Below are 144,179 nucleotides of genomic sequence, written 5' to 3' on the forward strand. Positions count from 1 at the left end.
ACACAGGAGGGACCGGATTGAATGGGGCGCATCAGAAAGTACCTCTCGCCAACGGGAGACTGGAAGACCCTTAGACCTCAACGCCAGTAAGACAGCCTTCCAGACTGTAGCGTTTTCTCTTTCGACCTGCCCGTTACCCCACACCCCATTACTAAATGGGCTTTCTGCAACCATATTCATGACTAAGGTATTCATGTATTCACACATATCCCAAACTTATTGTTAGCAAATTCCCCCCCATTGTCTGGGAGGAACTTTGCCAGTGAAGCCCATTCCTGTCCCTACCCATTTTTCCATGATCTAATCCAGAATTACTCTCTTCTTTACTACGTACAATGGTTGATTGTAGATTTAGTTAAAGTGCAAAATAAATATATTGTTTGCTTTATCCCAGATCTTAAGGTCCATGGCCACAATGTCGTTAAAATCTCTGGCCAATGGTAGAGTTACTACCAGTCATGATGATGTCCTTCTGCACTTCCTACAAACCTCACACTGATCACTGACCTGTTCTATCAGCTTAGTATAGCCCTCATCTCTTATCCCAGCATCCTTTAATAACATTTATCAGCCTCCGAGGAGATGGATGCACAAATTGCCTGTGCAGTTTCAATACAATGAGCTTTTTAAATCAGCTAAAGTCCCATTTCCAGCTGCTAATAACACTTCCTTAACCTCTTTACCCAAAAAATTACTTTTCATTAACAGAATACAATAGTGTCCTGACTGTGTAAATTGTAAGTCCATGGTTTTTCCAAAAGCTGTTGCCTTATCATTTTCCATATCCAGTTTCATGTGTGCTTTCTCCATCGATGGTCTCAGAAGCAAAGGTATCTCACTTGACACTACATCTGTGCTAATGAAATGACTCACTCTGTCAATATTGCAAGGGATTACCAATCTTTAATAACTTCAGAATATTATCATCCCCAAGTCTGAAGCTTGTGGAACTTTCAAATTCTTTAACCTTGTTCTGATTTAAAGAGTCCAGGTAACATTTTGACCAGTCAATTCCACACACAGTAGATGTGTAGCCACTGTCTAATGTGGCACAACTGAAGGACTCTGCAACCAAAACTCTCAGTACAGGAGTAAAACTTCTTGACAATAAGACAATGCCTCCTTTCTGGTCACTATCTTTTTCCCCTTCCAATTATTCTGTGTCATGTGTAGTTTCAAACACTATTAAATCATTTTGGACAGTTGAAAACCTAATGAAATTTAGAGTCACAGTGATTTATCATACCCTGGGCATTTCTAGGGTTCATTTACCTGTTACCATTCTCCATATCTTTCCTCCTGCTATCGGTATTAAAAGTGGTTTCTGTCCTCAATTTCTGGGTCCCAATCTTCTGCCATACTCTTGTAGCCTGCTTGTGCCTGTACAATCTTGCCATCCTGTTAATAGTGTATCTTCCATATTCTGCTTTATCACTGACTGACCCATAAGAACTGTAGGGATAGAATGTTTCCCTAAACATTTTTAAGGCCTCTGTCATTTGATCGACAGAGGTATTATTATCTGCAAACTTAACTCCTGTCAAAACCAGGAGCCTATCCATATTGGTCACTTTAGCACAATCCAGTAACTTAAATGCCAATACAGACTGTGGAAATTCCAGGCAGTGTTTTTGCAGCCTTTTATATAGTCTACTAAATTCCATCACATACTCTTCAATAGAAATATCATCTGATTTCTGAAATCTATCGAATTCTGACCAGGCTTCTTACGCACTCAATAAGTCATCCTTTTGATAAATCTTATCCATGAAGTTTAATAAATTATCCAAGCCTTCTTCCGAGTTCAAATGTTCCAACTCCAATTCAGAAAACACCTTGCATCAGATTTTACTTTTATAAGGTAAAGAAAGAGCCAATGCCATACCTTGTTTCCTTTTCCCCAAAGCAGTTACCATAGTCCACATAATGACTTCACTTTTCCATTGGTCATAAGGTTCAGTCTCTGAAAATGATGGTGGATAGTCATATCCTGATATTTTTATTCTGGGTTCAGCTATTTTGTTGTCTCCTGCTCACTCCTTTGTTGATTTAGAATTTGAGTGAAGTCTTCCTTTGTTTTTTCTTCCAAAAGTTGTAACTTGCAGCCTTTTATTCTGAACCAGCATCCATCCTCTGTGACCACCGTTCGAGCATCTCGGTTGCTGTAAAGGAGACAAGAGTTCTGCTTCTTCATAAAATATCTTTATTTCTTTGATCCAACTTCACACACAATTCTCCACCAACAAAAAAGTGCCACCTGTGCCCTCTTTGTAGATCAGTGACTTCTATTGAATAATTGACATCAAATTAAGACTTAATTTGGAAGGTCTGTTAACCCATTCTGAACAATCTGTTTCCATCTACAGGTCCAGGCAGCGGGCGATTGAGGGGGTCGTCCAACCTGACTGTCTGCCCCTCTACCGCAGCTATATTCGCGGCAGGGTGTCCCTGGAAAGGGAGCACGCGGTGTCCGAGGGCACCGTTGATGCCTTCTGTGCCCGCTGGACACCGCAGGGACTGGGGTGTATTATTGACCCCTTTAATCATATTTTAATTTGATGTTTTAAGTTTCCTTTCCGCTTTGCTTTTTGTTTTGGGCGGTTCCCCTCCTTTTAGGGAGCTGTCCCTTTTGAGTTGTCCCTGAGTTAATTTGATTTTGTTTATTTGGTTGAACACAAAAAGATGTTCCTCACAATCTGAAGTTCAGCTGTCTTGTCCATTTTTGAACAAATGCTGTAATGAGATCAGACTGCAGAACCCAAACTGAGCCTCAATAAGCAGGTTATTGCTAAGAAAGTGCCACTTGATCACACAGATAGCACTCCTTCCATCACTTTGCTGATGATGAAGAATGGACTGATGGGGCAGTAATTGACCGGATTGGATTTGCCCTGCTTTTTGTGGATAGGACAAGTTGGGCAATTTTCCACATTGCCGGGCAGATATTATAACTGTATTGGACCAGCTTGGCTCGGGACATGACAAGTTCTGGAGCACAAGTTTTCAGTACCATTGCCAGAATATTGTCATGGCCCATTGCCTTTGCAGTATCCAATGCTATCAGCTGTTTCTTGACACCACACAGTAAATCATGTCAGCTGAAGACTGACATCTGTGATGTTGGGGACCTCTGGAGGAGGCTGAGATGATCACCAATAAGGAGTTCTGGTTGAAGATTGTTGCAAATGCTTCAGGCTTATTTTTTGCACTGATATGCTGGGCTTCTCTGTATATATATAGTGTTATGATTGAGGTTTATAAGAATATTATGTTTTGGAACTGTCTTTAAATTAGGCTGAAATGAAGAAGGTCATGTCACCTGTCCTGAAGTCTGCCTAACAGAAAGTCTGGTGGTTTGATTATTAGAGATTAAGTGAGGTTCAGAGCATTTTACTGGGAAGAAGGTACAAATTATTTACACATGGAGACAATGGCAGAAACATGTTTGCTGCCAGTGGATAGACTGGGAATCTCCAAAGTCACAGAGAAGTGATGAGAATATTGGGTTGTAAATAGTTATGCTTTAAATTGTCCATTTAGTTCCAACATAAGTTGGAGTTCTCAAGAATTAGCTAATCAGCATTTCTATCTGAATACAAGGCCCAGGTGATTCACATTTCTTTGGGGAAGGGTGAAAAGGACACCATTTTAAATATCACTGAATATCACAGACACGTTAGTCTGTCAAGATCAGGGACAGAGACAGCAGCCAGAGGCTGAAAGTCTCTATGGTTCACCATGTCGAAATATGGGTGGAAGTTTACACTCAGATTGAAAAGAGCAAATTGGTGAGGTGTTAAATTAGGCTGGGAGATTTGCATAGCTTGTAAATCAATGGAAAATCTGTAATAATACTCTCACTGTGAAGAACAGTTCTGGGGTTAGAAGTTTGATGTCTGTGTCGATATGCGCGATCTTCTTGGAGAGTCTTAGGATCTCCAAGAAGATCGGACATATCAACAGACATCAAATTTCTACAAAGATGCAAGAAAGCAGACAAGGTACCGAAAGGACTACAGATCACGAACCCACTCAGGTCAACCTACAACACAGACTACGCTGAGAGACTTTGTCATCGCACCTCTCTCACACTCCTCAACCGTTTCATACACCAGCTCTACAGCAAACACCGCAACCTGGAAACCAAGATAGAGTCCATATTCTCAACTTGCGCTCAACTCCAAGTGTTAGAAGTTACCAGGCTGAGGAAGGAAAGGAACAGAAGTCAACTCTTAGCAGCTAGGAATCATTTTGGAATGATTTTTGAAAAAGTGAATGTCTACTTAAAGTACAGTATAATGCATACTCTTGGAGTGTTTATTCGCATGTGCTAAAATAGCAAGAATGGTATTTTGTCCCAAGGTTTAAAGTCTAAGATCAATTCAAAGATAGCATTTAAGTCATTGGTGTTTTAGTTTTTTGTTATAGCAAATGTCTTAAATTATGATATTTTGTCATGCTGTCCTTTCAGCTATTAACTGGAAGTTCAAATTTCTTTTTAAAAGTTGTTAGTCTCTTCAGAGATTGTAATATTAGCTACAAGTGAGCAGGGTATGTGACTTGAAGAGGTTTGAGGTAGCAAAAGAAGGTTGATAAAATTGTGAAATGCTTATCCTCAGCGGTCTCAGCTTCGAGTTCTTTCAGGAGTATAGCAAGTCACCAAGCCTCCTTCAACAGCGCCTTCTAGACGTGCAATTTCTACTACCTAGTAGAACAATGGCAGCAGATGCAAGGGGCATCACCACCTACAAGTTCCCCTTCTAATCATGCATCATCCTGTCTTGGAACTATATCACCGTTGTTTACTGAAAGAGGCCCTGACCACCATAAGTACCTGGGAGAGAAAGAGGAGGAGAATGTTGGATAAACTCAGCAGGTTTGGAGAGAGAACAGGGTTAACATTTTTAGCCCATATGACTTCTACAGAACTTTCAGGCGTCCTGCAGAAGAGTCATATGGATCTGAAACATTAACTTAGTTACTCTCTCCACAGATTTGCTGAGTTTATCCAGCATTTTGTGTTTTTATTTCAGATTTCCAACATCCACAGCATTTTTCTTTTAATTATAGAAGGACAATACTGTTTCTTTAAAGATAGTTGTAAAACTCCAAAGATGTGTGAGTTAGGTTGATTGGCCATTGGGAAAAAATGTCCCTTAGGGTCAGGAGGACCAGCAGGGTAAATATGTGGGGTTATGGGGATTGGTTCTGGGTGGCATTGTTGTCGGTGCAAGCTTGATGGGCCAAATGGCCTCCTTCTGGACTGAACGGATTCAATCAGTAGTAAAACAACTACCCTCGCATAAGGAGCTAAGAAACAAGGGCACATTGGGCTATGATAAAGAGACATCCACCATATGTAAAGGCAGTGATACATTTCTATACATATTCTATACATAGATTGAAATGATAGACAAATGTGGGGAATGAACTACCCACAACCACATCACACATCAGGAAGTTTCCCGCAACCCTGGAGATTGACAGGCTTAAAAAGTCTGTGGCATTAAGATGCAAAGAATTGCTTCCAAGAATGCTGGTGGTTTCCAGAATGACAAGGAAGAGTGCTGCTACAGATGCTTTTAAAAGGTCACTTCCATTCCAGCTACCCACCACTCAACCACATCTAACTCAGGGAGCCCCTTGTAGATGTGGTAGGTATTAAGTATGTGCATGTTAGTTGACTGGTGCTCAGAAGAAGTTCTAGACAGAAGGAATGAAATTTTAGCGTCTATTGGTGAACGTTGCTTTGTAAGCTTGTGCATATACTTCCACTTTATGGTGGCTTAGAAGAGATGAGGAAGATATATATTCGGATTTTATGAAGGAATTTGGTAGAAGTCTTGAACAATGAAAACGTTTGTGAAGGGTGTGTGGAGGAACAGACAGGTGTGAAGTGACCTTTGCTGAGTCAACATTTATTTATTGAAAGCTCTGGGTTGTCAGTTGTGCCCACCTTTCTCTCACTGCTGGCTGTTCTGTCCCATGTATTCTTCCAGTGTGCTCTCCTCAGAAGAAATGAGGTCCTTCGACCTCCCCGTCATCACTCTTAGGTTTCAGAAGCAGCAAGCTTTTTTTCATTGCAGCATTATATAGAATGCAGCAAACAACAACAATTCCCAAGACTCTAACTGAGGTCAGATTTATCCAGGGAGATAAATCAGACTGAGAATATCATAGGTAGTGGTGGAAGTGAATAGTATTGATGTATTTAAAGGAAAGTTAGACAAATATAAGAAAGAGAAGGGGATAGAGAGTTACAATGATAGATTTAGATCAGGAAAGATGGGAGGAGGCCCAAGTTCAATAGAAATGCCGATTGGGCCGAATGGCTTGTTTCAGTGTCATAAATCCAATGTAAAACTTGTGGTCTGGTTTATGACACTTCATGTATTGACATGGGCCTCAGAATATCTGTTGTTTCTGTATTATTAGAATCATAAGTCACAACTGAAGGGATTAACACTAATAACTGGCTCTGAGTTGTCTGGTTGTTGCTTGTGTTGCATGATCCAAGAGTCTTAACAGCATCCTGGGATCGACAGGCAGGATAAGAGAACTGACACAATGTTAGTTGTTCATGAATAAATCAAAAGCGTTTCCTGTTCATAAAATTAAAGGATCTGTCAAATAGAGCTTTGAATGGCATATCTGCTTCATCAATTGTCCCTTGATCTATGGGAACCTGAACAATCTTGGACCAGATAGTCCCCTTCTTAAAAATTCATTCATAGCATATGAGTTTTGCTGGCAAGGCCAAGCATTCATTGCCCATCCTTAAATACCCTTGAGAAGGTAGTGGTGAGCCCTTTTCTTGAGCTAGTGCCACCCATACGGGTAGAGGTACTCTCAGAGTGCTATAATGTAGGATGTCCCAGGATTTTGATCCAGTGACAGTGAAGGAATGACAATACAGTTCCAGCTCAGGTTGATGTGTGACATGGAGGGAAACTTGCAGCTGGTGATGTTTCCATACATCGTCCTCACCCTCCTCCCCCCGTTCTTCTAGGTGGTAGTGGTTGTGGGCTTGGAGGGTGCTGTCAAAAGGCCCTTGTATATGGCTGCAGTGCATCTTGAATTTGGTACACACTGCAACTGTACACTGCTAATGGTGGGTGGTGCAGAAAGTGCAGGATGATGTGCCCATCAAGCAGGGTGTTTTGTCCTCGATGGTGTTGAGTTTCTTGAATGTTGCTGAAGCTTCACTCATCCAGGAAAGTGAAGAATATTACATTACACTCCTGACTTGCATATTGTAGATAGTGGACAGGTTTTTTGAAGGCAGGAGGTGAGTGACTTGCTGCAGAATTGTCAGTTTATGACATTTGCCAGTAGACACAGTATTTATATGACTAGTCCAGTAAAGTTTATGGTCAATAGTAACACCCAGGATATTGACGGTGATGGATTCAGTAATGGTAATACCATTGAATCTCAAAGATTCTCTCCTATTAGAGGTGGTCAATTCCTGACACTTGTGTGGTGCAAATGTTATTTGACACTTATCAGCCCAAGCTTGGATATTGTCCATGTCCTGCTGCACATGGGCACTGAATGCTTCCTTATCTAAAAAGTTGTGAACTGTTCAGAACACTGTACAATTTTCAGGAAGCATCCAACTAATGCTTGAGTGAAGCAACTGGAGATGGTTGGGCCTAGAACCCTACCCTGAGGAATGAGACCTGGGGTTGAGATAATTGATCCTCAACAATCTCCTTACACATTAGGTATGAGTCTAACCAGTGGAGGGCTTCCCCTCCGATTCACAGTGACAGCAATTTTACCTTGGCTACTTCATGCCAAATTTGGGTAAATTCTTCTTTGATGTCAAGTGTTGTCACTCTCACCTCAACTCTAGAATTCAGCTCTATTGCCGTTGCTTGGATCAAGGCAGTGATAAGGTCTGGAGCCAAGTGATATTCATTGGAAATATTATGAAATGCAGAGCCCTCTTGAATACAGCACCCTACCCCCACAGCTTGCCACACCACTTCATTGTTTGATATTCACTTTCCCTATTCAAGTGCCTTGCATGTCCTATAATTTCTCCTCACACTTTGAATGGCAGCACCTAAGATAAAGATCCAAAGATTGTTCACATTGACACATTCTTCTTGGAGGAGAAATTGATATACATTGCTAGAGAACAATGGATCACTGGTGGAAACATCTAGATTTATTATCAGTCATCAATGCATCAGACTCCCGGTTCTCAGATGATACTTAACAAGTACTGAAAAAACAGAAATGGTATCAGAGAGGTGCACGCTGTAAAGTCCTTGTGAATCTTTTGGTGATTTTATTTATTGAAAGAGTTCAAATGATAAATTTGAGCGTTTTGTTTCCAAACAATACACAAAGCAGCAAAAACAATGGGGCGGGGGGTTGATTTTCCCAGCACGCTGCGCTGCTCTAACAACGCAGCGGGCCAGGAGACATCAGCGGAGGTCATTTCGCAGGCTTCTCATTGGGCATCACAGCCTGCGCGAGTCTCCCAGCCTAAGATTTTAGCCTCATCAGCTCCTTGCCAGAAATTGGACTGAAGTCTCTGGGCCCGCTAGCATCTCCCACCCTGCCAGGAGTGGTTCACTCCAGCAGGGTTTACTACTGCACCCCACAAACGGAACAGGTGGCCCCACCCCGCTGGAGGGATCAGAAGCCATGGAGGTCATCCCAGGAGGTCGATTGTAAGGAGAGGTGCCCCCTGGGCAGTGCCAGCTTGGCCCTCCCGGCACTGCCCAAGGTGAAAACTGGCCATGCGCAAGGGACACCATGGCATGGCCCACTGGGCATTGGGCAGTGCCAAGGGTGTGGGGCCAGAGGGGGTGAGGCCTATAGGTGGCGATCTGTAAGTTTTAGGGCAAATCCTCCATGATTAAAAAAACCCAGGGATAAGGAAAATGGCCAACTGGTTGTCAGGAACCTTTACAGCCACATGAATATGCAAGAGGCTGGGAATAACGAGAAGGTCGAGACAGGGATAATCTAATCAACAGGAGACAAAGGAGAAACCATGACCAGCAGACATGGAGTAAATAGCCCAGCAGCAAGACAATGAGAACAGAGATCATTCCATCCACAGACAACATCAATGACTCAGCTCACTGATGGGATTCCAATCAGGATGACTCAGAAAACATTTAAAAGACATTAAAATGTCAATTAAGGGCGGTCCCGACAGTTCCGGCCCTTTTTGTTCCAGTCAATCAAAACTATCAATGATCAGAAACTGTCATCCTGGAGTTCAGTTACTAGTGGTGTACCGCAAGGATCTGTTTTGGGGCCACTGCTGTTTGTCATTTTTATTAATGACATGGATGAGGGCGTGGAAGGATGGATTAGTAAATTTGCGGATGGCACTAAAGTCGGTGGCGTTGTAGACAGTGCGGAGGGAAGTGGCAGGTTACAGAGGGACACAGATAAGCTGCAGAGCTGGGCTGAGAGGTGGCAAATGGAGTTTAATGCGGAAAAGTGTGAGGTGATTCACTTTGGAAGGAGTAACAGGAATACAGAGTACTGGGCTAATGGTAAGGTACTTGGTAGTGTGGATGAACAGAGGGATCTGGGTGTCCATGTGCATAGATCCCTGAAAGTTGGCACCCAGGTTGATAGGGTTGTTAAGAAGGCATACGGTGTGTTAGCTTTTATTGGTAGAGGGATTGAGTTTCGGAGCCAGGAGGTCATGCTGCAACTGTACAAAACTCTGGTGCGGCCGCATTTGGAGTATTGCGTACAGTTCTGGTCGCTGTATTATAGGAAAGATGTGGAAGTGTTGGAAAGGGTGCAGAGGAGATTTACCAGGATGTTGCCTGGTATGGTGGGAAAATCGTATGAGGAAAGGCTGAGGGGCTTGAGGTTGTTTTCGTTAGAGAGAAGAAGGTTAAGAGGTGACTTAATAGAGGCATACAAGATGATCAGAGGATTAGATAAGGTGGATAGTGAGAGCCTTTTTCCTTGGATGGTGTTGGCTAGCACGAGGGGACATAGCTTTAAATTGAGGGGTGAGAGATATAGGACAGATGTTAGAGGTAGGTTCTTTACTCAGAGAGTAGTAAGGGCGTGGAATGCCCTGCCTGCAGCAGTAGTGGACTCATCAACATTAAGAGCATTCAAATGGTTATTGGATAAACATATGGATGATATTGGAATAGTGTAGATTAGAGGGGCTTTAGATTGGTACCACTGGTCGGCGCAACATCGAGGGCCGAAGGGCCTGTACTGCGCTGTAATGTTCTATGTTCTATGTTTTGTGTGAGAGAATCACTGGTTCAGGTTTTAAAAAGGGACAAGCAAGCTCTGGCTCTCCTCTCTCCACTCTCTTCTCCTGTTCCTGGCTGCCTCTCGTTCGTCTCCAGCACGCAGCCCGAAGCCCACTGAGCAATTTAAACTAGGATTGTGAGTATCCTCCAGTAATTCGCGAAGTTCCCGAGATCATCATAGTGGATGAGGCTTTGGGGAAAAGCGGGGGGGGCCCATTTGCATGCACCTTTCATAGTTTAAGACACTGGTAAACTTGTGTAAAATAAGCATTCTCGTTGTGTCCGTTTTAGTATTCCTTCCATAGCTATAGTCTTATAGAGCATAAGGCATTGTGTGTTGTTTTCCTGGTGTTTCGTGACCTTGACTTTGATGTTTTAACAAATATATATATATCTTTGACTTCCATTGGAGTCCGTTTTGATCTTTTCAATTTCTCACCAACGATCTCTGACCAAGTCACAATATTAAATATCCCTTACCATAATTCCGGAGTCTAGAACTGAGGGTACCCTGGGCGCTTCGAAACCGCCCACTCAGGAAAGGCTGCCAGGTAGTGGATAGGCAGCAGTTTCCTTTTCTCTCTCTTGGGAGCGCTACTCTAGTGAAGTAGATGCAAGGTGGCCGTTGTTCCATCGACGAGAGAGAGAATCACTCGGGCATTGGTGGGGTTTGGGTAACGGAGAACCAAATCTAAAATAAGCCCAGTGGAGTTAAAAAGAGGGATCCCGCTACAGATCGGTGAGGACGGGAGGGTTCCGCTGCGATTCTGCACAGGAATCGGTGGTAGAGGGAGGCAGGACGGCGATCGGATCTGGACAGGGTGGGGAGCTGGCCCGACGAGGCCCGGGAGGCCAGCAATGGGGGATGAGGAGGGGTCGGAGGGGCAGCAATGTGGGGGGTTGCAGGGCTGGCCAACAATTGGGCGGTGGGTGGTCGGCAGTGAGGGGCTACTGTCCATGTGCTGATCTTGGTGCTATGCTGCCGACCTCTCCAGCGGGGATAGGCCCCGGCCCCTGATTTCCAGCGTGATTCATGCTACAGCATTCTGCACTGCTCAGAGTGTGTGAGATCCATTCTGAAAATCCCACTGAGAAAACCAGCGGCAGATATTCTGGTTTTCACATGAATTGGGGACTTCGAATTTTTTGGGGAGAATCCCAGCCGTGATTCTTTTGAGGGATCCAATCATTGCCACATACAAGGATAAACTTTAGGAGCAGGTTAATTGATCAAGGTAGAGCTTCTCTTGGAAGAAAACTGCTTCATTTAAACATACAGGAGCAGGAGTAGGCCATTCAGCCCCTCAAGCCTACTTCCATTTGGAATACTGCGTCCAGTTCTGGTCGCCACACTACCAGAAGGACGTGGAGGCTTTGGAGAGAGTACCGAGGAGGTTTAGCAGGATGTTGCCTGGTATGGAGGGGCTTGGTTATGAGGAGAGATTGGGGAAACTGGGGTTGTTCTCCTTGGAAAGACGGAGGATGAGGGGAGACTTAATAGAGGTGTATAAAATTATGAAAGGCATAGATAGGGTGAACAGTGGGAAGCTTTTCCCCAGGTCGGTGGTGACGTTCACGAGGGTCATAGGTTCAAGGTGAAGGGGGGGAGGTTTAACACAGATATCAGAAGGACATATTTCACACAGAGGGTCGTGGGGGCCTGGAATGTGTTGCCGGGCAAGGTGGTGGAGGCGGACACACTGGGAACGTTTAAGACTTATCTAGATAGCTATATGAACGGAGTGGGAATGGAGGGATACAAAAGAGTGGTCTAGTTTGGACCAGGGAGCGGCACGGGCTAATTGTTCCTTGTTTCTCGTGGAAGTGGAAATGACTAGGGTTGGGAAGCATTTTCCGATCAGGGCCATTGTGATCTCCTGGACTCGTTTCGATCGCCTCAGGGGGACGGAGATGAATTTCCCAGATTTTTTTTTTCCCCATATTAGCCCTGGGGTTTTTCACTCTGGGTTTTCACCTCTCCCTGGAGATCACATGGTCTTGAATGGGGGGGTGGGGGTGAGTTAATAGGTTGTAATGAACAAAGCATCGTAGCTGTGAGGGACAGCTCGGTGGATAGGATATTGGTATGTAGATAGGCTGGAAAATTGGGCGGGGATCCTGGATTCAGGATTCAATCCTGGACCGGGGAGCGGCGCGGGCTTGGAGGGCCGAAGGGCCTGTTCCTGTGCTGTATTGTTCTTTGTTCTTTGTTCTTTGTTCACCATTTTATAAGATCATTGCTGAACTGATTGTCACCTCACAATCTCTAATTTTCTGTCTACCCCCCGATGGTATCCACGATGGTTCAGTAGATGCTGAACGCAGTATTGTAACTGACTTGGTGAGCCAGATGGACCCATCACACCCCCTCTCCTCCTCCCACCCTCCGCGCTCCCCCCCCCCGACCCCCAGATGATCTGGGTCAGAGAGCCATTCTCGCTGCTTATTTTCTCCCCGCCCGGGCGCGCTGCTTCAGATTTTTTTTCGAACTGCGCATGCGCAGTTCAGAGCTCCGATCGTTCCGGCAGCGCTAAGCCCCGCCCACTGCGTGAATCAGACTGGAGCCGGCAAAACGCGTATGGGCGCGCTGGAAAGAGGATTCCAGGCTCGGATCTATTTGACGCCCAGATTCAGCACTTAGACTCAAAATGGTAAAATCAGGCCCTCAGTTCGTTCATTCCCTCCAACACTCTCCAACCCATTGCAACTTCTTCTCCAGCCCTGAGAAGACATCTTGAAACCTGGCACTGGGCAGGCAACACAACCTTCTGGACTCACTCTTGGCTGAATAGAATTGTGTTATCCACCTGAATATATTGTTCCCTACTGCCATTACTTTCCTCTTTACTCCCCCAGTTGAATGGCTTCCGTTGCCATGGTCAGTGTTATCACACATATAAGGTGAACAAACCTCATATGTGTTGGGCAACTGCAAAGACTGAGACTCCACCACTTCCACTTCCTAGATCCCTTTACCTGCCTCATTTGTAGTCACATGTCCTTGTGCCTGGTCGCTGACAGAATCTGAAGATCCTGACTGAAGGGGTGTGACTGTTTTCTGGAACAAAGCGTCCAGGTAACTTACCCCCTCCCTGATGCATCCCAATGTTAGTAGCTCAAATTCCCAGCTCACTGACTCTGGCTCCTTGAGCCATAGACACCATTGTTCCAGTCATGGTTGCCATGGGTCACATGGTCCACCATTCCCCAAACACCGCAGCTACAACAGGTCACCTGCTTTGCAATCCTTGCATTTTAACTAACTCATTCTTTAACTATTTCCTTATTCTTCTTTAAATTAAAGCCTCTCCTCATCAACACAGCATACTAATTTAAACATTAGAAATAAAATAAACCTTAACCACAGAAAAATAAAACAGTGGACTTCCCTTCTGCTTGCATCTCTTAATCGGGGTGGCACGTTGGTACAGTGGTTAGCACTGCCACCTCACAGTGCCAGGGACCTGGGTTCGATTCTCGGCTTGGGTCACTGTCTGTGTGGAATTTGTATGTTTTCCCTGTGTCTGCATGGGTTTCCTCCGGGAGCTCCGGTTTCCTCCCACACTCCAAAAATGTGCAGCTTAGGTGAATTGGCCATGCTAAATTCTCCTTCAGTGTATCCAAACAGGCGCCGGAGTGCGGCGAGTAGGGGATTTTCACAGTAACTTCATTGCAGTGTGAATGTAAGCCTACTTGTGACTAATAAATAAACTTTAACTTTCTCTTTACTTTAATTGATTGAAAAGTAGCCGCTTAAGGGTTATTTAAAATCAACTTCAACAAGCTGTAGCGAGGGTGTCCCGAATAAGCTTCCATCAGAGTTCACTTGCTCCTATTGCAGTTGCTTCAACTGCCTCATCTTCTCATATTCAGTCCCTATGGTGTCGCCATCTGCCTCTTACTCCTTCTTCTCTGACATGTCAACCTCTATGCTTCTTTGGATAGTAAAGGTCTGGAGGGATTAAACAAGTTCTCACAATTTGTGATAACATACTAAGAACAAACTGAAGGTACATGCTGAGCCCTCCAGACATCTAAGCCTTGCTTTCAGCATCCCTCTTGCGTACTCCCTTTGAATGCTTGTACCCAGGGGAGAATCATTATATTTTTGAAACATCATTGCTTAACTTGAGCAGTGTTGCCATGAGGCATGACAGGGGAGGGTAGCTGTCATCAGTAAGATACCATCTTGTCACTTGCTCCTTCATTTTGAAACAGGGACGGGAATTTCAACTGCCAGAGTATAAATATGGCATGGTAGCTGTCAGTGTTCTTGCACAAAGGAATTGATGTCTGTAACCGCATAATAATTGAACATACTGGTCATTTGATTTGATTTGATTTGATTTATAATTGTCACATGTATTAGCATACAATGAAAAGTATTGTTTCTTGCGCGCTATACAGACAAAACATGCCGTTCATAGAGAAGGAAAGGAGAGAGTGCAGAATGTACTGTTACAGTCATAGCTCGGGTATAGAGAAAGGTCAACTTAATGCAAGGTATGTCCATTCAAAATTCTGATGGTAGCAGGGAAGAAGCTGTTCTTGAGTTGGTTGGTATGTGTTCTCAGACTTTTGTATCTTTTTGCCCACAGAAGAAGGTGAAAGAGAGAATATCCGGGGTGCGTGGGATCCTTAATTATGCTGGCTGCTTTTCTGAGGCAGCGGGAATTGTAGACAGAGTCAATGGGTGGAAGGCTGGTTTGTGTGATGGACTGGGCTTCATTCACGACCCTTTGTAGTTTCTTGCAGTCTTGGGCAGAGCAGGCGTCTTACCAGGCTGTGACACAACCAGAAAGAATGCTTTCTATGGTGCATCTGTAAAAGTTGGTGAGAGTCGTAGTGGACATGCCAAATTTCCTTAGTCTTCTGAGAAAGTAGAGGTTTTACCCAGGTTTCAGACTAAATTTTAGTGTCCAACATTTCCTGGCTAACTAACTTTACATCTGATTAATTAATTTTAATGTGTGGTCATCGTTATGTGGATAAACCTAGAGTGAATTTACACAGTAATTCGCAAACAGCAAATGAAGTGAATCAGCACTTTTCTGCATTTTAATGATGTTGATTGAAAGAAGCAAGTTCAGGTGGAGCATGAAGGATCTCATGGCACTAAGTTTTATAGCACATCCAAAAAGGCAACCATCAGTGGTTAGCACTGCTGCCTCACAGCTCCAGGGACCCGGGTTCGATTCCTGGCTGTGTGGCATTTGCACTTTTTCCCCATGTCTGCGTGGGTTTCCTTCGGGTGCTCCGATTTCCTTCCACAGTCCAAAAGACATGTTGGTTAGGTTGATTGGCCATGCTAAATTGACCCTAGTGTCAGGGGGATTAGCAGGGTAAATGTGTGGGGTTACGGGAATAGGGCCTGGGTGGGATTGTGCTCGGTGCAGGGTTATACTCCTAATCTATTGCTCGATCTTCAGTGGAAGATCGAAAAAAGCTCCAACCTAACAGTGTGAACAGCTAAAAACAGTCGTCCACATACTTAGGGCAGAAAATAAGAACCCCTCAAGGAATTTTCCTCGAACATTGTAATATTCTCTGATCAGTGGAACAAAATGTCAGCCTAGATTATATGCTCAAATCCAGTAACTCGGCCTGACTACACAAGGTCATATAGTTACTGCCTGTCTCATCCTTTACATTATTCTAGATGAAACACGCAGATGTCCCAAAGGAGGATATTATTCCGCATAATGCTGATTCCCAATGTCTAGTTTTTAATTAAGTAAGGTACTATTTAGAAAAATTGACCTGAAGTTAGGGGATGTAGGCGAAACTGTGATGCGCTCCCTTGGTGGAATTCTTCCATCTGGGACTTAGGCCCATGGCGGGGGCAGAGATGGGAATGCTACCTGCTGCAGAGGCTGACAGGAAATCACACCATGTCTTCCAGCCCCAAACTCATTAATTAAGCAATTGAGTGCTTTGCGTGGGTCCTGCATCATATCTGGGTGCCCTATTAAAAAGGTGTCCAACATCACGACCCCCCATTTAAGAAAGAAGATGGATTTCCCAGGAAACTATGAGGCTTGAAGATCGACCTCCTCAACACTGAATCAGGAAGATCACAGCACGGTGGCACAGTGTTTAGCACTGCTGCCTCACCGCGCCAGGGACCTGGGTTCGATTCCCCGCTTGGGTCACTGTGCGGAGTTTGCACATTCGCCCCTGTGGGATTCTTCCAGGGGCTCTGGTTTCCTCCCAAAGTCCAAGGATATGCTGGTTAGGTGGAATGACCATGCTAAATTCTCCCTTCGTGTACCCAAACAGATGCCGGAATGTGGCGACGAGGGGATTTTCACAGTGGCTTCATTGCAGTGTGAATGTAAGCCTACCTGTGACTAATAAATAAACTTTAACTTTCAAAACTTTTTTTTACTCACCTCTCGATGCTCCACCCCACCCACTGCTGCAGTACTCCAGGGTCCAGGGTTGTTTGCGGCCTCCAAACTGAACTCGGCAGGCATTATTCAGATAAGTCCCAATTTCTACAAGCCACATCGTTCCAGGCATGTTCTGGACTGCCGTGTTTTAATGCTGGAATCATGGAGAATTGGGATTGGGTGGAAGATTCTGGTCGGACCTTCATCAGCCTCCCATTAGCGAGATTCAAATCAGTTTGACGTCAGCCTCCCAACCTGCCACTGTGGGCACCAGTGGAAGATCCCATGGGCATTTCACACTGGTGTGAAACTGATTTTTGGACTCTGGCTGAAAGTCACCAGCCTCGCCCACCATTGAACCAGCTAGTGGGGACATGGGATAATTCTGCCTCACTTTATCCAAATAGAAACAAGAATGTGACCACCTTCTTCTGGAATTTTTAGTGCTCCAAAAGCTTGTGATTTCAAATAAACCTGTTGGACTATAGCTTGATGTCGTGTGACCTCTCGTCAGGAATTTTTAAATCATATACGAACAATGATTTGGAAAATTTATACAAGTTTATACACTTATCACAATTTGATAAGTGTAGTACTTTTGCCGGAAAAGAGCATTGTTATGCTGCTGAAATGCCTTGCCTTTCTGTGCACTATCAAACTAAAAAAGGTATTATTTTGTCGTTTGAATATGTGAAATTTAATTGAAAGCTTCTGTCAGATGTTTGTCCCGCAATAGGACAGGCAATTCTTTTCTACAGCCTAAGGAGTACAGGAAAACAGAGCTGTAGCTTGAGTGGGTATTTTGTACCCTTCATTTCCCCCCCAGTGTGGCAATCTATTATAAGTGTCAGAAAAAATCATTCTGGGCATTTAGATCTCTAGCAGAGAGGAATACGCAAGTGACCAGTGTGCAGTATTCTGCTTGCACTTGTCCCAAAGTAAAGGCAAGAGGAGATGGTGAGCAGTGAATGAAATGGGAAGTGGGCTGCAAGAAGCTGAAAGGTTACACTAGCAACCCCCTCCCTCCTCAACATATTCCATTTGTAGAATAGTGACTCACGGAGCAGAGCCCAGGTCAGAAGCGTGGAAGACACGGTCATTTCTCTTAAACTCACCACTGCAGAAACAAGACTGGTCAGCAGCTAATGTTTATCTCCAATGGGAATTACAACCAGCCAAAAAACAGGTTGTCAATTCCGCTGACCCATTTCCCATTGCAATATCCTGCCCTGACAATTCAGTCACCGATAATTGTGAGAATTAACATAAGTGATTAAATAATTGCAGGGCTTGAAAGGCTGGGAATTGGATATAAATACTTAAAAAGGAAAAACAAAGTGCAAGGCCATAGGAAAAGAACAGTGGAGTTGGATTAATATTGGCTAGCTCCTCACGTTTCAAATGACTTCCTTTTGTGCTGTATGACTTAGTGATCAGGATTGTCATCTCATAAAATGAAGTAGTGAATCAAACTGTACATTGATTTCTCACAGGATTCTACTGGTTCGCATGCTTCACTTAAAAAATATAGAACATAGAACATAGAACATAGAACAGTACAGCACAGAACAGGCCCTTCGGCCCACGATGTTGTGCCGAGCTTTATCTGAAACCAAGATCAAGCTATCCCACTCCCTATCATCCTGGTGTGCTCCATGTGCCTATCCAATAACCGCTTAAATGTTCCTAAAGTGTCTGACTCCACTATCACTGCAGGCAGTCCATTCCACACCCCAACCACTCTCTGCGTAAAGAACCTACCTCTGATATCCTTCCTATATCTCCCACCACGAACCCTATAGTTATGCCCCCTTGTAATAGCTCCATCCACCCGAGGAAATAGTCTTTCAACGTTCACTCTATCTATCCCCTTCATCATTTTATAAACCTCTATTAAGTCTCCCCTCAACCTCCTCCGCTCCAGAGAGAACAGCCCTAGCTCCCTCAACCTTTCCTCATAAGACCTACCCTCCAAACCAGGCAGCATCCTGGTAAATCTCCTCTGCACTCTTTCCAGCGCTTCCACATCCTTCTTATAGTGAGGTGACCAGAACTGCACACAATATTCCAAATGTGGTCTCACCAAGGTCCTGTACAGTTGCAGCATAACCCCACGGCTCTTAAACTCCAACTCCCTGTTAATAAAAGCTAACACACTATAGGCCTTCTTCACAGCTCTATCCACTTGAGTGGCAACCTTTAGAGATCTGTGGATATGGACCCCAAGATCTCTCTGTTCCTCCACAGTCTTCAGAACCCTACCTTTGACCCTGTAATCCACATTTAAATTTGTCCTACCAAAATGAATCACCTCACATTTATCAGGGTTAAACTCCATTTGCCATTTTTCAGCCCAGCTTTGCATCCTATCTATGTCTCTTCGCAGCCTACAACAGCCCTCCACCTCATCCACTACTCCACCAATCTTGGTGTCGTCAGCAAATTTACTGATTCACCCTTCTGCCCCTTCCTCTAAGTCATTAATAAAAATCACAAAGAGCAGAGGACCAAGCACTGATCCCTGCGGCACTCCGCTAGCAACCTGCCTCCAATCCGAAAATTTTCCATCCACCACCACCCTCTGTCTTCGATCAGACAGCCAGTTACCTATCCAATCGGCCAACTTTCCCTCTATCCCACACCTCCTCCCTTTCATCATAAGCCGACCATGGGGGGCCTTATCAAACGCCTTACTAAAATCCATGTATATGACATCAACTGCCCTACCTTCATCAACACACTTAGTTACCTCCTCAAAAAATTCTATCAAATTTGTGACCCACGACTTGCCCTTCACGAATCCGTGCTGACTATCCCGGATTAATCCGCATCTTTCTAAATGGTCGTAAATCCCATCCCTAAGGACCTTTTCCATCAATCTACCAACCACCGAAGTAAGACTAACCGGTCTATAATTACCAGGGTCATTTCTATTCACTTTCTTAAACAGAGGAACAACATTCGCCATTCTCCAGTCCTCTGGCACCATCCCCGTGGACAGCGAGGACCCAAAGATCAAAGCCAAAGGCTCTGCAATCTCATCCCTTGCCTCCCAAAGAATCCTAGGATACATTTCATCAGGCCCAGGGGACTTATCGACCTTCAGTTTATTCAAAACTGCCAGGACATCCTCCCTCCGAACATCTATTTCCTCCAGCCTATTAGCCTGTAACACCTTCTCTTCCTCAAAAACATGGCCCCTCATCTTGGTGAACACTGAAGAAAAGTATTCATTCATCACCTCGCCTATCTCTACTGACTCCATACACAAGTTCCCACTACTGTCCTTGACCGGCCCTAACCTCACCCTGGTCATTCTTTGATTCCTCACATAAGAGTAAAAAGCCTTGGGGTTTTCCTTGATCCGACCCGCCAAGGACTTCTCGTGTCCCCTCCTAGCTCTCCTAAGCCCCTTTTTCAGCTCATATACTGCCAATGAACGGCATATAATGCTAGTGCTTCATCCCAAATGCGGTGTCTTGGTGGGTGGCACGGTGGCACTGCTGCTTCACAGGGAATCGGGTTCGATTCCCAGCTTGGGCCACTGTCTGTGTGGAGTTTGCACATTCTCCCCGTGTCTGCGTGGGTTTCCTCCAGGTGCTCCGGTTTCCTCCAAAGATGTGCGGGATCGATGGATTGGCCATGCTAAGTTGCCCCTTAGTGGCAGGGGTTTAGCAGGGCAAATGCATGAAGTTATGGGGATAGGGCCTGAGTGGGATTGTGGTTGGTGAAGACTCGATAGGCCGAATGGCCTCCTTCTGCGCTGTTGGATTCGATGATTCTTAACTCAAGCATGAGTTTCGCTGCAGCTCTCAGGTACCCAGGTACCACTTAAAAAAGAATTGAATAATTGATAAATCCTCTGTGGTCCTGCCCTTAGGGTCATCTGGGTGAAAGGTCAATGAGTTTGGAGCAGTAGGTGGGGGGGGCGGGTAGAGAATGGATTTGGAAGTATTCAAACTTGGAGAACAATGCAGCCAGGTAAAGCGGGAGTTCAAATGGCGAAATAGTTACAAACATACAAATAATGATGCCTGGGAAAAGACCATCTGAACTATCAAGCCTACCCTACACAATGGCAATTCTAAGTGAATCACAATACATTGGGCCCAATTTTACCATCAAGTTCCGCCGGTATTCGGGAACGAAAACTTGGTAAAGTTGGGCATGAGGTGAGAAGCGCGATCCGTGACCACCTCCACGTCAATTCTCCCCTTACCAAAGCCCAAAAATGGCCACGATCGGTACCGCGCCCGAAAGGGGCTCGACGACTATTTAAATGCATCTGCATGCATTTAAATTGTCTCAATGGGCTGCACGCCTAACCTTACCGACACTTCCCCCTTTACCACCGCGTTCGCCCATCCAGAATCGACGCGAAACAGAAAGCTCCACAAAAGTCCGATTTGGGCGCTCTAGTTAGTGGTGAGGAGGTAAGTGCCGAGCGTCTGACGGCTCTCTGCTTGAGATCGGTGGGGGGGTTAGGGAGGGTGTGCTGCCACTCTGCCTGAGATCGGTGGTGGGGGAGGGAGGAGGGGCCTGTGATCGGCCTGGGTGGTGGAGGGGATGGGGAGATAAGGGGGTCAGTAACTTTGGGGGGGGTGGGGCAATGTCTATGGGGGCCAGGGGGAGGCATTATTGGGGGAGGTCACAGGTTTAGGGTGCTGGGGAGTAGGTACAGAGGAGATGTTAGAGGTAAGTTTTTCACTCAGAGGGTGGTGGGTGCGTGGAATCGGCTGCCGGTAGTGGTGATGGAGGCAGATTCGATGGGGTCTTTTAAGAGACTTTTGGAGAAGTTCATGGAAGTTAGTAAGATAGAGGGTTATAGGTAAGCCTAGTAGGTAGGGACATGTTTGGCGCAACTTGTGGGCCGAAGGGCCTGTTTGTGCTGTAGCTTTTCTGTGTTCTATGTTCTATTATCCAGCCCAGGAGGGATGTGGCAGGGCCGCATTCTAGATAGAGCCGCATTCTATCTTTTTTTTTGTGCATGCGCAGTTGGAGGGGCCGATCAGAGTTGCAGGGTTCGGGCACGTTTAGCCCTGCCCATAGACTTCTGCAGTGCGATTCGGAATTGCTGATATTTTTCCAGGCAGAGTGCGTATGGGGGTACTGGAGAACGGGTCTAAAAGTCAGATCTGAAACACTCCCAGTTTTAAGTCCGCCCAGCACTTAGAATCAAAATGGCAAAATAGGGCCTAGTGACTCCTCCCTGATAAATTATGGAATCTGAGAGGTGAAATAAACAGATTAAAAAGCCAAGCTGATTTTGGGTGCAAAATGGTGGAGGATATCTGAAATATGTTTCTCATTAGATTACCAAAGCCAGTCCAAGAGATCACACCCTGATTAATGTTATAAATCACCTGATTTTTGTAAATGGCGATCTCTGCCCCAGCCAGAAACAGGCCAAACTCCTTATGGGATGAATACAGCAAATAGACCCCCATTACACGGCCAGCAGCCCATTGCACTTGTTCACTATTCCCTGGGTAAAGCACCACCTCCCCTCATCTAACCTACTTGTGAATTGACATAAGTTGAAACTGTGTTGGTCCTCCCTAATTAAAACAAGCTGTCCATCTACACAAACACAACGTATTTGCTTCATTTTAATATAACCCTCGGTCAAATTATTCCCAAGTCTACAATTTTCGAAAGTGCAGAACCTCTTTGAGCTTCTCTGGAAAGATGAGATGCTTCAAATTGGGAATTAACTGGACACAGTATTCTAAGTGAGGTCGAACAAAGGATTTGCAGGTATTCTAAGTTCCAGCGAGGACAGGGTGAAGTTGGTTACCTGTTACCTGACAACTGAGTGGAGCAACGTTTAGGATCTGAGGCAGGCAAAAGTCACCTTGTAGATGAAGCAAGGACTGAGATTGGAAGCTCAACTGTTTGTTTAATCTTTTCCATGCTTTATATCTTTTGCCTTTTTAAATATGACGCTGCCTTTTTACCAAATTCTCTTCATATCTCTGCTTTACCTTTTACCTTATCTGCTCTAAGTTGGATATTTTTATCTGACATTTTTCTTTCCTCTTTCATTTCACTTAATACGAGGTAGGTCCATTCAAAAGTCTGATGGCAGCGGGGAAGAAGCTGTTCTTGAGTCGGTTGGTATGTTATCTCAGGCTTTTGTATCTTTTTCCCGACAGAAGAAGGTGGAAGAGAGAATGTCCAGGGTGCGTAGGGACTTTGATTATACTGGCTGCTTTTCTGAGGCAGCAGGAAGTGTAGACAGAGTCAATGGATGGGAGGCTGGCTTGCGTGATGAATTGGGCTACATTCACAACCTTTTGTAGTTTCTTGCGGTCTTGAGCAGAGCAGGAGCCATACCAAGCTGTGATACAACCAGAAAGAATGCTTTCTATGGTGCATCTGTAAAAGTTGGTGAGAGTCGCAGCTGACATGCCAAATTTCCTTCATCTTCTGAGAAAGTAGAGGTGGGCTTTCTTAATTATAGTGTCGGCATGGGGGGACCAGGACAGGTTGTTGGTGATCTGGACACCTAAAAACTGAAGCTCTCGACCATTTCCACTTCATCCCTATTGATGTAGACAGGGGCATGTTTTCCTTTACGCTTCCTGAAGTCGATGACAATCTCCTTTGTTTTGTTGACATTGAGGGAGAGATTATTGTCATCGCACCAGTTCACCAGATTCTCTATTTTTCCTGTACTCCATTTCATCATTGTTTGAGATCCGACCCACTACAGTGGTGTCATCATCAAACTTGAAAATCAATTTGGAGGGGAATTTGGCCACACATTTGTAGGCCTATAAGAAGTATAGTAAGGGGCTGAAGATACAGCCTTGTGGGACACCGGTGTTGAGGATGATCGGGTGTTGCAACTCCTTACTGATTGCAATCTGTGGGTTAGGAAGTCTAGGCTCTAGTCACAGAAGGAGGAGCTAAGCCCCAGGCCACAGAGTTTGGAGATGAGTTTCATCGGAATAATGGTGCTGAAGACTGAGCTGTAGTCAACAAATAGGAGTCTGACATCGGTGTCTTTGTTGTCTAGGTGTTCCAGGATTGAGTGTAGAGCCAGAGAGATGGCATCTGCTGTGAACCTGTTGCAGCAGTAGGTGAACTGTGGTGGATCCAGGCAATCTGGGAGGTCAGTATTGATTCGTGCCATGGCTAACCTTTTGAAGCATTTCATAATGATGCATGTCAGAGCCACTGGACAATAGTCATTAAGGCACACTGTCTGGATTTTCTTTAGTACTGGGATGATGGTCATCTTCTTGAGGCAGATAGGGACCTCAGACTGGCGTATAGAGAAGTGAAAGATGTCTGTGAATACCCCCGCCAGCTGGTCCACACAGGATCTGAGCAAATAAGGGGCCTTGAGACTGAATGGTTGGCTTGTGGGGAAAGTCAGTGTCATATGTTCTGATTATGCATCACAATTCTATCTGAAATTAATTTTATTAATTTATGAGATGTGGGCATCACTGGCTGGGCCAGCATTTATTGCCTGTCCCTAATTCCCCATTGGACTGAGTGGCTTGTGAAGCCATTTCAGAAGGCATTTAAGAGTCAACCAGATTGCCGTGGGTCTGAAGTCACATGTAAGTCACACTGGGTAAGGATGGCAGAATTCCGTCCCTGAAGGTCATTAGTGAACCAGGTGTTTTTTTATAAAGCTGCAGTAAGGCAGGGGTGACCTCCCGTCAGCTGCAGGGTGAAGCCCCAACTCGGGGAATGATATTCAGGATTTGGACTGTGGGAACAGAACGAGGCCTGCACTGAGGGAGAAAAGGAAGGTTCACATATGACTGGGGTGCTGCAGGTTGGGAGGGTGAGGGGGGGACAGGTAGGGGTGCTTCTACATCACTCTGGGCTAAAGGACTCAAGATGGGGAGGGTCTAGGTCCACCCGGGTCATAGGCACCTTTATGCTCATAATGGGGTCAAGGTTTTGAATGTAGAAATTGAGTGGTCATAAAGTGAGGGAAACTTCAACATCCTGCATTTTGGGGCATTTTCACACTCGCAGGGAGGGGCCAAGTAGGTCTGGTGCTGAGACCACAGCACCACCATTTTGCAATATGAAGCGAATGGGCAACAAACAATTCAAATGAGGGTGAACTCAGCTGGTGAGCTCTCTAAGGGCCTTTTGGACAATTGGTGCATTGCACTGGTGGAGGGTTGGGGGCGGGGGGGGGGGAGGGGAGAGTTAGGGCAAGTAAAGGGTCACCCAACATATATGAGTATTTTCAGATGAGTAGAGATGCACAGCTGAGATAGGCTAGGGTTTTATTCACAATTCAGGAAATCAGGAAAGGTATCAATGAAGGGCACTCATACAAGATTAATATTGATACGTTCATCAATAAGTTGGCCTCACTGCCGTTGACACCGCCTCCCAAGCTGGAGCGATGAGTTTGGTGGACCTGCAGCTGGAGCGGGGTGCAGATGGCATCGCGAAGGACCTCAGCTGTGTCTAGCAAGTGGTCCAGGAAGGCACTGTCGAACTTGGGGCCAGCAGTCGTCTTTGGTTTTGTGGTCACCTTCTTGCTGTGCATTAGTCCTGGTTTGCACGATTGCTGTTTAAATATGGCACCCAGAGTGAAGCCACAGTGACGTCACAGCATGGTGGGTGAATTGGAAGCTGCCCGCCTCCAGCCTGGGAGGCAGTGGCAATGGCAGTGAGGCCAGCTCACGGTACAACAGGTCCGCCACCCAGTGCAGAAAGAGGATGAATGATCGCCATGTTTAGCGTGGATCAATATTGAGTAGACGGTACAGCGTGAAAGCCCACTATTTCGACTGGAGGGAAACCCATCATCTCTTACACCCGCTGTGACACGGCGCGCAATTTGGAACATTCCGTCCAGTATTTTAGGAACGCTTGATTTTCAGCATTCCTGACTTTGTTGATACCAATTCTGCCATGACCACAGGTTCTTGCAGAATGGAATATTTTGCAGTCTTGTCTTGTATTTCCGACCTTTTATTGGCCATAAAGCCAGGTTGTGATTATTCAGGGTAGATGCTCATGCTGAGTTCTTCACAGCTTGTTTGCTACAATTTCTGAGAATAGTTTACACCTGGCCTCATTTTCCTTAACTTTTGCAAGATATCACCATGGTATTTTAGAGTTTCAAGACAACATTTGTCAGCCTGTGGCAGTACCGCACATTCAATGATGCTCTCAAAAGGTTTGTGGTTAGTTTCCACTTTGACCCTGCATTCATATATTTTGATGGAATTTTCAGCAACCAATTATAATATCCAATATCACTGTTTGTACATCATCCTTCAGTCAACAACGCGGGATGGAAGTCACAGATTTACTAACTTAGAGGGTCATAGAATCGAACCAGAATTAACTTGTGTGTGATCTCTTTTCTCATATCAAAGCACTGTTCCTGGTGTTCCTACAATCAGTTGCGCTTTTATTCTTGATAGCTTTAGTAAAGTTGACATTCCATTTGAAAAATACATCATGTTTCATTACACTATACATCATTTCTGTGACTTGAACTAGTCTCAGAACAAATTTAATAACCCAATTCAACACAGATCTGACCATCTGTGGCTCTGTTTTGTCTTTGGTGGTTTTATCTTTCAACAACTTCAACCTTTTAAGGATTTGGCTCAAGACTGTTGGCAGTCCTTTGCATCCAAACTAAAATACTTTTGTGTTTATTGGACTGTGGTGAACCATAGATGGTTACCACTATGGGTACTTGTATATATGTTACTCTTGTTGCTGTTGGGGTTAGGGTTGTTGGGTGTTCCACCTGTTATTACTGTTTATGTGGTACACTCTGTTCGGCTCCGCCCAGGGCTCCGCCTTCTTACAGGAGTATAAAGGTCACTGCTACTTCCTAGTAGTCTTTAGTCTGGGATAATATTGTTGAGTAGTGTGCTCCTATTTGTAGTGAATAAAAGCCTTTATTCCCAGGTACGTTCTCGCCTCCCGTGTGAATCAATCGCGCATCATGGACCACACTGGGCAAGATTTTCTGGTCCCGCCTGCCGCAAAATTTGTAATGGGCTGGACAGAAAATTTGGCGGACCATGTAAAGGTCCGTTGACTTTGAGCAGGAATTTCCGGTCTTGGGGTGCGTGCAGCCAGAAATTCCTGCCCATCATCTATGTATCTTGTCAACCTCTGGAGGGGGGTAGGGTTAGTTTAGTTGGCTAGATGGCTAACGTGTGATGCGGAAAGATGCCAATGGTGCATGTTCATTCCCTGCATTAACTGTGGTGATTCATGCAAACTTGGCTTTGCCCAATGCTTGTGGATTAGTGCCCCTCAAGCTATATATAACTGTTGTAGAGTGTTATAGGAGACATCTTCTCATTTGAATGTATATACTGATGTCTTTACCAGGTATGAGTGTGCACAAGTGACATGATCAATAGCGAGGACTTTGGCTGGTCCAGAGTTATTACAACCTATCTAACTAACTGCCTCCAGTTCTGATTCTATGCTGCACTGTATTTTGATATTTTTATAAGTAAAGAAAATTGAATACCATTTGACTACCTTCTTGTGGTCAAGTTATCACATCTTTTTGGCAATGATGAGAAAATGGCAAAATAAGAGGAAAAAGAATTGAGGTTCAGCATGGCACTAAGAAGATTCACACAGTGAGTAGCCAGTGAATGGTGGTCGAGGATTCTGATCAGTGGGTTTGTGAGTTAAAATAAAGTTTATTTATTAGTCACAAGTAAGGTCTACATTAACACTGCAATGAAGTTACTGTGAAATTCCCCCAGTCGCCACAGTCTGGCACCTGCTCAGGCCAATGCACCTAACCAGCACGTCCTTCAGATTGTGAGAGGAAACCGGAGCACCCGGAGGAAACCCACGCAGACACGAGGAGAATGTGCAAACTCCACACAGACAGTGACCCAAGCCGGGAATCGAACCCAGGTCCCTGGAGCTGTGAAGCAGTGCGAGCCACTGTGTTACTGTGCCGCTGCTGCAAAACTGATGCAAAACAGGCTAGCAGCACCATGACTATGTTCAGGACTGTCAGTGAGTTTGTGGAAGAGAATGAGGACTGGACTGAATATGTGGAAAAGTTGGAACACTTTTTCTTGGCAAATGGAATTTCAGATGATGCTAAAAAGCATTCAATTCTTCTGAGTGTATGCAGGGCAATGACTTACAAGCTAGAGAGGAATTTAGCAACACCACAGAAATTGGGGGGACAATTAATCTGCGGAGGAAGTTGGACTCATTCAGAATCACCACAATCCTAAGCCCTCAGTTTTTTTTCTAGTAGTTCGAGTTCCATAGTCAGTTTGGGAAGACAGGACAGTCTTATAGCTAACTTTATTGCTGAATTTGTTGCTCTGAGCTTTGTGAGTTTGGAGCAGGATTGGATGGCATGCTCCAGGACAGACTAGTCTGTGGTATTAATGAGGGCGACATTCTGCGTTGTTTGTTGGCAGAAGCAACACTGACTTTCAAGAAGGCTCGAGAAATTTCTCAGGCCATGGAAATGGCTGCCAGCAATATAAAAGATATTCAAAAGACCAATGGCGATGCACAGGTAGGTGCAGTGCATCATGTAAAGCAGTGGAATGTTTCAGGTGTGGAGGAACACACTATGCAAATCATTGCAAATTTACGGACACTGTCACTGTTACAACAAAAAGGATCATTTAGCCAAGAAATGCAGGGGTGCTAAGAGCAAGTCGAAGGCTGAGCAGGGAAATTCAAATTCAAATAAGCCTCAGTCAGCATCACCTGGAAAGCTCAGAGTGGGCAATGGAGCACTCTTATAATATGTTAACGTGGGTGAGGGGTGCACGGAGCCTAACTACACTACAGTGGAGGTCGATGGAAAACAAATCAAGATGGAGGTGGACACAGGGACCTCTGCATCTGTAATTAGTGAGGAGGCCTACAGGAGTATTTGGAGCACTAAGCAGGCGGCAGCCCATACGAAGGCAGAGATCCAATCTGGACGTAGCCAGGTGCCAATACCATTTCTTGAGGCATTAGATTTGGACCTGGCATACAACAGCCAAAAAGCAAGACCACAGCTCCTGGTGGTAAAAGGGAATGGGCTTTGTTTACGAGGGCATGATTGGCTGAGTAAAATTCCATTGAACAGGGCTGAGATAAAGCATACACTCGTGACAGAGGATGTCATTCAGAAATATCCTGGGGTTTTCAAAGGCCAACTGGGTCCATTGCATGGCACTACAATTAAATTGTTCATAGATTCTCAGGCTACTCCTGGCTTTTTCAAGACCGGGACAGTGTCCTATGCCAGGAAAGGCAAAGTGGAGGAGGAGTTGGAGTGACTGCAGAGGCTTGGAATCATTGAGCCCTTTCAGTTCTCATGTTGGGTAGATCCAATTGTTCCTGTTCTTATAAGTGATGGTGCGGGGATTACAAGCTTACCATCAGGCGGGCTGGATGTTTACATATTGCCGTGGGTGGAAGATCTGTTTTCAACCCTTCCAGGAGGCAAGGCATTCTCAAAACTTGACATGAGTCATGCCCACCAGCAGCTTTTGTTAGAGGAGGACTCACAGTATGTCACAATGACACCTCAGAAAGGTTTGTTCAAATACCACTGTCTGGTTTTAGGGGTTTTCTCCAGTCTGGCAATTATTCAGTGGACAATGGGATAATCTTTTACAGGGCATTCCTCATGTAGCGGTTTACTTGGATGACCCTCAGGTTGCAGGGAAAACTGAGGAGGAGCAGGTCAGCAAGCTGGATCAGGAGATTTTCAGAGGCACGGCTGTGCCTGAAGCACAGTAAGTGCATCTTCCAGACACAGTGTGTGGAATATTTCACAAAATCACAGTGCAGGGTCTGTCTCCGGTGGAAGACAAAGTCAGAGCTATTCAGGAAGCTCCAAATACCAGCAGTGTGTTCCAGCTCAGGTCAATTCCAGGCCTGGAACATTACTACAGGATGATTCTGCCAGGCCTTTCAACAGTGCTGGTGCCATTGTATCCACTACTTCACAAAGAAACAACATGGAAGTGGGGGCCAGTACAAAAGAAAGCTTTCAAAGGAATGAAAGTGCTGCCACAGTCAGCTAATCTGCTGGTTCACTTTGAACAAGACAAGGAAATCATTCTGTCATGTGATGCCTTGTCCTGCAGTGTTGGGGGAGTACTCTTTCACTTAATGGAGGAAAGGTCAGAAAAACCCATTAGTTTTGCATCACACATGCTGACAACAGCTAAGAAGGGATATTCGCAGTTGGATAAGGAAGGTCTGGCCATTGTCTTTGCTGTGAAATGGTTTCATCAGCACCTTTTATGGTTGTACAGTCACTATGTTTATCAACCACAATGCCATTGATGAATCCAAGTGAATTCCTCCAATAGCATTGGTGAGAGTAGAGCACTGGGCTCTCCCATTGTCAGCCTTCCTGTATAGCATCGTGTACGGGGCAGGGATGGACAATGCAAACATAGATGCAATGAGTCATCTCCCTTTACCAGACATGCCCACCAGAATGTTACTTCCTCCAGAGACAATCTTCTTGCTTGAGAGACTTTCACATTCTCCAGTGAATGCTAAACAGACTAAGCAGTGAACGGACCAGGACCCTGTTCTATCCCAGGTGAAGAGATTCCTTATGCATGGTTGGCATATGTTTATAGAGGATGATGAATTAAGGCCATACCAAAGCGGAAAGATGAGCTGGGTGTGCAGTATGGTTGTATTCTTTGGGAGTTTCAGTGTGGGGGCTGTCCCACCCCTTGGTCATTCACAAGTTTTGAATGAAGTTCATGGGGCTCACCAGGGTTCCTCCCAGTAGAAAGGTTTAGCCAGGTTACATGTTTGGTAGCCTGATATAGATCAGGACTCGGAGAACAAGGTGAAATCCTGTTCTGCATGTCAGATCAACAAGAAGGTGGCACCACCAGCTCCACTACGTACGTGGAAGTGGCCAGATCTTCCATGGCCTAAGCTTCATGAGGGCTTTGCAGGGCTTTTTATGGGTCATATGTTTCTCGTCATTGTGAATATGCATTTGAAGTGGTTAGAAGTACATATCGTGAGCAAAGTTACAGCTCTCATTACGATAGAGAAGCTAATTAATGTTTTTGAACTCATGGTTTCCCAGATTATTTTGTTTCTGATAACTGTACAATGTTTACTAGTGAACTGGTCCAAGAGTTGAGACAAGGGAATGGAATACACCATGAGCATACGACGCCTTTTCATCCAGTTTCAAACGGTTTAGCAGAGCGAGCTGTTCAGACACTGAAAGAAGGATTGAGGAGAATGACAGGTGCTACTTTGGAAACCAAGCTCTCACGGTTCTTGTTCCAGGGCGGCACGGTGGCACATTGGTTAGCACTGCTGCCTCACAGCGCCAGGAACCTGGGTTCGGTTCCCGGATTGGGTCAGCGTCTATGTGGAGTTTGCACGTTCTCCCGGTGTCTGCGTGGGTTTCCTCCGGGTGCTCCGGTTTCCTCCCACAGTCTGAAAGATGTGCAGGTGAGGTATATTGACCCGAACAGGCGCCGGAGTGTGGCAACTAGGAGAATTTCACAGTAACTTCATTGCAGTGTTAATGTCAGCCTTACTTGTGACCAATAAATAAACTTTTACTTTGTATCATCCCACAAACGATGACACCGGCTGAAATGCTGATGAGCAGGAAGCCAAAGTCTCACCTGGATCTACTACATCCAGATGTCAAAGCAAGAATAGGAAGGAGACAGAGATAGCAGAAGGAGAGACATGATCACCATGCTAAGGAGAGACATTTCAATCCAAATGATTGTGGTAGTAACCAACATTAGCTGCCTGGAGTTATTCTCCACCGAATGGTCCAGCCTCTTTAGTAGCGAAACTGACCAATGGAAAAGCGATTTGCAGAACCAGGATCACATACATCTACATCATGACTCAGAGACAGCAAAAATTCCAGATGACACATTGGGAGGAAATGCTAGTGTATACATTGGCCGGGAAAATTGTTCCCGTTGCACAAGGATTTCCAGTGGAATTTATTCCATGAGAGGATGAGGAACATTCAATCACAAATACTTAACCTACTCCTGGGCCCACAAGTCCATCTAAACTGAAAAAAACCTCACCAGTGTCTACTGAATCACCAGTGGCACTGCAGAGGTCACAGCGTAGGTACAATGCTCCTGAAAGACTGGTCATAGAGTCATAGAGGCTAACAGCATGGAAACAGGCCCTTCGGCCCAACTTGTCCATGCTACCCTTTTTTTTAAAACCCCTCAGCTAATCCCAATTGCCCGAATTTGGCCCATATCCCTCTATATCTATCTTACCCATGTAACTATCTAAATGTTTTTCAAAAGACAAAATTGTACCCGCCTCTACTACTACCTCAGGCAGCTTGTTCTAGACACTCACCACCCTCTGTGTGAAGAAATTGCCCCTCTGGACACTTTTGTATCGCTCCCCTCTCACCTTAAACCTATGCCCTCTAGTTTTAGACTCCCCTACCTTTGGGAAAATATATTAACTATCGAGCTGATCTGTGCCCCTCATTATTTTATAGAACTCAGATCACCCCTCAGCCTCCTACGCTCCAGAGAAAAAAGTCCCAGTTTATCCAGCCTCTCCTTATAACTCAAACCATCAAGTCCCGTTAGCATCCTAGTAAATCTTTTCTGCACTCTTTCGAGTTTAATAATATCCTTTCTATAATAGGGTGACCAGAACTAAAGAACAAAGAACATTACAGCACAGGAACAGGCCCTTCGGCCCTCCAAGCCTGCACCGACCAGGCTGCCCGAATTAACTAAAACCCCCTACCCTTCTGGGGACCGTATACCTCTATTCGCATCCTATTCATGTATTTGTCAAGACGCCCCTTAAAAGTCACCATCGTATCCGCTTCCACTACCTCCCCCGGCAACGTGTTCCAGGCACCCACTACTCTCTGTGTAAAAAATCTGCCTCGTACATCTCCTTTAAACCTTGCCCTTCACACCTTAAACCTATGCACCCTAGTAATTGACTCTTCCACCCTGGGAAAAAGCTTCTGACTATCCACTCTGTCCATGCCTCTCATAATCTTGTAGACTTCTATCAGGTCTCCCCTCAACCTCCGTCGCTCCAGTGAGAACAAACCAAGTTTCTCCAACCTCTCCTCATAGCTAATGCCCTCCATACCAGGCAACATCCTGATAAATCTTTTCTGTACCCTCTACAAAGCCTCCACATCCTTCTGGTAGTGTGGCGACCAGAATTGAACACTATATTCCAAGTGCGGCCTAACTAAGGTTCTATAAAGATGCAACATGACTTGCCAATTTTTAAACTCAATACCCCGGCCGATGAAGGCAAGCATGCCATATGCCTTCTTAACTACCTTCTCCACCTGTATTGCCACTTTCAGTGACCTGTGTACCTGTACACCCAGATCCCTTTGCCTATCAATACTCTTAAGGGTTCTGCCATTTACTGTATATTTCCTATCTGTATTAGACCTTCCAAAATGCATTACCTCACATTTGTCCAGATTAAACTCCATCTGCCATCTCTCCGCCCAAGTCTCCAACTGATCTATATCCTGCTGTATCCCCTGATAGTCCTCATCGCTATCCGCAAATCCACCAACCTTTGTGTTGTCCCCAAACTTACTAATCAATCCAGTTACATTTTCCTACAAATCATTTATATATATTACAAACAGACACATATATTACAAACTGGACACAGTATTCCAAGTGTGACCTTACCAATGTCTTGTACAACTTCAACAAGATGTCCCAACTCCTGGATTCAATGTTCTGACCGATGAAACCAAGCATGCCGAATGCCTTCTTCGCCACTCTGTCCACCTGTGACTCCACTTTCAAGGAGCTATGAACATGTACCCCTAGATCTCCCAGGGGTATTGTTGAGACATGAGTTTATGTTTTTTTCCTCAAAGAAGATTGAAATTAAGGTAGGGGAGGGGAGAGAAGTGTTATAGTGTGTTATAGGAAGCTTCTTCCCATTTGAAGGTATACGCTGATGTATTTAGCCGGTATGAGTATGTGTGAGTGATATCATCAGTAGTGAGGGCTTTTGTGGGGTCTAGTTTTACCATGGGGGACCTGTGTAACCAGTTGCCTCCAGTTCTAAGTCCATGCTGTATTGTATTTTGATATTTTTATAAGTAAAGAACATTGAATACCATAATATGTTTGACTATCTTTTTGTGGTCAAGTTCCTACAATAAACAATTGTCTCTCTCTAATGGTACTTTGTGGACAATGATTAATTACTGCAGTGATTCTCAGAAAGCCAAAATTATCACCTTACATCTCTGAGGTTCATGTAGGGCTTGATGAACTTTTCATTGAAACCTTCCTGTCGTAAGTAAGTCACAAATGGCACCTCAATTATCTAAAAAGGTATTGTTATATTTACTATACTGCTTTTTTCATCTATTAAAACATTGGATCTTACATCAAAGAAGAAGAAGGACTGTGTAGCTGCAAGTTTGATAATTGATAATGCCTGATAATTTCAATCATTGACATTGGGCTATGGTCTCTTGTGATTGCTATTCTTTTGATTTGATTTGATTTATTATTGTCACATGTAGTAGTATACAGTGGAAAGTATTGTTTCATGCACACAATACAAACAAAGCATACCGTTCACAGAGAAGGAAAGGAGAGAATGCGGAATGTAGTGTTACAGTCATCTTTAGGATGTAGAAAAAGATCAACTTGATGCAAGGTAAGTCTGTTCAAAAGTCTGACAGCAGCAGGGAAGAAGCTGTTCTTGAGTCGGTTGGTACATGACCTCAGATTTTTGTATCTTTTTTCCCGATGGAAGAAGGTGGAAGAGAGAATGTCCAGGATGCATGGGGTCCTTCATTATGCTGGCTGCATTGCCGCAGCAGCGGGAAGTGTAGACAGAGTCAATGGATGGGAGGCTGGTTTGCGTTATGGATTGGGCTTCATTCATGACCCTTTGTAGTTTCTTGTGGTCTTGGGCAGGGCAGCCATACCAAGCTGTGATACAACCAGAAAGAACATGATACCAATGTGTATGTGGATTGTCTCAGCAATTTGCATCAATCACAACCAGAGAACTAATTTTGATATTGGCTCTGGCTTTTTTGCTTCTCTTTCTATGTTCTTTATCACATAAACACAAGACTAGTGTGGTATTTCTGGTTTTAGCTTACTTTCATCATGGCCTGGCACATACCTACAATCATCAGTCACATCACTGCTCTTGTTGATTCTTTCTGTAGGCGATAGATTGATAACTCTGTTTATCTCAACATTTCTTGCAACCAACTCTACTCCAGAACAAAAGCCTGTTATTCAGCTCTAGCATGCTTACCATGTGCTCATTTCCCAAAGATTATCAGTGGAAAAGGGGACAGAGACCTGCTTAATTTCTGTTTTATGCCCCAGATATATGCAGAGATGACACAATATCCATATGTTGTTTCTCTACCCACACCTAGTGGTGCACAAGACAGACATTCATCTATTTCCATTGCTAGTTTCTCCTGGAACTGGTTGCTTGCCATCTCCAGAGGCTTATAGCTTCAGGGTGTCACTCCGCATCAAGCGTGTCTGACCAGGAGTATCACCCGCTCTTACCACCTGCCATGAGTTGGAAGGATTTTGTAAATTGCTACTCAACCTGTTGGCCAATTATGAGCACATTTTCCTTGGCCATCAGTCTTGAGGTTGGGACTCAAATCTAGAGCTTCTGGCTCAGAGGCAGAAATGCTACACATTAAAGTTTACTTATTTGTCACAAGTAAGGCTTACCTTAACACTGCAATGAAGCGACTGTGAAATTCCCCTAGTTGCCACAGTCCGGTGCCTGTTTGGGTCAATGTACCTAACCAGCACGTCTTTCAGAATGTGGGAGGAAACAGGATCATCTGGAGGAAACCCACGCAGACACGGGGAGAATGTACAAACGGTGACCCAAGCCGGGAATCGAACCCGGGTCCCTGGCTCTGTGAGGCAGCAGTGGTAACTACTGTGCCACTGTGCCGCCCCATTACGCCACAAGACGTTTCTGCTTCAATATGCGAAAGAGCATTATTCAAAATGCTTTTAAAATATCTGCTTTCATGCAAGCCCCAGTTCATTCTATCTCTCTAAGTGACCACAGCATATCTAGTCATACACAATGAGCAGTGAGCAGCCGACCGACATACATGATCAAACATTGAAGAATGGAATGCTAAAATTTCCATTGGAAAAATTCTTGAAATCAGTATAGGTGTAATGTTGTAACATAGAGCAGAATTCTCCCATCTTTAGACTCAGTGCCCACTCTGGCAGGACACTGAGGGGATTTCCCATTGATGCTGGCAGCATCTGTCAGGTGGGATTCAACCTCCTGTAAGATGCTAATAAAATCATTTTAAGCAACCTGCGGGCTAGGCCACTGTTTGAAGATCGGGGTGCCGTTATTAAAGGATGCCCTAATCTTTGCGCTCAAAGGCAGACTGCCCCTCCCCTCAAAAAATGAAATGTTGCCCCCTACCACCCCAACCAGGGGAGCACCACCATCCCCTCACCAGAAGGGGGTGTCTGCAGGGGAGTAGGGCTGAATGGGAGGTTTGAAGGGATAGGTGGCCTGAGTGGGGTGTCTGAGAGGGGAGGAGGGCTAAGGGGAAGCCATGACTGCGTGGTGTAGGGGAGGGGTGACCCATGATTTGAGTAGTGGGGGTGGGGAGGGTGCCTCCTCTTTTTTGAGGGGTTGGTGGTGCTCTCCTGGACTCTCAGGGTTCAGCGCACCCTGTCCCCATTTGTGGTTAGCAAAAGTAAAGCCCATCTGGTGCTGTTCACGTTGGTGTGCTAGGTGCATGTTGGGAGGCTGGTGAATTGGCCGTCAAGCCCGCTAATTGTATTATAATTAGCAGGTTTGCATAATTATCGGGTTGCCGCCCGTTATGGGTGAGGACCGGAAGGAGGTCACCGGTGCAGGTCGGGTGAATTCCAATTGTCTTTACGCCCGATTTTTTGCCCAACACCCCGTTCTGAGTGGCATCAGGATTCCTGCAGGCTGTCTGATAAGACTGGGGAATCCCACACATAAATGACGAAGGAAATTTGGCATGTCAGCTACGACTCTCACCAATTTTTACAGATTTTTACATAGAGAGCATTCTTTCTGGTTGTATCACAGCTTGGTATGGCTCCTGCTCTGCCCAAGACCGCAAGGAACTACAAAAGGTTGTGAATGTAGCCCAATCCATCACGCAAACCAGCCTCCCATCCATTGACTCTGTCTACACTTCCCGCTGCCTCGGCAAAGCAGCCAGCATAATTAAGGACCCCATGCACCCCAGGCATTCTCTCTTCAACCTCCTTCCATTGGAAAAAAGAAATAAAAGTCTGAGTTCACGTACCACTGACTCAAGAGCTGCTTCTTCCCTGCTGCTGTCAGATTTTTGAATGGACTTACCTCGCATTAAGTTGATCTTTCTCTGCACCCTACCTATGACTGTAACACTGCATTCTATACTCTCTCATTTCCTTCTCTATGAATGGTATGCTTTGTCTGTATAGCGCGCAAGAAACAATACTTTTCACTGTATGATAATACATGTGACAATAATAAATCAAATCAAATCAAATCAAAATGAGCGTAAAGGACATTCACAGCTGCACAGATTCTATTTACCAGATTGATCCTTTCTCAGGCCTGGGGAAATTATATTTTGTCAGAGGAGCTATTTGCCATAGTTGTTTCCCTCAACAATTTTTTGAAATTCATGTGTGAGACATGGGCGTTGTTGGCTGGCCAGCATTTATCAATGGCTGGCCGCCCTTCTCACTCACCTGAAGAAGGGGCTTAGAGCTCCGAAAGCTTGTGTGGCTTTTGCTACCAAATAAACCTGTTGGACTTTAACCTGGTGTTGTTAAACTTCTTACTGTGTTTACCCCAGTCCAACGCCAGCATCTCCACATCAGCATTTATCATCCATCCCTAGTTGCCCTTGAGAAGGTGGTGCTGAGCTGCCTTCTTGAATCGCTGCAGTCGATGTGCTGTGGGTTGACTCATAATGCTGTGAGGGAGGGAACCCCAGGATTTCGACCCAGCGATTGTAAAGGAGCAGCGATATATTCCCAAGTCAGGATGGTGAGTGGCTTGGAGGGGAACTAACAGGTGGTGGTGTTCCCATTTATCGGCTGCCCTTGTCCTTCTAGATGGAAATGGTCGTGGATTTGAAAGGTGCTGTCTAAGGATCTTTGGTGAATTGCTGCAGTGCTTGTTGTAGATAGTACACACCGCTGCTACTGAGCGTCAGTGGTGGAGATGGCGGATGTTTGTAGATGTGGTGCCAATCAAGCGGGCTGCTTTGTCTTGGATGGTGTCAAGCTTTTTGAGTGTTGTTGGAGCTGCATCCATCCAGGCAAGTGGAGAGTATTCCATCACACTCCTGACTTTTGCCTTGTAGATGGTGGATAGGCTTTGGGAGTCAGGAGGTGAGTTACTCACCGCAGCATTCCTAGCCTCTGACCTGCTCTTGTCGCCACTGTGTTTATGTGGCGAGTCAAGTTGAGTTTCTGGTCAATGGTAACCCCAAGGATGTTGACAGTGGGGGATTCAGTGATGATAATTAACTCCAACTTGAGACTATCCTGGTGTTGTTTCACCACCAGTAGATGTGACTTTGATTTGTCGACTTGATTCATTCTTTTTTTTTTAAGTTTGACTTCTGATATTATGTGGATCCATCAAAATTTCATCAATATCTGGCAGGGGTCAGGAAACAGCAAGCTGAGTTATTACTGGAAAATTAATAGATTACACATAAAATGTAATGTAAATGTAAAGGGAGCTAATTCTAATCTATCCCAACTAATACAAAGGAGGCGGTAAGAAATCTAATGGCGCAAAACATATTGTCCGCTATTGGACTGATGGCCAATTCCAGTAAATTAAGTACTCAAGCAGTCATAGAATGTTACAGCACCATAGGAGGCCATTTGGCCCATTGTGCCAACTCTGTGAAAGAGCCATTCAAATTCCTCCACATCCCATATCACGCACCCCTTAAAAATTCAAATCTAACACATCCACTGGGTCCTCTTTATCTTCGCAACTAATGTTACGATGATGGTGAAAAATAACACAGAATATATAAATGGAAATATTGGACTTCATAAAGATCTGAGTTTTATATTTTAAAATGAACACAACGTTTGGAGATGGTCAAGAGTGTACAGTTAGTCACTGACAGGAATAGCTGCAGGATGTTTCTCTAAGGGACAATGGAACCCCTCCCTGTTTCCAGACAAGATATTTCTAAAAGCATTCAAAGACTGATTAACATCTCCAATGAAGACTTTCTCATCCCAAAGCAACGCAGCAACCGGGAGACTCAAGCAGAGGCCATTTAGCAGGCTTCCCGCTAGGCGTCACGGTTTCCGCGGGTCTTTGTTCGGATTTCTGGCGCTGTCAGCTCTGCACTAGAAATCGGTGCGGAGCTGCATAAATTATATAGATGAAGATTTGTGCCCTATTAGCATGCCAGGGGCTGAAGTCTCCAGGCCCGCTAGAGTCTCCCCCTACCCTGCCAGGTATGTTTCACTCCAGCGGGATTTACAACAGACCTCCACTAATGGGGATCTGGCAGCTTGACGCTCCTGGAGTGAAGGGAGGCCATGGAGGCCCCCTGGAGGTCGGGGGTAAGATGGGTGCCCCCTTGGCATTGTCAGCTTAGTAGTGCCAGACTGTCCCCCTGGCACTGGCCAAGAGGTAAAGTGGTAATGCCCAGAGGGCACATTGGCACTGCCCACCAGGCATCAGGTAGTACCAAGGGGGTGGGGCCAAATGGGGCAAGGCCTATAGACATTGGAGCCTCTGGATGGGGGGGAAATCGGTCGGGGTGGGGGTTCCCGCTGCCACTCTGCACTTGGCAGTAACAGAGGGAAGGAGGCCAGCAATCAGGGTTGGCCATTGGGGTGGGGGGGGGGTCGGCCTGCTGGGGGTTCAAGACTGTGACGTGGGAGGGGGGGGCGGTTGGGACTGGGAGGTGGGAGAAGTTGGGACTGCCAAGGGATGGGGGGAGACCGGGACTGCCGGGGGAGGGAGCGGCGATCAGGACTGCAGGGGTGGGGGGATCAAGTCTGGCCCAGACACATCCAGGAGGCCAGCCTTGATCCCCCCCACGCCCAGGGGACCGGTGAGGCAGCATTGCGGGATCGCTGAGCTGGCCGGTGATCGCCATTTTCCTTATAGCAATGTTATGCGCTATAAGGAAAAGTAGCTAGCAGTTTTTCACACTGATACTTAGATATTCCTGCAAAAAGGAAATAGCCATCTTTTGCAGGAATATCTAAAAACTCTCTCTCTGACTGTGGAAGTCAACCAGCCAGGAAAAAAGATTGCAGCTGGAAAACTGAACTGAAATACATCTATCAAACCACAGTAGATCTGAATTGAAGAATCAAATACTCACCTGCAGAAGTCAACTAACCTGGAATCAATTTGTAATGGCTGCATGCTTCATCACCTAATCCTCACAAACCAAGCACTGTTCCATATAATGTTTTAGTTATATTTATTTGCTATTGGACTCAATTTTTACTTCTGATCTGTATGAGCCGCAGATGCCTGTACTTTACCATTTCTCCTACTCTTTTCAGTAGTTAATAAACTTACTCTATCTTAACTCAAGAAAGCCTGACTAAACTGGTTCCTTTTTAAACATAACTATAGGGTCTTGAAAAAGAACCCAAGGCAAAAAGAACTTGGTTAGATGAAACCTTGTTGCTACCAACAGAGGATAAGTTGAATAAAGACACTGAGCCAGTCATCCCTCTAGAACAGTCCTTCCCCCTTCCAGAACAGTCTGGGACAAGAGGTCATAGCTGTAGAGTAAGAGGAGGAAGGTTCAAGGCAGAGTTAAGGAGCAGCCACTTCTCACAGAAGGTTGTGAATCAATGGAAATTATTGCTCCAGAGTGCAGTGATGCAGAATCAGTCAGTGGATTCAAAAATGAGATAGATAATTATTTGATCAAAAGTGGAATAAAGGGCTGTGGGGAAGAGGCAGGAAGTGGATTTAGGATGAGATAGAGAGCGGCCATGGATTATATAAAATGGCGGAGTGGGCTCGAAGGGCTGAATTGTCTACTCTCCCTTCTAATTCCTATGTTCCTATCCTCCTTCACCCAGGTTTGTGATAATTTGGGAGGTATTTCAGCTGGATAGTGACATATCAAGGGGCCTCGCCCAGATCAATAACTCACCTGGAGCTGATCGTAACACTTGTTACATCCTCAACAAAACTCCAATAGATTTGTCAAATATGACTTCCCCTTCATATTGCCATGCTGACGCTACCTAATATGATATTCTAATTGCCCCATTACCACTTCCTTAATAATAGATTCCAGCATGCTCTCAATGTCAGACTAACTGCCCTTTAGTTTCCTGATCAAAGTTCTCTTAATGCAAAGCATGCCGTCTTCAGCCCAGTGAAATCCCATTAATTAGAGTATCCTGGTCACACTAATAAATTCAGCTTAATATCAGTCTTTCCCCCCTTTTCTAACAGTGTCAGGAAACCAATGCAAGGATAATGTAACTCCCAACATATTATTTCCTTAGGCTGGCTTTTAATGCTGACCACAACTGCCAGCTAACAGACTGTGCTGGGAGTTGTGGATTGCTTAGCAAGAATGGAGATTGACAGCTTATGTAACTCCACTTTCATGTTTTGTCTCATTTATTCTGTTTGAAATGCTTGTTTGACAAGATATAAGCCAAGAATTAATATTAACTTGTAACGTCCACAGTTTATCTCTGGGGAGGAAAACGAAATAACGAGGCCCATGGAACTGGCAAAGAAACCTTTGAAAAGTAAAGTTAATTCGTCACAAGTAAGGCTTACATTAACACTGCAATGAAGTTGCTGTGAAATTCCCCAAGTCGCCACAGTCCGGCGCCTGTTCGGGTCAATGCACCTAACCAGCGGATCTTTCAGAATGTGGGAGGAAACCAGAGCACCCGGAGGAAACCCATGCAGACACGGGGAGAACGCGCAGACTCCACACAGACAGTGACCCAGGCCGGGAATCAAACCCAGGTCCCTGGTGCTATGAAGCAGTAGTGCTAACCATTGTGCTACCGTGCCGCCCTAAATGCCTAATTTTTGAAATTTCCTTGACCAAGGTTCAAAAGCATTAATAACACATGTAGTTTGCTGCAACATGCATCAAAAGTCTGCTTCATTACAGCTTTTGTTTTAATGTCTTTATTTTTCCTGGCACGTCCTGCTGGAACTAATAACTAATAAGCATCTGCTTTCTCAGCATTTACCTACTTGCACTGATGAATTGTAGAAAGAAATTATCGGCATTCCAATCTTATTTTCTCATTAGACTGTTGGTGGCATGGAATCCGGGCAGCCTGGGTTTTACTCCGGGTGATAAGGATAATGGAACTTGTGATAAACTGAGCTAGGTTTTTGAGGAGGGTCAGTTTCCAATTAGAAACATTTATTTTGTTATCTCCACCAGCGTATTGGGTGCCAATGATACAGAAACCGATGCCTTTAGAAACGGGTTTGCGAGCAAAAGTTGAAGTTTATTTATTAGTCACAAATAATGCTTACATTAACACTGCAATGAAGTTACTGTGAAATTCCCCTAGTTGCCACACTCCAGCACCTGTTTGGGACAATGCACCTCACCAGCACATCTTTCAGACTGTGGGAGGAAACCCACGCAGACACAGGGAGAACATGCAGACTCTGCATAGATAGTGACCCAAGCCGGGAATTGAACCCAGCTACCTGTCTGTGTGGAGTTTGCATGTTCTCCCCATGTCTGCATGGGTTTCCTCCCAGTGCTCAGGTTTCCTCCCACAGTCCAAAGATGTGCAGGTTAGGTGGATTGGCCATGCTAAATTGCCCCTCAGAGTCAGGGGGATTAGCAAGATAAAAATGTAGTGTTATGGGATAGGGTCTGGGTAGGATTGTTGGCAGTGCAGGCTTGATGGGCAAAATGGCCCAAGCAATGCTTGGAACAGACTGTTCCCCTTAAACGCTCAGAGCTAATTCGTTCCAAACCAATGCTGGCACCTGAAAAGTGGACAATCTAGAGATGGGTCGAAATTCGAAGAGCCCACACACCTGCCCCTGAATGCATAACTCTTTTTGCCAGCATTAGCATGAGTCAAAATAATTGGCAGGGTGGCACAGTGGTTAGCACTGCTGCCTCACAGCGCCAGGGACCTGGGTTCAATTCCCAGCTTGGGTCACTGTCTGTGTGGAGTTTGCACATTCTCCCCGTGTCTGTGTGGGTTTCCTCCGGGTACTCCAGTTTCCTCTCACAGTCAAAGATGTGCTGGTTAGGTGCATTGGCCATGCTAAATTTTCCCTCAGTGTACCCGAACAGACACCAGAGTGTGGCGACTAGGGGATTTTCACAGTAACTTCATTGCAGTGTGAATGCAAACCTATTTGTGATGAATAAATAAACTTTAACTGTTCTCAACAGACAATACTCAAGTAAAGCAACTGAAGGGTTAAAGCTAATGTGCAATGGAAAGATATTGGCCCACTGTTCCTGACCTTCTCTTTTGCAAGCATTTATTTCCCAAGCACCAAAGTCAGAATAAGGAGGGCAAAGACCCACGCCGCTTTATGTTATCCAAAACCTCCAGGGCTTTGGCAGACAATTTCCTCAAAGTGAGTTGCATTACTGACGCACATATAAAAAGTGTTGTGACTGAAGATAACCTGGGCAGAAAGTTTTAGGCGAGTTCCCTGGGTCCGTCTGTTTGCATATCTATTGGTGTACACATTCTTGTAAAGCCCCTGTAAAATGAAATTAAATCGTTCAACCGCACGGAAAAATCCCCTGCAGCCTTTAAAATCAATGTTCAGTCTGAAAACTGCATCAGCAGAAGTGGGCAGGGTGTGTGTGTGTGTGTGTGGGTGTGTGGGTGTGTGGAAGGGAGGGCAGGGGGGGCGGCGGGGTCAGGACCAAATCAGAAAACATAACAAGCAACAGAAGGCAGCAGATGTCACCAATCTGGAGTGAAAGAATCAAATTTTCGTACATTCATAGAATCATAGAATCCCTACACTATAGAAAGAGGCCATTCGACCCATCGAGCTTGCACCGACAACAATCCCACCCAGGCCCTATTCCAATAACCCCATGTATTTACCCTGCTAATCCCTCTGATACATGGCCAATCAACCTAAACTGCACATCTTTGGACTGTGGGAGGGAACCGGAGCACCCGGAGGAAACCCATGCAGACACAGGGAGAATTCAGACGGCTAAGATTCCCAAATCCAAGGAAGGCAGAGGGAAGACAGTTAGGTGTGGATGAATCCATGACATACAGAAATATCGCTTATGCTACCTGAAGTAGATGGTTATTGCCACAGAAAGTACCCGTGAGAACAATTATTCAGATGAAACATGGCCACCGAGGGGTGCAAGGTGATGCATTTTGGTAGATCAAAGCATGTCAGGACTTACTCAGTTAATGATAGGGCGTTGGGGAGAGTTATAGAACAAAGAGACCTAGGGGTACAAGTTCATAGCTCCTTGAAAGTGGAGTCACAGGTGGACAGAGTAGCGAAGCATGCTTGGTTTCATTGGTCAGAACATTGAATATAGGAGTTGGGATGTCTTTTTGAAGTTGTACAAGACATTGGTAAGGCCACACTTGGAATACTGTGTACAGTTCTGGTCACCCTATTAAAGAAAGGATATTATTAAACTAGAAAGAGTGCAGAAAAATTTACTAGGATGCTACCGGGACTTGATGGTTTGAGTTATAAGGAGAGGCTGGATAGACTGGGACTTTTTTCTCTGGAGCGTAGGAAACTAAGGGGTGATCTTATAAAGGTCGATAAAATAATGAGGGGCACAGATCAGCTAGATAATCAATATCTTTTCCCAAATGTAGGGGAGTCTAAAACTAGAGGGCATAGGTTCAAGGCGAGATGGGAAAGATACAAAATTGTCCAGAGGGGCAATTTTTTCACACAGAGGGTGGTGAGTGTCTGGAACAAGCTGCCAGTGCTAGTAGTAGAGGCGGGTACAATTTTGGCTTTTAAAAAGTATTTAGACAGTTACATGGCTAAGATGGGTGTAGAGGGATATGGGTCAAATGCGGGCTATTGGGACGAGGTTAGTAATTAAAAACAAAGGAGGGCATGGACAAGTTGGGCCAAAGGGCCTGCTTCCATGCTGTAAACGTCTATGACTCTATCTCCTGACTTGGGCTCCACAGAGGTGCATTTCAGAATAGACCCCATCTTTAAAACAAAGGATTAAAGTATTTGATTATGGAATGAGTTTCTGCAGCCTCAACACGATTGTTGGCAAGTGCAAAACTAAGTCTAAGTTAGCTCTGATTTCCACAAAATTGGCAACCTTACTCAGACAAGCCGTAAGAATGGTTGGTGTGGGAAGTGATATCAGTGTTGCATGACAGAAAGTAATTGAACTCTGCTTTAATCAATTTAACTTTGCAAGAACAGTTGATGGTGAAATAATGTACCCTTTGATCTATTTCAATTGCAATTATCAAGATCGAAAGCATTTCGTCTTGTGATTGATATTTTTGGCATATTTCAAACATCAAAAAATTCATACCGAAAGCACTTTAATGTATTTTGAAGTGAATTAAACAATGTGCAGCATGTCTTGCTTGCCTTCTGTTGTCGAGTTAGATACAAAGAATGCTAAGGTTAATAATGGCCAGAATTTTCCGATAGCGTACACCACCACCACTGCCAGTGAGAACAGGGAATCTGGCACTTAGCCAAAACTCCATTCATAGCAGCGGGATTGGAGAATCCCAACCGCGGGTCAGACAATTCTGGCCAGTATCTTGAGGGAGATGGCCCACCATTTAAAAGTAAATTTAGAATCATAGAATCGAATCCCTACAATGCAGGAGGCCATTTTGCCCATCAAGCCTGCACTGCCAACAATCCCATCCAGACCCTATCCCATAACACCACGTTTTTACCTTGCTAATCCCCCTGACACTAAGGGGCAATTTAGTATGGCCAATCCACTTAACCTGCACATCTTTGGACTGCAGGAGGAAACCCGAGCACAGCGAGGAAACTCACGCAGACACAGGGAGAACGTGCAAACTCCACACAGATGGTAACCCAAGGCCAGAATTGAAGCTGGGTCTCTGGCGCTATGAGGCTGTGCCCTTGTGCCACCCCTTAAAGAGATGACAACTGGCTGTTTTAAAGTGGTACCTGTTGTGCGCTCAAGTGAATAGCGCTTGGAAATTTGCTTCAGGTGGAATCGGCAGTTGATGTGCCAAATTTAAGAAAGGCACCCCATTGCCGGGCAAACTTCGTAGCTCCCCAACAGGGAATTGAACCCCGGTCTCCTGTGTGACAGGTGGGGATAGTAATAGGAGCTGCCTTGTGGTTCTGTGTACATATAGATATATACATAAAAATTTTACATTTCTACTGAGATAATGGCTGCTTCCCTTGAGGTGGGCTGGGGGGAGGGTCCCACTTAATCAGGCAGGAAGGTATGGGCTAAAGACTCTGTAACCTTCCTGACTCGCCCAAAATAGTTCAGGAGCGAATGGTCAAGGTTTATGGAAAAAAAACCAATAATATCTGCTGGACTTTTAACTTACAAGTGTTACATGTAAAAATGTGATATGTTGGCCAAGACTCAAATGGGTAATTTTCTATAAAGCACTTAATATAAGTCAGAAGTGTAGATTCATTACCCATTGGTTCAAATTTGTTTTTTTTTAGCTTGTTTCTATTTTTTAGTATATTTTTCAGGTTGAACATTATGAATATTATATAATTTATGCCAATGTCAGGACCCTTCCAATATGTTTCTGAATTAGCCAGGCAAGTTGCAATTGTGGATACAAGGGGCAGTGTCCTTGGAGGTCAATGTTTAAATACTCAGTGAGGTGCGTGGCACCATTAGTATAAGTTGTAAGAAATTGCTTGGGCCAAGCTTTTAAGTGCTTCTTTAATTTTTGTAAGTATTTTATGTCATCAATTTAACTCCGGTTGAACTGTGGAGGAACTGGCAGGGCAGTTACGTCTTTGAACATTTATATAACATACAGTCCACTGGTTGAGGAATGTTTGAAGATTCTGGGTCTGTACTCATTGGAGTTTAGAAGGATGAGGGGGGGATCTTATTGAAACTTACAAGATTCTGCGAGGCATGGATAAGGTGGACGTGGAGAGGATGTTTCCACTATAGGAAAATCTAGAACCAGAGGACACAACCTCAGACTAAAGGGACGATTCTTTAAAACAGAGATGAAGAGGAATTTCTTCAGCCAGAGAGTGGTGAATCTGTGGAACTCATTGCCACAGAGGGCTCAAGAGGCCAGATCATTGAATGTCTTTAAGACAGAGAGAGATAGGTTCTTGATTAATAAGGGGATCAGGGGCTATGGCGAAAAGGCAGGAGAATGGGGATGAGAAAAATATCAGCCGTGATTGAATGGCAGAGCACTGATGGGCTGAGTGGCCTAATTCTGCTCCTATGTCTTATGGTCTTATGATTTGGAATATTTTAGTTCAGTATAGTTAAGGAAAGGCCCCATATAATTTTACTTTATTTGTTCATGGAGCGTGGACATCACTCGCTAGGCCCACATTTATTGCCCTTGAGAAGGTGGATTTGAGCTGCCTTCCTGAACCACTGCGGTCCATGTGGTGTAGGTTCCCAGTGTTGTTCGGGAGGGAGTTCTAAATTTTGATCTAGTGACAATGAAGGAACTGCGATATATTTCCAAGTCAGGATGGTGAGGGACTTGGAGGTGGTGGTCTCCCCATGCATCTGCTCCCTTTGTCTTTCCAGATGCAATGTGCTGTCAAAGGAGCCTTGGTGAGTCCTTGCAATGCATTTTTTGGATGGTGTACACTGCTGCCACTATGTGGCGATGGTGAAGCGGGTGAATGGTTAAGGTTGTAGATGGGGTGCCAGTCAGGCAGGCTGCTTCCTCCTGGAAGGTGTTGAGTTTCTTGAGTGTTGTTGGAGTTGCACTCATCCAGGCAAGTGGTGAGTATTCCATCACCGTCCTGACTTGAAGATGGTGGACAAGGTTTGGTGAGTCAGGAGGTGAGTTACTTTCCGCAGAATTCCCAGCCTCTGACCTGCTCTTTAATCACAGTATTTATATGGCTATTTCAGTTAAGTTTCTGCTCAAGTTAAAGTTAAACGTTATTTATTAATCACAAATAGGCTTACATTCACACTGCAATAAAGTTACTGTGAAAATCCTGGAGTCACCACAGTTTGGTGCCTGTTCGAGTACAGTGAGGGAGAACTTAGCATGATCAATTCACCTAACCTGCACATCTTTGGACTGTAGGGGGAAACCAGAGCACCCGGAGGAAACTCATGCAGACACGGGGAGAACGTGCAAACTCCATACAGACAGTGACCGAAGCCGGGAACTGAACCCGTGTCTCTGGCGCTATGAGGCAGCAGTGCTAACCACAGTGCCGCCGTGCCGCCGCTTGGGAACCCTTGGAATGTTGATACTGGGGGATTCAGTGATGGTGAAGCCATTGAATGTTAAGAAAGAATGGTTGGATTCTCTAATTTTGGAGATGGTCATTGCCTGGCATGAATGTTACTTACCACTTGTCAGCCCAAGCCTGGATGTTATCCTGGTCTTCCTGCGTATGGGCACAAACTGCTTCAGTATCTGAGGAGTTACAATTAATGCTAAACATTGTGCAATCATCCGTAAACAGCCCAATTCTGACTTTATGATGGGGGGAAGGCCATTGATGAAGCAACTGAAAATGGTTGAGACCAGGACATTACCCTGAGGAACTCCTGCAACTATATCCGAGAACTGAGATGATGGATCTCTCATTTCCACAATCATCTTCCTTTGTGCGAGGAATGAGTCTAACCAGCAGATGTTTCTTCCCCTGAAGCTCACTGACTTTTGTTTCGAAAGGGCTCTTGATGCCACACTCATCCTTTTTGTCAAGACCAGTCACTGTCACCTCACTGCTTGATTTTCTGCTCATTAGCTCTTTTTTTCCAAGTTTGGACCAATTCTCTAATGAGGTCAGAAATTGAGTGATCCTTGTAGAACACAAAGCAACATCAGTAAACAGGTCATTGCTTATACTGAATAAGTCCCAGTTTTGTTGATGTTCGAGATGATAGAGCAGTAATTGGCTAGGTTGGATTTGTCCTACTTTATTTTGGCAAGACATTCCTGGGAAATGTTCCACATTACTGGGTAGATGCCAGTGTTGTAACTGTACTGGAACAGTTTGGTTTGGAGTGAGGCAAGTTCAGAAGTGTAAGTCTTCAGTACTATTGGTGGAATTATTGTCAGCACCCATATTTTTTGCAGTATCCAGTGACTTCAGGCATTTCTTCCTATCACATGGAGTGAATCAAATTGGCTAAAGATTGGCATCTGTGATGCTGGGCATCTCCAGAGGAGGTCCATATGAATGATAAACAATGAAAAAAGGAAAGGCCCAAAAGAGCCAAAGAGAAAAGCAAGGTTAGAAAATGTTTGCAGCACATTTAGAGTACTTCCAGCAGTTTTGGGCCACCATTAAAGCCACAGCTCGAAATCCATGGAGAGTGAATGATGTTGGTTCATTTGAATTGCACCAAGGATGAGGCAATGCAGCTTTAAAAAGAAACTTGTACTATCGCTTGATCATTTCGATTCGACTAGAGAAGGCTAAGAGGGATTTTAATAGAGGTTTTGCTAAGGCGGATAGGGGAAGATTATTTCTTTGGAAAGTTAGTCACAGAGGTCATCAATTTAACATTGTCAGTATGAGAGTGAGCATTAAGGCTCGGATCAATTTTTTTTAGAAAGCTGTTACAGCGATTGAGATTTTGTCACAGGGATTAGTTGGGACACTGTCATAACAACTTTCAAGGGAAGAATAATTAATATTTGAAGGAATGCAAGATACAAGGATATGGAAACAGGGCAATGCTGTGGGCTTGGTTTTGGATTGCTCGAGTGTAGAGCTGCTACAGGATGTATGAAATGGTTACTTTCACTGCTGTGAACATCTATGTTTAACCAATGAGGGAAAAGGATAATTACCAGGTTCCATTTGTTCATGGGATGTGGGCGTCGCTGGCTGGGCCAGTATTTATTGCCCATCCCTGAAGCCATTTAAGACTCAACCATATAAAGTAAAGTAAAGTTTATTTATTAGTCACAAGTAAGGCTTACATTAACACTGCAATGAAGCTACTGTGAAATTCCCCAAGTTGCCATATTTCAGCGCCTGTTCAGGTCAATGTGCCTAACCAGCATGTCTTTCAGACTGTGGGAGGAAACCGGAGCACCCGGAGGAAACCCACACAGACACGGGGAGGACGTGCAAACTCCACACAGACAGTGACCCAAGCCGGGAATCAAACCTGGGTCCCTGGCGCTGTGCGGCAGCAGTGCTAACCACTGTGCTACCGTGCCACCACGTTGCTGTGGATCTGGTGTCATATGAAGGTCAGACCATGTAATGACGACAGATTTCCTTCCCGAAAGATCATTAATGAACCAGATGGGTTTTTACAACAATGGTTTAATAGTCATCATTAGACTTTTATTTCCAGATTTTTAAAGTTGAATTCAAATTTCACCATCTGTCATGATGGGATCCGAACCGGGTCCCTGGAGCATTACTTGGGGTCGTTGGATTATTAGTGCAGTGAAAAAGATCAGAAGACAAAGGAAGCAAATGATGACAATAAGATAAAAGACAGTAACAAAACTGGGCGGCATGGTGGCACAGAGGTTAGCATTGCTGCCTCACAGCTCCGGAGATCTGGGTTCAATTCCTGGCTTGGGTCACTATCTGTGTGGAATCTGCACGTTCTCCCCATGTCTGCATGGGTATCCTCCGCGTGCTCTGGTTTCCTCCCACAGTCCAAAGAAGTACATGTTAGGTGGCACACTGGCCATGCTAAATTGCCCCTTAGTGTACCGGGATGTGTGGGATAGAGGGATTAGCAGGGTAAATATGTGGGGCTTTGGGGATAGGGCCTGGGTGGGATTGTTGTCAGTGCAGACTCGATGGGCTGAATGGCCTCCTTCTGCACTGTAGAGTTTCTATGATTCTATGAAAACACAAGTTCTGATAATGTCACAGGCCATTATATTGAAATAAATGGGAAAATGATTTCCTGTCCAGTTTTCTCTATGAGAATCACATTCCCCTGATTGAACAAAAGGAATAAGAGCAGTTTTAGACCATTTCACCCTTTGAGACTGCTCTGCCATGAAATAAGATCATGGCTGATCTTCAGCTGCAACTCCACTTTCCCGCCTGCTCCCCATATCCCCAGAGGTCAAAAATCTGAGGGATTCGTCTGACATTCTGGAGGAAGAAAGTTTATTGTCCAGAAAATTATTCATGAGGATCTGCTTTACACAAAGTAGTTTTGCAATTAATTGGTAACATCTGTTGCCAAGTCCAGACAAACATTCCGCTGTTCAGATGCCACTGTCTTTTTTCCAATGTTTTCTCCCTTTTTTCTATCCTATCCCAAAGGTGAAGAATTCTGCAGAGGTGCAGCTCAATAAGCACCAGCAGCTCAACGCAACCTTTCTTTAATCAGGCATGGCTCCAGCTGGTATGATAGCCAAAAACTTTGGCCTTGTTCTGCTGCAGAAAGTTCTGTAAAGAGAGAACTGAGTCTGCCAAAGACACTGGGATTCTCACCTCATTTACAGTGCAGAGGAGGGTTTGACTGCCACATATTGGGTACCCAGTAAAAGAAGGTGGATGGGAAAAGTAATGCTGGATATTTTGTCGCAGATGTTATCAGCCTCCTTCTCATCATCCCACCTCCATGGACCCATTAACTGAGTCGCAAAAAAATGTTCAACCTCTATTGCAAGCAGAGCAATGAATAGCTCTGGTAGCTCTTAGGTAGCAAACGCCACTAGCTTTCGGAGCGCTGCTCCTTCATCAGGTGAGTGATTAGCACTGCTGCCTCACAGCACCAGGGACCCAGGTTCCATTCCCAGCTTGGCTCGCTGTCTGTGCAGAGTCTGCACGTTCTCCCAGTGCCTGCGTGGGTTTCCTCTGGGTGCTCCAGTTTCCTCCAACGGTCCGAAAGATGTGCTGGTTAGGTGCATTGGCTATGCTAAATTTTCCATCAGTGTACCCGAACAGGCGCCAGAGTGTGGCAACCAGGGGATTTTCACAGTAACTTCATTGCAGTGTTAATATAAGCCTAATAAATAAACTTAAACTTAAATATTTTATTTGCCCTTGTACCCAGTCTGGCAACTGCAGCAGGCTCCATTTTTGTTCATTCATTTAATCTGGGTTCACCTCAGTGCCCCTTGACAAAAAAGAAACCAAATTTGATGGTGTGAGAATTTCCCCATGACTCGCCCCATGTCTCCATTGACTACCTCCACTCCACTCCCAGCAAACCTATGGCAAGGGTGTGCTACTAAACCAACAGTTACATATCAATATTCAGTCTTTCCAAAGCTGTGGCCAATTTTGTCCCATTCAACTATTCAGTCGGCTTGCAACTGGTTTTACTGGTTATTAATTGGGAGCTCTGTTGATCCCTAAGGATACCAAGGATATTTGTCATAGCAAACCTCAGAGACCCCATGACTTCCTCATCTGAGGTTTCAGAAAATCTCAGAGGCCCCATGACTGCCCATCTAATAGAATGGGAATGCATGCAGATCAAAGCAGAGCATGGGTTTTAAACCTGCAGTCAAGGCCTGAACTTGACTGATTGGAGGAACTGTGTTTTGCTGTTGCTGTATTTTGTAAATAGTTACCTGTAAATAGTTTTCTTGCTTGTAAATAAATAGTTGTTGCCTTTATCCACTGGTCATCGCCCAGAGTTTTGTTATTACATTGGCGATGAGGAGAAAATAAATTGGTGCTCAATTTGCAAAGGATAAGAGAAAAAGGCCTTTCCCTATTGATTCAAAGCAATTTCAGTACACCGCACAAGAAGTACTATCATGCCATTCTTTAGTGAGCTCAAACCTTTTGATGTGAACAAAGAAGATTGGGTACAATATGTAGAATATTTGCGTTACTTTTTTTAGAACAAGTAATATAGAGAGTGGAGAGAAACAGAGGATTCTTTTGCTCATAATTTGTGGCACCGAGATCTACAGTGTAATAAGAAGTTTGATCTATCCAGAGGCCCCTGATTCAAATCAAACTCATACAACAAAAACAGAAAATGCTGGAAAATCTCAAAAGGTCTGACTGTATCTGTAGAGAGAGAATAGAGCTAATGTTTCGAGTCTGGATGACCATTTGTCAGACCAAACTCATGGAATCTTTATCATCCAAGTTCTTTTATCATTCTTCAGAGGTACAAAATTTAATTCAATGGGGTTGGCCCAGGATAATCTGTTGCAATCTTCATGGCCAGATTAAAGAAACTGGCACAATATTGTGAGATTGGAACATCCCTGAGTGAAATGCTAAGAGATAGACTGGTGTGCAGGATAAATAATATGGCTAACAAAAGAAATTGCTAGACATAAAAAAGGCAATGGAAATAACCTTGTCCATAGAACGTGTGGAAAAAGGCACTCAAGAGTTGCAAAGCATGCCTGAGGTTAAGGTCCACCAGTTGGGAAGATGAGCCATGAGCAGCAGCAATGGTAGCTTCACTAGGGTCGAAGTTGCCTGCAAAATAAAGGAAGCATGACAAAAGTAGAAAACTAGGGTAAAGCCCATTGTTTCAATCAAATAAAGAAGTTCAATGAGTGTTTCAGATGTGGAGGAAATCAAGCCCTGGACAAGTGCAGGTTGCAGAATGCTTCAGGTGTTTCAGGTGTAGTATAAGAGGACGCTTAAGGCATAGATGTGAGAGCAAGCAGAGCCTATCCAGCCTAGGAAGGGGACAGAAGTCAATGTTGGCCCACAGTATGGGGGAGTAGCAGTCACCTGAGTGGAATGTGTTGGACACCTCCTGAGGAGAAACCTCAGCCAATGATACTTTGTCACTCTCAACCTAAACGGAAGTCCCCTGATAGACTGGGATATTGATGTCGATATTTCCAAATACTAGAAGACTTGAAGGGGAATGGATGTCACGGTGAACCTCAGAGACCATGTGACTTCCTCGTCCAAGGTTTCGACAAATCTCGGAGACCACCTGAATGGGAGCATGTGCTCCAATGAACGTGGGCTTTCAACCCACAGTCAAGGCCTGCACTGGCAGATTGTAGGAGTTGTGTTTTGTTGTTGCTGTGCCTTGCAAATAGAATCTTAGAAAGAATCTTAGAAACCCTACAGCACAGAAAGAGGCCATTCGGCCCATCGAGTCTGCACCGACCACAATCCCACCCAGGCCCTACCCCCATACCTCTGGATATTTACCCACTAATTCCTCTAACCTATGCATCCCAGGACATTAAGGGCAAATTTTTAGCATGGCCAATCAACCTAACCCGCACATCTTTGGACTCTGGGAGGAAACCGGAGCACCCGGTTGCAGATTATGAGAGGCAGAGACAGAGTGGTAGTCAGAAGCTTTTTCCCAGGGTGGAAGAGTCAATTACTATGGGGCATAGGTTTAAGGTGCGAGGGGCAAGGTTTAAAAGAGATGTACGAGGCAGATTTTTTACACAGAGAGTAGTGGGTGCCTGGAATTCGTTGCCGGGGGAGGTAGTGGAAGCGGATACGGTAATGACTTTTAAGGGGCGTCTTTACAAGTATATGAATAGGATGGGAGTAGAGGGATATGATCCTGGGAAGGGTAGCATGGTCGGTGCAGGCTTGGAGGGCCGAAGGGCCTGTTCCTGTGCTGTAATTTTCTTTGTTCTTTGTTCACCCGGAGGAAACCCACGCAAACACGAGGAGAATGTGCAAACTCCACACAGACAGTGACCCAAACCAGGAATCGAACCCAGGTCCCTGGAGCTGTGAAGCAGCAGTGCTAACCACTGTGCTACCGTGCCGCCCACAAATAATTACCTATAAATAGATTTCCTGCTTGTAAATAAATATTTGTTGTCTTTATCGACCGGTGGTCATCCAGAATTTCCATCATTACAACTCTCTTCCTGGCACTTTGCCAAAAATCAACAAACTTATAGCAGATTAGGAACTACTGCTGGAAACTTTCTGGTCAGTACAGCTCAGTAATTGTGGTGCATTTACTCACAAAGCCATGGGGAACTGTGCACTGCCACATCATTTCATTTAAATAGATGGAAAATCCAGGGCTGTCGGCCTCCAAATTCCCAAGCAGTAATCCTTTGAAGTGGCACTTCTCAATAGAACCGCCTGATTGGAAAATCAACCCTTTTAATCATATCAGAATGCTTTCCACCAGTGCATCTAAAATGGATTTCCTTGAGTTTTCATTTATTTTCTCGGGTGTTATCTCATAGTTTTATTTCAGGGATTTACAGCACTGTATTTCAAAGTCTGTTCACTCATGAGGCAAACCATTGGAAAATGCCAAAACTCTGCATAGTTTTTTAATATATAGGCATGGAACGCCTTGTACCAACTTGGTCAATATGTGCTTTTACTTTAACGGCAGCTCCTCTTATTGAAATGAATGAAAACAAAAAGTTGACAGTGACAAATTGCAATTTTGTTGAATGTGCTATGCTTAAACTCCATATAATTGCAGTCTCAAATTCTAATTCATCCTAATTTTTCTTATTATCTTTGAAGAACGGATCAGCAAATACCCAAGCTGTGTGAAAAACCTATGTTTTCTTTAAGTTGAAAGGAGTTTCTGTGCCTAGTTGTACATCCATTTATGGTCTGTGATATAACTGTCTATTCCGCTTCATGTAATCTGTAATTGAGTGTGTCTACATAAGTCTGGTTATAATATGGACTATTGATATACAGTGACAATATTACAATCAAGCTAAGATGACAAGGATTTGCCTGCAAACAGCTGAAAGCAGAAAAACAATGCACCGTCTTCTGTACCACGCATGCACAATCAAAAATCAGATTGTCTGTATAGAGAATGTAACATATTGTACCTTTTTAAAGTATCCTTAAAAACATTTCCAAAACATTTCATGGGGGCGGCACAGTGATTAGCACTGCTGCCTCACAGCGCCAGGGATCCGGGTTCGATTCCCGGCTTGGGTCACTGTCTGTGTGGAGTTTGAGCATTCAGGCCATGTCTGTGTGGGTTTCCTCCGGATGCTCCGATTTCCTCCCACAGTCTAAAAGACGTGCTGGTGAGGTGCATTGACCCGAACAGGCGCCGGAGTGTGGCGACGAGAGGAATTTCACAGTAACTTCATTTTAGTGTTAATGTAAGCTTTACTTGTGACTAATAAATAAACTTACTTAATTTCATATCATTAACATTGCCATTATTCAGACTGTGGAAATAGTAAATTATTTGATCCCACGCATAGAGTAGGAAAGCCATGCTGATGGGTCTGAGATGGGACTGCTGTACTGGTACCCCTGATCCTTCAAGCACAACTTTGTAATGGGAATGTGAGAATGTGGAATTTACCTCAGTCATCCACTTTCCTTCTGGTCACTCCTCAACCCCTGGACCCAACCAACCTCCTGCAACTGTGGGTGAAATTTTCCCGACCCGCCCACCACGGGAATCGTAGCAGGTGGGACACAGACCACGCAAAGGTCTGTTGACCTTGGGTGGGATTTTCCCATCTTGGGGTGAGCAAGGCCAGCTGTTCCTCAAAGAAGCATGATGGGAGATGATTTTTTTAATTCATTCGTGGGACATGGGCGTCGCTGGCTGACCAGCATTTATTACCCATCCCTAGTTGCCCTTGAAAAGGTGGTGATGAGCTGCCTCCTTGAATTGCTGGAGTTCATGTTCTGTGTGTTGACCCACAATGTTGTTAGGGAGGGAATTCCAGGATTTTGACCCAGTGACTGCGAAGGAACGGCGATATATTTCCAAGTCAGGATGGTGAATGGCATGGAGGGGAACTTGCAGGTGGTTATGTTCCCATTTATCTGCTGCCTGTGCCCTTCTAGATGGAAGTGGTTGTGGGTTTGGAAGGTGCTGTCTAAGGATCTTTAGTGAATTGCTGCAGTGCATCTTGTACACAGTACACACTGCTGCTACTGAGCGTCAGTGGTGGAGGGATTGAATGATGTGGTGCCAATCAAGCAGGCTGCTTTGTCCTGGATGGTCTCAAGCTTCTGGAATGTTGTTGGAGCTGCATCCATCCAGGCAAGTGGGGAGTATCCCATCACACTCCTGATGGGAGTCAAGTATTGTAAAACCCATTCACTTACCCACAGAATCAGTTTGGTCCCAGCTTAATGGTTGTCCTTTCACCTGACCTTTACATCGTGTTCATTCCCCTCTCTCCACTATTAGCTAAGGCTCACACATGACTGAAATGAGACTTTTCAAAATACGTAAAATGTGGTTTCCCACATGGACCGAAATCCGTTTAACTTGAAGCTGAGGGCCAAAAATTCCATTTGCCTCACTGGGTTTCCTCCCTGCACAAGGGCAAGGTGACTTTTGCAGCTATACAACATTATTTCGATGAGGTGCCGCAGGCATTCTGATGTCGACGGCGCACTGCCTCTTGGTGCAGTGTGTGGCGGCCAATGTGGCACAATTATTTTAACTGCACCCCCATATCTGAACTCTGACCTCTAGCTGTTTCCCCCTCCTTGTTTTGGTTATTCTTTAAGGAGATTGCTCTTTGCCAGCCGTGAGGCAACTTCACAAACAGAACACTAACCTATCTTGCAGATGCCATTGCGCGCACTCAGCGCTTTCTGCTTTAATTACCAATTGCTCACTGTCAGATGATGATGAAAATTGAAATTCCCAAGATTTGTTCCATATTCACAACCATAGATCAAAGCTAAATATTTTTCTCCCCCCCTTTGTTTTTAAGGTGATTACTTAACTGCACCTTTCAAATCCTGAAGGTCAGGAAGACAGTGGGGAACAAAATCTGTGCCAGATTTTCCAGGTGAAAATAAAATAGGACTAAATGAAGCATGACACTATCAGAGATGAAACAACTACCACCAATTGGGTGATCAGGCTACCTATTTATTGTTTCATTTCGGAGAGCTTTTCGTGCCCGTTGCGCTATCCATAACTTGGCTGCAAGTTCAAAACACAGGGTTAAAATGAGCCGCATGGTAAGCAATTTGGAGACATAATATCCCCTTAAGTCATAAATTTCTTTTCCTTTGTCGAAAACTGGTTCAATAAATCAGAGGAAGTTCACTCCAACCTAGCAGATGTCACATCATAGCTCATGAAGATGGTTAATTATCCTTGCTTGTTCAGGTAGCAGAAAGTAAAATTAGCATATGTGCATAGTTTGCTGAAAAATGAATGTGGAATCAATGAAGTCAAAAACCTCCAATTTATACATCTGAAACCTTTCTGGAGAGCCCTTGGTCAAATACAGAGGTCAAATCTAATTTTTTGACAGGATTGATAGTCTGCTGTTCATAAGCTCAGGTTTTGCACTCAAGTTAGGGAGAGATATAAAGTTTAAAATTTATATATTAGTGCCACAAGTAGATATATGTTAACGCTGCAATGAAACAAAAACAGAAAATGCTGGAAAATCTCAGCAGGTCTGACAGCATCTGTGGGGAGAGAATACAATCAACGTTTCGAGTTTGGATGACCCTTCGTCAGAATAGTGCAATTAAGTTACTGTGAAAATACCCTAGTCGCCACACTCCGGCACCTGTTCGGGTACACTGAGGGAGAATTTAGCATGGCCAATGCACTTAACCAGCACGTCTTTCGGACTGTGGGAGGAAATCAGAACACCCAGAGGAAACCCATGCAGACACGGGGAGAACGTGCAAACTCCACAGTCAGTGACCCAAGCTAGGAATCAAACCCAGGTCCCTGGTGCTGTGAGGCAGCAGCACTAACCATTGTGCCACCGTGTAAACTGAGCTCAAACCAAAGGATAAGACAAATTAGAGCACTCAGTAAGAACCTATCTCCACTCGTTTCAGATAACTCCTGCTTAAATTGCCCTGCCTGTCAAAAGCGGTGAGGTATAGATTCTGAGGCCCTAACACTCTGTATTCTCTATGGAGTTGATATCTGCATTTATGGGCAACAAACTAACTGTTCAGTAACTTACAACTGTCTAGTTTGTCTACCTTCTGGAAAATTGCAACCAGCAACATACAGGACTTCAGTAATCTCATTCTGTGAAACAGTTTGCAGCTTTGCTGAAGGATTACCTAGTATTTCTCCTGTATCTCCTCAAATGACTGTAAATGTGGTCACCAGCATAAAAGCATAAAGAGTGACTGCACTGATTACTAATGTATTTATGGTCCATCTTCTGAAGCGGCGCAAGGACATTTTGGGCCACCTCCAGTCATTAGACAACTATCCACCTCACTAACTTCTCCCAGGAAGGGGACACTTAAAAGAAATAAATATTTAGGAAGGAACATGCCAGGCAAAATACATTTGACTCAACTGAACCTTACATTATAACTTTTAATGAAAATTGGGATAATTAAACCATAGATATGTCCTGATCGAGGATTACAAGATTATGAGAGACATGGACAGAGTGGATAAGGAGCAACTGTTCCCCTTAGTTGAAGGGTCAGTCACGAGGGGACATAGGTTCATAGGGGAGATGTTGGTGGCGGTGCAAGAAGGAGAGCTGGAATGGAGAAGTGGAAAAATGGAAGTGAGAAAAAAGGATGATAAAATCGATGAATGAGAACAAACAGAATGAAATAAAATAAATGGAAATGGGATGAAGGTGGAGGGGAGAGAGGTCTTGACAGGGTGGATGTGGAGAGGATGTTTCTTCTTGTAGGAGAATCTAGAGCGGAGGGGGGGGGTCACTGTTTAAAAATAAGGGCTTGCTCATTTCAGATGCAGATGAGAAGAAATTGTTTCTTTTTGGAACTCTCTTTCTGAAAAGGTTGTGGAAGCAGAATCTTTGAATATTTGTAAGGCAAAGTTGGATAGATTTTTGGTAAGAAATGGGGGGGGGGAGGGTGGGGGGAATGATAGGTTATTAAGGTTGGCGAGGTACAGATTTGAAGTTACTTTCAGGTCAGCCATGATCCTCTTAAATGGCAGAGCAGGCTCAAGGGACAGAATAGCCTATTCCTATTACTTGTTCTTATGTTTGAATGTAGATACAAGACTTTCAAATATTCCTCTGTCTTGTGGTTAACCTTGCTTTGTTCTACAGTTTGCAACCTCGATGGTTAGATCCCTGATTCAAATTTATGATTTGCTTCCAATATTCCTTTGGATACATCAAGGCTAGTCACTCTCAGAAACAACATATGCATCTTACAAATTGCCCTTATTGGCCACTAAATGACCAAACAATAGGGTAATCAAGATTTGTAACAGTCATGTGAACTGCATATTTGTATCTTATTCAGATATGTTTCTTCAATTTTTTTGAAGGTGGATGAAGAATGTGCTTGTAAACTGAGTACAGTTGAAAATTGTAGAATTATTTTATTGCACAGCTTATGAATACATAGAGCAGCAGTTATGATCAATCTCAACCAGTCCAATTTTTAGTAATGATGAACAAACAAACTATATCAGTGCATCACCTTAATTTATTTAAACAACAAGAAGCCCTACTGTATCGCCCACATGTCCTTCTGAGCCTTGATCAAAGCTTGCCGTTGTGGTTCTTTATTTAAAGCTTAACTGAAGTAAGAGCCTTGTATAGACCAAGCTGTTGACCCAGCGCTTTTGCCTCTATTTTAGTATCTCCTGTTCTCAGCCAAAAAAATGATCAGAAACTTTCCAGCACAATGGATCTTGTCCTTGAGTGTTGTAATAGTGCCCATGTACATGTGATGAGAGCATAAGCATAAGTTATCTGACAAATCTAAAGTAAAAATTAATGGATGTCTGGGCTCTCAGCAAAGCATCATTATGTATGCTTGATAGGGAGATCAGACTCTCTTAGAGTAGTAATGCACCTGCCTTTCAGAGGAAACATTGTTTGATTGACAGCCCTGATATGTGCTATCAAATTCACAATGTTCTTTTTCCAAAAGTGAACTGGTTTCAATCGTTTGTGCATTTTATTATAGACACTTTAAAAGGCCTGGATGGTTGACACTAACTAGCTAATAGCAAAGCCTTTTTCAACATATGAGGGAGTTATTGGTGACATGAGAGGCCATCGGAAGTGGTGGGGCATGGGTGGCATGGACATCCATATTGTCCCGATGCGCACATGCGGGCCAGAGGTTACAAGCCATAGTATTGGGTTAGAGTTTGAGTTTGAGTGCAGTCAGAGATCTGGTTTGAAATTGCATCAGTTTTGAGCAGTCCTTTCCTTTGGTTTTCCACTCAAATTTATTTGCATATTGCTGAAGGTAAAATTTTCCATCAAAGAGGCCAACTGGGCAGTGCTTTAGCACCTAATTCATTAAAAAAGAAATCGAGTCCGAAAAAAATATTTTCTGATATATTGTTGCAGTTTGATTGATGCAGCTGAGAATGGATTCGCAAAATAAATTATCTTTAATCAGAGCCTTCTCCGTGTCAGTAACCTAATTTTAAATATCAGGGAATGAATTTAGAAAACTATACAGTGCCACTTGCTAATGATATTGCTGCACAGTAGACAGTTTCTCAGTAAATTAAAAATAAATTATGTTCAAAGGCATTAAAAGATACATACTGGTGGTCTTGCACCTAAAAACATACTTCTGCAAATGATTTCAATTGGCTGTAACTTGCACCAGTAATCAATTTGATCGAGTGCTCAGGAGACATCAATAGTTTTGTGGACAGGGCCCACTTTTAGCATGGTTTTTAAAAATTACTTCATGTTTTAAAAGTTTAAAAGTTTATTTATTCGTGCCACAAGTAGGCTTACATTAACACTGCAATGAAGTCACTGTGAAAGTGCAAAAGATTGCAGGAACGTGCGCGTTAAATTCCATGCTTTTTTGAGTTGGTTCAGCTGATTGTGAACATATTGCACTGAAAAAACAGCACAACCTAGTGGAAAACAGGGACCATTTTGTTTAATTCCTGCTACAATCTCGAGTCTACCAAATATTTGCATGCTTCTGATTTTTAAAAAAATGAATATTCAATTCTAATGTTTCTGAAAATGATAAATTAATTTTTGATAAGAAGCTCTATGGAGTCCTGTGCTGTTGAGTCTTAAAGTGACCTGCCGGTCAAATTGGCTTCCAAAAGTCTGATAAATTTGTCCTTGCGCATAAATTCCTTAAAACATTTCCAAAAGTTTAGTAATCTGCCCTGATGCCTGCTCAGGTAGATCAGTGTCAAGATCTGTTTGATAACATTCCTATGAATCCCTAGGACATTTTACCAAGCTGAAGGCACTGTACAAATAACTAAAAGTTGTTGTTGTAATAATCCTGCCAGGTGGTTCACAAGGTAACTGATCAAAAAATATCATATCTACTGCTGCAAATCTATCATCTTTGTTTTAATCGCAAATTGCTACGTAAAAGGATAAAAGACTGATTTTCATTAATATAACGTGCATCACAGCCGCAGGACATCCTAAAAGGATTTGCGGCCAATGTAAAATGCATCTGGAATTAAGAATCTATTGATGATCATGAAACCATTGTCGATTGTCGTGAAAACCCATCTGGTTCATTAATGCCCTATAGGGACGGAAATCCGCCGTCCTTACCTGGTCTGGCTTACATGTGACTTCAGAGCCACAGCAATGTGGTTGACTCTCAACTGCCCTCGGGCAACTAGGGATGGGCAATAAATGCTGGCCAGCCAGCAACGCCCATGTCCTGCAAATGAATTTTAAAAAAAATCAAATTGAAGCAGATATTGTGCTGGTTATCTCAGGCTGTGGTATTTTCACAAAAGGCTGTTCCTATAGTCACCTCAAGAGTTGAGCCTCTCCAGAAAAAACTGTTAGGGTGGCACGGTGGCACAGTGATTGGTACTGCTGCGTCACAGCGTCAGGGACCCAGGTTCAATTCTGACCTCGGGTGACTGTGCATCTGGAGTTTACATATTTTCCTTATATCTACATGGATTTCCTCTGGGTGCTCCAGTTTCTTACCACTTTCCAATGATGTGCAGGTTAGGTGGATTGGCCATGCTAAATTGCCCCTTAGTATCCCAATATGTGTAGGTTCGAGGAATTAGTAGGGTAAATACATGGGGTTAGGGGAATAGGGCCTGGGTGGTATTCTCTGTTGGAGAGTCAGTGCAAACTTGATGGGCCAATTGTCCTCCTTCTGCGCTGTTGGGATTCTATAATTCTATGAAAAGTGGCAATACCATTATAGGCTCCATTCCAGGTTGGGTGCTCTGCCAATTCATTCCTATATTTCTCTTTATTGGAATTCAAAATCTCAGGAAAATAGCAGGAATACAGGTGAAATCCACAAAAAAGAAAATGTTGAGGATGAACCAACTTATGCCATTCTCCCATGCCCCTATGTTAAAGAAAGAGTGATCATATCTCATATTTAATGCCTTTTCATATATGATATTGAAAAAAAATCTCCATAATCAATTAATCATTTTTGACATGTTATCCAGGCTGATGTAGTGGCCAATTTACACACAGCAAGATCCCACCAACAGCAAATGAGTGACCAGAACATCATGACGTTTGTTGAGGAAGATTCATGGCCAGTATGTCAGGTGGATTTCCTGCCCTTCTTCGATTAATACCATGGTAACTTTTATGTCCACTGACCAGATGAAGTTGCAGTATAATATATCATTTAAAATTTGGCATCCAAAATCATTTCAATATTTCCTGAGTACAGCACTGGAGTGTCGGCCTAGATTTTATACTCAGGTCTGTAGTGGAGCGGGAACCCATAAGCCTGTAACTCAGAGATAGAAGAGCTACTAACAGAGGCAAGCTGAGACATAGCTCAAAAGAAGGCCTGATATTCTTGTAGTCAAGTCCTCAGGGATGAAGAGGTGTTTGGCAGAATTTTGTGACCCCCAGAGGTGAGCTCAGGTGGGACTCCACCTTCGCAACTTTCCCAACAAAGTAAATATCCCCCTCCTCAAAATTCTGAAAACTGCCGAGATAGCTGCAGTGATTGAGATAAAATTCCACCAGTTCTCCCGAAAATCTTCATGTTCCCACCAGTTTTACAGCCATTGGACAAGAAGCCCGTCTAAAATAGTTCATAAATTCATAAGATATAGGAGCAGAATTAGGCCATTCGGCCCAGTGAGTCTGCTCCGCAATTCGATCATGGCCGATACACTCCTCATCCCCATTTTCCTGCCTTCTCCCCATAACCCTTCAGCCCATTACCAATTAAAAATCTGTCTAACTCCTCCTTAAATTTACTCACTGCCCCAGCATCCACCGCACTTTGGGGCAGCGAATTCCACAGATTCGCAACCCTTTGGGAGAAGTAGTTTCTCCTCAACTCTGTTTTAATTTGCTACCCCTTATCCTAAGACTATGACCTCTCGCCCTAGAATGCCCCACAAGAGGAAGCATCCGCTCCATGTCTACTTTATCCATACCTTTCATCATCTTGTACACCTCAATTTGACCTCCCCTCATTCTTCTAAATTCCAGAGAGTATAGGCCTAAACTGTTCAATCTCTCTTCATAAATATTACATTTCATCCACCAGCTGTGATATTGGTTTCTGGCAGTGGTAAAAAACCTACAAAAAGTGAATTATCAACCCGTTTTAACACAGCACCTGATTTTCCTTTTCATTGGCCATGTAAAACAACCTGCTGATCCATGATGAGGTTGTCTCGTGCAACTGGCAAATATCAATCCCACCCCCAGTATCTTGTTTTTGGATGGTCCAACCACACTTACATTTGGAATTACTTGGTGAATATTTAACATATGTCATAGATGAGCACAGGCAGTATCTCTGTGAAGCTATTTTTTTACTAAAGCTAGCAGCACAGTGAGTAGCTGCATAAATGGAGCTTTTGTGAATGCACTTGTATTAGTCATTTCTCTTGGGGGCCTTGAATCGCGTTGTTTTCTGCCTAATTGGATCAGTTAACAACTAAATTGCCCGAACTGAAGTCATGTGAATTGCAAACCCCTTTCATGCTAAATTTCAAAGCTGCAATATTCTTGTTGGGTGGCTGACGTGATAATGAAACAAGTCATTTATTTTCAGTTTACAACACATCATCCAATATTCATAATTAACTCATGGAATTCCTATGCTATATCGTCTTCAAATACAGTAGAAATTGAACTTTACAGCAATCAGTTGCAGATTATCACACGATAAAGCTGATAATCCTCTGTGATAATGTCATCATTTATCCAGGATAGAGTATGCCTCAATTGTCACAAGCTGTTGGTTACTCCGTCTGTCACAGACTGACCATACATGATACAAGATCGCGCTACCACACTTCCTTCACTTCTAGCTATCTGACCATTGAAATTTTCCGCGCAGATCTTCTCTCTTGCAGGCTCGACATTACGGGTGGGATTTTTCATTCAGTGCACAGAGTGTTGGCTGAGGCATGGAAACGGATGTGCAGCTCTCTAGCTGCACAGTCGGATTTTTTCTACAGATAATCCAGTACGAAGTGCAGGAAATATATGAAGGCTTGGTCCATGCCATCACGATGGCGGGGCGGAGCCTGATAGAGCTGGCAATGCTGGCTCCACAGAGGCACCCCTTTAAAAAGATCTGCGCCTAAAATATTGCACCCCCGTGCCACAGGGAACCCAATCCCCCATACACACCTGGGTAATCGCCCCCCAATTTCCCTCCGCACCCACTCTCACCCCTACCGATACAGGAACCTCCCCCCTCACTCAAGCCCTAGTTGGAGATTCTAAAACTAAGGGACTAAAAATTAGGCCAGACAATTCAGATGAAATGTAAGGAAGCACTTCTGGATAGAGGTTTGGAACTCTCTTCCATAAGTGGCAACTGATGCTAGATCAGTTGGCTATCTTTAAATCCAAGACAGAGAATTTTTTGTTAAGCAAAGGTATTAAGGGACATGGGCCAAAGGCAGGTATATGCAGTTAGCCCATAGATCAGCCGTCGTCTAATTATAAGCCTCAATGGGCTGAGTGGCATACTCCTGGTCCTAAGTTCACCAGGCTACCCCCCCCATGGATATGGGAACGCACCCCTCCTCACATCTACCACCTCCCAGCCCCCAACAAGCACTAGAGCAACCTCTCCAATAGAGTTCCTCAGAGGCCTTGCCCCTGGTTTTCAATATCCAGCACCAAGAATGGCTCGATATTAGAAGCACAGACCGAGCTGGTCAGATCCTAAAGGACATAGCTGCGAGACTGGGACTATGGCAGCTGGTGAGAACACAAAGGGATACTTTGACCTCAACCACCTGCCTGCCACAAATGCATCTGTCCTTGACAGTATTGGTATGAGTGACTACCATATAGTCGTCATTGAGGTGAAGTCCAGTATTCACATTGAGGATACTCTTCATCGTGTTGTGTGGCACTACAAACCTGCTAAATGGGATAGATTTCAAACAGACCTCGCAACTCATGACTGGGCATCCATGAAGTGCTGTGGCGCATCAGCAGTGACAGAATTATAATCAACCACAATCTGTAACCTCATGGCCCAGCATATCCCCCCCTCTACCATTACCACCAAGCCAGGGGATCAATTCTGGCTCACACCAGGAGCAACACCAGGCATACCCAAAAATGAGTTTTGAACCTGGTGAAGCCATCACACAGGACTACTTGTATGCCAAACAGCAGAAGCAGCACCCAATAGACAGAGCTAAGTGTTTCCACAATGGATCAGTTCTAAGCTCTGCAGTCCTACCAAATCCAGTCGTGAATGTGGTACACAATTAAACAACTCACTGGAGGAGGCAGTTCCACAAATATCTCCACCCTCAATGACAGAGGAGCCCAGCACATCAGTGCATAAGATAATGCATTTGCAAAAATCTTCAGCCAGAAATGCTGAGTGGATGATCCATCTCAACCTCCTCCAGAGACCCAAAGCATCACAGATATCGATCTTCAGTCAATACAATTCGCTCTATATGCTATCAAGACAAAGCTGAAGGCACTGGATAAAGCAAGGGCTATGGGCCCTGACAATATTCTGGCAATGGTACTGAAGACTTGTGCTACAGAAATGGTTGTGCCTCTACTCCATGCTGTTCAGGTACAGCTAGAACACTGGCATCTAGCTGGCAATTTGAAAAATTGCCCAGGAATGTTTTATGTATTAAAAGCAGGACAAATCCTACCCCGCCAAATGCAGCGCCTTCAGTCTACTCTTCATCATCAGTAAAGTGATAGAAGGGGTCATCAACAGTGCTATCAAGCAGCACCTGCTCAGGAACAACCAATTCAGTGACGTCCAGTTTGGGTTTGGCCAGGGTCACTCAGCTCCTGACCTCATTACAGCCTTGGTTCAAACATGGACAAAAGAGCTGAACTCCAGAGGTGATGTGAGCATGGCATCGAGGAGCCCTTGCAAAACTGAAGTCAATGGGAATTAGGGGAAAAGCCCTCCACTGGTTGGAGTCACACCTGACACAAAGGAAGGCGATTGTAGTGGTTGAAGTTCAATCATCTCAGCTCCAGGACATCGCTGCCAGAATTCCTCAGGATAGTGTCCTAGGCCCAGCCACCTTCAGCTGCATTATCATTGATTTTTCTCCCAAGATATGGTCAGAAATGGGGATGTTCGCAAATTACTGTACAATGTTCAGCACCATTCAGGACTTCACAGATATACAAAGCAGGTCATGTCCAAATACAGCAAGACCTGGACAAGATGCAGGCTTGGGTTGACAAGTGGCAAGTAATATTTGCCCCACACAACTGCCAGGCAATAACCATCTCCAACAAGAGAGGATCTAACCATCGCCCCTTGACAATCAATGGCATCACCATCTCTGAATCCCCCACTATCAACAGGCTAGGAATTCTGCAACAAGTAACTCACCTGCTGATGTCCCAAAGCCTGTCCACTATCTACAAGGCACAAGTTAGTAGTGTGATGGAATACCCCCTCTTGCCTGGATGAGTGCAGCTCCATTACCCAAGAAGCTCGACACTGTCCAGGATGAAGCAGCCTGCTTGATTGCTACCCCTTCCACAAACATTCAATCCCTCCACCACTGATGAACTGTAGCAGCCGTGTTTACCATCTATAAGATACACTGCACAAATTCACCAAGGTTCCTTCGGCAGAACCTTTCAAACCCACAACCACGGCCATTTAGAAGGACAAGTACAGCAGATGTATAGAACCACCACCTGCTGGAAGTTCCCCTCCAAGCCACTCACCATCCTGACTTGAAAATATATCAGTATCCATTCACAGTTGCATGGTGAAATCCTGGAATTCCCTCCCTAACAGCACTGGCCGCTGGGTCAAAAGTATAAGTAAGTACTTGTGGTACTTACACTACATGGATTGCAACGGTGTGAGAAGGAAGCTCACCACCACCTTCTCAAGGGTAATTAGGTTTGGCCAATGAATGCTGGTCGAGCCAGCAATGCCCACATCTCATGGCTTCATTTTAAAAAATGCTACATTGCACTGGAATTCTGAATTTATGGCCCATAGTGTCTTGCGTCTATATTCACCCAACACAAGTGCCAGGAAATATTCATCTCCAACAAGAAAGAATCTGACCACCTCCCCTTAATATTCAATGGCATTACCATCACTGAATTCCCCACTTTCAACACCCTGGGTGTGGCAATTGACCAGAAACTGAACGAGACAGTCATATAAATACTGTGGCTACAAGAGCAAGTCAGAGGCTAGGAATTCTGCACAGAGTAACTCATCTTTTGGTTTGCTAAATCATGTCCATCATCTACAAGGAACAAGTCAGGAATGTGATGAATGAGTGTAGCTCAAACAACATACAAGGAGCTTGATAACATCCAGGACAAAGCTGCCCATTTGATTGGCACCATACCTCAACACTTCCGATATTAATTCCCTCCACCACCAACACACAGTTGTTGGAAAATGCACTGCAACAACTCATCAAAGCTCCTTCGACAGCAAACTCCAAACCCACGACCTCTAGCACCTAGAAGGACAAAGGTAGCAGATGTATGGAACACCACCAGCTGGAAGTTCCCCTCCAAGCTACACGCCATCCTGGCTTAGTACCATTGGGTCAAAATCCTGGAACTCCCTCCCTAACAGCACTGTGGGTATATGTACACAAGATGGACAGCTGCGGCTCAGGAAAGCAACTCATCATCACCTTCTCAAGGGCAATTAGGGATGGCCAATAAAAGTGCTGGCTTAACCAACAATGCCTATGTCCCATGAAAGAATTTTAAATAGTTACTGACATCTTTCATATTCATATACATCAGGTGCTCTACATTTGATATGGCACTGTGGCAGGGTGGTAAGCACTGCTGCCTCACAGCACCAGGGATCTGGGTTCGATTCCGGCTTGGGTCACTGTCTGTGCGGCGTTTGCACGTTCTCCCCGTGTCTGCATTGGTTTCCTCCGGGTGCTCGGGTTTTCTCCCACATTCTGAAAGACGTGCTGGTTAGGTGCATTGACCTGAACAGGCGCCATTGTGTGGCAACTTCACAGTAACTTCATTTCAGTGTTAATGCAAGCCTGACTTGTGACAAATAAATAAACTTTTTTTTCATCCCTTTAATCTATTCCTTGAGTCTTGCACAAAATTATGTTCAAACCTTGGTTAGTAAAATTAATTTTACTCAATCATGGTTGAAGTACCATCTAGAAAAATGTATTGTTATTTAAAATAAATCTTCCATTCAGAATCAGAAGCTGGGAAGTACAATACATGCGGTGATTCTCATTACCAATGTTGTTTGATAGCTTCATCCTTTAGGCTGTATCAGAACCTCCTAGATCACTGACATTTTCATTTTTCCTTCTTACTCATCATGTTGAGAAGCCCAGAGCAAGATCACGGGGTGGACATGGCTTTGACACATTTAATATCAATAATCTCAGCATGGAGTAGGAGAATAAAGGGGATATATTTTCCACTTATTTAATAAACAGAATAATCTTTTTTTTAATTTACAAGCTAATAATAAAATGTAAGATTATTTGATTTTAGAACAGGTCTGAGGATTTCCAGGAATGTAATTCCACGAGTAGTTTAATGAAAAGCTAGCAGCTAATCTTCATTTGCCTGCAGTAATGATGCTTCACTTACAGCTAATGAGGCAGTTAACAAGTTTACATGACAAAAAGTTTGTTAATGCAACGTGGAGTTTACCACTTCCCCAGATAATCACTCAACACAATTCAAAAACAGATGACAACAAGCCAATTTTATCGATTAAAATCTGGACACACTGTGAAACTGTGTGAATGATTTAAAGAGGGACAAGGAGCCTGAAAATCCAACAGATTGTGCACAGTGAAATCATCATGTTTACAGTTGGCAGACCAGTTACTCGGATGCTGAGTATAAATCATTTGATGGTGCTATCCTTCTGGTCAAATATCTTAATCAGATCCAATCTACTTTTGTCTCCCGTCCTATTGCATTTATTTCCAGTAATAAAGAACAAAGAAAATTACAGCACAGGAACAGGCCCTCCAGCCCTCCAAGCCTGCACCGACCATGCTGCCTGACTTAACTAAAACCCCCTACCCTTCCAGGGACCATATCCCTCTATTCCCATCCTATTCATGTATTTGTCAAGACGCCCCTTAAAAGTCACGATCATATCCGCTTCCACTACCTCCCCCAGCAACGAGTTCCAGGCACCCACTACTCTCTGTGTAAAAAATCTGCCTCGTACATCTCCTTTAAACCTTGCCCCTCGCACCTTAAAGCTGTACCCTAGTAATTGACTCTTCCACCCTGGGAAAAAGCTTCTGACTATCCACTCTGTCCATGCCTCTCATAATCTTGGAGACTTCTATCAGGTCGCCCCTCAACCTCCGTCATTCCAGTGAGAAAAAACCAAGTTTCTCCAACCTCTCCTCATAGCTAATGCCCTCCATACCAGGCAACATCCTGGTAAATCTTTTCTGTACCCTCTCCAAAGCCTCCACATCCTTCTGGTAGTGTAGCGACCAGAATTGAACACTATATTCCAAGTGCGGCCTAACTTAGGTTCTATAAAGCTGCAACATGACTTGCCAATTTTTAAACTCAGTGCCCCGGCTGATGAAGGTAAGCATGCCGTATGCCTTCCTGACTACCTTCTCCACCTGCATTGCCACTTTCAGTGACCTGTGTACCTGTACAGCCAGATCCCTTTGCCTATCAATACTCTTAAGGTTCTGCCATTTACTGTATATTTCCTATCTGTATTAGACCTTCCAAAATGCATTACCTCACATTTGTCCAGATTAAACTCCATCTGTCATCTCTCCACCCAAGTCTCCAACTGATCTATATCCTGCTGTATCCTCTGATGGTCCTCATTGCCATCTGCAAATCCACCAACCTTTGTGTCATCCACAAACTTACTAATCAATCCAATTACATTTTCCTCCAAATCATTGATATATATTACAAACAGCAAAGGTCCCTGCACTGATCCCTGAGGAACACCACTTGTCACAGCCCTCCATTCAGAAACGCACCCTTCCACTGCTACCCTCTGTCTTTTTTGACCGAGCCAGTTTTGTATCCACCTTGCCAGCTCACCTCTGATCCCTCAACATTCCCCTGTAAGAACCAATATGAGGAGTGCATTTGCTACCAAAGCCAAAAACTTTGTCTGAAGTCACGTACCAACCGACTCAAGAACAGCTTCTTCCCTGTTGCCATCAGGCTTCTGAATGGACTTATCTTGCATTAAGTTGACCTTTCTCTACACCCTAGCTATGACTGTAACACTATATTCTGCACTCTCTCCTTTCCTTCTCTATGAATGGTATGCTCTGTCTGTATAGTGCGCAAGAAACAATACTTTTCACTCTATGTTAATACATGTGACAATAATAAATCAAACCAAATCAAATCAAAAAAATCAAAATATTGCAGATGATAGAAATCCAAAATAGAAATGAAAAATGCTGGAAATGCACAGAGATCTGGCAGCATCTGTGGAGAGAGAAATTGAGTCCAGAATTCCGCATCCCCCCCTCTCCGCTCCCCACCCCTCCCTCACCGCACCAACACTCACCCCACAATGCAGTGGGTTTTCCAGCGGCAGAGCCAGATCTTCCTGTCCTGCCAAAGTCAATAGCCATTTGCACTGCTCATTGGCTGTGCTGCCAGGGAACCCGCCATGGGGGTGTCACCGTTGGCAGGACCAGAAAATCCCGCTGGCAGGGAGGGATGGAAAATCCCAGCCAGAATTTTGGGGTCAGACAGAGAGAGGATATATTCCCTTTTCTACTTGCTCTGCCACTTTTCGTTCGGCTCACGTCCAACCGTTGTTGCCCCTTGTGTTGCCCTACCCTTATACTGTGGCTTGTTGGCTTCTTGTCCCCTGGAGTTTTTCTATTTTTATTCAGATACTTATAGATTCCCTGCAGGGCAGAAAGGCCATTTTGGCCCATCAAGCCTGCACCGACTGCGTTGGGGTTGGCGGTGGCAACTTCAGAGTAGAGTTACGGTTAGCTTTTGTGATGGACCAGAGCGGGAAATGCCTGCCCCCTATGTTGTGTTTCGTACACATTCAATCCTTTGTGTTTTTCCATTGTCCAGCTCTTCGGGATGTGATTCCATTTTGTTCATGTCAGTCTTTTTTGTGGGATGTGGGGTGATAAATGAGGGTGTTTCTTTTGTTCCTCTGGTATTTGAGGGAGGATTTTTGGTGGGCATGTGGGGATGATGGTGGGCCGGGAGGGGGGGTGGGAGAAAGGGGGTTTGTTGGTGGGGGGCCCCTGGGGAAGGAGGGTATCAGTCGTATGTGTTCTGCCATATTTTAGGTGGTTGGGGAGGAGTGGTTGCTGAGGTAGTGTGTGTTAGGTGGAGGAGGCCATTCGGTTGGGGGCTTTTGTTGTATTCCAGGCGGTTGGGATAAATATCAAGGTTCTACATGTGTTGAAGAGTGGTTCTTTGGAAAGGGGTTCCCTGATTTTTGGGTTCTCAGCTGGGGAGGTTTTGTGTGCATGTTGCTGAGTGGGTCTCCGGGTTGGGGGACTTTGTGAAGAAAGGAGGGAGTGTCTGTTGGGGTGAGCAATCGGAGGGGTCTATCAGAGCTGGTGGGATGGAGCGACTTTTTGTTTGTGAGTGCTTTACGTTGGGGTGGTGTGGATCAGGGTAGCGTGTATCAGGCCAGTGTGGGGGCATTAGTTGGCGGAGCGAGGCGGTGTAGGAGCATCCTTGTTTATGAGGGAGATTTGTACGTTTGGCATGAGATAAGAACCTTTGTTGATACTGCAAAATTACTACCCTATTGTCCCTGTATTTTCTGTCCTGTGTCCCTCTATTGGCCTCCCAGTGTTCTGTCTTGTTACCCTGTATTCTCTATTTGGTTCCACCTATTGATCTCCCAGGTCCATTCCTGGGAATAGTTCAGTCTGCTCCTTGTGTTCTATCCACCTGCATCAGGATTCCTCATCGTGTGGCTCCTCCCCGGTCCCCAGGTCTGTTTCCGCAGATAGTTCGATGTGGTGGGATGGTACTGTCCATGTTGTGTCCCATACATGTTTTTGGAGGGCCGAAGGGCCTGTTTCCTGTGCTGTACTGTTCTTTATGTTAGTGTTTCATGTTGGGGGGGGAGGGGGGGGGGGAGAGTTGTTATCCATTAGGGATTGGAGGATTCGGATTATTTTTGAGGGCATGTTTAGATTAACGATTGAGCATTTTGAAGTCCATGTTGGGAGAAGAAAAAAGAGAAGGATGGTTAGAGATTTACATTTTTAAGCGGGGTCTAGTTTGCTAATTATGATGAGTTCCCGTTCATTCGAGGTTCTTTATATTATTTTAAGGTGTGTCCGGGGTTGTCTTTTTGGGGGAGTGTTCTTTTGCTAGTCATGGTGAGTCTCCCTGTGGCCAGGGTTCTTTCCATTGTTCAAGGAAGTCCACAAATTTTTAAGGGAGCTGTGGTGGGCTACCCTGTGTCCAGGGTTCTCCCATTATTTCAGGTGATTGAGTAATTAAAGATTTAGATTTTTCCTAATCTCTGCAGTGAGTGCCAGCCTAACTTCCATTTTTGAGGTTGCTTGATAAGTTACAAGTCTATATTTTTCTTTTAGGGGTTTGTCTTTTTCAGAGAGAATTTGTTTGGCTGTCCAAGTAGGTTCCCGTGTGTACCGGATCACGCCCATTGTTTCAGGAGAAACTGCTACAATCTGCAGGCAGTGCGCAAAATGCCCCACAATGCAACGGGTTTTCCAGTGGTTTTCCTGTCCCACCAAAGTCAAGAGCTATTTGCGCTGCTCGCTGGCTGCACTGCCGGGAAACCCGCCATGGGAGTGTCACCGTTGGCAGGATCAGAAGGATGGAAAATCCTATCCAGAGTTAAGGCTTCGGGCTTGTGACCTCTCATCAGTACTTTTATTGACTCCAAAATTCCGCAGGATAAGGTGCCCCAGAGTTGCTCACACTGATATTCTGCAGGATTTGATTTGATTTATTATTGTCACATGTATTAGTATACAGTGAAAAGTATTGTTTCTTGCTGTACAGACAAAACATACCATTCAGAGAGGGGGAAACGAGAGGGTGCAGAATGTAGTATTACAGTTATCATTGTTAGAGAGCTTAAAAGAGTTAGAATAAAGTTTTAGAAGCATAGAACGAGAGTAAAAGAATTAGAAGGTATACTGGGCACAGCTTTCAAGAAGCCATCATACTCTGGTGCCATCAGTGTTACTCTACTGAATCCTCCAGAATATAGTGAGTCCAGCAATTTGCAAATTCTTTGGCATAATTCTGATATATGATGAGAATAACATGCTGAGGTCTTTGGGAATTAGAAGCAAAGCTTTGAAAGGAATAATTCCAGCTGAAGACTGGAGCAACCGGAGGGAATGAGGACAGGTTGACTTCTGTTGGGTGGTGGGGGAGAGAGCGTGTGCAAAGTTTGGATCACTCACTTCCTTCAGGTAGTTAACTCACTCTGCCCTGCTTTGCAGAATGGCTATCACTGGAGGATCTCAGGTAAACTGCTGAGAAAAGGGCAAGGATGCAGCAGGAAATAGCAAAAGAGGGGCTCCCAGTTTAATCTAGAGGAACCTCCAAATCCTCCTGGGAGGAACTACAGTGGAACAAAAAAATGACTGATGGTTGTGTATAGGGGGAAACAAGTCTCACATTGTCTAGCTCAGTGGCTTACAGGCTAACATCAGAATCTGTAACCCCTACTTGCAGTCATATCAGGAAATTTGCAAGTAAATTCCGACCTAAAACTTGGCCAAAAACCAGTCAATGCTTCTATCTCTACAGAAGCACAGACTGGATCTCTGGCAGTAATAGTGGAGGACAGGGTAACTGAAACCTTGTCCACAGGCTTCCACAGCTAAGCAGCTGCAAGCAGGTGGCTGCCTGCCAGGTATTAAGATATGACAGACGCCATTCAAAAAAATAAAGTAAAAGTAAAGTTTATTTATTAGTCACAAGTAGGCTTACATTAACACTGCAATGAAGTTACTGTGAAATTCCCCCAGTCCCCACACTCTGGCGCCTGTTCAGGTGCACTGAGGGAGAAATTAGCATGGCCAATACACCTAACCAGCACGTCTCTCAGACTGTGGGAGGAAACCGGAGCACCCGGAGGAAACCCACGCAGTCACGGGGAGAAAGTGCAAAATCCACACAGACAGCGACCCAAGCCGGGAGTCGAACCCGGGGAACCCACCAGCTCACTAAACAGTGGGGCCACAAATCTAGAACCAGAGGAATGGTGACAGCTAAAATTAACCTGCCTGAGGTTATCCTCCATCAGGACAGCAGCACATAACAAGTCTCCAGGCTTTGAGCAGAACATCATATAGATAGAACATAGGAGATGAGATCAGGTTACTAGAGACGCAGATAGCAACAACTCCTCCCCAGGAATAAGTTTGGTGCTCAACCTTATCTCATGATGCTTTTATGACACAGAGACAGTTATCTACCTTTCATGATACTGGGTCTCGGGTTGGACATAAGAAAAATATAGGTAGCCAACAGAATGTGTCATGTTGTTGTGGAAAAGATTGGTTTGAGTTTGCTTTGGAATTTTTTATCTTGATGAAGAATGTGCACTTATGTTGTGATTTCTTTTCTTAGAGATTGGGGACCTTGGCAGGAAATGGGATATAGAGTTAAGCTGGGTGTTGCAGTTCCATCTCCATCCTGCCAGTGCCAGCAGGAGTGATTTTCATCTCTGAGGACAGAGATCGAGACAGACTGGTGCTGAAGCAGCCAGGTTAAAAGGCCCACCTCTGCTCCCAGAAACCTTGGCCTAGTTTTTCAGGTCATTCTGAAAGTCCCCTTCTGCCCCTTAATTCTATTACCCTCCCATCCCTCCCTTACTTCCCTTCACCCCCTGCTGTCTCTCACAACCTTAACGCCACCTCAGCTCCTCTTCACACCCTGCTCGCTCACCCCTCCCTTTATCCCCTACTCCTCCAACCTACTCACTCAGCATCTACTTTATAAAAAGAACACACAAGCCCTGAAATAACATCTGGAAATCATTGAAAAGCTCATGAAGCTGTCAAAATGAACAGACATCACTTGAACATACATTTGAAATGCTATTATCTTCTTCAGAAACTCAAAAATCTGTCAAAGCCATCAAATTCATATTCTCCAGGAGAGCTGATTAAACAAAGTCTGCAGTGCAGAAGTGCTATGGAAGAAAATCAAGCCATTAAGTGAATTCTCCAGGGCAAATGAATAAAGAACTTCCATTCTATACTGCGGAATGCATTTGTGCTTTTGTAGACAGTCAAAAGCTCAGACATCAGTCAAACCTTTCAAACCTATGGCTGAGCTGTTCTGCAACAAAAGAAAGTGTGAATAATTAGCTCTGGATCTCACACTGGGCTAGCTTTTCAACATTGTAGAATGCAGGGTAGTACTTTATCCAGTGGATAATCTATTTTAATGCATCTGAGGGTTGTTCCACATTTACAATGTTATTCTTTTACTTGGCAGCTTTCGCATTTTCAGAAGCAACAACTTGGCAACCATATTATTTCATGGGCACTTACCTTGTTCAATCACAGCAGTGTCATAATTCACTTTAGTAAACATAGATATAACTCAAGCTACAGCATTTCATGATGAACAGCAAAAGAGGCAACACCACTTTTCCTCCCAAATTCAATCCATGGTTCATGTCTTCAATTTCCAGCTGTTATTCAGGAAGTGCCACAACCTCAATAAAAATTGCAGTTTTCAAATACCCATTTCTAGAATATTCATTGCAGGTTGCCAGACTTGTCCCCTTTCCCGTGCCCAAGAAGTTGCCGAAATGGCAGCAGGACCTCTGGATCTGAAAGCATACAGAATTTATTTTCCGGCCTAACTCTATTTAGTCCCAAATGGGACCGTGAAAATTTGGTCCCGTGTCTGCGTGAAACCAGCATGTGCAATAAAGTTTGAGCGTAGTTGCAGGTCTACATACAGTAGATGGCAGAACTCCCATATTGCCTCTTAGTGAAGAATATATTTAAATTAATGTCATCTCATCGAGGATCTGATTGTCCCTATGTTGTCTACATATCCTTTGTGGGCATTGTAATATTTGTGGGGGTGCATTTATTTAAATGCCACCTGGTTCATATTTCCTGTACGTCCTCCATGATGACATACAAAGCCTTCAGTATGGGTGGGAGGTGAGGTTGGGTCATAGTACCTCAGAAGTAGGCCAGAAGCCAATAAAATTTCACTGGCACATAACACCATACATGATAATGAGTCAGCTGGGTACTCTGTGTGCTGATCATTTGAAGGGCTGAGTCACGTTGGGAGGACATGTATGGGTGGAAAGCTTGTTGAAATGGATACTTTGATGCCCAAGAAAAAAAATTACCCTGATCTTCCACAGAAAGGAAGTTGAAAACCATCTGAAATTTAAGGATAAAGGCAAATTACTGCAAATGCTGGAATCTGAAACAAAAACAGAAAATGCTGGAAAACCTCAACAGGTCTGACAGCATCTGTGGAGAGAGAGTAGAGCCTATGTTTCGAGTTGGGTCATCCAGACTCGAAACGTTGGCTCTATTCTCTTCTCCACCGATGCTGCCGGACCTGCTGAGTTTTTCCAGCATTTTCTGTTTTCGTTTAAAATTTAAGGATAATATATACAGCTAATATCAATTTATTAGTTACTATTATATTGTTATATGGGAGAAAGTAAGTAACGTATCAGAGTTCAGATAGTGTTTGTAAACATCTGAGATTGCTATACTGGGTTACGGCATTATCTGAAATCTTCCATTGATCTATTCAATACTTTGTGTAATATGATACTATTTTACTATCATGCTCTGCTCTCCAATTCATTGCCAATAACTCTTTGTCCTTATCTTTTAACAAGGATGATAAATGATCAGCTATAACATTGCCAATAGCAGTTACCACTTGTATTTTTCTACGAATTGGCCAACAGAAACACGATCAGACTTATTTTCAAAGAAACCTAAGAGTTTTCACTTCAGTTCATTCACAAATAGATTGACAATATTGAATTCTTGTCATTTTTGGGATTTAGTTTATTAGCCTTAATAACCATTCCTTATCCTATCCTTTTTAACTTTTTGATCTTTTACTAATGTAATTCTGATATGAAAGGGGAGGCAGTAGCATAGTGGTAATGTCAATGGACTATTAATCCAGAGCCCTCGGCTAATGCTCTTGAGGACATGGGTTCAAATCCCATCATGGCAGCTAGTGGAATTTGAATTTAGTTTGTAAACCTGGAATAAGAAGCGAGTCTCAATAATAATAACCATGAAGCTATTGTTACATAGAAGAGGGAGTTTAATTTATACAGCACTAATTTCTCCTCTCACCAACTGCATGGAAACAGAAAGATGTTTTTGATTTCTCTCCCTCTTTATAAGTACTGGTGTATTTCCCAACTCCCTTGGTGCAAATCAATTATCTATTAAGAAACACACAACAAACTTGAGATAGGATGAATTCAAAAGGTTAGTTTCTTTTCACACACTCAAAAGGAGGTCGCATCATTGCCTCCAAACTCGTTCAATCACTCAGTTCAAGGACAATTCGGGTCGGGCAACAAATGCTGGCCTTGCCAGTGACACTGTTAGGAATGGGTTAACTGCAACCTTCCACTTTAGACCTAATTTGTACATTAATTGTTTAATAGAATTCACCGGGATATATAAAAGGGTTACAGGTGGCACTGAATGTTGGGTGTGTACGTGGTGTTGTAAAAGAGAATAAAGTGAGTTTGTGAAGAAGCTGGACTTGCATCAACTTTTATTACTGGACTGCAACTGAGGGGCGTAACAACACTGACATCCCATGGAAGAATATAAAGAGAAGCTGCCAGTTATAAATCAGATTAATTTATATTCACTTGCAGTAATGGAATTTGAATGGAATATTTAAACCAAAGAAACGTAGGGTGGGATTTTACGGCCTCATTCGTCCCGAAACCATAAAAACCCGTCCGAGGTCAACAGATCTTTCTATGGTCCTCCCCTCGCCCGCTGCCATTCCCGTGGCAGGTGGGACACTAAAATTCCGGTCTATCCATCAATCCAATGTTTCATAGTCCAATAAAGCATCAGCCAATTAAATTCCAGGCAGTCTAGTGAAGATGGGTCGTACTGAAATTCATTAATCAAAATTTTAGTAGAGGAACAAAGTTGATGGAAAATGATTATAGAGCAGTACAATATGTGTAACCTTGTGGGGATCGGCTATGGAGCACCAAAGACTCTCAGTAAAATTGTACTGAATAAGAGAATCATGTTGAAAAATGTTTACTGTCTAAAGTCATGTGATATAAAGAAATATGTATGTGCTGTGAAAGACCAATCATTTCACTCCCAGGACGCCCGCGCAGGAGTTTCTAAGGATAGTGTCCTAAACCCAACTGCCTTCAGCTTCTTCGTCAATGACGTTCCCTCCATCACAATGTCAGAAATGGGGCTGTTTGTGGATGATAAAGAGCCAATGCATGCCCACATGCAGCAAGATTTGGACAATGACCATGCTTCAACTGATAAGTTTTGCGTCTCACAAATGTCGCTCAATGACCACCTCCAGCAAGAGAGTGTGTAACCCGTTCCCCTTGACATTCAATGCCATTACCATCACTGAATTCCTCCATTATCAGCACCCTGGGAGTCACCATTAACCATAAATTTACCCAGACCAGCCATATAAAAACTGAGTTGGGAGATTTGATACAGGTGTATAAGATTTTGATGGGTATAGATAGAGTGAATGCAAGCAGGCTTTTTCCGTTGAGGCTAGGGGAGAAAAAAACCAGAGGGCATGGGTTAAGGGTGAAAGGAGAAAAGTTTAAAGGGAATATTAGGGGGGCTTCTTCACGCAGAGAGTGGTGGGAGTGTGGAATGAGCTGCCGGATAAAGTGGTAAATGCGGGGTCACTTTTAACATTTAAGAAAAACTTGGACGGGTTCATAGATGAGAGGGGTGTGGAGGGATATGGTCCAAGTGCAGGTCAGTGGGACTAGGCAAAAAATGGTTCGGCACAGACAAGAAGGGCCAAAAGGCCTGTTTCTGAGCTGTAATTTTCTATGGTTCTATGTACCTATAAGAGCTGGTGAGAGGAATACATAAATTCTTCAATGTTGCTGGGTCAAAAATTATGGCAATGTCTACCTAACAGCATTGTGGGCATACCTTCACCACATTACTGCAGCCATTCACAAAGAAGGCTAACCACTACCTTCTCAATGGACAATAAGTGTTGGGCTTGCCACTGATGTCCATGTTCTGAGAACGAACAAGAAGAATTGGTCATGCTTTAACAAGAACTGGTTAAAAATTTCGCCTAGAAAGCCAGTGGAATAAAAGCCTAATTAGGTGAAGGTTATCATACCAGCAATGATGGGTTACAGCTGTTCTTTCGCAAGTGAATAATGACAGTCTTTAACGTGAGTAAAATAATATTTTCAGTTCACAATCATTGTTGGGGCATTCAGTTTATTTTAAGTATGTGTTTAAATGAATTCCAGCAAATGGTACATCAATATCTGCCATTAAGATTTATTTAATATGTATACATTCTCATTTTTTGTTTACATATATTTGAGCAGTGAAAATGTACATCGCACAAATTGAATAAAAATAATTACAAGTGTTGGATAAAAATACTTTGCTCATTTTTTTCATGTCTTCTGAAACACTTGAATCCCAGTTGATATGGTGCAGTGATGAGGATGCTTTTGTTTCTAATGTCAAAGTCAAAAATCTTTCTAATGAGAGCTGTCTGAAGTGAGAACATTTCATTGAATGATGTCCATTAGGGAGAAAAATGACAAAGTAAGTGTCAGGTAAAGAGAGTGGGGGAGACACATCTCTATGAATTGGTGTGTGCTAGTATGCATTAGTGCACAGTAATTTGACATATTAGCATTAATATACAAATAGTCATTTTTATTTTGCATCTTGCTCCCAAAATTCCTCCACAGACTGCAGTGGCTTGATTGATACAGTAATACAGATCTACCATTATAACTTTTTCCATATAAGAAGCCTCGCAACACTAGGTTAGAGTCCAACAGGTTTATTTGGAATCACGAGCTTTCGGAGCGCTGTTCCTTCATCAGATGAGTGAAGAGGTAGGTTTCACAAACACGGCATTTAAGGACAAGGACACAATTTCAAGGCAATGATTGGAATGCGAGCCTTTACAGGTAATCAAGTTTTTAAAGTAGAGGCAGTGTGAGTGGAGAGAGGGACAATCACAGGTTAAAGAGGTGTGAATTGTCTCCAGCCAGGACAGTTAATGGGATTTTGCAAGCCCAAGCCAAATGGTGGGTTTTGACACTGGATGAGAATTCACAAACACAAATTGAAGGAAAACATGTCAATCATGCCGTATTAATGATCCGTGCCACAAAACTGGCATTAAGGCAGCAGGGTTTCCAAAGGTGCATAGTCCCACTTTTCAGGTAGAGATTTTAGGATTTGAATTCTTGCATTTATTGATGACTGGCTCCAATTTACTTCAAGAACAGTTACAACCAACAAAGAATGCTATGGTGTCCAAGACAATGCGAAACTTTCCCATGCTTGGTAGCACACAGCATGATAACAGAAGCCTTGCTCAATGTAAATCTCCTCATTCTGCTCCTCGATAGCATACAATAACTGATTGGTAATTTAGGTAATATTCATTAGAATATGCTTCCTTTTCCCCCACCATCTACTCCTGCTTCACCACAAATGACCATGATTGGATGGCACAACCATGGTCCATGACAAAAAATAAACCTGATGTGATAATGCCAGCATTGGGCTGAGGTGGGCACAGTAAGAATTCTCACAACACCAGATTAAAGTCCAACAGGTTTATTTGGAACCATGAGCTTTCTGAGTGCTTCTCCTTCACCAGGTAAGTGGAGAAGTAAGTTCACAAACACAGCAAAGATAGGCAAAGACATAGTTGCAAGATAATGGTTGGATCTTCAGGTAAGCATTCTTCAAGACGGCCTTCAAGACACACGACAACGCAGAATCGCTGAGCAGAAACTGATAGCCAAGTTTCGCGTGCATGAGGACGGACTTTAACCTGATGTTGTGAGACTTGTTACTTTACAGGTACAAACAGTGTGAGTGGAGAGAGGGATGATCACAGGTTGAAGAAGTATGAATTGTCTGAAAAAAGTAAGCTGTTCTGTATTCCTCTGTCATTCTTGTGGCAATACTTTCAGATCTTTTATAATTTGGCACTAATTAGCACATTACGGTATGACTCACAGAGGTCTCACGGACATCAGGCATATGAATATATCACTGTTCTTTCACTGCTGCTGGGTTAAATCCTGGAAATCCCTTCCTAACAGCATGTGGGTGTACCTGCACCCATGCCCAGTGGTTCAAGAAGGTGACTCACCACTACATTCTCATGGGCAATTAGGGATGGACAATAAATTCTGGCCAGCCAACCATGCCCACATCACACAAAGGAATAAAACAAAGGGTGAAAAACATCACACAATTGGAATTAAAGAAAGCTCTGAAATTAGGCATCAATGTGCAAGAGACAGAATGTCGTGTCCTCGCCTAAGGTGGGTTTGGTGGTGGATGGCACTTAATCAGACTGGACGGTGATGGGTGGGAATCACATCACCTTTCTGACTCCTCCCGGATTAAGCTCATGGCTGGAGGGTCCATGGACAACCTTCCCATCCCACCATCAATTGAGTCTGGAAGAGAGCTGGTTAGGTGCATTGGCCAGGCTAAATTCTCCCGAACAGGTGCCAGAGTATGGCGACTTGCGGATTTTCACAGTAATTATATTGCAGTGTTAATGTGAGCCTACGAATAAATAAACTTTTTTTAAAAACCCTTAAGTTAGGAATGAATGCCTACTTAATGGCCTCACTTGCCCAGGGGTTTGGGGGGATGGGGTGACCAGGTTGGGGAGTGTGTGATAGGTTTGGCAGGGGTATAATGGGTTGGGGAGGTGTGATGGGTTTGCGGGGGTGTGATGGGGTTGGGAGGGGTGTGATGGAGTTTGGAGGGGGGAGTTCCCTTGTTTAAAGACATTCACGGTCTGATTGACGGATCTGGCATTGGGAAAGGGAGCCTGAACATCATCCCCATGCCATTGCTGCCAAAGTCCCATCCCTCACTCATGACACTCCCTTCCCACTATCACTCACCTCTTCCTGGGTCCCATGTAGTACCGGTAGCAGCCATCACCTTCCAAATGAAGTCGCTGCGTACAGAAAAGGCGGGACTTCCATTCCAGGGCCTTTGATTCCAGGGAAAAATCAATCGTTGGCCTCTTTAGTGACTGAATGGACAAGATGTGTCTGATCTCCTTGGAAAGAGGTGGCATGGATGTCTCACTAGCTCTTCGGCTAGCTGCCAAGAATTCCTTTCACCTCCAGATTTACTCGGATGCTACCGGGACTTGATGGTTTGAGTTATAAGGAGAGACTGGCAAAATTGAAACTTTTTTCCCTGGAGCGTAGGAGGCTGAGGGGTAAGCTTATAGAGGTCTATAAAATAATGAGGGGCATAGATGAGGTCAACATCTTTTCCTAAAGGTAAGGGAGTCTAAAACTAGAGGACATAGGTTTAAGGTGAGAGGGGAGAGATACAAAAAGGGTCCAGAGGGACAATTTTTTCATATAGAGGGTGGTGAGTGTCTGGAACGAGCTGACAGAGGTAGTAGTAGAGGCGGGTAAAATTTTGTCTTTTAAAAAGCATTTAGACCATTACATGGGTAAAATGGGTGTAGAGGGATATGGGAGGGCAATTGAGAATTGTTTTGTGGTTCAAAAAAAAGGGTGGCATGGACAAGTTGGGCCGAAAGGCCTATCTCCATACTGTAAATCTCTATGAGTCTATGACTATGACTCCACAAGATTCTGCCCATTGCTGGATGGAATAAATGGAATTTTATTGAATTGTGTGTGTCTGTGCTTAATGCTGATGCTGGAAGACAAAAGTCTCTTCCCCAGCATTGGAACAGGAATGGACTATTTAGCCCATTGAGCCTGTGCCAACTTTGAGTGAGATCATGACTGATCTGCGACCAAACTTCATTCACAACTTTGTCCCATGTCTCTTAACAGGTTTGGATAATAAAAACCTATCAATCTCAGATTTTAAATTAAGTATTGATCTCGCATCAATTGCAATTTGCGGAAGAGAGTTCCAAATTTCTCCCACCATTTCTATGTAATTTCAACTTTCAGAAATCTGTCTCTAATTTATAGGCTATGCCACCTAGCCCTAGACTTCCAAACCAGCAGAAATAGTTTCACTCTTTCTAATCCCCTTAATCTCTTTTTTAAAAATTGATCAAATCATTCCTTAGCCTGCTAGAGTCCATGGAATACAATCTTAGTCTGTGTCATCTCCCCTCTTAACTTAACGCTTGTAGTCCAGGTGTTATTCTGGTAAATTTACATTACACTCCATCCATGGCCTCTATATTCTTCCTAAGGTGTGAAGCCCAGAATAATTCACAGTGTTCCAGGTATGATCTCCCGGGGCTTTCTGTAGCTGAAACTTGTCTTCTAACCTTCTGTATTCATTCTAGTCTTCTGCATATAAAGGCCAGCATTTAATTTGCTTTTTTGATTAATCATATCAGCCATGAGTAGCAGAGCAGAATTGAGGGGCCGAGTGGCCTTCTCATAGAGTCATAGAGGTTTACATGGAAACAGGCCCTTCGGCCCAACTTGTCCATGCCACCCTTTTTTTTTTAAACCCCCAAGCTAATCCCAATTGCCCGCATTTGGCCCATATCCCTCCATACCCATCGTACCCACGTAACTGTCTAAACACTTTTTAAAAGACAAAATTGTACCCGCCTCTACTACTACCTCTGGCAGCTTGTTGCAGACACTCACCACGCTCTGCATGAAAAATTTGCCCCTCTGGACACTTTTGTATCTCTCCCCTCTCACCTTAAACCTATGCCCTCTAGTTTTAGACTCCCCTACCTTTGGGAAAAGATATTGACTATCTAGCTGATTTATGCCCCTCATTATTTTATAGACCTCTATAAGATCACCCCTCAGCCTTCTACACTCCAGACAAAAAAGTCCCAGTCTATCCAGCCTCTCTTTATAACTCAATCCATCAAGTCCCGGTAGCATCCTAGTAAATCTTTTCTGCACTCTTTGTAGTTTAATAATATCCTTTCCATAATAGGGTGACCAGAACTGTACACAGTACTCCAAGTGTGGCCTTACCAATGTCTTGTACAACTTCAACAAGACGTCCCAACTCCTGTATTCAATGTTCTGACCAATGAAACCAAGCTGAATGCCTTCTTCACCATTGTGTCCACCTGTGACTCCACTTTCAAGGAGCTATGAACATGTACCCCGAGATCTCTTTGTTCTATAACTCTCCCCAATGCCCTACCATTAACTGAGTAAGTCCTGCCCTGGTTCAATCTACCAAAATGTATCACCTCGCATTTATCTAAATTAAACTCCATCTGCCATTCGTCAGCCCACTGGTGCAATTGATCAAGATCCCGTTGCAATCCGAGATAAGTTTCTTCACGATCCACTATGCCACCAATCTTGGTGTCATCTGCAAACTTACAACCATGCCTTCTATATTCTCATCCAAATCATTAATATAAATGACAAACAACAGTGGACCCAGCACTGATCCCTGATGCACACTGCTGATCACAGGCCTCCAGTTTGAAAAACAACCCTCTACAACCACCCTCTGGCTTCTGTCAAGAAGCCAATTTTGTATCCATTTAGTTACCTCACCCTGGATCCCGTGAGATTTAACCTATGCAACAAGCTACCATGTGGTACCTTTGTCAAAGACCTTGCTAAAGTCCATGTAGACAACATCAACTGCACTGGCCTCATCTATCTTCTTGGTTACCCCTTCAAAAAAACTCAATCAAATTTGTGAGACATGATTTTTCACTCACAAAGCCACGCTGACTGTCCCTAATCAGTCCTTGCGTCTCTAAATGTCTGTAGATCCTGTCTCTCAAAATACCTTCCAACAACTTACCTACCACAGATATGAGGGTCACTGGCCTGTAGTTCCCAGGCTTTCCCCTGCAGCCCTTTTTGAACAAAGGCACAACATTTGCCACCCTCCAATTTTCAGGCACCTCACCCATGACTATCGATGATTCAAATATCTCCTGCTTCTAATGCATACATTCATAATATATTCATATTATTTTGTGTCCCTGTTTATTGATCTACGAACCTGGCTCTTTTTGTGTCCTCACTTCTTCTAGTTTTCACCATTTAGAAAGTATCCTATTCTATCCTCTTTAGGTCCAAAGGGATGAGCTCACACTTGCCTATGTTAGAATCTTTTGACTTAATCGAGCAACATCTTTTTGTAATTTTGTGCTTCTATTTACACTACTTAAAATGCCACCGGCTTTTGTGGCATCGCAAATTTGAATATCTTGTTTTCTAATCCACCACCTAAGTTATTGTTCTTAAATAGACTCTAGTAATTTCCCAGCAACAGATGTTAGGCTAACTGGTCTTCGTTCCTTGGTTTTCCTCTCTCCTTTTTCCTAAATAGGGAAGTGACATGCACAATTTTTCAATCCAAAGGAATAGTTCAAGAGAATCTCAGAATATTACAACTAGAATATCAGCAATATGTTCACTTACTTCCTTTAACTCTCGTGTGAGAATCATTGATCTGAAGGATTTCTCATTCTTTAATGCCATTATTTTCTTCGTCATGGTTACAATGTTTAGTTATGTTGATTTTGGTCAGTTCCTATCCTTTAGTCAATGTAAGTTTCAAAGAACAAAGTAAAGTACAGCACAGTAAAAGGCCCTTCAGCCCTCCAAGCATGCGTCGATCATGATGCCTGCCTAAACTAAACCAGTATTCACTTACGGAGTCCGTATCCTTCCATTCCCATCCTATTCATGTATTTGTTTAGTTGCCCCTTAAATGCCACTATCGTACCTGCTCCCACCACCTCCCCGGGCAGCGCGTTCCAGACATTCACCACCCTCTGTGTAAAAAAAACTTGCCTCGCACATCTCCTCTAAACTTTTCCCCACACACTTAAACCTATGTCCTCTAGTACTTGACTTGTCTATCCTGGGAAAGAGCATCTGACTATCCGCTCTGCCCATGCCACTCATAATCTTGTAGACCTCTATCAGGTCTTAGGATATCTGGTAACTGACCTCTTCCTATACTGTTAACGCTGATGAAAAGCAAATATTCAACATGTCCTCCATTTCCGTATTTTTATTGACAATATCACCATGATGAGTTCTCAGTGAGTCCAAATTATTCCTGATCTTCCTCTTTTCCTCATAAAAAAGTGTCGATTTCATGTCCCTTGCAAGTTTCTTTTCATATTCCTATTTTGTATCTCTTACAATTTGTTTCACCACTTTGCTGTCCTTTATCTTTCCCAGCATCCATGATCTGTGAGGTTTGTTTGCATAATTAGTTAGTTTTAGGTTGTTTCTTATCACTTTAACTGTGCATAGCTGTCATTTTTGGCAACTGGAGCTCATATCCCTTAGAGGAATAAATGTGTCCTGTATAAATGTAAATTATTCTTTGAATGAGTCCCACTGCTCTTCTGTCGATTTACCAGGAACAGATTTTCCCAAATACTGTGGACAGTCTCTGCCTCATTCATAGCCTTACCTAGAGCGAGGAGTTTAGTGGCTAATTCATGTTTCCCCCTTTAAAAAACGATTAAAAACTCTTATAATAGCTATTTACTAAATCTTCACATATCAGGCTAAATCTGGTCAATTACTCACATTTATTCATTTATTATTTCATACAGATGAGTGTGACTAGCAAGGCCAGCATTTCTTCCCTATCCTTAATCTAAGTGACTTGTTCAGCCATTTCAGACAGCAATTAAGAGTCAACCAAATGATAATGGAATCATAGCCAGACCAGGGAAGGTTGGACTGCCTAAAAGACATTAGTGAACCAGATATGTTTTTATGGCAATCAAAGATAGCTTGATAGTGCCTTTATTGAGACAATGGGGGCAGGGGGTGTGATCTTACCAAAAAAAGTCAAAGTACTGAACTAACATAAAAACGGAAGAGAATTATGTTGATTGTTTGGGTGAGTTAAAAATTGAATCTGAGGAACAAAATGAAGCAAGATCTGTTTCCTGCCAGCAGGGGGAGGGGACGATGCCTAGGCTCAAGTGAAGGCCAGCAGATTGAAGCAGAGGGCACCATTGCGCATGTGCAGATCTCTCTGTTCTGTGCTGAGAGATCTGTCAGTGTCTCCCCCCAGCTACAGCCTGGCTCTGCGGCTGATCAGCTCACCCCAGCAATCGCTGGGCTACGTGGCCGTTCACTTCCCCCTATCCCCCACATGAACCAGCCGATTGCCGCCTCCAACCCCCCCCCCCACCCATATGGACCTGTCGATCGAAGCCCCCCGCCCCCCCCCAATCCCTGCACGCAGTTGCTGATCCCCCGCTGCACAGACGGCCAATTGCTGGTTACAGAGTTTGCAGCATTCTGTCCTCCCCCCATCACAACTGTAGAGCGTGCAGCATCCCCCCACCCACCTCCCCTTAGCTCACACCCCTTCAGGCCCCACGCCCTCCCAGTAGGCCCCATTCCCTCAGGCCCTGCCCCCTTGGCACTGCCTGGTGCCCAGTGGGCAATGCAAGTGTGCCAGGCTGGAGGTGCCAGGATGGCACTGCCCAAAGGGCACCACCCTGCCCCTGACCTTCTGGGGTGGTCTCATTGACCTCCAGTCCTACCAGCGAGGCCATCACAACAGGTCCCCGTTGATATGGACCATATGTGATCCTCAGTGGCAAGGAATTTCACCAACGAGGCCGCTAAGGCAAGTGAGCCCGGATGATTCTGTCCTGGGGTCACTGATTGTATTAAAATGAGATTTAAAATATATTTAAATATTCTATTCAGCCTCACGTCCAAAATGGCGCGAGGCTGATCTCGCTCAAGATCGCGAGAGCTGAGAAATTGGCCACAAACCCAATTTTGCAGCTCTCTCATGAACTTACATATAAACATAAAAACTAAAAGCAGGAGTAGGCCATTCGGCCCTTTGAGCCTGCTCTGCCATTCATTTTGATCATGGCTGATCATCGAATTCAATATCCTGATCCCCACCTTCTTCCCAAATCCCTTGATCCCTTTTGTCCCAAGAGCTGTATCTAATTTCTTCTTGAAAATCAGACAATGTTTTGACCTCAACTATATTCTCTGGTCGTGAATTCCACGCATTCACCACCCTCTGGGTGAAGAAATTTCTCCTCACCTCAGTTCTTAAAGGTTTACCCCTTATCTTCAAATTATGATCCCTGGTTCTGGACGCCCCCACCATTGGGAACATTCTTTCTGAATCTACCCTGTCTAAAATCATGTTCAAATTTTATAAGTTTCTATGAGATCCCCTCTCACTTTTCTAAACTCCAGTGAATATAATCCTAACAGTTTGAGGATTCAGAGTAGACCATTTAGGATAGAGGTGAGGAGACATTTCTTCACCCAAAGAGTGTTGAGCCTGTGGAATTCATTACCACAGGAAGTAGTTGATGCCAAAACATTGAATGTATTCAAGAGGCGGCTGGGTATAGCACGTGGGGTGAATGGGATCAAAGGTTATGGGGAAAAAGCAGGATTAGGCTATTGAGTTGGACGATCAGCCATGATGGTAATGGGTGGCACGGTAGCACAGTGGTTAGCACTGCTGCTTCACAGCTCCAGGGTCCCGGGTTCGATTCCCGGCTCGGGTCACTGTCTGTGTGGAGTTTTCACATTCTCCTCGTGTCTGCGTGGGTTTCCTCCAGGTGCTCCGGTTTCCTCCCACAGTCCAAAGATGTGTGGGTTAGGTTGATTGGCCAGGTTAAAAAAAAAATTGCTCCTTAGAGTCCTGAGATGCGTAGGTTAGAGGGATTAGCAAGTAAAATATGTGGGGGTAGGATTGTGGTCGGTGCAGACTCGATGGGCCGAATGGCCTCCTTCTGCACTGTAGGGTTTCTATGATTCTATGAATAGCAGAGCAGGCTCGAAGGGCCAAATGGCCTCCTCCTGCTCCGATCTTCTATGTTTCTATGTTTTTAACCAACTTAGTCTCTCTTCATATGTCAGACCTGGTAACCTTCGCTGTACTCCCTCTATAGCAATGATATCCTTCCTCAGATAAGGACACCAAAACTGCACACAATACTCCAGGTGTGGCCTCACCAATGCCCTATACAATTGCAGCAAAACATCCCTATCCCTATACTCAAATCCTCTTGCTATGAAGGCCAACATACCATTTGCCTTCTTTACTGCCTGCCGTACCTGCGCACTTACTTTCAGCGACTGATGCACAAGGATGTCAAAGTCTCGTTGAGTATCCGCCTCTCTCAATTTACACCATTTCAGGTAATAATCTGTCTTCCTATCATTGCTACCAAAATGGATAAACTCACATTTATCCACATTATACAGCATCTGCTATGCAGATGCTCACACACTCAGCCTGTCCAAATCACACTGAAGCATCTCTGCATCCTCCTCACAGCTACCCTCCCACCCAACTTTGTAGCATCTTTAAGTTTGGAGACAATACATTTGGTTCCCTCTTCCAAATCATTAATATATAATGTGAACAGTCGGGGTCCTAGCATAGATTCCTGCGGAACCAGAAAAAGACCCATTGATGCTAACTCTTTGCTTTCTATCTGCTAACCAGCTTCCTTTCCATCTCAAGACATTACCTGCAATCCCAAGTGCTTTAACTTTACATAGTAGTCTGTTATGTCAGACTTTCTTGAAAGCTTTCAGAAGGTCTAAATAAATCACATCCACTGGTTCTCCTCGGTCAACTCTACTAGTTACAGCCTCAAAAAATTTCAATAGATCCGTCAAGCATGATTTCCATTTTGTAAATCCATGCTGACTTTGTCTGATTATACCACTGTCTTTCAAATGCCGAGTCATGAAATCCTTGATAATAGCAACTTCCCCAGTACTGACGTTAGGCTCGCTGGTCTATAGTTCCCGGTTTTCTCTCTATCTCCCTTTTTGAATAGCGGGCTTACATTACCTACCCTCCAATCAACTTACCCACCCATTGACCAGCAGGGCAAGAAGGTAACATCGTCCTCTAGATTTCAAGTCAAGACGTTATTAGTTCAATTTAAATTCCAACAGCTGCTCAGTGGAAACCATGCCCCAGACAATTAGCCTGAGCATCTAGAATACTATCCTAGTAGCACCACCACCAAGCTATTATCTTCCTGGCTATCATTACTAATACCATTTTTGGTTCTCTGACATATTGCTGCAGAAAATTATCCTGGACACACTCAACAAAAATCACTCCCTTTTTGCCATATGCTAGTCTGTTTAACCAAAACTTTATAAAAGTTACAAGTATCACAATTAAAATCACTCTGGCTTTACAACATACTTGCCTTATATTATTTAAATAATATAAACCACCACTTCACAACTGCCTTTGGGGGAGTAGTGAGAAGCCTACTTGTGACTAATAAACTTTAAATAAACTTTTTCTTACCATTGCAGTGATTTAATCACTAATCACAAGGTTGCTTCTCCCTCTCTGCTATTTTCCACATCATTCTTGTAGACCTTGTAACTTGGTATATTTAGTTCACAGTTCTGATGGACATATCTTGGTAATGGATATCCAGGGGTTGGATTTACCAGCGTACCAGCTGACTTTACAAAAGCTTGCTCCACATCCTTATTGTGGGTGCCTTAACAAGCTCAATGTGGGACTTTCATTCCTCGGTGGAAGGAAGTCCCGCCTTCTTACAGACCTAGCAGCAACTAAACTTAAAAGTGGGTGCTGTTGGAACTACAAATAGTCCCATGAAGAAGACTCAGATAAGTCCGTAATTATGGATATGGAGGGATTGGGCATCCAGGGAGGGAGGGAGGGGTGGGAGGTTGAGAGTCGGGCTTTGGGGGCCTAGGGAAGGCACAAGGAGGTGGGCTTATCATCTTGGAGGGATGCCCCTGATACGCACAAGCACTGCTGCCTGACAGCACCAGGGACTGGGGTTCAATTCCGGTCGTGGGTGACTGTCTGTGTGGAGTTTGCACGTTCTCCCCGTGTCTGTGTGAGTTTCCTCCAGGTGCTCTGGATTCCTCTCACAAATGTGCAGTTAGGTTGATTGGCTATGCAAAATTGTCCTTTAGTGTCAGTGGGATTGACAGGGAAAATACATAGGATTGCGGGGATAGGGTCTGGGTGGGATTGTTGTCGGTGCAGTTACATGGGTAAGATGGGTAGAAAGGGATATGGGCCAAATGCGGGCAATTGGGACTAGCTTAGGGGTTTAAACAAAAAAGAATGGCATGGACAAGTTGGGCCGAAGGGCCTGTTTCCATGCTGTTAACCTCTATGACTCTATGCAGGCTTGATGGGCCAAGTGGCTTCCTTCTGCACTGTAGGGATTCTAAGGTGAGTTAGGTATGCAGGATCATATAGTCATGTGATACTAGAAATGGGAGGAGCTAGGTTTGTAGCTGAGAAAAACAGCTTTCTGAGTTCAGTTGCTGGAGAGGGCTGTTCAAAGATAACAGCTTAGAAGCAGATTGCTCTGTACAAAATCTCTCTGGAAGCTCTAAAGCTGTTAATCCAAGTCAAAGAAAGTATGCCTGGAGTTGCTAACTAATTTTAAAGAGAGATTTAAGTCTATAAGATAAATGTTGCTTGATTGGATCTGAATAGTGATAAGTTAGAAGTTAAATGTCATTTCTTTTCATGTTTAAAGATTGTTCAACAGTTAAGAGTTAAACTGTTTCATTTTCTTAGAGTGTTATTTTGTGATGATTCTGTGCTATTTTGATATATTTTATGTGTAAGGTGGGGCCGCTTTAAGAGACACTGTTTTGTTAAGAATCAATTTGTCTGATAAACATGCAGCAGATGCTAAGAATGTGGGCTAATAATTGATTTCAGTTAGGAATGTGTTACTTTGTGGAGTTAGGAAACCTTTTGTTTATTTAGGTTCTCTGGAGATTTTAGACTAGGTATGCAGATTCAGCTGAGTTTTTGTTTAGTTTGATTGGCAGGGACAGAGTCACATGATTAATGGGATGTGCGAAGTTTGCAGGAAAGGAAGAGTTTCATTTTCATTTTAAAATGCAAGCAGTTGCTGTCTGGGCTGCCAGAAGAAAGCAGTATCTCTTTCTCTCTCACTCTCTCTCCAGAGGTGTTCTGAAAGCTCCAGGACTGGACAAGCAAATATGCCTGTGTTTTGCTAACTAAGTTTAAAGAGATGTTTAAGTCTATAAGGGTAATTTTGCTGGATTGGAACTCTTAGTAATAGGTTAGCAGTTAAGGATTGTATCTTGTCATGTTTAAGTATAGTTAAAGTGTTAAAAGTTAAGCTAATTCATTTGTTATAATTAATCTGTGTTATTAAATAAAACTCCTTTTGATAAATGCTTTCTGGTGTGTCAGTAGAATCACATCTTGAAGGAAACTTCTTATCCTCATACTAATGCCAAAATAGAAAATTGTTGGGGTCTAGTCTGGCTTCAGATCTGGTATCCTAACATCTTAAGCCGTGTTATGAATAAAGCTTGTTTTGATTTTTTTAAAATCCTAATTTGTCAGTGGAATTATCCTGAGACAAAGCACCCCTTGCTCACATTTATGCCAAAATAGAAAAACTACTGGGGTCGAGTCTGGCTTCCTAATGTAACTTGGGATTTCTGATTTGGCATCCTAACAGTATCTAATCCAATATTTTTTTCTCATATTCTATGTGTCTGTAAAAAGAACATTTATTCAGACCACGTACCCTAAGCTGTCATCCTGCTCTGCACTGAATGCCTACATTATGATAAAGCTAAACATTATGTTAACCCACCCTAAATAAAATCATTTTTTGTAAATAAGCACACTGGGCGAGATTCTCCGGCCTCTCAGCCACGTGTTTCCTACCTCCTGAAGAGGTGCATGTTGTTTGCTAGCGGCGGGGTTCTCTGGTCCCGCCACTGTCAATTAGACTAGGAGAACCCCCGCTGGCCACTATCTCCAGCACTGAAGTTACTTTTCTAAAGGGCCGTGTTCAAAGTCTGGATTTGAATGACAATCGTTCATCATTGAGAATATTAAACATGGATGAGGCCTAACCAGTTCTCGATTCCCTAGACGGATTACTTTGTAGTGCCGAATTAGTCTACAAGTGCCCTTCATATGGGTCAATCACAGAGAAAAAAAGATTTTTGTGATTGAGGAAAAAGGAGATGACAGCGACTGAGCTGATTTTTAATGCAAATAACCTACATTGAACTTTTCAGTTCAGTACATGAATTCCAAAATTATGTTCATTTTCTGAAGTTTACATTAGTCTGTTTCTTTAATCAATCACCAAAATCTTCACCGTCTGTCAAGTGTAAAGTAATACATTTTGACAATATGAAATGAACTACACTGTCTGAGTGTAGTGGAGGCAGGTTCAATCGTGGCTTTCAAACAGAATTGAATAATTACTTGAAGAAGAAAAATTGGCAGGTTTACTGGAAAATGTCAGGGGTGTCCAACTAGCTGAGTTGATCTTGTGAAGAGATAACATGAAAGTGAAGGGCCAAATGGCCTGTTTCTGTGCTGAATCCATTCTATGGTATTCTCTGCTGTTTCACACAGTTGGTATTTATCTGACATATAGTAATTAATATGCATTCACTTTTCCTTACAATCAAAAATCTTATGTTATCATGTCTTTGGTAATCCATAAGGAAGGTAATTAACAGTCATAAGAACATAAGAACTAGGAGCAGGAGTAGGCCACCTGGCCCCCGAGCCTGCTCCGCCATTCAATAAGATCATGGCTGATCTTTTCGTGGACTCAGCTCCACATACCCGCCCGCTCACCATAACCCTTGATTCCTTTACTGTTCAAAATTTATCTATCCTTGCCTTAAAAACATTCAATGAGGTAGCCTCAACTGCTTCACTGGGCAGGGAATTCCACAGATTCACAACCCTTTGTGTGAAGAAGTTCTTCCTCAACTCAGTCCTAAATCTGCTTCCCCTTATTTTGAGGCTATGCCCCCTAGTTCTAGTTTCACTCGCCAGTGGAAACAACTTCCCTGGTTCTACCTTATCTATTCCCTTCATAATAGAACCATAGAACATTACAACACAGAAACAGGCCTTTTGGCCCTTCTTGCCTGTGCCGAACCATTTTTATGCCTAGTCCCACTGACCTACACCTGGACCATATCTCTCCACACCCCTCTCATCCATGTACCTGTCCAAGTTTTTCTTAAATGTTAAAAGTGAGCCCGCATTCACCACCTCATCTGGCAGCTCATTCCAAACTCCCATCACTCTCTGTGTGAAGAAGCCCCCCCTAATATTCCCTTTAAACTTTTCCCCCCTCACCCTTAACCCATGTCCTCTAGTTATTTTCTCCCCTCGCCTCAGTGGAAAAAGCCTGCTTACATTCACTCTATCTATACCCATCATAATTTTATACACCTCTATCAAATCTCCCCTCATTTTTCTACGCTCCAGGGAATAAAGTCCTAACCTATTCAACCTTTCTCTGTAACTCAGTTTCTCAAGTCCCGGCAACATCCTTGTAAACCTTCTCTGCACTCTTTCAACCTTATTAATATCCTTCCTGTAATTAGGTGACCAAAACTGCACACAATACTCTAAATTCGGCCTCACCTATGTCTTATACAACCTCACCATAACATTCCAATTCCTATACTGATGCACGTTATCACACACGAGGCTTGAGATGCTCAGGAAATAAAGGCTTTTATTTACTGTTACAACGAAGCTACTAAGTATAGTACACGATCCCAGACTGAGGGGTCCCAGACAGAGCAGTGACCTTTATACCTCTCCCAGGAGGCGGAGCCCGACTGGGATGTACCATAATAACTATAATACAAGGTGTAACAGCCCAACCCTATCCCCAACAGCAACATAGATACATACTTGTAGTACTGGCCAGACCCTGGCTCAGTACTATCTAGTGGGAACCAACGATGGTTCACCACATTCACCCCTCCTTTGAAGACAAAGGCCGGCGGGGTACAAAAAAAACAGAATAATTTGTCATCAGTCTATAAGTTCAGACGGTCAGGGGGACCACACCGTCGTTGTGACCTCCTCAACACCGCTGATGACACCGGAGTAGGCACTCACGGTGGCGTTCTCCCCAAGGCGATGTCCAACGGTTCCTCCACAGTCTGACGGGCCGGTTGACCCCAAGGTGATGATAATCCATTGAGTTCCGACACGCCCTGAAGTGCCGACCATCCTCTGGACTCAGGCAAGCTGTACACGGGAGTAAAAGGGTTAAGTGATGGTCCCGATGCTGCTCGCGCCGTGTACGGAGGGGAAACAATAGTTGGGGGGTGTCTAACAGGGGGTATGGGAGCGACAGGGGTTTCTACGTCCCCTGCTGGCGCCAGGTCTCGGATCGAGACCGTGTCCTCTTGCCCGTCAGGGTATGCCACATAGGCATACTGAGGGTTGGCGTGGAGGAGATGGACCTGTTCGACCAACGGGTCGGACTTGCGGGCCCTTGCATGTCGCCGCAAGAGGACAGGTCCTGAGTACGTCAACCAAGACGGTAATGAGGTCCCCAAGGAAGACTTCCGAGGGAATGAAAACAGCCTCTCATGGGGAGTAGCGTTGGTTGCCGTACACAGGAGTGAGCGTATGGAATGGAGCGCATCAGGGAGCACCTCTTGCCAACGGGAGACTGGAAGGCTTTTTGACTTCAACGCCAGTAAGACAGCCTTCCAGACTGTAGCATTCTCACGTTCCACCTGTCCGTTACCCCTAGGGTTGTAGCTCGTAGTCCTACTAGAGGCAATCCCGTATGAGAGCAGGAATTGCCTCAAGTCATCGCTCATGAACGACGAGCCCCTATCGCTGTGAATGTAGCAGGGGTACCCGAACAGGGTGAAAAGATCACGGAATGCCTTGATAACCGTGGCAGCGGATGTATCAGAGCAGGGAATAACAAAAGGGAATCTCGAGTACTCATCAATGATGTTGAGGGAGTACACATTCCGATCTGTTGAGGGAAGGGGGCCCTTAAAGTCGACACTCAGTCTTTCGAAGGGACGAGTGGCCTTGACTAATTGTGCCCGGTCAGGTCGGTAAAAGTGCGGTTGGCATTCCGCGCATACCCGGCAGCTTCTCGTTATGGACCTGACATCCTCCACTGAGTAGGGCAGATTGCGGGCTTTTACAAAGTGGTAGAGCCGAGTGACCCCAGGATGGCAGAGGTCATTATGGAGAGCCTGCAAACGGGCCTCCTGTATACTGGCGCATGTTCCACGCGACAGGGCATCCGAGGGCTCATTGAGTTTCCCTGGACGATACATGATGTCGTAATTATAGGTGGAGAGTTCAATTCTCCACCTCAAGGTCTTGTCGTTCTTGATCTTGCCCCTCAGCGTGTTATTGAACATGAACGCCACGGACCGCTGGTCCGAGATCAGGGTGAACCGTTTTCCCGCCAAGTAATGGCGCCAATGCCTGACGGCCTCCACAATGGCCTGGACCTCCTTTTCCACTGCTGAATGTCGAATTTCGGGGCCTTGGAGGGTGCAGGAAAAAAAGGCGACGGGCCTGCCCGCCTGGTTAAGTGTGGCGGCCAGGGCGAAATCAGATGCATCGCTCTCCACCTGAAAGGGGATGGACTCATCAACAGCGTGCATCGTGGCTTTCGCGATGTCGGCTTTTAGTTTATCAAAGGCCAATCGAGCCTCTGGTGTTAGGGGAAAAGAGGTGGACTTGATGAGCGGACAGGCTTTGTCCGCGTAATTGGGAACCCACTGTGCATAATAAGAGAAGAAGCCTAAGCATCTTCTCAGTGCTTTTGCACTAGTGGGCAGGGGAAGTTCAAAGAGGGGACGCATACGGTCTGGATCAGGGCCAATGACCCCGTTTTCCACCACGTATCCGAGGATGGCTAAACGGCGCGTACGAAACACACACTTCTCCCTGTTGTAGGTCAGGTTCAGGCGAGATGCAGTGTGTAGGAACATCAGGAGATTTGTGTCGTGGTCCTGCTGGTCATGGCCACAGATGGTGACGTTATCCAGGTACGGGAAGGTAACCCGCAGCCCGTTCTGGTCCACCATTCGGTCCATAGCACGCTGGAAGACCGAGACCCCATTGGTGACACCAAAGGGAACGCTGAAAAAGTGATACAAGCGACCATCCGCCTCAAAAGCCGTGTATTGTCGGTCCTCTGGGCGAATGGGGAGTTGGTGGTAGGCAGACTTGAGGTCTATGGTGGAGAACACCCGGTACTGCGCAATCTGATTGACCATGTCAGATATGCGCGGGAGGGGATACGCATCCAGCTGCGTGTATCTATTAATGGTCTGACTATAGTCAATGACCATCCGGGGTTTGTTCCCACTCTTGACCACCACGACCTGCGCTCTCCATGGACTAGCGCTTGATTGTATGATCCTTTCCTTGAGGAGCCGCTGAACTTCAGATCGAATGAAGATCCGATCCTCAGCGCTGTAACGCCTACTCTTAGTCGCAATGGGCTTGCAGCCTGGCACAAGATCCTGGAACAGGGAGGGTGTGGTAATCTTCAACGTCGAGAGGCTACAGTTGCGTTGGGCGATTTGGAAGCTGCTGTTCTCCCACTGAAAGCGGAGTGAGTGGCCCACCGTACTGTAGGGTTACACTCTTCAAGTGGACCATGGAATTTAGTCCGAGGAGTATTGGCACGCAGAGGTGCGGCAACACCAGGAGCTTGAAGCGCTCGTAAACCGTGCCTTGCACCGTTAAAGTTACTACGCAACTCCCTAGCACGGTGACAGACCGGGACCTTGATGCCATAGAAATTGTCTGTTTGACAGGTTGGATCTGGAGGCCACACCGCTTCACAGCATCTGGGTGAATAAAACTCTCAGTGCTCCCGCCGTCAAACAGACAATAAATCAAGTGGTTGTTTACCTGAATGTCCATCATAGACTTGTCGAATCTATGAGGCTTGGCCTGGTCCAGGATGATTGACGCCACCGTTGGTTCATGAGCGCCACTGCAGGCAGCTGAGATAGACGAAGATGACCCCTGCTGGTCGTTCGCGGTCGGTGCCGACCAACATGGCCGCTCCCATAGGTCGCACGTGAGTGATGGCGCCAAAATCAGTGACCCCTGGTGGTCACACATCTCCGACTCCGTCGACTGTAATGGCGTCGTCCTGGCCTCGCACGTGGACGAAAACCTCGACGATGCCGACGACGAAGAACCAGGCTCCGGGGAGTCGCAGGCCGCACTGCTGTTCCTAGAAGTAAGTTTAGATCGGCATACTTTCGAATAATGTCCCTTCTTACCGCAGGCGGAGCACAACACAGCTTTAGCGGGACACCATTGCCGAGTATACTTCGCTCCCCCACAGAAGTAACACCGCGGGCCGCCCGGAGCTGCTGCCGTCGTCAGGCCCGAGTGTGGGCATGCCATTACGCAGCTTTTCGAACCCGAGGGACGAGGAGGGATCAGCGACTGCTCCTGCCACATTGTCTCCACGTGGTCTTCAGGATACAATACTAGACTTTTGAAGGCCGTCTCCAACGTATCCGCTAGTTCTATCGACTTAGTGAGGTCAAGATTACCTTGCTCCAGCAGTCTGAGTCGGATATAAGATGATCCGATTCCCGCCAAAAACGCATCTCGAGCGAGGTCGTTCATATTCTGGTCTGCCGACACTGCTTTGCAGTTACAGCCCCTGGCTAGCTGTAGGAGCTCGTTCGCGTATTCTTCCGTCGTTTCGCCGGGCTGCCGTCGTCGAGTGGCTAAGAGGTATCGAGCATGCATTTCGTTTGGCGGTTTAATGTAACGCTTCTTAAGAAGCTCGAGGGCCTTTGTGTTGTTGGTGGCCGCACAGATCGCGAGGTATACGGTGTCGCTTACCCTCGCATGGAGGACCCGGAGTCTGTCATCGTCTGTGGTGACCGCTGCGGAGGCTGCCAGGTAGTCCTCAAAACATTTCAGCCAGTGGTCGAAGGTGTTAGAGGCGCCCGCCGCACGTGGATCCAGTGTATGACGTTCAGGTTTTAACATCTGCTCCATACTCTCTGTATCGTTTTTTTTTTACGACGAGAGTTTACTTAACAGTAAATAAAATTGATGTGCGTTATCACACACGAGGCTTGAGATGCTCAGGAAATAAAGGCTTTTATTTACTGTTACAACGAAGCTACTAAGTATAGTACACGATCCCAGACTGAGGGGTCCCAGACAGAGCAGTGACCTTTATACCTCTCCCAGGAGGCGGAGCCCGACTGGGATGTACCATAATAACTATAATACAAGGTGTAACAGCCCAACCCTAACCCCAACAGCAACAAGTACAACAACCCATCCCTAACCCCAACAGCAACATATATACATACTTGTAGTACTGGCCAGACCCTGGCTCAGTACTATCTAGTGGGAACCAATGATGGTTCACAACATATACTCACTACTTTGATTTATAAAGGCCAATGTACCAAAAGCACTCTTTATGACCCTATCTACCTGTGACGCCACTTTTAGGGAATTATGGATCTGTATTCCCAGATCCCTCTGTTCTACTGCATTCTTCAGTGTCCTCCCATTTACCTTGTACGTTCTACGTTGGTTTGTCCTTCCAAAAGTGCAATACCTCACACTTGGCTGCATTAAACTCCATCTGCCATTTTTCAGCCCATTTTTCTAGCTGGTCCAAATCTCTCTGCAAGCTTTGAAAACCTTGCTCACTGTCAACTACACCTCCAATCTTTGTATCATCAGCAAACTTGCTGATCCAATTTACCACATTATTATCCAGATCATTGATATAGATGACAAACAACAATGGACCCAGCACTGATCCCTGTGGCACACCACTAGTCACAGGCCTCCACTCAGAGAAGCAATCCTCCACTACCATTCTCTGGCTTCTTCCATTGAGCCAGTGTCTAATCCAATTTACTACCTCTCCACGTATACCTAGCGACTGAACCTTCCTGACTAACCTCCCTTGCAGGACCTTGTCAAAGGCCTTACTGAAGTCCATGTAGACAGCATCCACTGCCTTCCCTTCATCCACTTTCTTGGTAACCTCCTCGAAAACTCTAATAGATTGGTTAAACATGACCTACTACATACAAAGTCATGTTGACTCTCCCTAATAAGTCCCTGTCTATCCAAATATTTGTAGATCCTATCTCTTAATAATTCTTCCAATAATTTACCTACTACTGACGTCAAACTTACCAGCCTATAATTTCCCGCATTACTTTTTGAGCCTTTTTTAAACAACGGAACAACATGAGCTATCCTCCAATCATCCGGCACCTCACTCGTAGATACCGACATTTTAAATATATCTGCCAGGGCCCCTGCAATTTCAACACTAGTCTCCTTCAAGGTCCGAGGGAATATCCTGTCCGGTCCTGGGGATTTATCTACTCTGATTTGCCTCAAGACAGCAAGCACCTCCTCCCCTTTAATCTGTATAGGTTCCATGACCTCCCTACTTGTTTGCCTTATTTCCATAGACTCCATGCCAGTTTCCTTAGTAAATACGGATGCAAAAAACCCATTTAATATCTCTCCCATTTCTTTTGGTTCCATACATAGCCGACCACTCTGATCTTCAAGAGGACCAATTTTATCCCTTACTATCCTTTTGCTCTTAATATACCTGTAGAAGCTCTTCGGATTATCCTTCACCTTGTCTGCCAAAGCAACCTCGTGTCTTCTTTTAGCCCTCCTGATTTCTTTCTTAGTTTCTTGCACTTTTTATACTCCTCAAGCATCTCACTTGTTCCCTGTTGCCTATACATGTCATACATCTCTCTCTTCTTCTTTATCAGAGTTCCAAAATCCCTCGAGAACCAAGGTTCCTTATTCTTATTCACTTTGCCTTTAATCCTGACAGGAACATACAAACTCTGCACTCTCAAAATTTCTCCTTTGAAGCCCTCCCACTTACCATTCACATCCTTGCCAGAGAACAGCCTGTCCCAATCCACGCTATTTAGATCCTTTCTCATTTCTTCACATTTGGCCTTTTTCGAGTTTAGAACCTCAACCCGAGGACCAGATCTATCTTTATCCATGATCAAGTTGTAACTAATGGTGTTATGATCACTGGAACCAAAGTGTTCCCCTACGCACACTTCCGTCTCTTGTCCTAACTCGTTTCCTCAAAGGAGATCTAATATTGCATCCTGTCTAGTTGGGACCTCTATGTATTGATTTAGAAAATTTTCTGGAACATATTTTACAAACTCTAACCCTTTAACAGTAAGGGAGTCCCAATCTATATGTGGAAAATTAAAATCCCCTACTATCACAACTTTATGTTTCCTGCAGTTGTCTGCTATCTCTCTGCAGATTTGCTCCTCCAATTCTCGCTGACTATTGGGTGGTCTATAATACAACCACATCAATGTGGTCATACCTTTCCTGTTTCTCAGCTCCACCCAAATGGCCTCGGTAAACAAGCCCTTTAATCTGTCCTGCCTGAGCACTGCTGTAACATTTTCCATGACTAGCAATGCCACCCCCCCCCACCCTTCATCCCTCTGCCTCTATCACATCTGAAACATCGGAACCCTGGAACATTGAGCTGCCAGTCCTGCCCCTCCTGTAGCCAAGTTTCACTAATGGCTATGTCATAATTTCATGTGTAGATCCACGCCCTCAGCCCGTCTGCCTTCCCCACAATACTCCTGGCATTGAAATAGATACACCTCAGAAGATTATTGCCACCACACACAACCCTTCTATTTGTGATTTTGCATGAACTATTAACATCATTTATTTTCACCCCCTCTCCACTATCTGCTCTGGCACTCAGGTTCCCATCCCCCTGCAAATCTAGTTTAAACCCTCCCCAATAACACTAGCAAACCTCCCTGCAAGTATATTGGTCCCCTTGTAGTTCAGGTGTAACCCGTCTCTCTTGTACAGGTCCCACCTGCCCCAGAAGAGGTCCCAATGATCTCGAAATCTGAAACCTTGCCCCCGACCAGTTCCTCAGCCACGTGTTCATCCGCCCGAGCATCCTACTCTTACCCTCACTGGTACGTGGCACAGGTAGCAATCCTGAGATTACTACCCTCGGGGTCCTGCTTTTTAACTTCCTACCAAGCTCTCTATACTCAGACTTCAGGACCTCCTCACTCTTCCTTCCTACGTCATTAGTATCGATGTGTACCATGACATCTGGCTGATCACCCTCCCACTTCAGAATGCTGTGCACGCGATCAGAGACATCGCTGACGTTGGCACCCGGGAGGCAACAAACCATCCGGGAGTCTCTGTCATGACCACAGAACCTCCTGTCTGTACCTCTGACAATCGAGTCCCCTATCACTACCGCTCTCCTCTTCTTCCACCCTACCTTCTGTGCTGCAGAACCAGACTCAGTACCAGAGATCCAGCTGCCACAGCTTGTCCCAGGTAAGGCATCCCCCACAACAGTATCCAAATCGGTATACCTGTTGTGGAGGGGAATGGCCACAGGGAAACCCTGCTCTGCCTGCCCTTTCCCTTTCCCTCGCTTGACGGTAACCCAATTACCTGTGCTCTGTGCCTTTGGTGTAACTGCCTCCCTGAAGCTACCATCTATAAACTCCTCATTCTCCCGAATGATTTGGAGGTCATCCAGCTCCTGCTCCAGTTCCCTAACGCGGTTTGTTAGGAGCTGCAGCTGGATGCACCTCCTGCAGGTGTCGTTGTCAGGGACACCGGAGGTATAATCTTATATGTTTCTATAAGATCTCCCCTCATTATTCTGAATTCCAATGAGTATAGCCCCAGTGTACTCAGTCTCTCCTCATAAGCCAACCCTCTCAACTCCGGAATCAACCTAGTGAATCTCCTCTGCACCCCTTCCAGTGCCAGTATATCCTTTCTCAAGTAAGGAGACCAAAACATTACATAGTACTCCAGGTGTGGCCTCACCAGCACCTTATACAGCTGCAACATAACCTCGCTGTTTTTCAACTCCATCCCTCTCGCAATAAAGGACAAAATTCTATTTGCCTTCTTAATTACCTGCTGCACCTGCAAACCAACACACTGAGATTCCTGCACAAGGACAGCCAGGTCCCTCTGCACTGCAGCATGCTGCAATTTTTTACCATTTGTATAACAATCCATTTTGCTGTTATTCCTACCAAAATGGATGACCTCGCATTTACCAACATTGTACTCCATCTGCCAGACTCTCGCCCATTCACTTAGACTATCTATATCCCTTTGCAGACTTTCAGCGACCTCTGCACACTTTGCTCTGCCACCCATCTTAGTGTCATCTGTGAATTTTGACACACTACACTTGGTCCCCAACTCTAAATCATCTATGTATATCGTAAACAATTGCGGTCCCAACACTGATCCCTGAGGCACACCACTAGTCACTGATCGCCAACACCCATTTACCCCCAGCCTTAGCTTTCTGTTAATTAACCAATCCTCTATCCATGCTAATATATTACCCGTAAGACCGTGCACCTTTATCTTATGTAGCAGTTTTTGGTGCGGCACCTTGTCAAATGCCTTCTGGAAATCCAGGTACACCACATCCACAGGTTCCCCATTGTCCACTGCACATGTAATGTTCTCAAAAAATTCCACCAAAATGGTCAAACATTAGTCAGCATTCATCGGCATCAAAATCACGATATCACAGCAGTAAGAACCTTTCCTGGTATGAGCTAACTTGGATCATATTGTTATTGTCATTAACATATTGGTGAGCTTTTTGACTCATACGTTTCTCTTGGGCAGAAGTCTGGGATGGCATGGTAACACAATGGTTAGCATTGCTGCTTCACAGCACCTGTGATCCGGGTTTGATTCCCGACTTGGTTAACTGTCTAGAGTTTGCACATTCTCCCCATGTCTGCGTGGGTTTCCTCCAGGTGCTCTGGTTTCCTCCCACATTCTGAAAGACGTGCTGGTAAGATTCATTGACCCGAACAGGTGCTGGACTGTGGCAACTAGGAGAATTTCACAGTAACTTCATTGCAGTATTAATGTAAGCCTTACTTGTGACTAATAAATAAACTTTACTTTAAGCTAGCTGTTCAGAATTGTATGATACACATATTGAATTGAAATTTATCTTCAGAGTATTATTTAATTTCATGAAAGAAATAATTAGTATTATATGAAGTGATTGGATGGCTGCTTAAAGATCCTGTGCCGGCCAACCCAATTTATTTTTTAAAGTATACATTACAAATATTTTGATTGAGAAATACTTTGAAAGCGATTCCACTTTCCTGAGAAATTATCAAACTCAGGAAAGTTTAACTGGAGCAATATAAGCTCTTGGTCATCAATGTAAGGAAATTTTATTATGCATTATCCACTTATGCCCATACTGAGGAATGTGAAACCCATAACTTCTCACTTATCATTTGAAAATAAGAAATCCAATATCAACTGGATCCAGTCATTCGATTCCAGCCCCCTACTTACTGGCTCCAAATTGTAAAACCAGTAAAAGGAAGACCCTGTCTTTTTTTTAAAAAAAGATTGATTTCATCAGCTTATTCATAATATAGATGGTGTAGCTTTACAATTTTCTTCATACAGGTTTTGACAATTTTCCTCCTTCCTGCCTGTCCACTAATTTAATTGTCTGCAGACTTATGTGAAAAATGAGCCACGTGTATTCCAAGCATTGAGTTACCAGATTATTATTCTAAATAGGAGCAGCATTTTGCAATCAGGGACTAGAGACACTCTTTTAGGAAGCCAACATTCAAACGCTGCTGGAGCTGGGTGATATGAACAAGGGTCCATTTACCCCAGCAGGCCAATACTGGAAAAGTCAAGGGTTAAATTTGTGTGACATTTATCAGTGTGCCGACAGGTCCTTTATCGATGCAAATGTTCTGTTGCCAGTTAGTCGATATGCAAATTTCAAAGATGAGGCTTTACAGTTTTTATTATTTGCCTACACCTGCTTCTGGTTTCTATGTTTTTATTTCCAATCCTCTGGGATGGGAAGTTCCAACGATTCGTAATCCTCTAAGTGAAGACATTTTTCTTTGTCTCTCTCTCTCCTAAATTGCTAACCCCTTATCCAGAGACTATGGCCTAGTTCTGGATTCTCCAACCGGGGGGGGGAAAGCTTCTTGTCATTTACCCTGTCAAGCCCTCTCAGAAACATACGTGTTTCAATAAGTTCTGATTCTTCTAAACTTTCGAGAGTACAGATCCTTTCTACTCAATCTTCCCTCATGTAACAAACATCTCAATTCAGGAAACAATCTAAAAAACCTTCATTGCGTCCACTGTCAGGTAAATATAACACTCAGGCATGGAAAGCCAAACGATTCCCAGTGTTTCTGGTGTAGGCTCACCAAAGCACTATACAACTATAACAAGACTTCCTATTCTTGTCCTCCAATTTCCCTGTATTAAAGACCAACTGTTTACAACTATTTTTTGCATCAGTGGCAGATAAATGTTTATTTTCAAGTAATTGTTTTGAGCTGCACTTGAGTTTCAGATGTTCATTAAGCATCCTGCTCAAATTAGTTAGCCTCTATTCAGAATTTGTGAACTGCCAATTTGGCGGTGCCAACTTGTTTCAGGGGCACTGCCAGGGCAGACCCCAATGGGAGCCTCATGGGATAGGGAGTGGTATTCACTAATCTGTGGGGGGGAATGGACGTGGGAACTGGGGACACTGGCAATGGCCACTTGGCAGCAGTAGGTGCCAGCATTAACTGTGTTGGTGGGGCGGTTGTGGGAAAGGAGTTGGATGTTCGGGAAGAATGGGGGGGGGAGCTGGTGGTAGGTGCCGGCATTGACTGTGTGAGTGGGGTGGTTGGGCGAAAGGGGCCGGATGTTCGGGAAGAAGAGGGGGGCTGCCGGCATTGACTGTTGGGGGGTGGTTGTTAGGGGGAAGCTGTCTGATGTTTGGGGGTAAGGGGATTCCAGACTGACTGTTTGGAGAGAAGGTGGTGAATACCGGCTCTCGTGGTGGGGGTGGGGTGAATGCTGGCTCTGATTGGTGATGGGGGGGGTGGAGGGGAGCCTCTGCGACCCCTGTGAAGGGGAGGAGTGCGGATACTTTTTGGCCTGATATTGGGGGCCCTTTAAACAAGGCACCCCAATCTCAGTGCAGCCACGCTTTGCCACTGTATTGAGCCATGTTGGTTTAAAACACGCACACCTGTTTTTTCTTGTGGAAGAATAGTGTGGTAAGACCTGGAGAGAAAACCAGTGTGTTTCTCCGGAGTGAAATGTTTTTCTAACCAGAACCAACATTCTGCCATTTCTTGGGAAGATTTTGCCCTTAGTGTCATGCATTTTGGTGATGGGCTGAATTTTATGGTGCCTCTGGGAGTGGGTTAGGAGGCGGGGTTTGGGGTGTAGGGGATAGGCTGAAAAATCAGGTCTGAACCATTATGATGACTGAATTTTCCAGCAGCTGGGAAGTCCCAAGGTGGTTTTGGTGGTGTGACACAATGGAACTATAATTAATATAAAGGCAAACTGCTGCCGATCTGGGAACCTGAAACAAAACACCCAGCTCTAACGAAGGGTCGTCCAGACTCCAAACGTGGACTCTACTCCCTGTCCACAGATGCCGTTAGACCTGGAGTTTCTCCAGCACTTTCTGTTCTTGTTTGGGACTGTAATTAACCTAGTTGACAAAGTAGTTCACATTAATTGCATGCACTTAACTGCGATCTTACACTGTGTAACAGGGAAGCAGTGGTGTTGTGGTAATGTCACCAGACTGCAAATCCAGAGGGCCCAGGTTAATTCTGTGGGCAGATGGTTCAAATCCCACCACAAGAACTGGTGGCATTTAAAGTCATGGAATGAATTTAAATCTGGAATGAGGAAAAAAAAGCTAGTCTTGATAATAGTGACCACGAAACCATTGTTGATCATTGGAAAAAAATCTATTTGGTTCACTGGTACCTCTTTAAGGAAGGAAATTTGCCATCCTTTATGTGACTCCAGACCCACAGCAATGTGGTTAACTCTGAAGTAGCCTAGCAAGCCACTCGATTACAAAACCTACAAAAAGGAATGAAAACAAACAGATCACCCAGCATCGAGCTCAACACCAGAAACGACAATGACAAACCCAGCCCTGTCAACCCTGCAAATTCCTACTAACATCTGAGGGCTCCTGCCAAATGTGGGAGAGTTGTCCAAGAGACTAGTCAAGCAACAATCTGATATAGTTATACTCATGGAATCATACCTCACAATGTTCCAGACACTACAGTCGCCACCTCTGAATGTGTCCTGTTCCACCGAGGCAGTGACAAAGAGGTATGCAGTTGTGAGGGAGTTGCCCTGGGAGTTCTCAACATCGGCTCTAGACCCCCATGAAGTCTCCTGGCATCAGACATGGGCAAGGAAACATGTTGCTAATTGTCTCCAACAGCCCTCTCTCATCTGATGAATCAGTACTGTTCCATTTTGAACGCCACTTGAAAGAAACACTGAGGGTGTCAAGGGCACAGAATGTACTTTGGATGGGGGGATTTCAATCACCGAGCATGGCTTGCTGGTACCACTACTGACAGAGCTGGCCAAGTCCTAAAGGACATAGCTGCAAAACTCCTGCTGCCTACACCTGAACCGTGCTGTAGCTGATGTTCCAGTGAGCTGTATAATGAGGGAAGTGGAGAGGGTTGTAACCTGAACTGTGGGGGCAAGAGGCCAAGTTTGGGAAGATGTGGGTAAACCAAACAATTGAGGTGTGCAAGAGAAAAAGATACTAATATGGGAAATGATGAACAGATTGTGACAGGGAGGGACAGAGAGTACAAATCTAAGAGTAAATTAGTAGACAAGGCTAGATGCAACAAAAGTAATAAAAAAGACAAAACTATAGGCTCTATATCTAGATGCACATAGCATTTGTAACAAAACAGGTAAATTGATAGCGCAACTAAACGGTTGACAAATGGCAAGTAACATTAGCACCACACAGAATCACAGAATACCACAGTGCAGAAGAGGTCATTCGGCCCATCGAGTCTGCACTGACACATGAAAGGCCCTGACCTGTCCACCGAATCCCACTTGCCAGCACTTGGCCCATAGCTTTGAATGTTATTGCATGCCATGCATTCATCCAGTACTTTTTAAAGGATGTGAGGCATCCCGCCTCCACCACCCTCCCAGGCAATGCATTCCAGACTGTCACCACCCTCTGGGTAAAAATGTTTTCCCTCAAATCCCCCTTAAACTTCTCACTCCTCACTTGTCCCTTCATAACTGACCCTTCAACTAAGGGGAACAACTGCTCCCTATCCACCCTGACCATGCCCCTCATAATCTTGAACACCTCAATCAAGTCGCCCCTCAGTCTTCTCTGCTCCAGGGAAAACAACCCAAGCCTAGCCAACCTCTCTTTATAACTTAAATGTTCCATCCCAGGCAGCATCCTGGTAAATCTTCTCTGCATCCCCTCCAGTGCATTCACGTCCTTCCTATAATGTGGTGACAAGAACTGCACACAGTACTCCAGCTGTGGCCTCACCAAAGTTCTATACAACTCCATCATGACCTCTCTGCTTTTGTAATCTATACTCCGATTGATAAAGGCGAGTGTGCCATCTGCCTTTTTCAACTCCCTATTAACCTGCCTTTCTGCCTTCAGAGAGCTATGGACAAACACGCCAAGGTCCCTTTGTTCTTCGGAACTTCCCAGTGGCAAAACCTTTCATAGTATACTTCCTTGTCAAATTACATGTTTGACCAATCTATTAGAGTTTTTCGAGGAGGTTACCAGGAAAGTGGATGAAGGGAAGGCGGTGGATGTTGTCTACCTGGATTTCAGCAAGGCCTTTGACAAGGTCCCTCATGGGAGGTTAGTTAGGAAGGTTCAGTTGCTAGGTATACATGGGGAGGTAGTAAATTGGATTAGACACTGGCTCAATGGAAGAAGCCAGAGAGTGGTTGTGGAGGATTGCTTCTCTGAGTGGAGGCCTGTGACTAGTGGTGTGCCGCAGGGATCGGTGTTGGGTCCATTGTTGTTTGTCATCTATGTCAATGATCTGGATGATAATGTGATAAATTGGATCAGCCAGTTTGCTGATGATACAAAGATTGGAGGTGTAGTGGACAGTGAGGAAGGTTTTCAAAGCTTGCAGAGGGATTTGGACCAACTAGAAAAATGGGCTGAAAAATGGCAAATGGAATTTAACGCAGACAAGTGTGAGATATTGCACTTTGGAAGGACAAACCAAAGAAGAACGTACAGGGTAAATGGTAGGACTCTGAAGAGTGCAGTTGAACAGAGGGATCTGGGAATACAGGTACAGAATTCCCTAAAAGTGAGGTCACAGGTGGATAGGGTCATAAAGAGTGCCTTTGGTACATTGGCCTTTATAAATCGGAGTATCGAGTATAAAAGTTGGAGTGTTATGGTAAGGTTATATAAGGCATTGGTTAGGCCGAATTTGGAGTATTGTGTACAGTTTTGGTCACCAAGTTACAGGAAGGATGTAAATAAGGTTGAAAGAGTGCAGAGAAAGTTCACAAGGATGTTGCCGGGACTTGAGAAGCTGAGTTACAGAGAGAGATTGAATAGGTTGGGACTTTATTCCCTGGAGCGTAGAAGATTGAGGGGAGATTTGATAGAGGTGTATAAGATTTTGATGAGTATAGATAGAGTGAATGCAAGCAGGCTTTTTCCGCTGAGGCTAGGGGAGAAAAAAACCAGAGGGCATGGGTTAAGGGTGAAAGGAGAAAAGTTTAAAGGGAATATTAGGGGGGGCTTCTTCACGCAGAGAGTGGTGGGAGTGTGGAATGAGCTGCCGGATAAAGTGGTAAATGCGGGGTCACTTTTAACATTTAAGAAAAACTTGGACGGGTTCATGGATGATTTCCAAAAGGCGTTTGATAAGGTGCCCCATAAAAGGCTGCTGAAGAAGATTAGGGCACATGGAGTTGGGGGTAGTGTGTAAAAGTGGATTGGGGACTGGCTATCCGACAGGAAGCAAAGAGTCGGAATAAATGGGTGTTTTTCCAGTTGGAGGAAGGTAACTAGTGGCGTGCCGCAGGGATCGGTACTCGGGCCGCAACTGTTTACCATTTATATAGATGATCTGGAGGAGGGGACGGAGTGTAGGGTAACGAAGTTTGCAGACGACACAAAGATAAGTGGAAAAGTGAATCGTGTGGAGGACGGAGAAGATCTGCAGAGAGATTTGGACAGGCTGAGTGAGTGGGCGAGGATATGGCAAATGGAGTATAACGTTGAGAAATGCGAGGTTATACATTTTGGAGGAAGTAATAACAAATGGGATTACTATCTCAATGGAAACAAATTAAAACATGCTACCGTGCAAAGGGACCTGGGGGTCCTTGTGCATGAGACGCAAAAGCCCAGTCTGCAGGTACAACAGGTGATCAAGAAGGCAAATGGGATGTTGGCCTATATTGCGAGGGGGATAGAATATAAAAGCAGGGATGTCTTGATGCACCTGTACAGGGCATTGGTGAGGCCGCAGCTGGAATACTGTGTGCAGTATTGGTCCCCTTATATGAGGAAGGATATATTGGCATTGGAGGGAGTGCAGAGAAAGTTCACCAGGTTGATACCGGAGATGAGGGGTTTGGATTATGAGGAGAGGCTGAGGAGATTGGGTTTGTACTCGTTGGAGTTTAGAAGGATGAGGGGGGATCTTATGGAGACTTAGAAGATAATGCGGGGGCTAGATAGGGTGGAGGCGGAGAGATTCTTTCCACTTAGTAAGGAAGTTAAAACTAGAGGACACAGCCTCAAAATAAAGGGGGGTCGGTTTAAGACAGAGTTGAGGAGGAACTTCTTCTCCCAGAGGGTGGTGAATCTCTGGAATTCTCTGCCCACTGAGGTGGTGGAGGCTACCTCGCTGAATATGTTTAAAACGCGGATGGATGGATTCCTGATCGGTAAGGGAATTAAGGGTTATGGGGATCAGGCGGGTAAGTGGTACTGATCCACGTCAGATCAGCCATGATCTTATTGAATGGCGGGGCAGGCTCGAGGGGCTAGATGGCCTACTCCTGCTCCTATTTCTTATGTTCTTATGTTCTTATGAGAGGGATGTGGAGGGATATGGTCCAAGTGCAGGTCAGTGGGACTAGGCAAAAAATGGTTCGGCACAGACAAGAAGGGCCAAAAGGCCTGTTTCTGAGCTGTAATTTTCTATGGTTCTACTCCTTCCAAAGTGCATCACCTCACACTTTTCAGGGTTAAATTCTATCTGCCTCTTCTCCGCCCATTTGACCATCTCATCTATATCTTCCTGTAACCCAAGACGCTCAACCTCACTGGTATTATTATCACCTGCAACAAGGAGGATCTAACCATTGTCCCTGAACATTCAATGGCATTCCCATTGCTGAATCCTTCACTCCAAGTCACTCACCATCCTGACTTGAACTATATCACTGATCCTTCCATAGAACCGCTACAGTGCAGAAGGAGGCCATTCGGCCCATCGGGTCTGCACCGACCACAATCCCACTCAGGCCCTATTCCCGTAACCCCCCCACATCTAACCTGCTAATCCCCGTGACACTAGGGTCAATAAGCACGGCCAATCAGCCATAGGGTGGTACGGTGGCACAATGGTTAGCACCACTGCCTCACAATTCCAGGGACCTGGGTTCAATTTCCGGCTTGGGTCACTGTCTGTGTGGAGTTTGGACATTCGTCCCGTGCTTGCGTGGGTTTCTTCCAGGTGCTCCAGTTCCCTCCCACAGTCCAAAGATGTGGGAGGGTTAGGTTCATTGGCCACGCTAAATTGGCCCTTAGTGTCCCATGATGCTTAGGTTAGAGGGATTAATGGGGTAAACATAGAACATAGAAAGCCACAGCACAAACAGGCCCTTCGGCCCACAAGTTGCGCCGATCACATCCCCACCTCTAGGCCTATCTATAGCCCTCAATCCCATTAAATCCCATGTACTCATCCAGAAGTCTCTTAAAAGACCCCAACGAGTTTGCCTCCACCACCACCGACGTCAGCCGATTCCACTCACCCACCACCCTCTGAGTGAAAAACTTACCCCTGACATCTCCTCTGTACCTACCCCCCAGCACCTTAAACCTGTGTCCTCTCGTAGCAACCATTTCAGCCCTTGGAAATAGCCTCTGAGAGTCTACCCTATCCAGACCTCTCAACATCTTGTAAACCTCTATCAGGTCACCTCTCATCCTTCGTCTCTCCAGGGAGAAGAGACCAAGCTCCCTCAACCTATCCTCATAAGGCATGCCCCCCAATCCAGGCAACATCCTTGTAAATCTCCTCTGCACCCTTTCAATGGCTTCAACATCTTTCCTGTAATGAGGTGACCAGAACTGCGCGCAGTACTCCAAGTGGGGTCTAACCAGGGTCCTATAAAGCTGCAGCATTATCTCCCGACTCCTAAACTCAATCCCTCGATTAATGAAGGCCAGTACGCCGTACGCCTTCTTGACCGCATCCTCCACCTGCGAGGCCGATTTAAGAGTCCTATGGACCCGGACCCCAAGGTCCTTCTGATCCTCTACACTGCTAAGAATGGTACCCTTCATATTATACTGCTGCTTCATCCCATTGGATCTGCCAAAATGGATCACCACACACTTATCCGGGTTGAAGTCCATCTGCCACTTCTCCGCCCAGTCTTGCATTCTATCTATGTCTCGCTGCAACTTCTGACATCCCTCCAAACTATCCACAACACCACCTACCTTGGTGTCGTCAGCAAACTTACCAACCCATCCCTCCACTTCCTCATCCAGGTCATTTATGAAAATGACAAACAGCAAGGGTCCCAGAACAGATCCCTGGGGCACTCCACTGGTCACTGACCTCCATGCAGAGAAAGACCCCTCCACAGCCACTCTCTGCCTTCTGCAGGCAAGCCAGTTCTGGATCCACAAGGCAACAGCCCCTTGGATCCCATGCCCTCTCACTTTCTCAAGAAGTCTTGCATGGGGGACCTTATCGAACGCCTTGCTGAAGTCCATATAGACCACATCCACCGCTCTTCCTTCGTCAATGTGTTTGGTCACATTTTCAAAGAACTCAACCAGGCTCGTAAGGCACGACCTGCCCTTGACAAAGCCGTGCTGACTACTTTTGATCATACAAAACTTCTCTAGATGATCATAAATCCTGTCTCTCAGGATCCTCTCCATCAACTTACCAACCACTGAGGTTAGACTCACCGGTCGGTAATTTCCCGGGCTGTCCCTGTTCCCTTTCTTGAATATAGGGACCACATCTGCAATCCTCCAATCCTCCGGAACCTCTCCCGTCTCCATCGACGATGCAAAGATCATCGCCAAAGGCTCCGCAATCTCCTCCCTCGCCTCCCACAGTAACCTGGGGTACATCCCATCCGGTCCCGGCGACTTACCAACCTTGATGCCATTCAATAGTTCCAACACATCCTCTTTCTTTATGTCCACATGCTCGATCCTTTCTGTCCACCGCAAACCAGCAGTACAACCACCCAGATCCCTTTCCACCGTGAATACCGAGGTAAAGTATTCATTAAGCACCTCCGCCATTTCTAACGGTTCCGCACAAACTTTTCCCCCTTCACCTTTTAAGGGTCCTATGCCTTCACATCTCATCCTTTTACTCTTGACATATTTGTAGAAAGCCTTGGGATTCTCCTTAATCTTACCCGCCAAGGCCTTCTCATGACCCCTTCTCGCTCTCCTAATTTCCTTCTTAAGCTCCTTCCTACATCCCGTATACTCCTCTAAATCCTTAACACCTCCTAGCTCTCTGAACCTTCTGTACGCCTCTCTTTTCTTATTCACCAGGTTCATCACAACCTTCGTGCACCACGGTTCCCGTACCCTACCAACACCCCCCTGTCTCATCGGAACGTTGTCATGCAGAGCTCCAGACAAACATTCCTTGAAAATCCTCCACTTTCCTTCGGTACTTTTCCCCAAGAATGCCTCCTTCCAATTTCCCCGTCTAATTTCCTCCCTGATGACACTGTATTTCCCTTTACTCCAGAGAAACACTTTCCTAGCCTGCCTGATCCTATCTCTTTCCAATGCTATCGTGAAGGAGATAGAATTATGATCGCTATCCCCAAGATGCTCACCCACCGAGAGATCCTCCACCTGTCCAGGTTCATTAGCCAGCACCAGATAAAGTACAGCCTCTCCTCTAGTAGGCTTATCCACATACTGTGTCAGGAAACACTCCTGGACACACCTAACAAACTCCTCTCCATCCAAACCCCTAGCCCTAGGGATATTCCAATCTATGTTTGGGAAATTAAAATCTCCCATCACGACAACTCTGTTATTCCTACATCTCTCCAGGATCTGTTTCCCCATCTGCTCCTCAACATCTCTGTTACTATTGGGCGGCCTATAGAAAACACCCAGCAACGTTACCGACCCCTTCCTGTTCCTAACCTCCACCCACAGAGACTCCGTAGTCAATCCCTCCATGGCGTCCACCTTCTCTACAGCCGTGACACTATCCCTGATCAACAGTGCCACTCCCCCCCCTCTCTTGCCTCCCTCCCTGTCCTTCCTGAAACATCTAAAACCCGGCACCTGAAGCACCCAGTCCTGTCCCTGAGACATCCAAGTCTCCGTAATGGCCACCACATCACAATTCGAAGCAGCAATCCACGCTCTAAGCTCATCCACTTTATTCACTACACTCCTGGCATTAAAATAGACACATCTCAGACCTTCAGCCTGAGCACTTCCCTTCTCCATCACTTGTCTAACCTCCCTCTTACCCTGTTTACATTCCTTATCTATTTGCGAGCTAACCTCCTCGCTCTCAGTCCCCTCATTTCGATTCCCTCCCCCCAACCTTTCTAGTTTAAAGTCTCTCCAGTCGCCTTAGCCAACCTTCCCGCCAGGATATTGGTCCCCCTGGGATTCAAGTGCCACCCGTCTTTTTTAAACAGGTCACACCTGCCCCTAAAGAGGTCCCAATGATCCAAGTACCCAAATCCTTGTCCCTTGCTCCAGTCCCTCAGCCACGCATTCATTCTCCACCGATTCCTGTTCTCACTCTCCCGCGGCACAGGCAGCAATCCCGAGATTACTACCTTTGCATTCCTCTTTCTCAGCTGTCTACCTAACTCCCTATATTCTCTTTTCATGACCCCTTCCCTCTTCCTACCTATGTCAGCAGTACCTATATGCATCACGACCTTCGGCTCCTCTCCCTCCCCCTTCAGGATTTCTGGGACTCGACCAGAGACATCCCGGACCCCTGCACCAGGGAGGCAAACCACCATCCGAGAGTCCCGTCTGTGTCCGCAAAAACGCCTATCTGACCCCCTCACCGTAGAGTCCCCAATTAGCACTACCCTCCTTTCCTTACCCTTTTGCACTACTGGGCCAGGCTCAGCTCCAGAGACACTGCCACCTCTGCTTCCCCCAGGTGGGCTGTCCACCCCAGTAGTACTCAGACAGGAGTACTTATTATTAAGGGGCACATCCACCGGGGTGCTCACCATCAACCGAGCTTTCTCCTTCCTCACTGTTACCCAGTTACCCTCCTCCCGTGGTCCCAGTGTGACCACCTGCCGATAGCTCCTGTCAATGACCTCTTCACTATCCCTAACCCGGCGAAGGTCCTCGAGCTGCAATTCCAGTTCCCTAACATGGTCCCTTAGGAACCGCAGCTCAACACACCCAGCACAGATATGGTCGTCCGGGAGGCTAGGAGCCTCCAGGACCTCCCACATCCTACATTGGGAACAACATACTGGCCTCACACTCATAATTGCCCTTTTAAACACACAGGGAAAAAAAAAAGTGAATGAAAATTTTAAACTTACCTTTCCTCCTCCTGTTTTCTCCAAAGCCCTGCTCTCACTGGGTCTTTTTTTTTAGGTTAGAGGAGGAGGGAGGGTGGGATACTCTACAAGTGTAGAGTATCGGGATTCCTCTCTGTTCCAATTTATTGGGGAAAAAAAAATCTCTTTCTCCCAGACCTCCCTGCGCGACCACTTCCGGGTTTAGATATTTTTAAAGAAAAAACCCGCGAAAAAGTAAGTTAAAAAATAACAGCGCTTACCCGCAGCACTCCTCTCACGAATCTCTCCCTCTCTGCTGCACTTCCAAGACGCAATGGGGTTACGGCATAGAGCCTGGGTTGGATTGTTGTCGGTGCAGGCCTGATAGGCCGAATGGCCTCCTTCTGCACTGTAGGGATTCTATGATCGTTCACTGTCACTGGGTCAAAGTCATGGAATTCCCTCCCTAACAGCATGGTGAATGTACCTACATCCCAAGGACTGCAGCAGCTTACCACCACCTTCTGAAGCGCAACAAAGGAGGGCAATAAATGCTGGCTTAGCCAGTAACACCCACATCCCATAAAGTAATTTTAAAAAATAAAAATGACCTGATAGCCATTACAGAGACACAGCTACAGGATGACATTGATTGGGACCTAAATATTGAAGGGTATGAGGAAAGAATGGGTAAGTGGGTCTAACTGGTTTGTTTTTCGGCAGAATTCAGTGAATAATTTCCTACTGTGCTGTAATATTCATATCTTCTGTGACTGTAACGATGCACACTACAGAATTCATCAGGAACATAAAGGGTATTTATTGACACAGAAAAACTGTACAGCCGCCCCCGACGGGCCTGGAGAAGCTCCTTCTCACTGCCAGTTGCCCCAGTCCCTACATGTCTTCTACATGTCTTCAGACTGTCTTCTGTCTAAGAGAGAACTCCACCCCCTGGGGTGATTACCCATTCTCAGTCCCAATTGGTCTCTCAAACCAGGTGACACCCTTCCCCTTAAAGGGACAACCACCACAATCACCACAGTGATTCTATGAGTGTGCCATTTTATGAGCCTCACACACAGATCACTGACCTTCAGATCCCAGACCAGTTAATGCTGGAGACACCGAAATGAAGCCTCTGTACTGTGGAAATTAAAATGCTCAGATTTTTTTTAAAAATCATGCCTTCCCTGTAACAGCTCTGTAACAGATTGTGAAAATGTTATCAGTTGCAGACCTTGAAGGGAGCCTGTCTGCTTTCAGGATAATCTTCACTTGCAGAGGCCTCATAACATTCTGCTTTTTGACCTTCGCCAGAGGGTGAGCAAGACCAGATTTTGCCATAACAAATACCAAAGGTGAGATATGGGAATATGCTATGCAAATGATGGATTAGCAGAAGTCAATTTTTCATTGAATGAGAAAGGGCAAAAAGCCAGGATTTAATTGGCAAATATGTCTGTCAATGAAGGATGTGAACAAAATGCTTGTCCCTAATTTGCTGTAATTGACTATGACTGTGATGCACATCAATTTAGACACAAGGCTCGAAGCACAGTAAATGAAGGCTTTTATTTACTATTAATGAAGCTATCAGAACTTATGTACACTATCCCAGACTGAAGGGGTCCCGGCCAGAGCAGGGACTCTTATACCTCTCCCAGGAGGCGGAGCCCGACTGGGATGTGCCACAACAGTAACAAACACAGGTGTAACAACCCCACCCTAACCCAACAGCAACAGTAGCACAATCCAACAGTAACATATGTACATCCTTGTAGTCCTGGCCAGCCCCTGAGTCAGCACTATCCAGTGGGAACCAACGATGGTTCACCACATTCACCCCTCCTTTGAAAACAAAGGCCGGCGGGGTACAAAAACCAGAATAAAATGTCAGCAGTCTATAAGTTCAGACGGTCAGGGGGACCGCACCGTCGTTGTGACCTCCTCAATACCGGCGGTGACACCGGAGTAGGCACTTGCGGTGGCGTTCTCCCCAAAACGGCATCCAGCTGTTCTTCCACGGACTCACAGGCCGGTTGACCCTGAGGAGACAGTAGTGCAGGGGATCCTGACACGCCCTGCGGTGGCGACCATCTTCGGGGCTCAGGCAAGCTGTGCATGGGAGTAAAATGGTTAAGCAATGGTCCCGATGCTGCACGCGTCGTGTCCGGGGAAGAAATGAGAGATAATGGATTTGTTACTGGGGGTATGGGAGCGACAGGAGTTGCTACGTCCCCTGCTGGTGCCAGATCTCGGATCGAGACCGTGTCCTCTCGCCCGTCAGGGTATGCCACATAGGCATACTGAGGGTTGGCGTGGAGGAGATGGACCTGTTCGACCAAGGGGTCGGACTTGCGGGCCCTTACATGTCGCCGCAGGAGGACGGGTCCTGGGTACATCAACCACGCCGGTAAAGATATCCCCGAGGACGACTTCCGAGGGAATGAGAACATCCTTTCGTGGGGAGTAGCATTGGTTGCCGTACACAGGAGGGAGCGAATAGAGTGGAGCACATCAGGGAGCACCTCCTGCCAACGGGAGACTGGAAGACCTTTGGATTTCAACGCCAGTAAGACAGCCTTCCAGACTGTAGCATCCTCTCGTTCCACCTGTCCATTACCCCTAGGGTTGTAACTCGTGGTCCTACTAGAGGCAATCCCGTATGAGAGCAGGAATTGCCTCAAGTCATCGCTCATGAACGACGAGCCCCTGTCGCTATGGATGTAGCTGGGGTACCCGATCAGGGTAAAAAGATCACGGAATGCCTTGATCACCGTGGCAGCGGATGTATCCGAACAGGGAACAACAAAAGGGAACCGGGAGTACTCATCGATGATGTTTAGAAAGTACACGTTCCGATCTGTTGAGGGAAGGGGGCCCTTAAAATCAACACTCAGCCTCTCGAAGGGGCGAGTGGCCTTGACCAAATGTGCCCGGTCAGGTCGGTAAAAGTGCGGTTTGCATTCCGTGCAAATCCGACACCTCCTTGTTACCGACCTGACGTCTTCCACCGAGTAAGGCAGGTTGCGGGCTTTTACGAAGTGGTAGAGCCGAGTGACCCCAGGATGGCACAGATCATTATGGAGGGCGTTCAAACGATCCTCCTGAATACTAGCGCATGTTCCACGTGAGAGGGCATCCGAGGGCTCATTGAGTTTCCCTGGACGATACATGATATCGTAGTTATAGGTGGAGAGCTCAATTCTCCACCGCAAGATCTTGTCATCCTTGATCTTGCCCCTCTGCGTGTTGTTAAACATGAACGCCACGGACCGCTGGTCCGTGATCAGGGTGAACCGTTTTCCCGCCAAGTAATGGCGCCAGTGTCTGACGGCCTCCACAATAGCCTGGGCCTCCTTTTCCACCGCTGAATGCCGAATTTCAGGGCCTTGGAGGGTGCGGAAAAAAAATGCGACGGGCCTGCCCGCCTGGTTAAGTGTGGCGGCCAGGGCGAAATCAGATGCATCGCTTTCCACCTGAAAGGGGATGGATTCGTCTACCGCGTGCATCGTGGCTTTCGCGATGTCGTCTTTCAATTTCTTGAAGGCCAATTGGGCCTCTGACGTGAGGGGAAACGTCGTGGACTTAATAAGCGGACGGGCTTTGTCCGCGTAGTTGGGGACCCACTGCGCATAATAGGAGAAGAAGCCTAGGCATCTTCTCAGTGCTTTTGCGCTAGCGGGCAAGGGAAGTTCAGCAAGGGGGCGCATACGGTCTGGATCAGGGCCAATGACCCCGTTTTCCACCACGTATCCCAGGATGGCTAAACGGCGTGTACGGAACACACACTTCTCCCTGTTGTAGGTCAAGTTCAGGCGAGATGCAGTGCGTAAGAAGTTCTGGAGGTTTGTGTCATGGTCCTGCTGATCCAAGCTCCGAAGAGTCGCAGGCCGCACTGCCGTTCCTGGGTTTCGATCGGCACACCTTTGCATAATGCCCTTTTTAACCGCATGCGGTGCACATTACCGCTTTAGTGGGACACTTTTGTCGGGTATGTTTCGCTCCTCCACAGAAATAGCACCGCGGGCCGCACGGGGCTGCAGCCGTCGTCTGGCCTGAATGGGAGCACACCATTACACAGCATTTCGAACCCGAGGGGCGAGGAGGGATTTGCGACTGCTCCTGCCACGTTGTCTCCACGTGGTCCTCTGGATATAAGACTAAGCTCTTTGAAGCCGACTCGAGCATTTCTGCTAATTCTATGGCCTGGGTAAGATTGAGATTACCCTTTTCCAGCAGTTTGAGACGGATGTATGATGATCCGACCCCGGCCACAAACGCATCTCGGGCGAGGTCGTACATGCTCTGCTCCGCCGACACAGCTTTGCAGTCACAGCCCCTGGCGAGCTGTGAGCTCATTGGCATAGTCCTCCATCGTTTCGCCCGACTGCCGTCGTCGTGTGGCGAGGAGGTAACGAGCGTGTATCTCGTTAGGTGGTTTTGTATAGCGCTTCTTTAGAAGCTCGAGGGCCTTAGGGTAATTAGTGGCCGCACGGATCGCGAGGTAGACTGTGTCGCTTACCCTCGCATAGAGGACCCGGAGTCTGTCATCATCTGTAGTGACCGCTGCGGAGGCTGCTAGGTAATCTTCGAAACACTTCAGCCAGTGGTCGAAGGTGTTAGAAGCGCCCACCGCACGTGGATCTAGCGTCAGACGTTCTGGCTTGAGAATTTGCTCCATACTCTCCTTTCTTTTTTTTCTCCGTCGAGAGTTTAATAATAGTAAATAAAATTGATGCACATCAATTTAGACACGAGGCTCGAAGCACAGTAAATGAAGGCTTTTATTTACTATTAATGAAGCTATCAGAACTTATGTACACTATCCCAGACTGAAGGGGTCCCAGCCAGAGCAGGGACTCTTATACCTCGCCCAGGAGGCGGACCCCGACTGGGATGTGCCACAACAGTAACAAACACAGGTGTAACAACCCCACCCTAACCCAACAGCAACAATAGCACAATCCAACAGTAACATATGTACATCCTTGTAGTCCTGGCCAGCCCCTGGCTCAGCACTATCCAGTGGGAACCAACGATGGTTCACCACAGGCTGCTAAGTTTTTTTTCTGTAACGTCAGAACTACTCCAGCCATTTCGATGGAGGAGGGGAGTTCTCCTTGTTCACAAGTAATTAAAGGCCTTGCATTGGATGCGTGGTGTCTAGCTGTTTGTATAAGAGTCGACAAAGTGTGCCTAAGGTTGCTTGTACCCAAGATCTCTGACAGTACCACAACAGGAAGTCAGCCATTTGGTGTGGCTGCCTGATCCCTGATTGCCCTGAAGTGGAAGATAACGGAGATGATTGCCTCAAAGCCACTAGCTGCCGCTTGTGGTAGAGTCTCAGTAACAGGCGGAGCTGCTTATTGTGGTGGGGTCTCAGTAACAGGCGGAGCTGCTTATTGTGGTGGGGTCTCAGTAACAGGCAGAGCTGCTTGTTGTGGTGGGGTCTCAGTAACAGGCGGAGCTGCTTATTGTGGTGGGGTCTCAGTAACAGGCGGAGCTGCTTGTTGTGGTGGGGTCTCAGTAACGGGCAGAGTTGTCTGTTGTGATGTCGTCTCAGTAACGTGGAGCTGCTTGTTGTGGTGGGGTCTCAGTAACAGGCGGAGTTGTTTGTTGTGGTGGGGTCTCAGTAACAGGCAGACTGCTTGTTGTGGTGGGGTCTCAGTAACAGGCGGAGTTGTTTGTTGTGGTGGGGTCTCAGTAACAGGCAGACTGCTTGTTGTGGTGGGGTCTCAGTAACAGGCGGAGTTGTTTGTTGTGGTGGGGTCTCAGTGACAGGCGGTGCTATTTATTGTGGCGGAGTCTCAGTAACAGGCGAAGCTGCTTGTTTTGGTTAGGTCTCAGTGACAGGCAGTGCTATTTATTGTGGTGGAGTCTCAGAAACAGGTGGAGTTGTTTGTTGTGGTGGGGTCTCAGTAACAGACGGAGCTGTTTGTTGTGGTGGGACCTCAGTAACAGACGGAGCTGTTTGTTGTGGTGGGACCTCAGTAACAGGTGGAGTTGTTTGTTGTGGTGGGACCTCAGTAACAGGTGGAGTTGTTTGTTGTGGTGGGGTCTCAGTAACAGGCGGAGTTGTTTGTTATTGTCAGGTCTCAGTAAATAACACAAAGGAGCATTGCTGTCAGTTGGGAGGAATAGCAAGGGAAGGCCCCAGGGGAGGTAGATTATTAGGAAGACACAGGAGAGGGAGAGCGACCTACAACCAGTTTTCCTGGCATTCTGCTCATTGGAATGTTGGGCCATGAACTGGAGGCCCCACTGAAGCTGCAGCTGGAACCACAGCAGCAAAATAGCCACCTCCGAGCTGGTGAAGGGTGCCTGGGTGAGTGGCCACCCATGCCAATCTACGGCCAAGAGTATATCAGACTCACCTCAACTACCTGTGAATATCCTAGTGTCAGTAGCCGTGAAAACTATATCCCTCAATGGAGGCTGTCACTGACTTCTGCACCAAGCTGCAGGGTGAGCTGAGACAGCGAGGTGGAGAGGGCCATCAGCTATAGGAGCATCACTGGATTCTCCCAGGTTATTGACTGTACACATGTGACCATCGAAGCTTCCACGGGCCTCCCAGCAGCCTTCATCAGCAGGAACGCATTCCACCCAATCAACATTCAGCTGGTTGATGCGCGACAATCAAGCACGAGGTACAAGGCTTCTGCTATTGAAGGCTTTTATTAGCAAACAATGGAACTAACTAACATGAGTACACCAATTCAGACTGGAGGGGTCCTGCCTGAGCAGAGGGTCTTATACCTCTCCCCAGGAGGCGGGGCCCGACCGGGATGTGCCATAACAACATCTACCACAGGTAAACACCCTAACCCAACCACATTATACAACCCCCACAGTGGCAACACCCTAACCCAACAGTAACATAGGAATAACCCCACAGTGGTAACCAACGATGGTTCACCACATTCACCCTCCGTTAAAAACAAAGGCCGGCAGGGTGCGAAAACAGGTCACATATATACAAAATTCACATGTCCAGACGGTCTGGAGGACCGCACCGTCGCTGTGATCTCCTCAACACCGGTTGCGACACCGGAGCAGGTGCTTGCGGTGGCGTTCTCTCCGAAACAGCGTCCGGCTGTCCCCTCGAGGACTCCCGGGCCGGTTGACCCTGGTGAGGCGATGGTGCAGGGGATCCTGGAACCTTCTGTGGTGGCGCCGATCTCCAAGTCTCAGGCAAGCTGTACATGGGAGTATAACTGTTATGCACTGGTCCCGGTGCTGACCGCGCCACATCTGGGGAAGAAATAAGTGATAGGGGATTCGTGACAGGGGGTATGGGAGCGACAGGAGTTGCTACGTCCCCTGCTGGCGCCAGGTCTCGAATCGAGACTGTGTCCTCTCGCCCGTCAGGATATGCCACATAGGCATACTGAGGGTTGGCGTGGAGGAGTTGGACCGGTTCGACCAAGGGGTCGGACTTGCGGGCCCTCACATGTCGCCGCAGAAGGACGGGTCCTGGGTACGTCAACCAGGCTGGTAAGGAGATCCCCGAGGACGACTTCCGAGGGAATGAGAACATCCTCTCGTGGGGAGTAGCATTGGTTGCCGTACACAGGAGGGAGCGAATGGAATGAAGCGCATTTGGAAGGACCTCCTGCCAACGGGAGACTGGAAGGCCCCTGGATTTCAGCGCCAGTAGGACAGCCTTCCAGACTGTAGCATTCTCCCTCTCCACCTGTCCGTTACCCCTAGGGTTGTAACTCGTGGTCCTACTAGAGGCAATCCCGTATGAGAGCAGGAATTGCCTCAAGTCATCGCTCATGAACGACGAGCCCCTGTCGCTATGTATGTAGCAGGGGTACCCGAACAGGGTAAAAAGATCACTGAATGCCTTAATCACTGTGGCAGTCGACGTGTCCGCACAGGGGACAACAAACGGGAACCGGGAGTATTCATCTATTATATTGAGAAAATAGACATTCCGGTCCATTGAGGGAAGGGGGCCCTTAAAATCCACACTCAGCCTCTCGAAGGGGCGAGTGGCCTTGACCAATTGTGCCCGGTCCGGTCGATAAAAGTGCGGTTTGCATTCCGCGCAAATCCGACAGCTTCTTGTTACTGACCTGACATCCTCCACCGAGTAGGGCAGGTTGCGGGCTTTTACGAAGTGGTAGAGTCGGGTGACTCCAGGATGGCACAGGTCATTGTGGAGGGCCTTCAAGCGGTCCTCCTGCATGATGGCGCATGTTCCGCGCGAGAGGGCATCCGAAGGCTCATTGAGCTTCCCTGGACGATACATAATATCGTAATTATAGGTGGAGAGCTCAATTCTCCACCGCAAGATCTTATCATTCTTGATCTTGCCCCTCTGCGTGTTACTGAAAATAAACGCCACGGATCGTTGATCCGTGATCAGTGTGAACCGCTTCCCCGCCAGGTAATGGCGCCAGTGTCTGACTGCCTCCACAATGGCCTGAGCCTCCTTCTCCATCGCTGAGTGCCGAATTTCGGGGCCTTGAAGGGTGCGGGAAAAAAACGCGACGGGCCTGCCTGCCTGGTTCAGTGTGGCGGCCAGGGCGAAATCAGATGCATCACTTTCCACCTGAAAAGGGATGGATTCATCCACCGCGTGCATCGTGGCTTTCGCAATGTCGCTTTTCAAAGCCTTGAAGGCCAATTGGGCCTCCGGCGTGAGTGGGAAGGTCGTGGACTTGATGAGCGGATGGGCTTTGTCCGCGTAGTTGGGGACCCACTGCGCATAATACGAAAAGAAGCCGAGGCATCTCCTCAGTGCTTTTGTGCTAGCGGGCAAGGGAAGTTCAGTAAGGGGGGCGCATACAGTCTGGATCAGGGCCAATGACCCCGTTTTCCACCACGTATCCAAGGATAGCTAACCTGCGCGTACGGAATACGCACTTCTCCCTGTTATAGGTCAAATTCAGGCGAGATGCAGTGCACAGAAAGTTTTGGAGATTCGTGTCATGGTCCTGCTGGTCATGGCCCTGCTGGTCATGGCCGCAGATGGTGACGTTATCCAGGTACGGTAGGTAGCCCGCAACCCGTTCTGGTCCACCATTCGGTCCATAGCACGCTGGAAGACCGAGACCCCATTGGTGACACCAAATGGAACCCTAAGAAACTGGTATAGACGACCATCCGCCTCAAAAGCCGTGTATTGTCGGTCCTCTGGGCGGATGGGGAGTTGATGGTAGGCGGACTTAAGGTCTATGGTAGAGAACACCCGGTACTGCGCAATCTGATTGACCATATCAGATATGCGCGGGAGAGGATACGCATCCAGCTGCGTATAACGGTTAATGGTCTGACTGTAGTCGATGACCATCCGAGGTTTGTTCCCGCTTTTAACCACCACGACCTGCGCTCTCCACGGACTAGCACTGGCCTGTATGATCCCTTCTTTGAGGAGCCGCTGAACCTCAGATCTGATAAAGATCCGGTCTTCAGCGCTGTAACGCCTACTCTTAGTAGCGATGGGCTTGCAGCCTGGTACCAGATTCTTAAATAAAGAAGGTGTGGTGATCTTTAGTGTGGAGAGATTGCATGCGGGGCGCTTTGGGCAATTTGGAGGCTGCGGCTGATTCCCTACTGCCAGTGAAGGGAGTGGCCCACCGTACTGTAGGATCACACTCTTCATGTGGACCATAAAATTTAGTCCGAGGAGAATTGGCGAACAAAGGTGCGGTAACACAAGGAGCCTGTATCGCTCGTACATTGTGCCCTGCACCTCTAGGGTTACCATACAACGTCCTTGGATCGGTACAGACCGGGACCGTGATGCCATGGAAATTGTCTGTTTGGCAGGTAGAACCCGGAGTCCACACCTTTTTGCAGTGTCAGGGTGAATAAAACTCTCGGTGCTCCCACTGTCAAACAGACAATACACAGTACGACCATTTACCTTGATGTTCATCATGGAACTGTCAAGCCTGTGATGCTTTGTCTGGTCCAGAGAGATCGACGCCACCATTGGCCCCTGGGCGTCACTGCATGCAGCCGAGGTTGATACTGAGGACCCCTGCTGGTCGCTCCTAGTCGTCGTCGACCACGATGGCCGCCCCCATGAATCGCACGTGGGTGAGGGCGCCAAGCGTAGCGACTCCTGGTGGTCTTCCTCCTCCTCCGTCAGCCACAATGGCGTCGTCCTGGATTCGCACGTGGTCGGACCTCGTGGGTACTGCGACGCCGAAGGAGATTGTCTCCGCTCTGGAGGGTCACAGGCTGCACTGCCGTTCTTGGGCTTCGACCTGCAAACTTTAGCATAGTGCCCCTTTTTACCACACTGACTGCAGATCGCCGTTTTTGCAGGACACTGTTGCCGTGGATGCTTGGCTCCGCCGCAAAAATAGCATCACTGGCCGCCTGGAGCTGCCGCCGTAGTCGGATCGATATGGGAGCGCAAGCCCGTGGGGCGAGGAGGGATTTGTGCTTGCTCCTGCCACGTTGTCTCCACGTGGTCTTCGGGGTACAGAGCCAAGCTTTTCGACGCTGCCTCCAGCATCTCAGCCATCTCCATCGCTTGGGTCAAGTTGAGGTTCCCTTTCTCTAATAGCTTAAGCCGGATGTACGAGGACCCTACCCCTGCTACGAACGCATCTCGGGCGAGGTCGTACATATATTGCTCTGCCGACACATCCTTGCAGTCGCAGCCCCTGGCAAGCTGCAAGAGCTCATTGGCGTAGTCCTCCATGGTTTCGCCCGACTGCCGACGTCGTGTAGCGAGGAGGTAACGAGCGTGGATCTCGTTGGGTGGTCTCGTGTATCGTTTCTTCAAGAGCTCGATGGCCCTCGGGTAAGTGGTGGCCGCACGAATCGCAAGATAGACCGTGTCGCTTACCCTCGCGTGGAGGACCTGGAGTTTGTCGTCGTCCGTAGTAACAGCTGCAGAGGCTGCCAGGTAGTCCTCGAAACACTTCCACCAGTGGTCGAAGGTGTTCGCGGCACCGACCGCACGTGGGTCCAGCGTCAGACGCTCTGGTTTTAGTATTTGTTCCATACTCCCTTTACTGTCGAGAGTTTTATGTTTGCTAATAAAATTGATGCGCGACAATCAAGCACGAGGTACAAGGCTTCTGCTATTGAAGGCTTTTATTAGCAAACAATGGAACTAACTAGCAAACAATGGAACTAACTAACACGAGTACACCAATTCAGACTGGAGGGGTCCCGCCTGAGCAGAGGGTCTTATACCTCTCCCCAGGAGGCGGGGCCCGACCGGGATGTGCCATAACAACATCTACCACAGGTAAACACCCTAACCCAACCACATTATACAACTCCCACAGTGGCAACACCCTAACCCAACAGTAACATAGGAATAACCCCACAGTGGTAACCAACGATGGTTCACCACACTGGTCTGCAGCAACAAATCTCCTGCTGCTTCCCAGGGGTCAGCCATTATGCCTCCAGTGCTTTTCCAGTTACCCCACGTGTCTTCAAGAATGGATACAAGGGGTCAAGGGCTACCCATTGAGGATATAGCAGCTCAGGCCATCGTACACTGCAGCAGAGGAGAGGTACAATACAGGCCTACCCACGGAACCATCCAGAATGCCAATGGGCTGATGAAGATCAGGGCCCTATTTTACCATTTTGATTCTAAGTGCTGGGCGGACTTGAAACTGGGAGAGTTTCAGATCCGACTTTTAGATCCATTCTAAGGCATTCCCATACACACTCTGCCTGAAAAAATATCAGCGAGTCTGATTCGCGCTGCAGGAGCCTGTGGGCGGGGCTTAACACGCCCGAAACCCTGCAGCTCCGATCGGCGCCTCCAACCGCTCATGATAGAATGCCGCTCCCCTGCCACCTCCTGGGCCAGATAATGCCTCCCCTGGCCACCACGGACATTGCCCCCCCCCACCCCAAAATTACTGACCCCCTTATCCTCCCACCCCCCCGCCACCCAGACCGATCGCGGACCCCTTCCCCCCCAACAATCTCAGGCAGAGTGGCAGCAGACCCCATTCCCCACCACCCCACCTCCTGCACAAGGCCCCCATCTCCCCCGGACTCCGATGGCTGTGTGACGCCTCCCTCTCTCTCTCCTGTCCCCAATCATTGAGGCACTGATCCATCACCTACCTCCTCCCCGCCTCTCTTCCACCGCCATCAGCACACCTGCAAGTGCTCACTTGCCTTCCCCTCAATGCTAACAAGCAAGCTGCATGTAACTTGCCGGAATGCTCTGCCAAACTGCCTGCAGCTGATCTGCCCTAACGTGGGGCAGCTCCATAAAAACCCCAAAGATGGACAGGCAGACAGGCAGTGCAGGAAAAAGATGACCAAATGACCAGCCCCCAGATTCACTGAAGGTAACCTGGGGAGGCTGCTGGATGCAGCAGAGGCGAGGCAGGACACCCTCTTCCTCCTATCAGGATGCAGACGCAGGGGGACTGATGGCAATGCGGCCTGGGAGGCAGTTGCCGCTTCCGTCAGTGCCAGTGCACTGGTCGCCAGAATGGGGAAGCAGTGCCGCAAGAAGGTCAATGACCTCATCCGGGCAGCAAGGATGAGTGCTTAACTCCATCTTGCATCTTCCCCCAAATCTCCCTCCTGACCCCAGAACCCTGCATGTTTCCAGCCCCTGAACCCCAAGCACCTCCTTCCTATCCCCCCACAATATTAGAACTGCGTTTGCCCTCTGAGGGCCACCATCTGATATTCCGCAGCAGTCACGCCATCATTTCTTTCATGGCTCCTTCTGTCACCACAGGAGAACACTGATCATAACACCAGAGAGGGGGGTGAAGACAGGGGGTGGTGAGCCAGACCTCTGAGTCCTCACCCCCTTTTGAGGAGCAGGCGCTGGAGCTGTCAAGGGAAGTGGAGATGCGGGCTGTTAGCGACAGCATGGTCGGGCTGGAGTCAAGAAATTACCTCTGTCAATCTTCCACTCAATTTGAGGCAATTTCTAGGGGCATTGGTTTTGGGTGCAAGGAGCAAGGTTTAAAGGAGATGTACGAGCCATGTTTATTTGCACAGAGAGGTTGGGGAGTGCCTGGAACTCACTGCCGGGGAAGGTCGTGGAGGCAGATACGAGAGCGACTTTAAGGGGCGTCTTTACAGCTATGTGAATGGGATGGAAAGAGAGGCATATGGTCTCCGGAAGGGTAGGGGGTTACAATTCAGATGTGCAGCCTGGTCGCTGCAGGCTTGGAGGGCCGAAAGGCCTGTTTCTGTGATGTAATCTTCTTTGTGCTTTGTTCTATGTTCAATGGAGAAATGTTTAATCAAGTATTTTGCATCCCAGATTCCTCTCCCTCCTTTGCACATAACCTTGTGTCCTGTGTTGCAGGGACAGATCTGGACACCCCGAGGCCATCTGACATTGTGGTCCCCACTGTGGCTCCCACCCATCCTGCCCAGACAGCTTGGACTAGTCCTCGGAGGATATGGGTGAAGGATATGTCTCCAAGTGATGGCCGAGACACAGCAGGCCACAGCGAAGTCCCAGAGGGCCATGACTGAGTCACAGCGGGCCACAGATGAGGGACTGAACAGGCTTCTTGAGATTTTGCGGCCCATGGCTGAGAGGCTCGAGAGCTTGCAGGAGACCCAGCGGGACAGCGCTGAGACACGCGGGCTATGGCAGCAGCCCTTGAGAACGTGGCCCAGTCTCAGAGGGTCATGGCTGAGGGGTTGCAGAGTGTGGCCCAGTCTCAGAGGGCACTTGCTGCGGCCCCCAACTCAGGTAGCCATCACTGAGGGCTCGAGCACCATGGGTGGGACACAGGTGGTCCTCCAGGACTGGCAGTTCCAGGTGATGCCGGAGCTTCTGGAGCTCACTGCAGAAGCACCGCCATCCCATGGAGTGAGCCAGGGGCCCACAGGAACCCCAAGGGAGGGGGAAGGGCTCGAGCCCATGCCGGGGCCTTCCAGCCAGGAAACTGTGGCTGGGGCTACACCTTCTGACTACCCCCTTCCTGACATCTCAGAGGCAGCGGAATGAAGAGTGTGTCAATGGAAACATCCCAGACACCTGGAAGCCGGCCAGGTCTAGCAAGGTATAGGGCCTCGACGACACCTGTCACGCATATCATAGGCAATGGGGTGAGGTAGGCAGCTGGCCCCCTCCACCTCTGATGTACATTCTGGGGAGACACCGAGACATGGTGGTAGACCACGTAAGGTTAGAAAGTTATAGTTGCACTAAGATAGCACAGGTAAAGAGCTGCACTAGTTAGATAGATCTTTAAGCACCTTAATGTTTTCCATACACACATTTTTATGTTAGAACTTATTATTTAAACACCTTTATTGTCATCATTAAATGTTTTTTCACCGCCCCCCTGTGACTAATTTGTCTCAGATTTGTTTTGAATAGGAATCCTCTTCCATTGATGATCGCCAGAGGGATGCTTCATGTTGATGTCAGTTGGGGAGGTCCCTCAATGCTGTGTCACTGAGAAAAGGAAGCCATTGGTTCCCCAGAACCCACAAGCGATTCCCTCCCATTCCGCGCCCCACCTGCCCCAGGGCCCTGCATGGGGGTTTCAGATCCCTTACCCACTATACAGACATGGGCCCAGGTACCAGCGTGCATGTGGAGCTCAGGTAGGAGTCAGACTAGTTTGCACCAGGGCATCATCATAATGGTGCTTAGCGAGTCGTCATCACCCTCCTGCCTGCCAAAAAACTCGCTAACACCACTCTGGTGTGACAATGTTGCAGGAAATAGAAGGACTTGCGGGGAGGGATGGAACCCACAGACACAGTCCCTTATGGAGTGAATCGCTGGTGATCAGGGCCTCCCTAACCACCCTTTCATGCCTCATTCTAGCTGCCAGCTCTCCAGCGCCTGGGTGGTGTTGGTTGACATGCTCTTCCTCGTACTCCTCCTCCTCTTCCTGCTGGGCGGTCCCCTCCCCAGCGACGCCCGGCTGGTCAGCCTCCACGTCCTCCTCCACCCCATCCAATGGGTCACCTCTCTGCAGAGCCAAGTTGTGCAGGGCACAGCACACCACCACAATGTGGGAAGGGATCAGGGGGACTGTATTTTAGGGCCCTGCCAGACCAGTCCAGGCACTGGAATCTCATTTTGAGGAGCCCAATGCACATCTCCACTATCGTGCGGGTGGCTACATGGGCCTCATTATCACGGGTCTCTGCCTCAGTCACAGGCCTCCACACAGGCATCATCAGCCATGTCCGAAGCGGGTAACCATATCACCCACAAGCCACCCCGCAGCCTGGGCTCCTGCTCAAAAGCCTCCAAAATGTCAGAGCTCCTCAAAATGAAGCTGTTGTGCACACTGCCAGGATGTTTCACGCAGATATGCACAATGTTCATGTTGTGATCACAAACCAGTTGAACATTCTGGGAGTTGAACCGCTTTCTGTAGATGAATCTCCGCGGATTCTGTAGGGGGGCCTTGAGGGTGATGTAGGTGCAGTTGATGGCCCCCTGTACAATAGACATCCCCGCCATGGCTGCGAATCCTGCAGCCCGGGCTTCCTGATGGGCCTGCTCCAGGTTAAATTTGATGTACTGCCCTGCCCGGGCATACAGGGCTTCTGTGACCTGCTTGACACAGGTGTGCACGGCTGATTGGGAGAAGCCTCAGACATCTCCGCTCGGGGTCTGGAAGGAGCCGGTCGCATAAAAGTTCAGAGTGGCCCTCAATTTGACAGCCATCAAGAGTGGGTAACCCTCTCTGTACCGAGGTTCCAGGTCCTGCAACAGGTGGCATTGGTGTTGCACTGTCTCCTTTCAGAGGCGAGGCTGTCGGTGGCACACGGTGTCCGACATCTGTTCAAATGACGCTCGTGCACAGAACTGCTGGGGTCTCCGTTCCCTCCTTCTCCTCTGGGCGAATGGTGGTCACCTCCTGCCTCTGGTGGTCATTTCTCTCTCTTCCTGCAAATGGTAAGGCTCGCGCCTCCTGTGCCCACAATTCTTCCTCCAGCTCCTCTTCCTCAGCTCCAGCAGCAACCAAAAGAACAGAAAGATCGATCGGTTGCATCACGAACGCTATCCCATCACTCTGAAGGGGGGGGAGGGGGAGGGGGGGGGTGGTTGGAGAAGGAGAGAAACATATATTGCCTTTGAGAAGGTGGTGAACCGCCTTGTTGAACCGCTGCAGTTCATGGGGTGCCAATACACCCGCAGTGCTGTTAGCGAGGATTTTGAGCCAGTGACAGTGAACGAACTGATGGGCCCAGTCTGTTTACCCCTGAAGTGCTGGAGACAGGGTGGGAAGGAAAAGACAAAAAATGCTCAGTTATGACATTATAGCCTTTATGGTGTGAGGCAGATTTCATGGATCACCTAATGTTTTCCCACCTCTCAATTCTGTCTAATCGTATGAGTCCATGTTATGTTCATGAGAATCCTGCTTGCCTGCTCCTTCTTACATGTTATTATGGATACACAGGGGAAAAGAAGCAGGATCAGAGGGAGTAAGCCACTCATCATTGTAACTGCCTCAGGCCTGTTTTCCACCCGGCAGGGGCAGTTGAATCAGAGAGGATGTCGCAGTGCGGCTGACATCACTGGGCTATGATTTTTGTATGTTAAGCAGGCTCCCGCCTGCTTTTAGCGAGAACCTCATGCAGCAACTTAATCGGCGCCATAAATATCAAGGTGTCCGGAAATGGGGTTGGGTTACTCATTCACAATAATTAATGCCCAACACCCAACCTTCTCCTGCCAGCTGGGGCTCAGTCTTTCTTTAGGTTACTTAAGAGTGAAAATATTCCATTTCCCCCTGACAAATGCAGCATTTTAAAGCATTGAATTGAGCTATCATCCCTGAAAGGTTGTCTGGAGACAATTGCAGTTGACTCCAAAGAGAGAATACTTCTGAGCTACAGTGTACAGCACCACTCCACTAGCAGGCTACCTTAATAAACTAGATGCAATTCCACTTCAATTTTTAGTTTAGTGAAAAATAGTTGCTGTACTCCTCGAAGCAAAAAAACACAGAAACTGAATCCTGACAAATAGTCAATGGTTTGCCAAGAAATGTACTGCTTGGATCAAGATTTCTATAAACAGCAGATAAAAATTGTCAGTTTGCAAATTGTGGTCCCACAGCTTCACTCAACAATTCAACCTAAACAAAACAAATAAAACTTTTTTAATGAAACATGTGCCTTAAAATCTTCCAGGTGCACTCCTGCCATAAATTTGGTGTGATTACGATAGGACTGGAAATTAGACTGGTGGCCACACACTTTGGGACCCTGCCTTTGTCTGCTCGTTTCTACTGGGGCCTAAATCTCCATCTGCCCTAAACAGGTACATCAGTGGAAGAGATATTGTTGTCAGTGTGGGCTTCACTTAGGATCAAAACACCTTCCACCCCAACTCAGGAGAAGAGCACTTGGTTGGTGTAACAAGTGATAGGTTCTTGATTAATAAGGGGATCAGGGGTTATGGGGAAAAGGCAGGAGAATGGGGATGAGAAAAATATCAGCCATGCTTGAATGGCGGAACAGAGTCGATGGACCGAGTGGCCTAATTCTGCTCCTATCTCTTATGGACATCAAAAGTACTAGTCCACATCTGGCAAAAATGGAACCACTTCGATATGCAGACCTGGTTCATGGCTTGAACCTCACCTCCAAAAGGTAAGCTATTTGTTTTTCCTGGTCCTCTTTCGAAAGGAGACTGGCAATGTTACAGTTCAACCATGGACATGGCTGGAAACAGGCAGCAAACCCCATACACTTGGTACCTTCTGATACATTTTGTATACTTCCGCACACATCCCCCCGCCCCCCCCACCCCTCCCCCCTCTTCAACCTCAGATCCCATCTTTGGCACATCTACATCTATATCTAAATGGTGCCCCTTTGAGGATCACCCAGACGTGGTGTCGACCAGCACATGCATGCTGAAAGATGATCCATCAGATTCGGAGGCCAGGGGAATGGAAAATGAAAACAAGTGTTATTGTTATGAGAAGAGAGAGATGGAATGTGGCCAGACAGCGGGCCTGTTGACCATAGCCAAGAGAAAAAATTTAGTCAACATAAAATCCTGGCAAGAACACTCGCGATTTCCCAATATTCACTCCCAAGAGGCAAAAATCCCTGGCAAGAAGTAGAATTTTCTAATCCTTTTGGATCTTTACTGATCCTGTGTAGATAAGAGAGAGTTCAGATTATTTTTCTTTAAAAATGTGTGCCATTTAGAATTCTCATGCTGACCATATATTTTGTGAGACATGTTGGCTGTTAGTGAGATTTGCTTCCGAAGGATCAATTATCAGTGCTTCATTCCTCAACTGAGTATTTTTATCACAAAGGGAGATGAAATAAGAGTCAAAAAAAATTACACAGGGCAACGTTTCAGCATTGTAAGGATTAACAAAATGATATTTCCATCCGCCAATTATTTATTACATATTTTGGTGAAAGTTTAAGCAGCACTTCCTCTTCGCAGTTGCTGTGTTTTTCTTTTTTTTTCTATTTACTGTGCAGCGTTTTGTACTGTTAACATTTCCTAGTTAAACAGGAAGTGGTCAGTCTAATACTTAATAGGTTGTTCTTTTTCCCACTGTGAGCACACACACACATCCTGTTTCTTTATTAAGAGCAGATGTGGATCAACTCTGCAGGCAGAGCTTTAACAACATTTCTGATTAACTGTGGAGAAGCCTCGCACTGAAGGGGCAAACTCACCTCTGAATATTAATGTCTTCTTCCATGCTGTTGAGAAAACAGAACATCTTTTTTTGCGAGCTCAGGATCAATTTTGATTTAAATAGGTGCAACCCCTCAAGTAGCATCTCACTTGTAAGCAAAGGACACCCCAGCAGCACATTTAGAAGTAATCTGATCATTTGGACACGGTAACCATAACAATTACAGTGCAACTGGCAAGAATTATAGCAATAAAACATTTCTGTTTACTCAAGAAAAAAATAACTCTGAGGCATAAATGGGACATTTCAAAATATTCTCTCAATGGAATGGCATAATTTTTAAATACAAGGCATTATTGATTTACATCACTGATTAACACACACAGCCATCTGTCTAAAGCTCTCTGCAGTGCAGTGCAGCAGGAGAATTTGTATTCTCTTCGTATCCCAGGTTTTTGACCCGACCTCAACAATAATTAGACTGCTCACTGTTGGGCCGTGGCTCATGGATCTTGTAGGCTGACGACTCATGCAGTCTGAACCACACCATTATCTGTTAGCCGTAGCTCACTTCTAAAATGTGTATTTTATTTTTTTGCTATTGTATTTAGACTTTGGCTTAGAAATGCGATTGCTCCCGAGTGCAATTTTCAGGCACTAAATAGGTGTCCAATATGATAAACAGGAGGAATTATATTGCCCCCCAATTAGATCAGATCAGACTTCAGAACGCACCATAAAGATCCACAGCACATACCGGGACGATATAAATTAATGAATAACACAATCAAATTAAACTCCAGTGCTTTTTGGAGGATCGTTTTCTGATTTTACTATGTCCCAGCACCCGACTCCCTATTCGCCCATCAATCATGGTGCTAATTGAGAAGATGGTTTTAAAGGGATCATAGTCTAATTGCAGGTTATTTGTTGATTTTTCATTTTAGGCCACTGGTTAACTTCTGGGTGTTTTATTTTTCTGTATTTACTGCTTCTTGTAAATTCAGTGTTGCCAGTTGAGAAGAATGTTTGGGCACTGTTCCATTGCTCTCAGTCCCTTAGCCACCTGATTTGGCTCCAGCACACTTGTGGCCAGTGACACAACACAACAAGGCCATCCTTTAAAGCACTGTTGGTGCTCAGATCTTGCGAGTGCCAGATCAAGTGATGCTGTATCATTACATAGAAACTAGAAGCACGGGAAGGCCATACTCCCCTTCGAGCCTGTTCTGCCATTCATTTTGATCATGGCTGATTTTCAAATTCAATATCCCAATCCCCCTTTCCCCTCCATAGCCCTCGATCCCTTTAGCCCCAAGAGCTATATCTAATTTCTTCTTGAAATCAGACCACATTTTGGCCTCAACTACTTTCTGTGGTAGTGAATTCCACACATTCATCACTCTCTGGGCGAAGATATTTCTCCCCACCTCAGTGCTAAAAGGTTTACCCCTTATCTTCAAATTATGACCTCAAGTTCTGGACTCCCCCACCATCGGGAACATTCTTTCTGAATCTACCCTGTAGACAGGCTGGTCACCTCAAGGGGTGGATTTTAGTGAATACACAGGTGGCTGCTAAAAGGATCCATGCCAACAATAGTGTGCAGGGTAATTTTTTTAAAATTCAAATGCCAGGCAATGACCATCTCCAACCAAATCAAACCATTGCCCCTTGACATCTGATGCATTACCATTGCTGAATCTGCCACGACCAGCGCTGTGCCTCAGGGATCGGTGCTAGGTCCACTGTTATTTGTAATTTATATTAATGATTTGGATGAGAATATAGGAGGCATGGTTAGTACGTTTACAGATGACACTAAGATTGGTGGCATAGTGGACAGTGAAGAAAGTTATCTCCAATTACAAATGGATCTTGATCAATTGGGCCAGTGGGCTGGTGAATGGCAGGTGGAGTTTAATTTAGACAAATGCGAGGTGATGCATTTTGGTGGATTGAACCAGGGCAGGACTTACTCAGTTAATGGTCGGGCATTGGGGAGAGTTACAGAACAAAGAGATCTGGGGGTACATGTTCATAGCTCCTTGAAAGTGCAGTCACAGGTGGACAGAGTGGTGAAGAAGGCATGCAGCATGCTTGGTTTCACGGATCAGAACATTGAATACAGGAGTTGGAATGTCTTGTTGAAGTTGTACAAGACATTGGTAAGGCCATGCTTGGAATTCTTGGAATTCTGGTCACCCTATCATAGAAAGGATATTATTAAACTAGAAAGAGTGCAGAAAAGATTTACTAGGATGCTACCGGGACTTGATGGATTGAGTTATAAGGAGAGGCTGGATAGACTGGGACTTTTTTCTCTGGAGCGTAGGAGGCTGAGGGTGATCTTATAAAGGTCTGTAAAATAATGAGGGGCACAGATCAGCTAAATAGTCAATATCTTTTCCCAAAGGTAGGGGAGTCTAAAACTAGAGGGCATAGGTTTAAGATGAGAGGGGAGAGATACAAAAGTGTCCAGAGGGGCAATTTTTTCACACAGAGGGTGGTGAGTGTCTGGAACAAGCTGCCAGAGATAGTATTAGAGGCGGGTACAATTTTGTCTTTTAAAAAGCATTTGGATAGTTACATGGGTACGATGGGTATAGAGGGATATGGGCCAAATGCGGGCAATTGGGATTAGCATAGGGGTTTTTAAACAAAAGGGCGGCATGGACAAGTTGTGCCAAAAGGCCTGTTTCCATGCTGTAAACCTCTATGACTATCAACATCCTGGGGATTACCATTGACCAGAAACAGAATTGGACCAGTCATATAAATACTGTGGCTACAAGATCTGGTCAGAGGTTAGGATTCTTGCCATGAGTAACTCACATCCTGACTCCCCAAAGCCTGTCCACCCTCTACACAGCACAAGTCAGGATTATGATGAAATACTCTCCACTTGCCTGGAGGAGTGCAGCTCCATAAGAAGTTTAACAACACCAGGTTAAAGTCCAACAGGTTTATTTGGATTCCCACTCACCTGAAGAAGGGGCTTAAGGCTCCGAAAGCTTGTGGCTTTTGCTACCAAATAAACCTGTTGGACTTTAACCTGGTGTTGTTAAACGTCTTACTGTGTTTACCCCAGTCCAACGCCAGCATCTCCACATCATGAGTGCAGCTCCAACAGCATTTAAAAAGTTCAACACCATCTAGGACAAAACAGCCCACTTGATTACTACCCCTTCCACGAACATTCACTCCCTCCACCACTGATCATTCACTCTCTCCACCACTGATCAACTGTGGCAGCTGTGTGTACCATCTCTAAGATAAGAGGTCACACAACACCAGATTACACGACACCCTTGATTCTGGGTGATGATCTCTCTACCTGAATTAGTTTGCATAGTGTTTAGCACCATCTCATTCTTTGATTGTTTGTAGTTATCTCTGCCTTAAATTATCGGTTCTTAGGTCATCCCTTCACTTGTTATACAGCCCGTCGACACTTTACACATACTGATTATACTTAACTGCTTGCATTTGTCTATTAGCACTCGTGGTTACTGTAAAGACTTGTTATTCAGCCGGTCTACTCTGTCTGTACTTATCCTTTGACATTCTTGATTATCTGTTAGTGTCGGGCTATCGTCACTCCGCCTATGTGTTCTGTGCCTGCGCCCCTCGTTCCACTTCACCTGACAAAGGAGCAGCACTCCGAAAGCTTGTGATTGCAAACAAACCTGTTGGAATATAACCTGGTGTTGTGCGACCTTGTCCACCCCAGTCCAACACCGACATCTCCACATCATGGCCATCTATAAGATGCATTACAGGGACTCACCAAGGCTTCTTAAACAGCACTTTCCATACCCACAATCACTATCATCTAGAAGAGTAGCAGATACATGAGAACACCACCACCTGGAAGTTTCCTTCCAACTTGCTCACCATCCTGACTTGGAAATATATCACCATTTCCTCATTGTCGCCGGGTCAAAATCCTGGAACTCTCTCCCTAATAGCACTGTGGATGTACCTACGCCTCAGGGACTGCAGCAGTTCAAGAAAGCAGCTCACCACCACCTTCTCAAGGGCAACCCGGCATGAGAAATAAATGCTGGTCCAGCCAGCGATGCCCACATACCATCAATGAATTTTTTAAAAATCCAGGACAAAGTAGCTCACTTGATTGGCACCCCATCCACAAACACTCACTCCCAAGTTCATTCCCTCCACCACCGACGAACAGTGACAGCCGTGTGTACCATCTCCAAAGTAAGTTTATTTATTAGTCACAAGTAAGGCTTACATTAACACTGCAATCAAGTGACTGTGAAATTCCCCTAGAATTCTCCAAGATGCACTGTAGGAACTCACCAAGCTTCCTTAGGCAGCAGCTTCCAAACACACAACCATCTGGAAGGATAAGGGCAGCAGATACCTGGGAACACCACCACCTTGAAGATCCCTTCCAAGTCATTCACCATCCTAACTTGGAAATATATCACCATTCCTTTACTGTTATGGGGTCAATATCCTGGAACTCTCCCCAACACCATTGTGGGTGTTCCTACACCACAGGGACTGCAGCGGTTCAAGAAGGCAGATCGCCACCACCTTCTCAAGGGCAAGTAAGGATGGGCAATGAATGCTGGCCTAGCCAGAAGTGCCTACATCCTTTGAATGAATTTTAAAAATCCACCAGGGCTTCCATCCATTCCTCGTATGCCCGTCCCAACCTGTTGGCATCTCTTTCCATTCCACTTTCTTTAATGAAATTGTATAACTTATTTTTGAAAGTATTGAAACTATTTGACTAATCCACTCCCTTTGATAGCCAGCTCCACATTTTTCTAATCACTCTCCAACTAAAAAAAACCCTCCTTATTTGCCTGTTGGATTTTGAAGCGACCAACTTGTATTTATGATACCTCATTTTTGATTCTATAAAAGTGGAAACCTTCAGTGGGATACCTCCCCTCCCCCATTCCCCTCCCCCCTCCCCCTCTCAACCCCAAAGCGTGCTTTCCGCCTGTGGAACCAGCTTGTCATTGGCTATTGGTGGGATCTTCCAGGCCTACCAAAATCTATGACTTTTTGCATGGCTTGCCCATCCTGCCACAAGGGAATCTGCCTCAGTGGATCACCTTCAGTGGCGCCAGGAGATCCCGCAGGCAGGGAGGGCCAGAAGATCCCACCCCACTCTCTCTTTACATCTCCCTTGTCCAACCCATTCATATTTTTGAAGACCCCTTAGGTCAGCGCTAAATCATCTCTTTTTGAAACGAAACTGACCCCAACCTGTTGAATCTTTCCAAAAACCTGTCATCTCTCAATTCTGTTACCATCTTTGTAAATCTTTCTTTTTGCATTTTTTCCAGAGCATTAGTGTCATTTTTATAATTTCTATATTATAGTGACCAGAACTGTGCAGAGTCCTGTATAAGTTTCAAATAACTTCACTACTTTGGAACTTTATAGCCCTATAAATAAATCCCAGTGCTTTGTTCCTATTTTTAATTGTTTTAGCTGACCTGCAATGCTTTTAATGATTTGTTCACTTGTAACCCTAGGTCCGTTTGCTCTTATGCCCCATTCAATTTCTTATTTTTGAAGTGTAGGTAATGCTTATATTTTTCCTACCAAAGTTCCCCAACCTCATATTTATCTATGTTAAAATTCCTTTGCCATTTGACTGCCCGTTCTGCACAATGTATAACTGTATCAGTGTTAGCTATATCCATTGACCCATAATATCCATTGACACATTGCAGATGTCAGAGCAGCTTTCTTGAAGGTCAACCCATGGAAAGCAACTGGCCCGGATGGGGTACCCGGACGTGCACTCAGATCCTGCGCGGATCAGCTGGTGGAGGTATTCACAGATATCTTCAACCTCTCTTTACAACAATCTGAGGTCCCTATCTGCTTCAAGAAGACGGCCATCATCCCCATACCTAAGAAAAACCAAGCAGCGTGCCTTAATGACTATCGTCCGGTGGCTCTGACATCCATCATTATGAAGTGCTTCAAAAGTTTAGTCATGGCATGAATCAATTCCAGCTTCCTGGACGACCTGGATCAACTACAGTTTGCCTACCAACGCAACAGTTCCACAGCAGATGCCATTTCCCTGGCCCTGCACCCAATCTGAAACACCTAGATAACAAGGACACCTTTGTCAGACTCCTATTTATTGACTACAGCTCAGCCTTCAACACTATTATTCCTATGAAACTCATCTCCAAACTCTGTGGCCTGGGCCTCGGCACCTCCCTCTGCGACTGGATCCTGAACTTCCTAACTCACAGACCACAATCAGTAAGGATAGGCAACAACACCTCCTCCACAAACAGCCCCAACACCGGTGCCCCACAAGGCTGTGTTCTCAGCCCCCTACTATACTCCTTGTACACCTATGATTGTGTGGCCAAATTCCCCTCCAATTTGATTTTCAAGTTTGCTGACGACACCAACGTAGTGGGTCAGATCTCAAACAATGACAAGGCAGAGTGCAGGAATGAGATAGAGAATCTGGTGAACTGGTGCGGCAACAATGATCTTTCCCTCAATGTCAACAAAATGAAGGAGATTGTCATTTACCTCAGGAAGCGTAAAGGAGAACATGCCCCTGTCTACACCAATGGGGACAAAGTAGAAAGGGTCGAGAGCTTCAAGTTTTTAGGTGTCCAGATCACCATCAACCTGCCCTGGTCCCCCCATGCAGATATTATAGTTAAGAAAGCTCACCAATGCCTCTACTTTCTCAGAAGACTAAGGAAATTTGGCATGTCAGCTACGACTCTCACCAACTTTTACAGATGCACCATAGAAAGCATTCTTTCTGGTTGCATCACAGCTTGGTATGGCTTCTGCTCTGCCCAAGACTGCAATGATCTACAAAAGGTCAAGAATGTAGCCAATCCATCAAGCTAACCAGCCTCCCATCCTTTGACTCTGTCTACACTTCCCGCTGCCTCGGCAAAGCAGCCAGCATAATTAAGGACCCCATGCACCCCAGACATTCTCTCTTCCACCTTCTTCCTTCGGGAAAAAGATACAAAACTCTGAGGTCACGTACCAACCAACTCAAGAACAGCTTCTTCTCTGCTGCCGTCAGACTTTTGAATGGACTTACCTTGCATTAAGTTGATCTTTCTCTACACCCCAGCTGTGACTGTAACACTACATTCTGCACTCTCTGGTTTCCTTTATGAGTGGTATGTTTTGTCTGTGTAGCACGCAAGGAACAATACTTTTCACTGTATGATAATACAAGTGACAATAATAAATCAAATCAAACATCTACAGCCAGGACACAATGTACAAACTACAGCAACTAACAAGTCATCCTTTTAATTGGGCTAGTATTCAAGCCTAGAATTTTCTATTTGTGGTATTAGCCAATGAACACTTATTAGATTTGTGCTGCATTCTTCTGTCTCCTACTCCAATGCAGATGTTCATCCATTTATTTGAACTGGATTAGCACATCCCCAGTAATAGCAGATGGAGGAGTACCATTCAGGTACATCATGCTCCATTACATAAAGTTTAACAAGGATATTTGTTGCTTTATAGGCTATGTTTACTGCTCAGGGTGCTTTTTCAGGATGCTTTGAAGACATACAAGGATAGATCATGAAAATACTTACTCCCAGAATGAAGCATTCCACGTTGAGAATATTCATTGGGAATTCAGGCACATTCAGTGGAACACAGAGTAAATGATAATGTATACTCTTGGCAGATGAAGACCAAAGTATCATGCAAAATCAGTCCTCCACTCTTACCTTGTAGGTTTCCTTTCAAATGGCATCTTGCTGATTGTAGTATTGATCTGGGAATTATGAATGTTCAATTGGTCATCAGTGATCATTTACTCCTGAATTGGAGTAAATTATCTTGATGGTCGTAACCAGGAGCAGAACAGTGCTTTTTTTGAGTTTTTGACCTTTGTTAGATTTTCAATTCCTGCCTCTTTCAGGGACATAGAAAAATTGGTTCAGTTCGCAGCATACTGTTCTCCATGCAGTCAGTTGAGCACTGGTCTTACTTTTGGGTCACCTTCATTGTACACAACAAGAGATCGGGCTAAGTGGAACAGTCCTCAAGCTATGCAGCCTGACAGCAATGATCAAATGGTTTAGGGGGGGAAGAATTAAGAAATGCTTCTCAATGGTTTGTATTCATCTCCACCGAATGTATCTTTGCCAGTATCTGTGAATAATTGGCAATATATGGGTGATACAATAGCACAGTGGCTAGTACTGCTGTTTCACAGCGCCAGGGACCCAGTTTCGATTCCCGGCTTGGGTCACTGTGTGGAATTTGCACGTTCTCCCCATGTCCTCTGAATGCTCCGGTTTCCTCCCACATTCTGAAAGATGTGCTTGTTGGGTGCATTGACCCAAACAGGTGCTGGACTGTGGCGACTAGGGGAATTTCATAGTAACTTAATTGCAGTGTAATGTAAGCCTTACTTGTGACTAATAAATAAACTTTACAATATAGGCAGAGTGATTCAACTACTATCAATTGGAATTCATTCTGCTGAGGGCAATTGTCCCCCTTGGGCAATAATTTGGCACAGATTAGAGATTGAAATGTAAGTGAGGAGGGAAAGGGCTTTATGGCTCACATTCCAATTGCTTTATTTTGTTCATTTAGAGATGCAGGCATCGCTGCCGAGGACTGCATTTGTTCCCCATCCCTGAATTATCCTTGAACTGAACTGAGTAGCTTGCTAGGTCACTTCAGAGAGTAATTAAGAGTCAACCCCATTGCTGTGGGTCTGGAGTCACATGGAGCCAGACCAAGTAAGGACGGTAGATTTCCTTCCCTAAAGTCCATAGTGAACCAGAGGGGTTTTTAC

This window comes from Mustelus asterias, chromosome 1, assembly GCF_964213995.1.
Source record: "Mustelus asterias chromosome 1, sMusAst1.hap1.1, whole genome shotgun sequence".
In the NCBI taxonomy this organism is placed as follows: Eukaryota; Metazoa; Chordata; class Chondrichthyes; order Carcharhiniformes; family Triakidae; genus Mustelus; species Mustelus asterias.